General features: G+C 41.3%; 20 protein-coding genes and 2 non-coding genes across 25 annotated transcripts; 13 read left to right on the top strand and 9 right to left on the bottom strand.

The window, feature by feature from the left end:
- Positions 1 to 9157: 9157 nt before the first annotated feature.
- On the top strand, positions 9158 to 15276 carry LOC115371549 (15-hydroxyprostaglandin dehydrogenase [NAD(+)]-like). Of its 2 annotated transcripts, none has more exons than XM_030068989.1 (7): positions 9158 to 9321; positions 9720 to 9843; positions 11273 to 11379; positions 12581 to 12677; positions 12863 to 12939; positions 13760 to 13923; positions 15078 to 15276. In XM_030068989.1, the coding sequence occupies exons 1-7, from the start codon at positions 9229 to 9231 to the stop codon at positions 15190 to 15192; spliced, it is 777 nt and encodes a 258-aa protein (XP_029924849.1). In that variant the 5' UTR covers positions 9158 to 9228; the 3' UTR covers positions 15193 to 15276. The 2 variants fall into 2 exon arrangements, with proteins under 2 accessions (XP_029924849.1, XP_029924850.1); XM_030068990.1 differs by having other exon boundaries at positions 13854 to 13923; positions 15078 to 15183.
- A 5711-nt stretch (positions 15277 to 20987) lies between these two features.
- LOC115371065 (15-hydroxyprostaglandin dehydrogenase [NAD(+)]-like) lies at positions 20988 to 28612 on the top strand. Of its 2 annotated transcripts, XM_030068181.1 has the most exons (8): positions 20988 to 21036; positions 22291 to 22416; positions 22688 to 22811; positions 23054 to 23160; positions 24822 to 24918; positions 25252 to 25328; positions 27021 to 27184; positions 27883 to 28612. In XM_030068181.1, exons 2-8 carry the CDS (start codon positions 22324 to 22326, stop codon positions 27995 to 27997), a joined length of 777 nt encoding a protein of 258 aa, XP_029924041.1. In that variant the 5' UTR covers positions 20988 to 21036; positions 22291 to 22323; the 3' UTR covers positions 27998 to 28612. The 2 variants fall into 2 exon arrangements, with proteins under 2 accessions (XP_029924041.1, XP_029924040.1); XM_030068180.1 differs by lacking the exon at positions 20988 to 21036 and having other exon boundaries at positions 22228 to 22416.
- A 4389-nt stretch (positions 28613 to 33001) lies between these two features.
- Positions 33002 to 33539, top strand: LOC115371080 (histone H2A). Its single transcript, XM_030068197.1, has one exon. It carries the CDS (start codon positions 33029 to 33031, stop codon positions 33413 to 33415), a length of 387 nt encoding a protein of 128 aa, XP_029924057.1. The 5' UTR covers positions 33002 to 33028; the 3' UTR covers positions 33416 to 33539.
- A 1103-nt stretch (positions 33540 to 34642) lies between these two features.
- Positions 34643 to 35051, top strand: LOC115371075 (histone H2B 1/2-like). Its single transcript, XM_030068190.1, has one exon. The coding sequence runs from the start codon at positions 34655 to 34657 to the stop codon at positions 35027 to 35029; it is 375 nt and encodes a 124-aa protein (XP_029924050.1). The 5' UTR covers positions 34643 to 34654; the 3' UTR covers positions 35030 to 35051.
- Positions 35052 to 35790: 739 nt separating this feature from the next.
- Positions 35791 to 41210, bottom strand: LOC115371081 (histone H3-like). The gene is made up of 2 exons (XM_030068198.1): positions 40834 to 41210; positions 35791 to 36416 (listed from the first exon to the last, which is right to left on the bottom strand). Exons 1-2 carry the CDS (start codon positions 41182 to 41184, stop codon positions 36096 to 36098), a joined length of 672 nt encoding a protein of 223 aa, XP_029924058.1. The 5' UTR covers positions 41185 to 41210; the 3' UTR covers positions 35791 to 36095.
- LOC115371067 (histone H1-like) lies at positions 37513 to 38209 on the bottom strand. Its single transcript, XM_030068183.1, has one exon. It carries the CDS (start codon positions 38165 to 38167, stop codon positions 37535 to 37537), a length of 633 nt encoding a protein of 210 aa, XP_029924043.1. The 5' UTR covers positions 38168 to 38209; the 3' UTR covers positions 37513 to 37534.
- Positions 41211 to 42006: 796 nt separating the features above from the next.
- Positions 42007 to 42779, bottom strand: LOC115371073 (histone H2B 1/2-like). Its single transcript, XM_030068188.1, has one exon. It carries the CDS (start codon positions 42426 to 42428, stop codon positions 42054 to 42056), a length of 375 nt encoding a protein of 124 aa, XP_029924048.1. The 5' UTR covers positions 42429 to 42779; the 3' UTR covers positions 42007 to 42053.
- A 19196-nt stretch (positions 42780 to 61975) lies between these two features.
- On the top strand, positions 61976 to 62495 carry LOC115371070 (histone H2A). Its single transcript, XM_030068186.1, has one exon. It carries the CDS (start codon positions 61996 to 61998, stop codon positions 62380 to 62382), a length of 387 nt encoding a protein of 128 aa, XP_029924046.1. The 5' UTR covers positions 61976 to 61995; the 3' UTR covers positions 62383 to 62495.
- Positions 62496 to 63514: 1019 nt separating this feature from the next.
- Positions 63515 to 63945, top strand: LOC115371074 (histone H2B 1/2-like). The gene has a single exon (XM_030068189.1). The coding sequence runs from the start codon at positions 63524 to 63526 to the stop codon at positions 63896 to 63898; it is 375 nt and encodes a 124-aa protein (XP_029924049.1). The 5' UTR covers positions 63515 to 63523; the 3' UTR covers positions 63899 to 63945.
- A 786-nt stretch (positions 63946 to 64731) lies between these two features.
- Positions 64732 to 87894, top strand: LOC115371077 (histone H3-like). 2 transcript variants are annotated; one of them, XM_030068193.1, is made up of 2 exons: positions 64732 to 65122; positions 69280 to 70138. In XM_030068193.1, exons 1-2 carry the CDS (start codon positions 64772 to 64774, stop codon positions 69595 to 69597), a joined length of 669 nt encoding a protein of 222 aa, XP_029924053.1. In that variant the 5' UTR covers positions 64732 to 64771; the 3' UTR covers positions 69598 to 70138. The 2 variants fall into 2 exon arrangements, 1 of the variants encoding a protein (XP_029924053.1); XR_003929318.1 differs by lacking the exon at positions 64732 to 65122 and adding an exon at positions 87850 to 87894 and having other exon boundaries at positions 69261 to 69808.
- LOC115371066 (histone H1-like) lies at positions 67511 to 68231 on the top strand. The gene has a single exon (XM_030068182.1). It carries the CDS (start codon positions 67547 to 67549, stop codon positions 68177 to 68179), a length of 633 nt encoding a protein of 210 aa, XP_029924042.1. The 5' UTR covers positions 67511 to 67546; the 3' UTR covers positions 68180 to 68231.
- On the bottom strand, positions 78500 to 78948 carry LOC115371076 (histone H2B 1/2-like). The gene has a single exon (XM_030068192.1). The coding sequence runs from the start codon at positions 78935 to 78937 to the stop codon at positions 78563 to 78565; it is 375 nt and encodes a 124-aa protein (XP_029924052.1). The 5' UTR covers positions 78938 to 78948; the 3' UTR covers positions 78500 to 78562.
- On the bottom strand, positions 79290 to 91605 carry LOC115371071 (histone H2B 1/2-like). Its single transcript, XM_030068187.1, has 3 exons — positions 91222 to 91605; positions 90169 to 90174; positions 79290 to 79300 (listed from the first exon to the last, which is right to left on the bottom strand). The coding sequence occupies exons 1-2, from the start codon at positions 91590 to 91592 to the stop codon at positions 90171 to 90173; spliced, it is 375 nt and encodes a 124-aa protein (XP_029924047.1). The 5' UTR covers positions 91593 to 91605; the 3' UTR covers positions 79290 to 79300; positions 90169 to 90170.
- LOC115371079 (histone H2A) lies at positions 80015 to 80450 on the bottom strand. Its single transcript, XM_030068196.1, has one exon. It carries the CDS (start codon positions 80420 to 80422, stop codon positions 80036 to 80038), a length of 387 nt encoding a protein of 128 aa, XP_029924056.1. The 5' UTR covers positions 80423 to 80450; the 3' UTR covers positions 80015 to 80035.
- LOC115371069 (histone H3) lies at positions 83309 to 83738 on the top strand. Its single transcript, XM_030068185.1, has one exon. It carries the CDS (start codon positions 83316 to 83318, stop codon positions 83724 to 83726), a length of 411 nt encoding a protein of 136 aa, XP_029924045.1. The 5' UTR covers positions 83309 to 83315; the 3' UTR covers positions 83727 to 83738.
- LOC115371068 (histone H1-like) lies at positions 85861 to 86532 on the top strand. The gene has a single exon (XM_030068184.1). The coding sequence runs from the start codon at positions 85900 to 85902 to the stop codon at positions 86512 to 86514; it is 615 nt and encodes a 204-aa protein (XP_029924044.1). The 5' UTR covers positions 85861 to 85899; the 3' UTR covers positions 86515 to 86532.
- Positions 87303 to 87822, top strand: LOC115371078 (histone H4). The gene has a single exon (XM_030068194.1). The coding sequence runs from the start codon at positions 87320 to 87322 to the stop codon at positions 87629 to 87631; it is 312 nt and encodes a 103-aa protein (XP_029924054.1). The 5' UTR covers positions 87303 to 87319; the 3' UTR covers positions 87632 to 87822.
- Positions 91606 to 92556: 951 nt separating the features above from the next.
- Positions 92557 to 93126, bottom strand: LOC115371932 (histone H2A). Its single transcript, XM_030069557.1, has one exon. It carries the CDS (start codon positions 93098 to 93100, stop codon positions 92714 to 92716), a length of 387 nt encoding a protein of 128 aa, XP_029925417.1. The 5' UTR covers positions 93101 to 93126; the 3' UTR covers positions 92557 to 92713.
- Positions 93127 to 95517: 2391 nt separating this feature from the next.
- Positions 95518 to 95589, top strand: trnaq-uug (transfer RNA glutamine (anticodon UUG)). The gene has a single exon. It is a non-coding gene; the product is annotated as a tRNA-Gln (tRNA).
- Positions 95590 to 97791: 2202 nt separating this feature from the next.
- Positions 97792 to 97863, top strand: trnaq-cug (transfer RNA glutamine (anticodon CUG)). Its single transcript has one exon. It is a non-coding gene; the product is annotated as a tRNA-Gln (tRNA).
- Positions 97864 to 99862: 1999 nt separating this feature from the next.
- Positions 99863 to 100311, bottom strand: LOC115371429 (histone H2B 1/2-like). The gene has a single exon (XM_030068815.1). The coding sequence runs from the start codon at positions 100295 to 100297 to the stop codon at positions 99923 to 99925; it is 375 nt and encodes a 124-aa protein (XP_029924675.1). The 5' UTR covers positions 100298 to 100311; the 3' UTR covers positions 99863 to 99922.
- A 22041-nt stretch (positions 100312 to 122352) lies between these two features.
- Positions 122353 to 125794, bottom strand: gpr119 (G protein-coupled receptor 119). Its single transcript, XM_030069359.1, has 2 exons — positions 125233 to 125794; positions 122353 to 123059 (listed from the first exon to the last, which is right to left on the bottom strand). The coding sequence occupies exons 1-2, from the start codon at positions 125741 to 125743 to the stop codon at positions 122353 to 122355; spliced, it is 1218 nt and encodes a 405-aa protein (XP_029925219.1). The 5' UTR covers positions 125744 to 125794.
- Between the last annotated feature and the right edge of the window lie 204 nt (positions 125795 to 125998).

Here is a 125998-nt window from a genome sequence, read left to right as displayed (position 1 = left end):
ACACACACACACACACACACACACAGAACAAACGTCTCCCTTCCCTTGAGGCAATGTCACTAGATCAATTTACCCATTTAGGAATTAGGCTCAAGGGACTTTGGATTAGAGGGTGTTGGTCTTTGCTTAGTCACAGGGATGTGGTGAAGAGTAAACACACCCCAGGACATGTAAAGTCAAGGCAAAATTATTTCACTCACCTGTTGTAATTTAAATGCCATATATCAATTTTCCAAGGAAAACGAAAATGCTAATACCTGACCCATACATCTACGATGCCAAGGGTCTATTTATTCTAAACATAAATGACTCTACCCTCAAAATGTAGACATTTTGAAGAGGTTTTCACAAGAATTTGTTCAATTTCTTCAAAGTAATAAAGAAACACATATAATTGGCCAGTTTATACAAGCGTTTACATTTGTTGTGCTCAATGCCTGGTGCCGCGTAGGCCTTTACTGATAAAAATCCTCTGTTGCACAGGAAGCGGTGTGTTTTAGTTTTCAAATAGCAGCAGCAACAGCAGTTTGCCTGGAAAAAAAAAAAACACAGAGGGGTGGGAGCAATTTTTTAAAAATTATTTATTATTTATTTATTTATTTATTTTACCAAATTTACAGCTCATAACATAAAGAAAACATTCACGTCTCAATTAATTCAAACATAAGTAAATCAAAATTGAGAATAAATAAATAAATAAACAAATAAATGAAAAGAAGAACAAGAAACAAGAGAGAATCTGGCGGTTTTTATTTATATACAAAATCCTTTTTGTGAGAGATGATGTTTTATAAGGTGACATCTAATTTTAGAACGAAGCTAATTGTAATTGCATTAGGGGTGCATTTCACTTCTATTTGTGCTGCTTTTAGGTAGGCATGGATGCCAGTGCGTGTCTGTGGCAAAAACACTTAAAATAATAGAAGAGTGGCTTTGGTTTGATGACAGACTCCTGCATGGACCTATTGTGTGACTTGTAATGACACTGGGTATTCAGTGCCAACCTGCAAGACTGAATTAATCTCTCTCTCTCTCTCTCTCTCTCTCTCTCCAGGGACACCCAAACATGTCTGAATGTAAAGGCAGAATTGCACCACCAACACAATTGTTTGTCTGTCTACAGCAACTCCTCTCTCACCAGTGTGTGTTAAATCTGTAGCACTCGTCACACACCCTCAAACACTATATCTCTACACTTACACCCACTAAGGCCTTTGCATTCACAATTATAGCCTCATCTGGGTGTTATAGGCATGTAGACACACACACACACACACACACACACACACACACACACACAAAACACACAGACACACAGACACACACACCCTTACCCTCCCTACCCCATTGTGGCCCCTTGTTGTAAACACTCTGATTCTCCGATCAATGGCAGGATCCTATTCTTTGCAGGCGATGACACTGGTGACATGTAAAGCTCTCTGGCATTGTGCGGCCCTCTGGAACTCTTTAGCAGCGTAATCACCAGTGAAATGGCAATGGGCCACAGAGATAAAAACTCAAGTCAGCAACTGGTCAGCAAATCACAATTGAAAGCCGTTAAACGGTAGAATTGCTCCGTAAGCAAGGCGAGCACCAGCCTTTGTGGGAGCGCTCTGTGTTTGAAGAAGAGGCCGGCAGGGCGTAACGTTTAGTTTTTCATAAACGTAGCGAGTATAAAACAGGCTGCTGCAGTGTGCCATCATCATGTGGGATATCCAGTCAAGGGAATGGCATTGGGCTTGACAAACTGATCAAAACCTTAATTAAATCTCATGCCAAACCTTCCTCGGGGGTTTGTCAAAGGTGCATCCAGAATCTCAGCCAATCCAATTTCTTAGCAGCCCAAGTATTTTTTCAAAGAAAAATTTAAAAGTGACTGGAGACAAGCTGGCTACTTGCCAAGTTGAATTTCAAGACATGCCACCTGCAGCCTGGAGTTCCTAATTGGCAAATCTATTTATTATTTGGCTGCCTATTGCTAATTTCAACCCCTGACATAAGGAGGCTCTCGCCCGTGGGGAACAGATTTCAGAGTCAAGCTTTTCAAACACTGAGCTGAATTATTCCATAGTTTTTTTTTTATTTATTATTATAACAATTTAATGATAATGTTTATGTATCTTGCCCTTTTCAACACAAATTTACAAAGAACTGATGTAAGAAAAAAAAGCAGCAATAGCAACATCTTTAAAACCCCAGTATAAAAGCAAGGTAACACTCCTAAAAGGGAGGTCAAAAACAATAAATGGAACATATCTTGTATTAATTGTACGCATTTTTAATTGCCCAAAAAGAGAAAATATGGTGTTATATGGATTGTACCCAACTTATTTTCTTACACCAAACATACAATGTGATTCAACAAAACAAAAGAATAAACAAATAAGTAAGAATTCCTAAAATCCCTATAATCACCTATACAAAACACAATCTTAAAAAGATTGTGTTTTGTATAGGTGGTGTTTACATCTCACCCAGAAAATCACCGGGTACAACACAGAGGCAGCAACAGTGTGACCATGACAGACTGAGCAAGAATTTCTTTCCACAAGAAAATGCCCACCCTTTGCAAGTGATACCTAGTTTTCCAAAAATTATTAATAACGCAGCACTAGAATGCAAAGAATAAAAATGGATTCATGGTATTTTAGAGAGGTACTCTTTATTCTTTATGTGTAGACTTTTTTAAACTATGCTTACTGTATCTCAGAAACTCAGCTCTGACTGTGCCAGAGGAGTTTCCTCCACCTACCACAACCAGAAAACAGGCAAAACAGGCAATAAATCACCATGTGGCAACCAAAAGCACCATCTAGTGGCAGATCATAAAGTATATCTTTTCTTTCATATCCATGAAAATAAATGTCTTTTTTCACAGCATTTCATGCTTTCAGTCATTTAGTCGAGGCTCTTATCCAGAGTGTCTTACAGCAAAGGCAGCAACAGAATATGCTTCATCTCCTAGATTACCAGTGTTACTGTGCAGCAAATAGTTGTCGAGTCGAGTGTAACTCTATCATCCAGAGCAGGAAATTAATTTGGTCAATCCATCCAATCAGTGCTGCAAATCAGAAAGTTAGTGAAAGTTATTTTGCTTGCTTTTCTGCGTTTTACTACTGCCTTTCTTTCACACACCCACACGCACAAATGAAAATGTACCAAAATATACATAAAATGAACCAAAATATATATAAAGTACTGTTGAAAACATAAAAGTGATATAAAGAAAAACTGTGCAAACATAAAAGCTAAACAAAAACAAAAACAAACAAACAAACAAAAAAAAAAACAAGCTCAGCACTGACTTCTGAAACTAGTAATGGCAGCAGGAGCACAGGACTATTTAAACTGTGGTGTTCTGGTTGTAAACTGCAGTAATCTGCCTCTCTGATGCATGTTTATGGATATTCTCATTCATCCAGGTCATCGTTCTCTTTGGGCAAATTGAATCGTAGGCAACTGGACTTGTATTTGTCTTAGGAAGACATTTCGCCTCTTATCCAAGGGGCTTCATCAGTTCATGCGCATCGGTCTTTCTAGTCCGCACTAGTCTGACACTCTCTGACGCAGTTAAAATCTTAGCTGTGAGGATGTGAGCGGTCATTGAGGAGTCCTGAAACCTCACTGTGCAGCTGGACTAGTGATTTCTGCTTAATTCCTACAAGCTCACATGCGTATCCCAACCCATTCCAGGGAAACTGTACAACGTGACCTTTGACCCTCCTGTTCAATGAGCCAAACGAAACCAGAATTTAGACTGATGACATCCTCTCTGTGCGCTTTTAACACTATGCATATTATGAAAATATTTATATCTTCCACTGAATTTTAACCAACATCATTGCTGAATTAAAGTGTTGTTACTGTCACAGCCATTGTAGGACATTTCTTGTGGTTGCGAGAGAACTCTGTGACCTCAGTCCCACACGCTGCTTTCTCTCTGTCAGTGAGCAGTAAGGTTTAGGGTTAGTATGCACAGTCTTGCCAAGCATGCACATCAAAACCTTTTAAGTAACAGACATATTACTGCTCCACAATGTCATGAGTACAAGGCCCTGTATTCATGGACAGAAAGAGTGAGAGCAGCCGTCAGGCAACCGCCAGTCCAGGGGAGAGGCATGCTAAAGCAACAATCACAACCATAGAAAATAGTTTACCCTAACTTCATCTTCACTATACATATCAAACATACACTTAACAAATAAAAATGCAATATCGGATTACTGATAAAAATCCACAAAATTTTAATGTTTTTACCAGTTTAAAATTTTGTAATTTCTTTTTGTTCTCTGGTCGACATATTGAAGTTCTATTTAGTTTAAACTTTTCCCTTAGAGCTGTTGCTATTGGGTTCATCCTCTCGCAAAAGCACAGTCGTGAAAATTTTCTTTCCCCTCATTGTAAATGCATAGTGGCCCCACTGAGGTCTGCATCTATTGTATGTAATATCTGTGTGACCTACACTCCACTAGCTTATTTTTCTTCCGCGTGGTTTGATCTGTTTCTGCAGATGAAGAGGAGATATACCAGAGATCCAGTCCACCTCTGTTTGTCGTCCCCCAAGCGACCTCTGCCTGTCCTGAAGCCCCGGCCAGTTGCACTTTGTTTGCTGTTGGGACACCTGCATACTGTGCCCCCCTATGGTCCTGTTGCCCAACTTGCTCCATCAATCCCTCCCCTTCCACCTGCCAGTGGTCACCCTGCCTCTAGGCCAAGGTTTAACATGAGGAAGGTGGTGTCCAACACTTGCAGGAAATGTGGACAATTCAGGACAGCATTTACTGCTCCAATACAGAGACAATACAAGGAGCTATGGTTGGAGCAGATGAAAAAAAAATCTAGAATGCATCCTGCTGTCTGACTGTATTATCAGGACAGTGTCCCAGGTGAGGCTTGTACGCCCCCTTATCCCTGTTCACCATCTTCTGGGCCTTTTTCTCTGTTTCTGTCACCTCCTTGAACCAAAAATAGAATTTGTTGCTTTCAGGTGTGATAATCACTCCCGGTTCATGATGTGGTTTTCCCTTTTGCATTGGTCAAAGACTGCTGATTTCAGACATTCCTGACGAGCTGTCAGCTATCAGATATTTCTTTTCCACAAGAAAAGTGATGTGAAATCCCATGTTTTTTATGTCACAAATCCTACACAGGAAAAACAGAATGATCATTTGACACACTAAAAAATAACATCACAAATAATACGAATAGAAAGAAAGAAAGCAAGAAAGACAGAAAGAAAGAAAGAAAGAAAGAAAGAAAGAAAGAAAGAAAGAAAGAAAGAAAGAAAGAAATGTGACGTTCACATTTTTGACCAATAGATGGGGCTATAGTGCTTTGTGTGACTAAGGGCTGCATTTATTTGATTACAGTTTTTGTCAATTGCTTTACCTCCTCTGTCAACTCAGAAACAATGGTATCAAAACAGTAAATACATAGGCCTAATGAGAGGCGCTCTTCCCAAAATAACACATTTTGTTTGCAAAAGACTCTTACCATGACAAAACATTTCAAACATGCAGCGAAAGCACATTTTGTCACCGCCCAATACAACTTGCAGTCAGGTGAGTTAATCCTGCCACTCATAGTTTTTCGACAATTTACATCGTTACATATTGTAAAGCAAGTAGCAAAAGCCAATATTTCCCTCAAACAACTCAACTTCTGCCCAAATGAGTAGATTCCTTCAATCAGCTCTACTGTAGCTACTGTAACACAGTTGACAACAGAACACAAAATACAGCTATCAGTTTGAACAAGGTTCTCCTGTGTGCTACACATTCAAATGTGAACATATAGTAAAGAATTGCATCCAAACTCAGAAAGACTTTGAAGTGAAATTTTACTGTATTGATGGCAAAAACTGAAATACTGTAATTCATATAAAGTATTACACAGAAAAACTCAAAGGAGTTGAAAAAAAAAAATACAGAATACAATTTATAGGCCCCTGATTCTGATTGATTGATGGAAAGGGTAGTGATGCAGGTGCACAGGTGATTTCACAGTGATACAAATAATTTCTATCAACTGTGAGCAGATGTTTTGCTTTTGAATACCACAGTGAAGTCAATGGAGTCAGGGCCGTGTAAATGACACATGTGAGAAGTGTTGTGCAAAAGAGTGTGAAAAATGTGTGAATCCAATGAAAAGGTATGAACACATTTGCAAAAGAAAACTTCTGCTGTGGTTTGGAGGTGAAGATAATGACAAAGTGGATCCCAGTTTCATTACACTGGAAAAAGCAGTTGAAAAAAACTGTAATGACCCATGCTCAAGTTCAAAGGTTGCTAGGAAACAAATAACCAAAAATTGAAACTAAAAACTAACTAAATAAAAAGACCAAAGCATCAACACTTGCGTGTGCCAAATGATCGGTCTGTTTTTCCTGTTTAGGCTTTGTAACATGAAAGACATAGGGTGCTCTTTTTATGTTTGTGTTTATTTTATTTAAAAAGGGACAACGCATAGTAATGAATATGAGCACCTGAGTGCACTTCAGCTTTTCTTTTGGTCAAACAGTGTTCAAACCACGGACAGTTTGCCAGCTGGGGGTTGTTCAGATGCCCTTTTGCTCAAACTGAGACTAAATTAACCTATTCTAATTGCTAATATATATATATATATATATATATATATATATGCACCCACCCCACCCACACAATCTCTGGACTCTGACCCCTCTCCAAACTATATATGTGCACTTACAATTTATCCAGTCTATAAACTTTCTCAACTCAGATTCATACTTGCACTACTATTACTCCAATTGCGCTACTGTTATTCATATTATGGATTTTTTTGGATATGGATTTTTTGAATTTGTGTTGCTGCTACTGTGCCTCTCTACTTTTTAATTTATAACTTAATGAAAATTTATAAGTTAATGATCTTCAGTGTGGTACATGCAAAGTCCATGATCGCTGTTCATCAAGCCAAACATTTTGCTATTCTAACAACAGTGTGTTCATCAAGCGTGGTGGTCAAAAAACTATATCTGTTCCTCAGTCCAGCAAAACCCATCACCTGAGTTAAGTTCCTGTCTGTTACCTGGAAATTACCCAAAGCAAAAAGGTGACACCTACTGGACCAGTTTGTGCCGACACACATTGTATATAACATGTAGAAATGGCTCCTACAGGTGGAATGGATCTAAGTTTTGACAACTAACCTAAAATAAAACACCAGGGGCTGTATAGATTACATTACAGATTACATCAAAGTGCTAGTAAGATATTAGCCTAACTTATTGGCCCTTTGCTATACGGATACACCAAAGTATTTGGTGCCAGCACTAGCCTGCTGTCACAGCCTCACTTTGGAAAGCCAGCCCTACACAACACCTTGACTGGGAGATTAGAGCACTGCATCTCTGTTTTTCCCACTGGTATTTTTTTCTCTCCATTGCAAGGGCACCTCATGGTGTTTTCTCACTTGGGGGGATATCTCAGAGGGCACCTCCTGAGTTTTCTTCATCAGAAAGGCACCTGGGGAACCTCTCCCATTGTAGTTCATCCCAAAGGTGTTGGATGGGGTTGAAGTCAGGGCTCTGTGCGGGCCAGTCAAGTTCTCCCACACCAAACTCAGCCAGCCATGCCTTTATGGAGCTGCTTTGTGCACTGGGACTCAGTCATGCTGGGACAGAAAAGGGCCTTCCCCAAACTTCCCACAAAGCTGGAAGCAGAGAATTGTCCAAAATGTCTTGGTGAGCTGAAGCATTAAGATTTCCCTTCACTGCAACTAAGGGGCCGAGGCCGAGCCCAGAAAAACAAGCACATAACGTTATCCCTCCTCCACCAAACTTTATAGTCGGCACAATGCAGTCAGGCAGGGAACGTTCTCCTGGCATTCACCAAACCCAGACCTGTCCATCAGACCGCCAGATAGAAAAGTGTGATTAGTCACTCCACAGAACATGTTTCCACTGCTCTAGAGTCCAGTGGCAGTGTGCTTACACTGCTCCATCTGATGCTTGGCATTGTGCTTGGTGATGTGAGGCTTGCATGTGGCTGTTTGGCAATGGAAACTCATGCCATGAAGCTCCCGGCTCACAGTTTTTGTGCTGATGTTGATGCCAGAGGAGGTTTGGAGCTCTGCAGTTACTGAGTCAGCAGAGTGTCGGTACCTTTTACGCACTATGAGCTTCAGCACTCAGCGACCCCACTCTGTAACTTTACATGGTGCTGCCACCTGGTGGCTGAGTTGCTGTGGTTCCTAAACATTTCCACTTCAACTGCAATAATCCCACTTACAGCTGATGGTGGAATATCTCGGAGGGAAGAAACTTCACCAGCTGACTTGTTGCAGCGGTGGCATCCTGTTACATTACTATTACAGCACCACGCTGGAATTCAGTGAGCTCTTTAGAACGAGCCATTCTTTCACTAATGTTTTTAAAGGCAGACTGCATGGCTAGCTGCTGGATTTTATACACCTGTGGCAATGGGACTGAATGAAACACCTGACTTCAATGATTAAGAGATTTGTCTTGATACTTGTCCATGTATAATTTGTCAAGCACTAAGATTTTGATAATCAAACTTGCTGCTACTCGCTGCTTGCTGCTGCTTCCACTGTGCATTCTCATAAATAATTGTTTAGATACTCATTTCTGTAGGGGTCAGACTGACAAGCCATGTTTAAGTAACACTCATATTAGTAAGGACCTACATACTGGATGTAAGATGAAAAACATCTTCAACCACTGTAGTAGGAAAATTTTTATTGACTCTTGGGAAGTTGACATGCCTCAGTAAAGAATCGAGCTACACCTGATTTTCAACTTTGATGGTTGATCCGTTCTATTATCACATAAGAGCCTGAAGGGTATTCCATGAAGCAGGATATAGCAATTTAGCCAGACACCTTTAACCCTCCTATTATGTTTGGGGTCAATTTGACCCCATTCAATATAAAACATTATATCCTCTGAAATTTTGTCTTTTTAATAGCAACTAAGTGCATCTAACCAAAATTCTACTCAGGGATAAATGAGGTATTTCTGTTTCTGATTCTGACTTTCTCTGGTTCATGTCCAAGCTCTTGTTGCCCTAACTTGCTTGGTATGCATTTTGCTCTTGTGTCTGCACATTATTGGCACACAAGGGTGTGTCCTCTGAGGGGATTTAAGAACAGCGATGACTCTTCTTGATCACACAGTTTTTTGTGTGCTTGAAACTGACTTTTTTCCCCTTACAGTGATATAGTCATTCATCCTTCCGTCTTGCTGAAATGGCATTAACTAGTAAAGTCGCAATTGTGACTGGAGCAGCGCAGGGGTTAGGAAGAGGATTCTCAGAGATCCTTCTGCAAAACGGTGCGAAGGTAAAGTATTTCCTCAGTTATGCCCCTAAGTAACATTTATGTAGGTGCAAAACAAAGGTTTTCTGCTGTTAGGCTTTTGGATATGAATGTATGTGACAAGTAGTGAGTGTATGGAAGTATCAAGATTACATTACTGCAAATGTTAAGAATAGAGCTGCAAATGTGATGGAAAATCCGATTATACATTTGCATTTCCAAACATTTGCAGATCTAATTTCTACATGAACTTTTCATAGTTTCATAGTTTCATAGTTCATTTAGTTTTAGTCTTTTAGTTATGGCAGTGAAATATGCTAGTTTCTGTTCCTTTTTTTGTTTGTTTGTTCTCTGAGAACTTTGAAACTCTCTTGAAAGCTCTCTTGTTCACGCGAACATTTTACTGACTGACTTCATATCAGGTAGCCCTCCTGGATGTGAATGAAACTGTGGGCAAGAGTTTAAAGGAAACCTTTGATAATCAGTATGGACCGGACAAAAGCCTCTTCCTGAGCTGTAATGTTGAGTCAGAGGAGCAACTCAAAGGTTAAAACTCACGCTATTATTGTTATTATTATTGTTATTGTTATTATTATTATTATTATGATTATTATTGTTGTTGTTGTTATTATTATTATTATTATTATTATTATTATTTCTCTCTCTCTCTTTGTCTTTCTCTCTCTCTCTCTCTCTGTGTGTGTGTGTATGTGTGTGTGTGTGTGAGCAGAGGGCTGTACTACGAAGGAGGCTCAATATAGCCAGGCTTTGTGTTCACTATCAGGCTCAACAAAACCTAAAGCTCCAGTCAAAGTTAAGTGGTATCACGACGGCGGTTATCATCAAGGTTTGTTAAGCCCGGCTGTCAGCTTTGTGCTCTGTGCGCATTCACAGAAAAGGGGGCGTTTTGGCGTCATATGATTCTACTTCCGTGAAAAATGGACCGTTTACGGGCTGCATATTTCACGCAAGAGGAGCAGCTTGTCCTCATGGAAAGCTATGAAAATTTCAAAAATAAAATTAATGCTAAGAGCAACACTGTGGCCGCGCATAAGGCGAGAGAGGAGAGCTGGCGATTAATTTCAAAGGAAGCACAAAGGGGGATTCTGTCACTGTTATAGCCATTTTAAATAATTGCTGCAATATTCATTCAGTATTATGAATTTTAGTTTAGAAATAGGTAACTTCAGTAGCCTTATGGGAGTGTTGCCTAGGAATTGGAGGTAAAGCCTGAGGTTAAGTCAGGTGACTGAAGGTGTGTGTGGGTGAGTCTAGCAGTGTCGGACGGAGCAGGCGGTGGTTACCATGGTTACATGACAATTTTGACCACTATTTACGCTGCTTAGAGCCACTTGTCAGTAGTTTCAGATAATTGTTCGTTACATTTGAAGTTTAACTTGAATTATGGAGCCATTTCGGTTGATGTTTGTTTGCTCCTTTTTTGTTAAATCTTTTTTTCTAAATCGAAATAAGTGGCGTTTGGAGTGCGTTTGAATCACCACTGGCTGCTCCCGTCCAATCATCATGCCGTGACAGTCACCGTTATAAGGGGTTTCCTAAAAAAGTAGCCTACTATAACACAGTCTGTGATACAACGGAATATTTCTAACAAACGTGAAGTCTGTGCACCACTAATAGTATACCTGCATTGTGCATATGTGTTACCAAACACCGGACAAAAATTACTTTTCGTGATTTCACCTGGGTGAGATAGCGCCGCTTTTATATCCGGGTGGGGTTAAACTTAACTCATAACCTGGTCGGGAACAGGTTATGAGTTAAGCATAAGTTACCATGGTGATCTAGCCGGGTTAAAAGAGAGCCACCTTCGTGATACAGGAAAGCCTGGCTTTAGACTCAACATACCTCGCTAACCCACTGAACCTGCTTCGTAGTACACCCCTCTGGACAAGTGTTTGGTTTATTCTTCTTTTTGCAAAAATGTCAAAAGTCTCTCTCTCCGTTAAATCAACAGCTGCCTTTCAGAAAACCATACAGACCTTTGGACGACCACACATCATGTGCAACAACGCTGGCATTGTAAATGAGAGCAACTGGGAGAAAGCTGTCTCCATAAACCTCGTAAGTCACAGGAAAAAAAGAGATGGAAATACACTCAACTGGCTGTGGCTGTGATTATGAAATGTTTTCTAAACAGCAGATGTAACCTTAATGACTTGCTGTTGTGCTCTTGCAACACTCCCTCTTGAAAATAGTTGATTTTTCCCCTCTTTTTTTTTCTTTTCTTTTTTTCTCTCTGAAGAAGAGAGTGTTTTGGCAACTGGCCGTTCTTGCACCACAGGCACTGTTCTGTGAACAGTGACGATATTTTGAATTAAACAGCTGTAAATATCAGCAATATGCACCAGAGATGTCCACATGTACAAGATATTGCTCATTTTTATGTGTTGCACTCCAAATCTATTTTGGTTTGGTTACACATACCCCTTATGGCACTGAACATTTTTATGTGGATTAGATGTTAAAATAAAGATGCCCATTAGAAGAAGCACATGACCACTGTTTAGATTACATTTAATGCAAACAGCTGTAAGTAATTTAAACTTCTTTCAACACCCTGTAGTAAATTAAATACAAGAAATGAAGACAATATTATGAGCAAACTGATCCTTGCTACCTGTTCAACCTGATCCACTGAAAATATGTTGATTACATCGCTGTCGGTTATTTTAATGTGTAATTGTAGATATTGAAATGACATGGAAACAAATGAAACATTTTCTTTTTAACCTTAAGCAGACTAAATTAAGCCTAAACAGGTATAAGTCATTTCAACATCTTTTAAATGTGTCATCAACATTAAACTGTTGAAACGGTATCCAGACAATTTTTTTAATTTTTTTTATTTTGCTTGTGACACATAAACAACAATACAAGACAAGAACAGTGATGGTGAATACAAATACAATACAAATACAAACAAGACCAAAACATAAAACAGTAGTAGCATAAAGGGTGTGTGTGTGTGTGTGTGTGTGTGTGTGTGTGTGTGTGTGTGTGTGTGTGTGTGTGTGTGTGTGTGTGTGTGTGTGTGCGTGTGAGAGAGAGAGTGTGTGAGTGTGTGTGTGTGTGTGTGTGTGTGTGTGTACGGTATCCAGACAATTAATAACACTGTGTTTGGTATTGCAGAATGCCTCTTCAGTTCCGTTTTACAATATTTTATAACACAGCTGCTGTAGTAGTTGTCTGGTGGAGAATGGAGTGACTTCTGCTAGAGTTACTACTGTACTCTAAACTAAATCTTTGCCATGCTGTGATGTAGATGGGTGTTGTGCGAGGGACCTACCTGGCTCTGGAACACATGAACAAACTGACCGGGGGTCAAGGAGGGGTTGTTGTCAACGTAGGATCAATGGCAGGTACAGCCATCAGTGCAGTATCATTGAGCTGTATAATATGGACAGGTGTAAGACAGAGAAATACTTAATTAAATAAACAAAAGCCAGTTTTTTTTTTTTTTTTTTTAAAGTTGGAGTTATTGGGGGCTCTTCAGTGTTTCAGATCATAATGTTCACTGATATGAGCCTCTTGCACTGTCTCATAGCTCTTGGCCCTCTACCGTGCACTCCTGTTTACACAGCCACCAAGCATGGAGTGGTTGGTTTCACTCGAGCCATGGCGGTAAGCATGATCTTTTGGAGAAAAACATATGTTCTTTTTACATACAAATGCATTTTTTATGTGTTTGTATAGGAACATTTTATTCATGTACTTTTTTTATATAAGCATCTATATTTTTTCTATGGCTTTCAGTTTGGCCATGATGGTTGTGCTTTCTACTGAGCAGGAGCAAGTGACTTATGCACAGTTTCCCCCATGTGCTTGTTTCGACGTGTTTTGGCTCTACATGGAGTATCAGTTTATATTTATATTTGTAGCCATGATGCTCATTTCTGTGAGCTGTGCAGTTTTCGCTGAGCATCTTACACTTTCACTTCCATATTTGCACTTGAACTTGAGGAGACAGTCCAGTGATGCATGGCTAACTTTGAAATCAAGTTTTGTGGATACATATGACCAGTGACTTTTCTTCATCACTTTCTTCTAGCTTATTCCATGCAGCACTCGCTTAGCATTTCTCTACCATGAAGAATGAACCATTATAATCCAAGATGGAGACATCCTCCAGATGGATATGACCAACTTTTTGGGATAGTTTTACAATTAGTCTAGAGTTAGGCTGCATAAATTGAGTGAAATAAAGTTTGTGCATGTAAACTGATAAAAGGTGCTGCATGTAGTGTTGAGAAACATGTTAGTGATATTGTTCCCAAGGTTAGAAACAACAGATGCTGATTATGTGTTTTAGTGCTTTTACTGGCAAACAGAAGCAGTGGAAACCCACATTACTCTGCAGATGTGTGTGTGATGTGTAAGTGATCTTGCACTTCAATATAACTGGGACTTGATTTGTGTTTGTGTGTGTATGCAATTTTACTAGGCTGCCTCCACCATTTCAGGCTATGGCATACGATTCAACATCATTTGTCCTGCTTTTGTCCAAACTGACATCCTCAATGCCATGTTTCAACCAGAGAAAGCTGGACAGTTCTTCAACCTGACAGAATATGCCCAAAAAATGATAAAGATGTTTGGGATGTTAAAGTGAGTATTTGCAGCTTTTGACACAACAAGCCATACAATTTTAACATAAAATGTATATACTTCTTCTGCTAATCTTTTCCCAAAGCAAGCATTTTCAAATTCAGATATCATTTTTCCTCCCTTTAATCCAGCCATTGGTCTCTATTCCACTATGATATGAAAATGAGCTTTCAGAGACTTACTGGTTTTCCTAAAAGTGTACTTATTCTTATTCAAAAATTTTGATTATATATTGTGAAATCTTTAGTAGCCTACTGCTACATGATTTGATGTGATTTAATGTGTGTAAGTTGTAGTAAATGGGCCAAACACTCAAAATCACTGGTATGGTCCTAAAAATGCCCTCTGGTATTGACCTCACTGGTAATGAAAATGTAATATAAATAATCGAGAATTTCATTTAGTCTTCTGCTGCAATAAAATCCTCTTTTGCAATTTGGTTGTTGGTAAAGCAGGGTTTGAATAAAACACATAGTTTTAAGTACAGTGGATAAATATCTGTAAACAACACTGTCTGCCAATAGGGTGTGTCATGTTGGCATGAGTGATCCCTTGGTGCCAGTGTAAGGTGAATGTGGTCAGCTTTATTTGTATTGCTTACAGTTATGATCCACATTGAGAAACAACAAATGAAAATGTCCCTTTTTTTTTTTTTTTTTTTTTTTTTTTTTTTTTAACTTTGTAGCTTTGTAGTTATGTAGTTTTGACTTTATACATTCATGCTTTGATTGTTTCAGCAGCTGTGGTGCAATGTTTAGTTCCCATTTCTAAGCACTGATCTGAAATACAATAAAATTTAAAAGTATATTTGAATATATTACACAACTTTAGTTGCCATCTTCACTGTAGTAATGGTAGATGAGGCTCATGGGCACTTTAGTATTTAGTGTCATTTGAAAAACTGTAATTTTTCAGAAAGAAAGTGTAAAGATTTAGAATCAGCCGTAACAACCCTGTAGTATTGTGTATTTATTATCCAGGAAACCCCTGCAACTCACTGCTGGGAATGCTGGGTATGCTGGGTATTTAGTTGTAGTTTAAAGTAAGTAAAGTAATTTCAAATGGCGAGAAACAATGGTGAAGGTCCTTCCACCACTTTGCAACTCTATACCATTTTAGTCATTAAGTGAAATGTTTGTGTTGTTTCTTTTCAGGGTGCCTGATGTCTCCAAGAACTTCCTCCAGCTTGTGACAGATGAGACTAAGAACGGAGAGGCCCTCGTGGTGCTCAAAAAAGGATGCAGTTATGTCACATTTCCAGCATTGTAACTGCAATTCTTTGCACATTCATATAGGAAAGCACTTGACCTTGTCACATTGAGTGTAGCCACTGGGTCTGGAAAACAATTATTGTGTAAATTAACATTTTGGAAGATTGTAACGATTTACTCAATTCACAAGATTGAGCTGAAATCAATGCAAAACAATGTGCTTTCTTTGTGTCTTCATAACATTTTACACTCATGTATCTTCAGTGGTGTCTGCTCCATTAATGGTGCTGCCACTCTTGCAGTTCCAAATATGAAATACGTATTTTAATAAAAATTTGTTTTTGTTATTGTTGTGTTGTGTTTCTGTATATATTTGAGTTGTTATCTGGGATCTGGGATGAAAAAATTACACTTAAGCAATGTTGCCAGATTGGATAATTTTCTGTGCAGTGGATCATTAACACTTGGACAACTGTAGGGACTACAGGAGACTTTTCCAGTATTTATTGTTTCCTGAGTTCAGGACATTAGGGTTTCCATTTCCAAAATGGTGATATTGATGTTGACATTCATTTTATTGATTATTGTTTATTTTTGCCCCATTCACCTTAAGTTAACAACAACACAAATGAAAATTTCCAAAATTCCCAAGCTTAAATTTCCATGGAAACTTTTTAAAAACCTCATTCAAATTGATGACAAGAAAAAAAAAAAAAAAAAAACGAAAATTCCCAAAATTCCCGAGCCGAATTTTCCCGGGAATTTTCGGAAAAATTTTAAAAAAAGTGACAGCAAAAATCTTCTGAAAATTTCCAATATTCCAGAGCGAAAATTCCCATGGGAATCTTCGGAAACTTTCCGGGAAATTTACCGGAAACTTTCCACCCCTTTGCAACACTAATACATACATACCACTGATTCTTGGGAATTTGGATAAAACAGGTTTTAATTTTGAGAAAAAAAAGTGAGTTAAATTACAAAATCTGAAGGTATATCATTATAGGCCAAGGTCTTGGCTGTTCAGCAATGTACCGGTGCAACCTCCTCATTTTGCATTTTTTTCATAAAATAGGCGTTTTTCCAGTTATTCGGCTACTTTGTTTTTGTCAACACTGTCACCATAATGTTTTTTTTTTATTTGAAACACATATTTTTGTATTAAAGAGACTATTACTTTAATAACTCAACAGCACCAAAGAAACATATTGTAAGCATATTCATTTAAAACAAATATAACTGCCTCTGACGGTGGTGACACTAATCTGACGGTGGTGACAGTGGCCTCATTACAACATACTATAATATTTCCAAAATTTATACCACTCAAGTCAATGGCTTCTTGCTTAACAACTTTATTTAACTATTTGGTACAAAAAATAAGAATCCTGAGCACTGTTATAAGCATTTTTCAGACTTCACTCATCACCGTCAGCGTGTTCACATTAGTCATCTTGTTTCCCCCCTGTCGCTACCTACATCAGACCTCTTCTTAAAAAGTATACATTTATTCCATAATCTAATGTAATATTTTTTATACAAAAGTGACGGTGTTGACATGTTATGGTTGTGACAGGAGCAGTGTCCCAAAATAGATTTAAGAGAAAATAGCAAACTTCCAGGAGCCTGAGCGGTCTTGAAGCATGCAGTAGAGCTGAAGGTTTGAAAAGGACTCCTCAGGAATGTAATTGACCTTGTAGTTTTTTTTTTTTTTTCTTTAAATAAATATCTGACGGTGGTGACGAATATGTGGGACACATTTTGAGCAACCACAAAATAATAGTAAATATTGTTCAAAACTCATCGTTTGTAGTTTTTAATACATATTATGATGTACTCTTTCATGTGGTAAATATATTATTCAATAAAATTATTACTTTTTGTTGTTTTAATCAAGTTGAAATCATTATCTCCTATCCGAGGACAACTGGTTTAGTAGGCCATGGGCCAACATATAATCATTAAATTAATACAAATTAAAAATGAACCTATAAAAGAACCTTACAAATGTGCAAAGGACCCTCTGATTATGCCCTTGATTCTTTTTATTCATTAAAATGTTCTAAATTTCCAACAGAAATAGCATTTTTCTTAGTGGGACATGATTTATCCAAATTCCCAAGAATCAGTGATAGATAGATACAGCGCCAGTAACTATAGCCCCATCTTTTGGTCAGTAATGCAAATATTACTTTTCAGGCTTGTAAGGTGATTTCTTTCTTTCTTTCTTTCTTTCTTTCTTTCTTTCTTTCTTTCTTTCTTTCTTTCTTTCTTTCACAGCCAGTGAATGATTTGTTATTATTTCCATCAACATGGACAAAGAAGCACTCAATCATCATGTTTTTTAAGAATTTATTAGGCAAGTCAAATAAAGACAGTAATTCAATTTTGTCAACAGCAGCCAACACTCAGTGCACCTGTATAAGACTGTCAAGCTGATTATGAATTATGATTATGATTATGAAGATAGAAATTAGTTTAGTTATATATAATCTGCTAAACACCAGAAATTTGATCATCATTTGCATTATTGTTAAGAAATGTTAATGAGCACTTAATGTTAATGAGGGTAGGGGGGGTGGGGGCTCTGGCAGACTGCCAAGTCTTATGCCCCCGAGGGAGGAAATAGCACAAGGAAAACACAACCACGATGCTGTTCTCACACAAATTCTGAGTGAGACAGGCAAATGTGTGAGAAGATATTTGTTTTTTTTCCTTCTTTTTTGTCTCTAATATTTATGTGATATATATTTTCTGAGAGACTTTATTTTAATTTATTTTTTTTATAGAGAGTGATTTGATACTGTAAGGAAGGCGCAGGACAGAAAAGCTTTTTGCTTCCTTCTGCCCGTTCTTGATTGCACAATGTGTATTTTCTAAATGTCAACTTTTTAATGTATTTTTTAATGAGAGATCAATCAACCAACCAATCATCAATCAATCAATCAAGGGGGGCAGGGGGCGCTCCTGAAGACCATCGTAGTATGGACTCGTTTGCTGAGGCAGCGGCATCTCAGCTACAGACAGGAAGAGGCTGGACAAACTGAAGAGGAGGGCCAGCTCTGCCCTGGGTTGTTCACTGGACTCAGTGGAGGTGGTGGGGAGAATGATGGCATCCCTGATGGACAATAACACCCACCCCATGCAAAACAGTGTGAAACTGTGAAACCTCTGCACAGCCCCTTTAGTGACAGACTGGCCCATCCACGCTGTGGGAAAGAGCGATATCGTAGCTCCTTCCTTCCAGCGGCTGTCAGACTTTACAATCATAGCTGCTCCCAGTAGAGCATTTGCACATGCACATACATAGACATTAACTTCTGGAGTAGAATAAATCAACATAAAGCAGTCTGGTGTCCACAGTGCAATGTCCTGCTCTTGCCTAAGCTTTTCTGCGTGCACAGTGACACATGATCAGTGAGCTGAGATTAGACAGGCTGATGAATTTACCAAGAATAAATTTCAGAAATTCTTTTTTAATCATATGCATGTAATATGTCCATTGCTTAAAACTGGTGTGCGTGTCATAAGCATAATGCTGGAAAAATAAACACACGGCGTAGTTGGTCAGCCTTTATACTGTATTAGGGGTCAATTTCATCTGAGGCTATGGAAGGGGCGACATCTGCTGGTGAAATTTAAAACTTGTGTTGGTTGAGCCAAAATATGGTATCCTTTTGGCCATTTACAAAATGCTACCATTGGTAATGTACACAGCATATAATTATTTGAGACATTTGTTTATGTCCCACTAAATAAATATAATAGTTTAATATAGTTGTCATATCATTTGACTCTGGAATATCTCATCTTTCATCTCTGACCTGGATCCTTTAAAATCAAAACTGAAAAATTATTTATTTAGGGTGGCTTTCTATACCCACTAGTATGGTGGCATGCTTATTCTATTTTATTTTATTTTAATGTATTTTTTTTATTATTTTAATGTATTTTTTTTTTTTGTTGTTGTTTTGTTTATTGCTGCTGTTTACCACTGTTAAGCACTTTGGTTCACCTGTGGGTGGTTGTAAAGGGCCATATAAATAAAGGTTATCATAAAGTTTATTATTGTGAGATACACATGCTTCTAGATAGCTCTGACACAATGAAGTGTTTTACAGATAAACCGCAGACTTAAGCTGATGCATATGATGATGTTTTTGAGTCACCACTGCACAGTAGTGCAACAAGTATGTCCAGGGAGCACCAGATCCTCAAGATTCAGAGCAGCCATCAACTAGCCAGTGGATGGCAGGTGAAACAAATGTCAGTGCTTCCACTTCTGTAACTGGGAGCCCTCCAGCAGATGTTGTGCCATCTCCAGCAGATGTTGTGCCATCTCCAGCAGACGCTGTGCCATCTCCAGCAGACGCTGTGCCGTCTCCAACAGATGTGCCATCTCCAGTAGACCCTGCCCTTTGGCCCGAACATATTACTGATACAGACATATATATACTACGTAGGTATGTCTATTTAAAAATAAATAGCATCTGTTTGAGTGTAATTTGGACCACATTGTGCGTGTTTGTACCGGGTCGGGCGGGGGGGGGGGGGGGGGGGGGGGGGGGGGGGGGGGGGGTCTATTATCAAATAGCCTGAGGAGTGTTCCACGAAGCAGGACATAGCAATTAAGCTATGTTTAACGTCGCTAAATAAATGATTGACACACATATATGTGTATATATATATATATATATATATATATATATATATATACAGTACAGGCCAAAAGTTTGGACACACCTTCTCGTTCAATGCGTTTTCTTTATTTTCATGACTATTTACATTGTAGATTCTCACTGAAGGAATCAAATAGCCTGAGGAGTGTTCCACGAAGCAGGACATAGCAATTAAGCTATGTTTAACGTCGCTAAATAAATGATTGACACACATATATGTGTATATATATATATATATATATATATATATATATATACAGTACAGGCCAAAAGTTTGGACACACCTTCTCGTTCAATGCGTTTTCTTTATTTTCATGACTATTTACATTGTAGATTCTCACTGAAGGAATCAAAACTATGAATGAACTCATGTAGAGTTATGTACTTAACAAAAAAAGGTGAAATAACTGAAAACATGTTTTATATTCTAGTTTCTTCAAAATAGCCACCCTTTGCTCTGATTACTGCTTTGCACACTCTTGGCATTCTCTCGATGAGCTTCAAGAGGTAGTCACCTGAAATGGTTTTCACTTCACAGGTGTGCCTTATCAGGGTTAATTAGTGGAATTTCTTGCTTTATCAATGGGGTTGGGACCATCAGTTGTGTTGTGCAGAAGTCAGGTTACTACACAGCCGACAGCCCTATTGGACAACTGTTAAAATTCATATTATGGCAAGAACCAATCAGCTAACTAAAGAAAAACGAGTGGCCATCATTACTTTAAGAAATGAAGGTCAGTCAGTCCGGAAAATTGCAAAAACTTTAAATGTGTCCCCAAGTGGAGTCGCAAAAACCATCAAGCGCTACAACGAAACTGGCACACATGAGGATGATGATGGTGATGGTGTGGGGGTGTTTTGTTGGTGACACTGTTGGGGATTTATTCAAAATTGAAGGCACACTGAACCAGCATGGCTACCACAGCATCTTGCAGCAACATCCTGCAGCGACATGCCATCCCATCCGGTTTGCGTTTAGTTGGACGATCATTTATTTTTCAACAGGACAATGACCCCAAACACACCTCCAGGCTGTGTAAGGGCTATTTGTACCAAGAAGGAGAGTGATGGAGTGCTGCGGCAGATGACCTGGCCTCCACAGTCACCGGACCTGAACCCAATCGAGATGGTTTGGGGTGAGCTGGATCGCAGAGTGAAGGCAAAGGGGCCAACAAGTGCTAAACACCTCTGGGAACTCCTTCAAGACTGTTGGAAAACCATTTCAGGTGACTACCTCTTGAAGCTCATGGAGAGAATGCCAAGAGTGTGCAAAGCAGTAATCAGAGCAAAGGGTGGCTATTTTGAAGAAACTAGAATATAAAACATGTTTTCAGTCATTTCACCTTTTTGTGTTAAGTACATAACTCCACATGTGTTCATTCATCGTTTTGATTCCTTCAGTTAGAATCTATAATGTAAATAGTCATGAAAATAAAGAAAACGCATTGAATGAGAAGATGTGTCCAAACTTTTGGCCATATTTAATTGAATGGGTACTAACGGATAAACATGAAATTCACATCATGATATGTTTTCAATGTCCTGTAGGCCTACGCACTTTGTACACAGGGCAATTGCTAGGAATTCTGGGCCCCTTGAAAGAATATCGGTGTGGGCCCCTCTACCCCATTCATTGCCACTTTTTTAACTGTGTGTGGGCCCTAGTGGGCCGTGGGTCCTTAGAATTGTCATCACCTTTCCCCCCTATAGAACGCCACTGTTTGTACGCATCGGTTATAAACAACAAAATGTTTTATTTAAAGGGCTATTTAGGTAGTCAACAAAGAAACATAAAGTACCTGACACATAAACTTTGGTAATAATTTTAATTATAATAATTTTGTGGAGGTTTAAACTGCTGGGGTCAAATTGACCCCAAATATAAAAGATGTTAGTAAATTTGAACAAAACAGGAGGGTTAAAAAGTGTTGCATAATATCCTCTGAAACTTTGTCTTTTTAATAGCAATTGTCATCAGGGTTCATGTCTGGCTAACTGCTTAATCCCAGGGTTTGGGGAATATGCTCCTGTTGGTCACTGAAATAAACCAGGAAGAGCAGAATAATCACCGCTTTCTTTTTCTTGTACACAAATTCCCGCCCCCTCAAACAGGAAAAAATGCTCCTTTTGCCTGTAACTTGATTCACAGGATCTTGGTTTTATTATTTGATAGCACATTCAAAATGTATCTCCACCATCTAAAGCCACTTATAAATTAATTCTTCTGCGACTGCAACTAACCCAACTTCTACTCAGGGATAAATGAAGTATTTCTGTTTCTGATTCTGACTTTCTCTGGTTCAAGTCCAAGCTCTTGTTGCCCTAACTTGCTTGGCATGCATTCTGCTCGCGTGTCTGCATGTTATTGGCACACAGAGGCGTGTCCTCTGAGGGGATTTAAGAGTGGCACAGTGATAACTGTTCTTGATCACACAGTTCAGTCTTTTTGTGCTTGAGGCTGACTTTTTTTTTTCTTACAGTGATATAGTCATTCATCCTTCCGTCTTGCTGAAATGGCATTGAACGGTAAAGTCGCAATTGTGACTGGAGCAGCGCAGGGGTTAGGAAGAGGATTCTCAGAGATCCTTCTGCAAAACGGTGCGAAGGTAAAGTTACATTTACGCACATTGCGATCTTGACTAAAACGAAACACCTTTTCTGTTGCCGTTTTGGATGTCAGTGTATGTGTATTTCTACGTGAACTTTTCATAAATTCAGCTGCACTAATGCAAATCCAGTCTTTTAGTTATGGCAGTAAAATATACTAGTTTCTGTTCCTTTTTTTGTTTGTTTGTTCTCTGAGAATTTTGAAACCTTCAGAAATATGGAAATGCTCTCTTGTTCACGCGAACATTTTATTGACTGACTTCATATCAGGTAGCCCTCCTGGATGTGAATGAAACTGTGGGCAAGAGTTTAAAGGAAACCTTTGATAATCAGTATGGACCGGACAAAAGCCTCTTCCTGAGCTGTAATGTTGAGTCAGAGGAGCAACTCAAAGGTTAAAACTCACGCTATTATTATTATTATTATTATTATTATTATTGCTATTATTCTCTCTCTCTCTCTCTCTCTCTCTCTCTCTCTCTCTGTGAGTGTGTCTGTGTGTGAACTGGACAAGCGTTTGGTTTCTTCTTTTTGCTACATGTCAAAAGTCTCTCTCTCTCTCTCTCTCTCTCTCTCTCTCTCTCTCTCTCTCTCTCTCTCTCTCTCTCTCTCTCTCTCTCTCTGTTAAATCAACAGCTGCCTTCCAGAAAACCATACAGACCTTTGGACGACCACACATCATGTGCAACAACGCTGGCATCATAAATGAGAGCAACTGGGAGAAAGCTGTCTCCATAAACCTTGTAAGTCACAGGAAAAAAAAAGAGATGGAAAAACACTCAACTGGCTGTGGCTGTGATTATGAAATGTTTTCTAAATAGCAGATGTAACCTTAATGACTTGCTGTTGTGCTCTTGCAACACTCCCTCTTGAAAACAGTTGATTTCCTTTTTTGGTCTCTGAAGCAATTGCAATTACAATTCACATTTGGTAAATGCACTTATCCAAAGCGAAGTGCATATGAGATTTTTATACACCAACAAGCAAAGATCAATACAGGAGAGAAAAATGACATGCCATGAAGTTGTGGTTCTTGTCCAAAGGACAGAGGAGCTGCAAGGCAGTGCAAAGATGGAATATATACAGTGCAAAAAGTGCATGGAGGAATGAGCAAACAATAGAGGCAGATTTTTTTTTTACACAGTCCATTAGGTGAGCAGGTGTTCCCTGAAGAGTTGGGTTTTTAGCCTTCTCTTAAAGACTGGGAGGTTCTCTTAAAGACCTCCCAGTCTTTAAGAGAAGGCTAAAAACCCAACCACGCTCGTCCCACCACTGAGGAACCACAGAGGAGAAGAATCTAGCTAGTGATTTAGGGCCTTGTTGTGCTGGAGCAGTTTTGGTTGCTGCTCTGTAGGCCAGTGTTGAGATAGATAGATAGATAGATAGATAGATAGATAGATACTTTATTCATCCCGCAGGAAATTCGCATTTCGCATGAGGACTTGAATTTGATGCGAGCAGCAGCTGGGAGCCGATGGAGGTATATGAGCAGTGGAGTGATGTGTGCTGTTTTGGGCTTGTTGATGACCAGATGTGTTGCCATGTTCTGGACCTGCCAGTAAATTGCAGTAGTCGAGTTGTGAAGCAGAGAGTGATTTGGCAACTGGCCACTCTTGCACCACTGGCAGCAGGAAATGTCCCACTAAAAACTAGAAGTGATTTAAGTAGTGCATCTATGCTATAGTTCTCACGTATTATACTGTATGTCTAGCCCAGTTTTGCACCAAACAGCAAAAGCATTATTACATATTGTTGCTGTCCAACCAAAACCTTGTATCTCCATAATGTCAACTTTTTAGAAATGAAGGAGACAGTCATGTCTCTAGGTTGACATCTCACATACTTTCTGAACCCATAGAGGAGCATACAAATACTTAAGTTAAATCAAAACATGAAAGTCACCAAAATTTGGAGATACAAGGTTTTCTCTGGACAGTAACAGTGCAAGTGTTACACACTGAATGAGAGATTCATGACATCCAGGTTCCAGATGATTTTATTCTTCTGCAGTCACATCAAAAACACAGTTTTAGTAATGGCTTTCGTAGCTGTTGTCTTCACAGCCGTTTTTGCTATGACTAGTCTACTTTCGACTTCTACCAAGACTCAGTTTAATTCAATAAACCCATTATGACAACGCTATTTCATGCTTTTACCATAGAGATGGCTCAGATCCATTTAATTAACAACGTTAACAACTGAAAATAAATTCGTCTGGCAATTAAGCCTAAACAGGTATAAGTCATTTCAGCATCTTTTAAATGTGTCATCAACATTAAACTGTTAAGTGAAACGGTATCCAGACAATTAATAACACTGTGTTTTGTATTGCAGAATGCCTTTTCAGCAGTCACTACTGTAAAATGATTAACCTAAACTAAATCTTTGCCATGCTGTGATGTAGATGGGTGTTGTGCGAGGGACCTACCTGGCTCTGGAACACATGAACAAACTGACCGGGGGTCAAGGAGGGGTTGTTGTCAACGTAGGATCATTAGCAGGTACAGCCATCAGTGCAGTATTTGTTCATTTAAACAAGATTTCAACAAGATGGGGAAGATGCCTAAATTTTGTGTATTGTCAGTCGTGGAAAGAATACTGCAGACCGCTACTCAAGTAGAAATACTATTACTTTGCTTACATTTTACTTAAGTAGAAGTAGGAGTACTGCTCTAAAAATCTACTGAAGTACTGTAATCCCAAGTAAACTCCTAGCCAGCATTTCAGTCAACTAGAATTAGACCTTATGGTGTTCAACGGACAACAGGATACTGGCTCTTAAATGTTTCAAATCATAATGTTCACTGATATGAGCCTCTTGCACTGTCTCATAGGTCTTGGCCCTCTACCGTGCACTCCTGTTTACACAGCCACCAAGCACGGAGTGGTTGGCTTCACTCGAGCCATGGCGGTAAGCATGATCTTTTGGAGATAGAGTCTGGGGAGCTCAAGAAAACATTTGTTCTTTTTAGATACAAATGCACTTTTTATGTGTTTGTATAGAAACATTTTATTCATGTACTTTTTTATATATATAAGCATCTGTATTTTTTCTATGGCTTTCAGTTGTGCCATGATGGTTGTGTTTTCTACTGAGCAGGAGCAAGTGAAATGTGCACAGTTTCCCCCATGTGCTTGTTTGGACGTGTTCTAGCTCTACATGGAGTATCAGTTTATATTTAGATTTGTAGCCATGATGCTCATTTCTTTGAGTGGTGCAGCTTTCGCTGAGCATCTTACATTTTCACAGTCCAGTGATGCATGGCCAACTTTGAAATCAAGTTTTGTGGATACATGACCAGTGACTTTTCTTCATCACTTTCAGGCAGGATCAGTAGTTCAAGTCATTATTAATGTAATAACCTTGTGTAGAAGCCATGTATTTGATTTGTGTCTAAGTGTAATGGTCCTTTGAACACTGGGTGGTGCATGGTAAAGGGTGAGTGTGGCAACGGGCAGGGACGGTTTTTGCTATGGGCAATGTGGGCAACCACCCAGGGCGCAATCTACTTGGGGGCGCACGAGCGCCTTCCAAAAAAAACAAAACAAAACAAAAAAAAATCACAGGAAAGCTGGGATGACATAAAGCATAAATGCAGAAGGACGTCAAGTTAGTCAAGTTAGTGCAGTGGGTGCTGAGGCGCCCCTACTATCACGTCAACTTGCTGCGGAGAGTCACGTAAAGCGTACAGGTCGTGTGTGTCATAAGAAAAGGCGGGGGGTCAACTTGCGACTGCAGAGGCTGTGAGCACTAAGTCAGTAGAGGTTTTTGACATGGGCCAAGTGGGCACGTGGGGGGCAGCACGAGCACGAAGTGGTTTTCTATTATCTATTATCAGGCGCTCCAGCTTGCTGAAAAGGTGGGCGGAGGGGCGCCGGTACCTGCTGTTACCGTTATCGTCTGAGAAATTGTCGCTGTTGGGAGGGAGGGTGGGGTGTTGGAGTAGGCCTACTAACATGGTAGGGCACTGGACAGTAATTTCGCCTAGGGCGGCAACAGAGGCAGAACCGCCACTGGCCACGGGGCATTCAAGTTCATGCCGGTAATCACAAGTGCTGCTAACTGGATGAAGCAAAATGTTTTTGACTGTGCTTGAACAACATCGTATGGCTGTATTGTGCTGTGTTTTAATCTTGTGTTAAAAACTGATTGGAAGTGACAGGCACTACAGAACAATGTTATATGGACAATGGTAAGAGATTACACATCTAAAAAAATTCAGTCTAATTAGAAGCCACTAATGGATAAAGTATAGGACTTTGTCACTACACCTTGATTATTCAGCCTCCATAATGTGACGTTACAAATTCTGAAAGCAAGACAAAAGTAAGAGAATGAGGCATAACACAAAGTGTCTCTGTGAAAGCACACAGTTATGACTCATTACTAAAGCTGGTATCCAAAGTACTTTGTCCCCCAGCATGCCTCTTGTGTATAAATAATGCTATGCATAAATAATTGCTCAGCAGGTGTGTGTGTGTGTGTGTGTGTGTGTGTGTGTGCGCGCGCGTGTGTGTGCGTGTATGTGTGCGCGTAAGTGATCTTGCACTTCAATATAACTGAGACTTGATTTGTGTTTGTGTGTGTTTGCAATTTTACTAGGCTGCCTCCGACATTTCAGGCTACGGCATACGATTCAACGTCATTTGTCCTGCTTTTGTCCAAACTGATATCCTCAACGCCTTGTATCAACCAGAGAAAACGGGACAATTCTCCAGCCTGATAGAAAACACCAAAAAACTGATTGAGATGTATGGGATAATAGAGTGAGTATTTGCTCCTTTTGACACAACAAGCCAAACATAAATACCTTTAAAGAACTGTACCAGTGATTTTGCATATTTAGCGTAGTATCTATGAAATGCATTTACTTCATGTTTATGCTATTTTTTCCCAAAGCAAGTATTTTAGAATTCAGATATCATTTTTCCTCCCTTTTATCCAGCCATTGGTTTCCATTTCACTATGATATGAAAATGAACTATCAGAGGCTTCAAACTTTCTTCACACCATTATTCCATCACTGTAATAAAGTCATCCATACTGGTTTTCCTGACAGCAGCAGCATTGCTCTGTTTTGATGACTTGAAATTGGGGAGGGTCCCTCCGCCAGGGAAAATAATCCCTGGGGAAATGTTTGCTTTACACAGATAATTATTAATTCTGTGCTTAATTGATGGTAATGACGGTAATGATGGTAATTTATTAGACGCAAAAGAAGAACATTATGAGGTTGGTGGTTTCCCCAAATGGGGAAAAACAATGGTGAATGTCCTTCCACCCACTTTGCAACTCTATACCATTTTAGTCACTAAGTTAATTGTCACATTTATTACTAAATTTTCACAACTAAAACAGTCACACAGTGCACAGTGACACATCACACAGAGACAACAAGGCCTGAAAAGCAAAGCAATGTATGCTGTCATGTCTGCTATGAAATGTTTGTGTCGTTTCTTTCCAGGGTGCCTGATGTCTCCAAGAACTTCCTCCAGCTTGTGACAGATGAGACTAAGAACGGAGAGGCCCTCGCGGTGCTCCAAAAAGGATGCAGTTATGTCACATTTCCAGCATTGTAATTGCAACTCTTTGCACTTTCATATAGCAATGTAAATTAACATTTTGGAAGGGTGTAATGATTTACTCGATTCACAATTCAATTTGATTCATGATACATGGTTCATGATTTGATATTCTCATGCTATTCTGAACAGAATTTGAATTAAGAAATACTATTGAAAAAAAAATATTATTTTATTTTTGAGCTGAAAACAATGCAAAACAATTTCATTTGTGTCTTCATAACATTTTACACTCATGTATCTTCAGGGGCGTCTCCTCCATTAATGGTGCTGCCACTCCTGCAGTTCCAAATATGAAATACATATTTTAATGAAAATTATTGTTATTGTTGTGTTTGTGTATATATTTGAGTTGTTATCTGGGATCTGGGGTGAAAAATTTACACCTAAGCAATGTTGCCAGATTGGGTAATTTTCTGGCCAGCTTGTCTACAGAGAGTCAATCATTGAACCAGTGTGCAGAGCAAAAAGGACACGAGAGTGTGAGAGGCACAGTCTTATGGTGCTTTTCCACTACTACTTACTCGGCTTGACTCTACTCGCCGCGACACGGTTTCGGTGGTTTTCCATTACAACTGAGTACCACCTCGCCATGGGTGGAGTCGTCATAGCAAGGTGGCGCACCGTCCAGCTCCCTCTGGATTCTTTGGGCTGCCACCAAGCACAGAAAAGTCTCCACCTCTTCATTTGACCGCGGTACCGGTTTGCTTGCCATTTTCCGACTTTGCCAACTTCAGTGATGATCAATGCGCATGGTCGCTGTTGCCTTTTTTTTTTTTTTTTTTTTAACGCCGGGTTTAGTTTTCGTGCAGGAGTTGCTCTCATGTTGTTGGACATGTCGTCACTCCATGTCCAATCAGTGGCCTTCACGGCGTTTACGTCACATTTTCGGCTCGACTCAGCTCGCTTGGAACCCCGGCTGAGTAGGTCCTAAAATGGGACCTGCTATCAGGTACTACCACGTAATGGAAAAGCTCTCAAACCGAGTAGAGTCGAGCCGAGTAGGTACTAGTGGAAAAGTGTCATTATAGTGGAAAAGCAGAATGTTTTTTTTTTTTCCAGAAGAAAAGTTAACAGTGTGAACTTTGTGTTCTCAAGTAACTACATAGCCTTGAACATTGCCTCAACTCTACTGCTGTCTCAACAGTCTTTTTAATAATGAACAAAGACATATTAGTTAATATTGAGGTTAATATAAGAATTTCTCTATCAGTACACATCTTGATTATCTTGTTGGTAGGAGAAACAATACAGGCCAAGAACAGAAGTTTGGATATAATGAAGGACCTTTTCACAGTGTTAACCCTTGTTTTAAATTAGTAGGCAATTTCTGCTTCCCCATCTTTTCACTTTGTCCTTTACATCAACAAGTTTCCATTCAGTTACTTTCATTACCTTCATTCCTGCAGATATATGATCCAAAGAATCAAACAGTTTTTTTTTTCCTGTGGGAGAAGATTATTTAAAAATGGGACATAACCTTTATTAATATTTAGTAGCCTACTTAAAAACAAGCCAGAACTTTACTGCCACCATCTTTAATTTCTGCTTTAGTATGGTTGTCTCGATACACAAATATAAAGGGCTTCCAAAGCACAGACAGCAAAGTAAAATCACTTTCCCAGCAGCAGACAACAACTCAGTACAAGATACATACAGAATGCAGCCTGGGACTATACTGGATGAGCAAGGCAGTTTATTTAGCACTGCTATGGCAGAGGGGACAAAATCTCTGCCAAAGTGAGCTCTTCTCCATTTCAAAGTCCTGTATCTGTGGCCTGATGGCACGAGTATGAAATCTGGGTTGAAAATGAAACCTGCTCAGTCCTCATCTGAACAAACAGGGTCTTTATGCTGAACATTTATCAGTAATCTACCAGGTAACATAAAGGGCTTGTTGCAAAAATGACATAAATAGACATAACAAAAACAGCCTACTTAAAAACAGTGACTGATCCAGAACTTCATTGCCACCACCTGCAATTTCTGCTTTAGCAAACTTTTCCCACTAGGTGTCAGTGGTTAACATAGAATCCAAGTAAGTATCAGGGCTCCCAGCAGGGGTGGACTGGGACAAAAAATCGGCCAGGGCATTTTGGACCAGACCGGCCCACCACATCCAATAATGCACACCTTTCCGGTCTTTTTGCTCTCTTAAATGTGTATACCAACTGTGCAACTCTTTAAAGCCATAATGCCATGCAATTAGTTAGCTGTCATCAGCAGTGTTGGGCACATTACTTTGAAAAAGTAATTAATTATAGTTACTAGTTACTTCTACTAAAAAGTAATTAATTACCAGGAAAAGTAACTATTACGTTACTTTTTTAAAAAAAATTGTTCAAATATGTCAAATTACTTGGCTGCCCCAGTCATACTGGCCTATAGTACTATAGTGGAACAATAAAATACAATAGATGAATTGGAATTTAACTTTTTTATTTTATTGAACAGGCCACAACTGGCCAACGCCTTTTGGACATCTATTTCAGATCAGTAAGTGCAGGTGCCTATTAACATGAATGGAGAATGAGCCCAAACTGCACATAGGAAGGTCATGGCGACAAACAAAGTATATCACACAAATCCTTGTGTAGCCGGTTTGGCCCGAAACTGGCTCCGCTACACCTCCTGCGTTGTGTCTGTGTGCGGTGATCGAGTCAAGTACGACTACGAGTCTGCTCATCTGGTGGATTTATTTTCTGTGTAAACAGATATTTCAATATAACATCTTTCTGCGGTCATCCAGAAACACACCTCCTCTCCACAGCTAGCGCCAAGTGAATAAAATTGGAAGTGACATCACCGCAATGTCAAAGGTCATACACTTAAGAAAGTAAATTTAACAAAATAATGCTCCCTAAAATAATACAAAAACAGTTTTCATGAAAACAATAACAGCAAAAACAGATTTTCGGTGAAATATGACAACTTAATTTACACATCTGTTACACTTGTTTAAATCTGAATCTGATTCGATTGGTCTATCTATCTATCTATCTATCTATCTATCTATCTATCTATCTATCTATCTATCTATCTATCTATCTATATATATATATTTATATATATAAACAAAAACAAAAACAAAAACAAAAAAACAACAACAAAAAACCCAAAACAAAACAAGGCAAAATAATAATAACAACAATAATAATGATAATAATAATTTAGCACCTGGGTTACAAATTCACAAAAAGAGTACAGAAATGAAAATTACAGAAACCCTAAATGCCACTGTGTGTGTCATCTAGCCAATAACAGGCAGAATAATAAGAATCACTTCACTCTCATGGTTAACAACAAAATGAGGTAATAAAGTAAAAAATTGGCTTTTGTCCGGGTGGGGAATTGAACCCCCGGTCTCCTGTGTGGCAGACGGGGGCACTATCCGCTCTACCATCGGTAATTGTACTTTTCTGGTACTATTTAGGCTTTTTCTTCATTCATATGTGGATGTAGTATTGAGGGTCTACATATGTATAGATGTGTATATAGAACTCTAAAATGTAATAAAGAGATGTTTTCTACACGGCACAGTGGAGGGGGCGCCATCATGATCTGGGGGGCTTTTTCCTTCAATGGAACAATGGAGCTTCAGGTTGTGCAGAGGCGCCAAACAGCAGCTGGCTATGTGGAGATGTTGCAGGGGGCATCCCTCATGACTGAATGCCATCGTCTGTGTGGTAATGACTGGGTTTTTCAACAGGACAACGCTGCAGTTCGCAATGCCCGCTTGACAAAGGACTTCTTCCAGAGAAATAACATCACTCTTTTGAACCATCCTGCGTGTTCCCCTGATCTAAATCCACTTGAGAACATTTGGGGTTGGATGGCAAGGGAAGTTTACAGAAATGGACACCAATTCCAGACAGTGGATGCCCTCCGTGAAGCCATCTTCACAACTTGGAGCAACATTCCCACTAGCCTCCTGGAAACAGTAGCATCAAGCATGCCAAAACGAATTTTTGAGGTGATTACCAAGAAAGCTTTTTTGCCTTTGCCATCAGGAGGTCATGACAGTGTGGATACCTGACAGAAAATGACACTGAATCCACATTTTTATGAATATTTGGGCTTTTAAAGGCTGTGGTCTTAAACTTTTGATCAGCTGATGAACAGCCTATTTCAGTTTAATGGTTGTTTGCAATAAATTGCTTACTCTTTTTTTTTTTTTTTTTTTTTTTTTTTTTTTTGTCTCACTCCCATTTCTTCTTTTTGCATTTTGAAGCTCTTCTTAGAACCTTCTTGAGATCCAACAGTGCAAAATGTAAATTCTTGCAATTTTTCAACTGGTCTTAAAATTTTGATCAGGAGTGTATGTTCGAATTATAATGTGGGAGCATATGTTCTTCTCAAATGGATAGAAAACATTTCCACATGTGACAATACTAGTATTGTCACATGTGAATAGGCAAAATGGGATGTAGTGATCAAACCAAAAAATTCTGTTAACTGAAAAAAAGAAAAGAAAAGAAAAGAATTAAATAGTTAAGTGTCTAAAGCAGATATGAGCAGGAAATAGTAAAGCAAGGATAGAGGGAAATCAGGCTTAAGTTGGATATCAAAGAAATAAGTTAATCAAATGAAACATGTAAAATTTTCCTTGATTTTCTCTGTCAAACTGGGTTGATGCATGCAATTACATTTCTGGCTCAAGCTTTGAAATGGAAGGTGGTGGTAAAGCAAAAGTTGGTTGCCATGCCAAACAACAGTAATTAAGAAGTAGAAAAGAATGGATTATAGTCTGCATACAGTCTGCTGCTTTGGGGATTTCGTCGGAGATTTTTTGTTTTAATCTGAGCATAAACGAAATTTATATGAATGCAACAGGAATCTCAAAATATTATTCGGAAGATTTTACTTTGAAAAACCCCGACTCTGCACAGCGGAAGTCTTCTCTGATTGGGCGATAACACTGAAGGTAACCCGACCAATGGAAGAACGGCACGGCAGAGATAAAAACGAAGTTCTCAGGCTGTCGTTCAATTTCTTTTTCACCTGTTGAGTAAAAATACGTCGTCCAATATGTCTGGAAGAGGCAAAACTGGCGGCAAGGCTCGAGCTAAGGCCAAGACTCGCTCTTCTCGTGCGGGACTCCAGTTTCCGGTGGGTCGTGTCCACAGGCTGCTGCGCAAAGGTAACTATGCAGAGCGTGTGGGTGCCGGTGCCCCGGTGTACCTGGCGGCAGTGCTGGAGTACCTGACGGCTGAGATTTTGGAGTTGGCCGGGAACGCCGCTCGCGACAACAAGAAGACCCGCATCATCCCGCGTCATTTGCAGCTAGCCGTCCGTAACGACGAGGAGCTTAACAAACTGCTGGGCGGAGTCACCATCGCTCAGGGCGGCGTGCTGCCCAACATCCAGGCCGTGCTGCTGCCCAAGAAGACCGACAAGCCGGCCAAGGCCAAGTAGACCCAAAGCTCTGCGCACAACACAAAGGCTCTTTTCAGAGCCACACACACCACTCAAACAGTGAAGCCTGAGTTTGCAAAATATGTGCTGAATTAACTGCGAAATTTTCGAGCTATGTGCTTGAAATAAAAACACAACACTCATACTAGCAAATAGTGTTTCTAGGAACAAAAGCCAGGTTTCACAATGCGCTCTTAAGTAAACGATGAAGGACCTGATCATGTTGAATTTAGATTGTGCTCAGTATGGATTGACGCATTTTGTAAATAAAACACACTGGAAAGCCTTGAAGGGAGCGGCTGTAACTTGGAAATGTTGGAGCCCCAACTTTCACAGCAGCCAGAGAAGAAAAAAATGTCTAACGCCCGACCCCCTGACTGTGCCGCTGCCTTTCCCCCGCCAAGTTGTCATTATTTAAATATCCCGCCCTTTTCTCTGAACTGTGTATCAACAATCTGCAGGGTCTTTGCTTAAAAAATATACATTTCGGAGATTGTGGCAGTTCTTAAAATTCCTGCCCCAACGTGATTAAACACAGTCTATACTCTATAGCTACTAGAGGAAAAATGCGGGAATATTTTAGGCGGCCGCGGCCGTGCATATGTGTGTATTGCAGTTACAGCAGGAATAGCACGGAAATATTCCAGGTCGATGTTTCCACCTAAGCGAGAACCCTCTTAGACCTGCTGGAGTAATTCAAAAATAGGAGCGAGCAGATGGGAAAAAGTTCTTCAGTGACTGGCAGCTGCATTCAAATGAGGCTGGAGTGAGAGAGGATGGCTCCTTTTGTTAAATGCCTGCTGCCTGTGACATGCCGTTTTATTTATTTATTTATTTATTTATTTAGCGTGGGAAGAGGACAATAAAAGTCCTCCCGCTCGACATTCACGTGTCGAGCGGGAAATGTGAATAGAACTGGGCAGGCGACATGCTTTTGCAGAGAACAGTGTGTGGCGCATGCCGGTATGCCGATATGTCTTTGTAAATGCATGTTGAAGCCAGGTGTGTACAGATGGCCAGCTGTCCACTAGTGTTGAAATGTGTCACAACGGTTGCTGTAAGCGAGTGGGAACAGTGTGTGAGCGTGACTGGCTTGTGTGGCGCATGCCCAGTGTGGCTGCAAAGCTCGGCCAATCATATGAGGGAAACAGCACAGCTTTAATTGCATGGGGTGAGCACAAATAAGAGGCACACGTTTGTTGGTCTCACACAGTTGTTTGACCGCAGCAAGATCGAATTATGCCCGAGCCAGCCAAGTCAGCGCCCAAGAAGGGCTCGAAGAAAGCCGTGAGCAAGACCGCCGGCAAGGGCGGCAAGAAGCGCAGAAAGACCAGGAAGGAGAGCTACGCCATTTACGTGTATAAGGTGCTGAAGCAGGTCCACCCCGACACCGGTATCTCTTCCAAGGCCATGGGTATTATGAACTCTTTCGTCAACGACATCTTTGAGCGTATCGCCGGCGAGGCGTCCCGCCTGGCTCATTACAACAAGCGCTCCACCATCACATCCAGGGAGATCCAGACCGCCGTCCGCCTGCTGCTGCCCGGGGAGCTGGCCAAGCACGCCGTGTCCGAGGGCACCAAGGCCGTCACCAAGTACACCAGCTCCAAGTGAGCAGTTCAACTATCTACAGACACAAAGGTCCTTTTCAGGGCCACCCACCTTCTCAACAGAGCTCCAATTTATTATGTTTTCTGCAACTGATGGAAGATGGATAGTGAGTATGTTAATGTATATTAGTTGAGCGTCATGTGAATAGTGTTTAGCTGTTTTACCACTTTTGTTTCCTCTTCACCTCCTGCTGAAGGTATCTTTCATGTTCTACTGAAATTATTTATCTTTAATGGAAACGTACATGCAGATGGATTTAGGACCAAGTCGCTCACAGACTGTTTGGATGGGGTCTTGTCACTCTTCAGTCCTGACTGCTGAGTTCTGTTCTCTACACTCCACACACCTACGATTGCACACAAACCAAATCATGATGTTTGCAAAAGAGAACCGATGCCCGGCCCCCTGACTGTGCTGCTGTCTTTCCCCTACCAAGTTGATGTCATTCAAATATCCCACCTTTTTGCAAACAAACGGAATTTAATTAACAAGTTTCTGTGCTAACCGAGAACTGTATGTATGGGCTCCGTCTATTTCTTGAAAATGTCTTAAGCTGTTGAGTCCAAGCATATAGCTGACGCATGCTTCAGTCCATGTTCTTTGCTCCAACGGTTTACTGCAAGTTTCTTATTTAAGTACAAAGAGCATGATAAACATGTAAAACATGATCAAAGACTAGTATGCGCTCCAGGCGCCATAGCTTCAGTACCTCACAAGCACATGCGATACATTTTAACCATGACGCCAGACGCCTATTAGGCTTAGTAACTCACATAGCAAATCCAGACTATACAAATGGTAAATGGTTTTCAGTGAAATTTGAAAATATGCATTACACACAATAGCATCTGTGGCGTTCACACATGTTGAGTTTAAAAGACTCGTAGTTCGTGCTAGAATCACATAACAGCCGCCGTGCCCAAGTATATACTAATAAACTTATTCTTGATGGTTCAAGCAGGTAGTGCGATATCGCATGTGATATGTAGAACAAAGGAGAACCGCTCTGAAAACTAGAGTGGGCGGCTCTTAGAAGAGCCTTTGTGTTGTTGAGTAGTGTCGGTCCAGTTCAGCCTCCGAAGCCGTAGAGAGTGCGGCCCTGCCTCTTGAGAGCATAAACCACGTCCATGGCGGTAACGGTCTTCCTCTTGGCGTGCTCAGTGTAGGTGACGGCGTCGCGGATGACGTTCTCCAGGAAAACCTTGAGCACCCCGCGGGTCTCCTCGTAGATGAGACCAGAGATACGCTTGACTCCACCGCGGCGAGCCAGGCGGCGGATGGCGGGCTTGGTGATGCCCTGGATGTTATCACGGAGAACTTTGCGGTGACGCTTGGCGCCTCCTTTCCCGAGCCCCTTACCTCCTTTTCCTCGGCCAGACATTTTATTTAACTTCCTGTTTCCTTTGGAGATGAAAAGAAACTGATGAATTTCGAGCGGAGCTTGGGGCTATAAAGCTTATCTGCGGACGTAAGTGAAGAAGGAGAGCGCGCGCTGAACTGGGCGGTGCTGAGCTCAGCCCCCCCCCCCCCCCTCCTCGTCCTTTTTTTTTTTTTTTTTTTTTTTTTTTAAAAGGAACCGTACTTGTAGCAAGTTAGCAGAAGCTACCAGTAATCGCGCTTCGGTTTCCATGTGGAGAAAAAAAGTGTCTATATATCTATAGATATAGATATACTACATGAGCATGAATTAATTTGAATTGCTGTTTATACAGTATGAGCATAATTGAGATGGAAAGAAAGTGTTTGTTGTGATTGTCTGTTGTGAATTTGAACTGAACTTTTCCACATTTTCCACAAATATGAAGGGCTTTTTTAAAATCCTGGTTTCTATTTCCGGATGCCCTGTTTTTTTTATGTTAGTTGGTTGCAGTCTCGATTGCTGAGTTGTTTGGATGCCATGTTAAGTGTGAAGATGTGAGGTCAATGTGTGAGTGTGTGTTTTGTAGTCGAAATGAGGAAGTAAAGAGGGTCGTGATGTAGTTCAAGTGTTGAAGCCGTGGTGAGGTGAATTAAAAGGTTACTATATATAGTAACCTTTAATTTACTGTTTAAATGTCTCTTCTGGCATTTATTCCTTATATTCCAATTAACGCATATCAAATCAGATAATGTGTGATATGCATGTATAAACAGAATAATTCAAAGAACTTGTAATTGACTTTTTTTTTCTTGTCTTTGTGTGTGTAATCAACTTGTGAATTTCTATAGTGATATCTGAAAGTAAAATTTTGAACCCCTTTTGAACCCTTTTCTCCTGTGTTAAAAACAGCGTTTTTTTTGGTAATATGTGGTCATAAATACATTTCCACCAATGGGATTTTTTTCCCCTCACTCAGGACAAACTGAGGATCCAAAATCAGTTGAGTTTGCTTCTCTTGCAATTTGTCCTAGGTTTTTTCATAAAATGACTGGACTAATTAGGGGTGGTATAGGATTTGGTCTTTTGGGTGAGCAGTGTGTGGCTCTTAGAAGAGCCTTTATGGTTGTAGCGTGGAAGTGTGTTGGGCTTTACTTCTTCTTGGGAGCCGCCTTCTTGGCTTTGGGCTTGGCGACCTTCTTGGCGGCAGGCTTCTTAAGTTTGGCGGCGGCCTTCTTGGGCTTGGCGGCTGGCTTCTTGGGCTTGGCGGCTGGCTTCTTGGGCGCCTTCTTGGGGCTCTTGGCGGCTTTCTTGGGAGCCGCTGGCTTCTTGGCCTTCTTGGGCGTCTTCTTGGCGGCGGCGGGCTTCTTTGCCGCGGGCTTCTTGGGCTTTTTAGCCGCGGCGGGTTTCTTGGCGGCAGGCTTCTTGGGCTTCTTGGCCGCGGCGGGCTTCTTCTTGGGCTTGTCGGCCTTGATCTTCTTGTTGAGCTTGAAGGATCCGGAGGCTCCGGTGCCCTTAGTCTGGAGCAGCGTGCCTTTGGTGACGAGCTTTTTGACGGCGATCTTGACGCGGGCCTTGTTCTTGTCCACGTCGTAGCCGCCGGCGGCCAGAGCCTTCTTGAGAGCGGCCAGAGAGACGCCGCCGCGCTCCTTGGAGGCGGACACGGCTTTCACGATGAGCTCCCCGACGCTGGGGCCGGTCTTCTTGGGCTTGGTGCTCTTCTTTTTCGGGGCTTTCGCCGGCGCGGCGGCGGGGGCGGCCGGAGCTGGAGCTACTTCTGCCATTTTCTGGTCTCCTGTCGTCTGGTCAATTCACAGCAAGCGGAGTGTGACTGGACTAATACTGAGCTCGAGCCAGGAGGCGGGACTTATACACGGCATGAGAACCGTGTAGACTCACCCAGTCCGCCGCTCTCCTCTGCAGCCGGATTATCGAGTCATTTGTGTTTTCTTCTCGCACAAAAGGGCCTCAAATACACGTCTGGAAGAAACCCTGAAAGCAACGAGCGGCTGGAGCCGACAGCAGACTCGCGTCTCGTCATATCGAAGTCACGCAGAGCCCCGAAGGTTTCAGCGTTTTCTTCTGGGAGGCTCCAAACCTCACATATTCACCGCGGAGGGAGGCTCAGCTCGGCCACATTTCTCTCGAAAATGTTTTAAAGTGCACCAGAGGCACAGCAAAAGCGCTTTCCGTGACGGCCAACACGTTTCTAAACAGAATAAACGTCAAAACACAAAGTGCTGCCGATCGTTTTGTATCAAACTGAAGCTGTTTCGCTGTCAGCAAACACACTCATGATGGCGGTGGCCCGTGGCGACTGATCAGCACACCTTCAAGGAGAGATGGTCGCTGCGGCTCACACACACATATTTGTTACTTCACCATGAGTCCTCAAAGAAGAAACTAATATATCTAAACCATCTGCAGACATTCATATCATATATGTCACTGCGTCTCTATCATAGGAGGGTTATACTGTAAACTTCACGTATGTAGTCAGGGTGTGTTTCTACAGTATTCATAATTCCGAATTTGTTTTCGGACAAAAATAAATACAGTCTGTGTTGCAAATACTTTAACAGTAACATGCACCTTAACAAACTGCACTTCCTTTTTAACCATCAGTATAATTATCATTGGTAGTAGAAGTAGTAGTTCAATTAAGACATTCACATACTACTACTATGAAGAGTATGACTGCCACTACTACGACTACTACCACAAATAATTATTGGAAAAATTACATGTTTTTTTGTTTGTGAAAAAACAAACAAACAAAAACAAAACATGTATTCTGCCATGTCTTCGTGTATTTATTTATTTATCATTCATTCATGGCAGTGAAACACCCTGGACAGGTCGCCAGTCCATCACAGGGCAGACAGACAAACACTGACATTCACACACACACTCACACCTAGGGGCAGTTTAGCTTCTCCAATTCAACTAACCTGCATGTCTTTGGACAGTGGGAGGAAACCGGAGTGCCCGGAGGAAACCCACGCAGACACGGGGAGAGAATGCAAACTCCACACAGAAAGGACCTTGGGTGGGAATCGAACCCAGGACCTTCTCTTATTTATTTATTTATTTATTTATTTATTTATTTATTTATTTATTTATTTATTTATTTATTTTTGGGACCTTTATTTTTTTTTTACCACTTGTTCCTGTCAGCACCCCAAATAGTTTTGGTGGCTCAGAACCTCACACATTGACCGTGGAGGAAGGCTCACCTTGGCCACATTTCTCCCTAAAATGTTGCATCAGAGGCAGGAGAGATAAGTGTGGCTCACACACACACACACACACACACACACACACACACACACACACACACACACACACACACACACACACACACACACACACAGAAATTCTGTGTGTCTGCTTGAGACAACCTAGAGGCTATATATATAAAAAAAAAAGTTTATTTATAGAGCACTTAAAAAAAGACAAAAAAAGTTGAATGGCAGCGTACACACACACACACACACACACACACACACTTGTTGCTTCCCATATGAATTATTACATAAGAAACTCATCTATGTTAGTAAATAATATTTATTGTGCTTCCATGAAGAGAGGGTCATGTGTTTACTGGACATTTTCTAATGTACATTGTGAAGCTACCTAGTTATTTTAAAGGTTTATTTAGTTAGTTGGTGAGTACGTTATTCATCCATCCATTCATTTGGCCAATGGGAGCGAAAAGTAAATCATATATAGTGTAATATATTTATAGGGTTAAGGTTGTAGTGGTTAGGGTTAGTGTAACATAACAGGTCTTACCATCTTTGGGTGAAAATGCAGCAGAGAAATGGCAATGGTCTGAGATCAGACATACTGACCTAAAATGAAAGAAATGTTATAAAATCTTTAAATAAAATCTATTAAGAAATTGTATTAATTGTACTACAAGTGTCTTTCCAGTCAGTGAAATTGAAACGGTCCTGGACCAGTCTGTCAGTGTAAGGTGAAAATGCTATGCTGTGCAGTCAGCACAGTTAGTGTTTTCTGTCAAGTATCAACTTCCATGTGGTTTGATATCAGAAAGTTATCAAAGACCTGCCACAGCCTATTGTGTAAGGGCAAAGTGCACAGGGAATGGTGTCAATAAGGCTTTGTCACCTGAATTGATCTTGTATTGTAACTCCCCTATGTCATGTAAATGTCACATTGTGGTCAGTGAGATGTGGTCAACATGTAATTGAAGCGTCAGTCCCTGCTTGTTTGCTTTTAGCGGCAATCCCCACCCATGCTGCTGTTTTATAGGGATAGAGTGATATTACTGTAGAGGAGAGGGCTGAATAAAGGCTTGAATCTCTTGAAGAGAGTGTGTGGCTCTTAAAAGAGCCGTTGTGTGTCGTCGCGGTGGCGGCTGAGTCTAAGCTCTCTCTCCGCGGATGCGGCGGGCCAGCTGGATGTCTTTGGGCATGATGGTGACCCTCTTGGCGTGGATGGCGCACAGGTTGGTGTCCTCGAAGAGGCCGACCAGGTAAGCCTCGCTGGCCTCCTGCAGAGCCATGACGGCCGAGCTCTGGAAGCGCAGATCGGTCTTGAAGTCCTGGGCGATCTCTCTTACCAGGCGCTGGAAGGGCAGCTTGCGGATGAGCAGCTCGGTGGACTTCTGGTAGCGGCGGATCTCCCTCAGAGCCACGGTGCCGGGCCGGTAGCGGTGAGGCTTCTTGACGCCACCGGTGGCCGGGGCGCTCTTCCTGGCGGCCTTGGTGGCCAGCTGCTTCCTGGGAGCTTTGCCTCCGGTGGATTTACGAGCGGTCTGCTTAGTTCTAGCCATGGCGAGAAAGCTTCCTCTTCCACAAAAACTACAGAAGAAATGCTTCTTGAAAGACAAAACTCCAGCTTATATTAGCAGCGCCGACATACACCTGTGAGCTGATTGGTCAGCTGCTGACATCACTGTTGATGATTGGAGGAGAGAGCCCGCCACTAGTTCCAACTCAACCCTCCTCCTCCTCCTCCGCCGGGAGGTGTCAAGCCTCAGAAAAAATCAGTCGTCTGTTCCTGTTGAAGCCTTTACTTCAAAATAAAGGATAAAAAAAGACTAAAACGATTAAAATATACGCAACCATTACCTGTCATATTAATAATAGTTATAATACAAAAATAAAATGGTTGCACGGGATGTTGCACAATCCAGTGAATGTTTTCTATTGCACTCTGCCTGTGAAGGGTATTATTTAAGAGTTCATTTCTTTGATGGCTCAGGGGTAAAAGCTGGTTTGGTTTGTGCTGTAGGTGCATACGGAGAACAGGACTCAGCACACAACTCTGTGGGATTCCAGTGCTAACAGTCATGACGAAGGAGTGACAACCTGCCATCCCAACAGTCTGTGGGCGATCTGGTAAAGAAGTCCTTAATCCATCTGCATGTACATTTCAATTAGACAAAATACGGAATTTCAGTAAGGTATCGTTCAAAGAGCAAATGCCCTCAGCAAGGATGTGATGCAGAGGGAGAATTTAAGTCACAAAAGCGGTCAAATAGCCATTAAGAAATATTTATATATTGCACTCAAAGGTTTACTTATGTTCATACTGATTATTTTCCATTACTTTCAGAAGACATTTAACACAAAGGAGCTCTGTTGAGAAGGTGGGTGGCCCTAAAAAGGACCTTTGTTTTTGTAGAGAAAGCTGAGCTGCTCACTTGGAGCTGGTGTACTTGGTGACGGCCTTGGTGCCCTCGGACACGGCGTGCTTGGCCAGCTCCCCGGGCAGCAGCAGGCGGACGGCGGTCTGGATCTCCCTGGAAGTGATGGTGGAGCGCTTGTTGTAATGAGCCAGGCGGGACGCCTCGCCGGCGATACGCTCAAAAATGTCGTTGACGAAAGAGTTCATGATACCCATGGCCTTGGACGAGATGCCGGTGTCGGGGTGGACCTGCTTCAGCACCTTGTACACGTAGATGGCGTAGCTCTCCTTCCTGGTCTTTCTACGCTTCTTGCCGCCCTTGCCGGCGGTCTTGCTCACGGCTTTCTTGGAGCCCTTCTTAGGCGCTGACTTGGCTGGCTCAGGCATGATGATGTCTCGCAGCGGTCAAACAATCATGTGAAACCGCACAACGCGTGCCTCTTTTTTGTGCTCACCCCATGCAAATGAAGCTGTGCTGTTTCCCTCATATGATTGGCCGAGCTTTGCAGCCACACTGGGCATGCGCCACACAAGCCAGTCACGCTCACACACTGATCCCACTCGCTTACAGCAACCGTTGTGACACATTTCAACACTAGTGGACAGCTGGCCATCTGTACACACCTGGCTTCAACATGCATTTACAAAGACATATCGCCTGCCCTTTTCTGTTCACATCTCACTTTCCCGCTCCACATGTAAATAAACATGTAGCAGTTCTTCTTCTTCTTCTTCTTCTTTTTCTTCTTCTTCTTCTGTGTTTATTGGCGGTTGGCAAACCAGCTTAAGGTGCATTACCGCCACCAACTGGACTGGAGTGTGGACAAGAGATTATGCAGTAAAGGGGGAAAAAAAAAAAATAGATTCTGTTGTCTAATTTTGTGTCTTTAATGAATTTAACAATGTAGTAGTGTATTTTCCTTGATGAGTTTCCCAAAAGCCCTGCTATCGTAAAAGTGTGAAGTTTTCTTTAATTTCTGTTTAAGAGTCCTCCTCTGTATGTCATATTTCTTGCAGTGAATTATTACATGTTCAACTGTTTCTGGTTTGTTACAGTGTGTGCAGTTTCTGGTAGAGTGTTTTCCTATTTTGTGTAATGTATGATTGAGACCTGTATGACCTATTCTCAGACATGTGATGATGTTTTCTTCCCTGCATTTATAGCCCACTTTCCTCCCATCACCCACATGTCTTTGTATGCTATATAAGTGTCTTCCGGTTTCAATGTTGTCCAAATATTCCTGCCATGTAGATTGTGTATGTTTCCTAATAACTGATTTAACTTCAGCTTTACTTAATGGAATTTGAATGTCTATCTGTGTAATTCGAAGTGTTTGCTTGGCCAGAATGTCTACCTTCTCATCTCCTTACACACACTTGAGCAGGGATCCAGGTGAATTGTGTGAATATGCCCTTAACATGCATTCTGTACATTACTACGAATATTTCACTGATTATATCCAACCTGAATGCTGATCTGCCTGATCTAATACTTGACAATGCTGAAAAACTGTCTGATGCGATAACTGCTGTTTGTATTTCCTTCTCCTCTATCCACTGTAATGCCAATAGTATAGCCCCCAGCTCTGTGGTGTATACTGAAAGATGATCTGATACCCTTTTCTTAAGGTATGTGTCACTCACCGGGATATATACTGCTGCACCTGCACATCTAGTATCTGGATCTTTGGATCCATCTGTAAAAATAAACACGGAATCTGGGAAATGCTGATCAAAATAATTCTGGACTATACGCCATACCTGAGGTTTTCCTGACTTTTCCTCCAATTCTTGATTTATACTGAGGTCTACAGTTGGCGAAGGGAATAACCAAGGAGGAAGGAAGAGATTGAGACTGTGGGGCTGTACTGTAAATTACTTAATCCTACATTTCGTGCCTTCAAGTCACCAATCCAACCAAAACTCATTGTGTTCCCAGCGATCTGCTAAAATCTTCTTGGCTGGATGTTCATGACAATGCCCCTGGAGATTGACCCAGTATGCCAACATTAGCTTAATTCTCCGAATTTGCAGAGGCAACTCTCCCATTTCCACCTGCATTGCTGTCAGTGGAGATGTTTTAAATGCCCCGCTGCAAAACATCCAGCTTCTTAAGATTTGATTCTGCTACTGACATATAAGCTATACACCCATAATCAAATACTGATCTCATGAGTGCCCAATATATTTTGTAGAGATGATCTACTTGCTCCCCACTCCTGTCCTGCCAAACATCGTATTACATTCAAGACCTTTTTACTCTTACTTATAACTTTACCTATGTGAGTGCTCCATGTAAGTTTCTCATCAAATCAGACCCCAAGAAATTTGATGACTTTAACCTGTTCAATATGCTGTCCATAAAGTTTTAATGAGATTGGTGTAACTTTATGTCGCCTTGAAAAGCAAATCACTTGTGTTTTTGCCACCGACAATCTAAACCCCCACTTATTTGCCCACTCCTCCACCTCAAGTATTGCATCTTGCATTTTCTTACCCACATGAACTACATTGCGGCCTTCTGCCCACAGAGCCCCGTCATCCGCATACAAAGATTTCTCTACATTTCGTTCTACCTTATTAAATATGTCATTAATCATTATATTGAATAGCAATGGACTACACACACTTCCTTGTGGAGTACCATTCTCTGCCTCATATATACTGGAGTATTCTGTCCCAACTCTTACTTGTATTTTTCTATTGATTAAAAAAATCCAACACCCAGTTATACGCCCTTCCACCAATCCCCAGTGATTTTAATTTAATGAGTAAACCTTCTTTCCAGAGCGTCATATGCTATTTCGACATCAAAAAAGACAGCTATCACCACTTCCTTGTTGGTCTGTGCTTTCTTAATGTCTGACTCTACATACAATATAGAGTCCACTGTGTTCCGCCCCCTACGGAAACCACTTTGATATGGAGACAAAAGAGCTTTATTTTCTAGGAAATATACTAACCTTTCTGTGACCATCCTCTCCATGATTTTACACAGATGTGACGTTAATGCATTAGGTCTACAGCTAGATGGATTTGGGGGGTCCTTTCCTGGTTTTTGCACTGGTATTATTATTGCTTGTTTCCACACTGAGGGAAGTTGGCCACACTCCCAAACCCTATTAAACAGCCTCAACACTATAGTTAGTGCCTCCTCTGTTAGATGTTCCAACATTTTATAGCATACACCATCTTTCCCAGGGGTAGTTTGCCGAGCATTAATTATTGTTCTCCTCAGCTCAAACATACTAAAAGGCAGGTCTAACTGATCTCCAGCCATCTCCATTTTCTCCAATATCTTGGGGTTCCTTACTAAGGTTCTATTTCTATTCTGCCTGGCGGCCTCTGTGAGATCAGATATCTGATAGCTGTACCTCACTACCAATACTGCTGCAATATTGCTTCCAAAATGTGCATTTTTGAGTTCTTATTGTTCTCCTTACTATTGCCTGGGCCCTTTTATACTGCATCAGAGCATCCTGAGAATGAAATTTTTTGAGTTGACTAAATGCTTTATTTTTTACTTTAATTGCTTTGTCACAATCACTATTCCACCAGGGTACGTTCTTGGTGCGTCCAACTCCTGTACTTTTTGGGATTGCTTCCTCAGCAGATTGAATTATTTCATTAACTGGGTCCTCATTAAATATGTTAACATCCACCTGGTTTTCCTCTTTTAATTTTTTAAACCTGTTTGCACTGATTTCTTGGAAAGCATCCCAATTAGCCTTTCCCAATTTCCGTCTAGGAATTTGCTTTTCCTTTTCAAAGCTTTTCTTTATGCCTACTATAGTCCTCACAGGATAGTGATCGCTAACCCTAACCCTAACCAAGACCTCCACCAGGTGACTTCACTGATCACCTCACCTTGTATCAGAAAGGAGGAGCTAATCAGTGAAATCACCTGGTGGAGGTCTTGGTTGGAATGAAAACCTGCAGCCTCTCGGCCCTCCATGGCACATGATTGGTGACCCCTGGTATATACAGATGCATCAAAGAATTCAGTCAAGACAGGAGTAGCGTTTATTGTTCCAGAGTTTCACGTCACAGTAGGGAAAAGGATCAGTGGGGAAGTGTCTGTGTACACAGGGGAAATGTTGGCAATATTATTAGCAATGCAGTGGGTGGAAGAAATAAGGCCACTGCTGAGAGCAGTGATTTGTTCAGATTCAAGTTCAGCACTAACCAGTTTACAAAACAGTCAGTCACACAGTAGGTCAGACATTTTGATCGAGATACAACAAACACTATACAGAATACAAATGATGGGGATTACAGTGGTGTTTTTATGGGTACCGGCGCACATTGGGGTGAAAGGGAATGAGGAGGCAGATAAGGCTGCGAAAGAAGCAACAAAAAGCAGAAATACTGAATTGGAAATTAATATTAATAAATCAGAAATCAAGAATATAATTAAACAAAGATTGAGGAGTAGATGGCAAAAGCAATGGGAGGAAGACAGGACAGGGCGTTGGTTTTACAACGCCCTGGATGAGAAGGTCAGGGAGACTGTGGGCTCTAGTTTTGCAGACCAGGCGAGGCGCGGGCGCAGCTGCACTGCGCCAACTGGGTGTGGCCAAGTGGATTTTGCAAGTTTGGCACGCCGTGCGCCTTGGCGCAACTACTGCGCCGTTCCTCCTACCGGCGGAAGGGAGGAGAGAAGGCGTGGTGTGGGTTTGACACAGCCGATTCACTTTAAACCAATCAAATGAGCCCCTGTCCTCGCCTTTAAAATGCGCTGCGCGAAGGCGTAGTGGTAGTCTACACATTTGACATGGACGAAGAGAGCAGCCACATCACACACTCAGTTAGGCCAGTCTTGGCTGCTGCAATGTTGCTGGAGCTACCTGCCATCCATCTGTCCACCCATCCATCTAACCACCCATCCATCCATCCATGCATCTATCCTTAAATTTGTCTTCCTGAGTCCCCTGTCTTTCCATTACCTGCCTGCCTCGCATCTCTTTTTTTCCAGCTCTGTCACCGTCTGTTAAAGTTATTGATTTTTACGAGCAAATATAAATTTAACTGTGAAGCCCCCATTTTTAATGAATGTTTTTACCTCAAAGGATAATCCTCGCCATATTCATATAAATAGCCTACATGTTTGTTTTGCAACTTTCGACTCCATCACTTACTGATGCAACGACACACTAGAGATTAAAACAAAACCCGGTTCATGAAAGTTTTTACATTTGCTGTTCTAAACGCCCAGTGTCTGGCAAGGAACCGATGCATTTTACATTTTCGATATGTGTGGAATCAGGGTTTCCGTTAGAAAAAATTGGCACCGGACAACGTGACTGGCAGGTTTTCAATTTACCGGACAAATGTTTGAAATTCCGGACAAATATTATCTGAATTTACTGAGCTTAAAATTATATGCAGGCTATATAAGAATGATATCAAGGCATGTCAATTTATAGCGTAATCTTTTTATTGAAAAGCAGGCTGTATCAAATAAAATTAGTGCCGTCAATTGACTCACATGCGTAACGTCTAAAATAAATAAATAAATATTGCACAAGCCTGTGCTCTTTTAACATGAACATTGCATACAATTGCAACTACAATTTGCAAACAAAAAAACGGGCTCATATCATGTTAATAACACGGCGTGCTGCCAACTTGAAATCAAATAGATGCAATAAAAACTTAATTCAGCAGCTGAATTAAGTCTCTCAAAAGTTTTAAGTGTCTCTCCGCAACTTGCAATGCGCATCAGTCTTGTGACCTTGTTCTCCCCCAGGCATCTGGTTCTGCAGAAAAAAACCCTCTCTCTCCCTCTAGTACACCGGAGACAGCGATCACGCAGGCTATTTTTTTTTTTTTAATTATAAATAAAATTATGTGGAAATTGACTGTTTTAATAAAATTCAAATTGTGAATATTTTCACCGGACATTTCAAAATTACCGGACATTGGCAGATTTTACCAGTCATAGTCCGGTGATTACCGGATAATGAAAACCCAGAGTGGAATATTTATATATATGGAAGAAGAACTGTGTAGTTAACAGGGGCAGCGCCAGACACCATGACTGGAAAAAAGACATCACTGTATGGGACACATTGTTTGACTGACAGGTGATCAGGTTGGGTTTCCATTACGCTGCCAAACGGTGCCAATCTCCTTTGATCTGACATCAGTTGTGACGGGACAGTCGATATGGAGATACATTTATGTGCTGATTGAGATAGTAGCATTGAATAGTGTTTTTTGTGGTTATTTATTGCATTGTTACTGTGCCTGACAATCTGTGAGGTTGTGGTGACGTGTGCGCACTGCCCGCCTGTGAGCCAAACTTCCACTGCGCCAGCCCCGCTGCACCTTGCGCCGAAAGTAGACGTGGTTTCAGGAGGCGAGCTTTTGGCGCACCTCAGCGAAGCCTTTTGGCACGAAACTGTCACTGCGCCAAGCTGAATCTGTCGACACCTCCCCCTGCTGCGCCGCCACTCCCATCTCGGCGCACCTAGGTCTGGGAAACTTGGAAACCCTTCGCCTCGCGCGTTGCGCTGGTTGAAACTAGCTCTGCGCGGGGTGCGCCTCACTGCGCCACCCTGCGCTGCGCCGGGAAACTAGAGCCCTGTGTGTGCGTGTGCGCATGCGTGCCCCCAGGTGAGAGTGGGAGCTAGAGATCTAATCTGTGCAATTTGTTTTATTCGTGTTGGCATGGTTCGGCCTACAGTAACTGGAGTTTAGCAATAAAGGACATTGCTGGTAAACTGTCGTCTTCCTTCCATCGTCCGGTGGGACGCTACAATACATAACTAAAATTATATTAAATATTTGGAGGAAAATTATTTGCAGTCTATGCCTGCCTGAAGTCTGGAGCCTGTGGACAACATCGCCAAATTCTGAGTTTCCTCCCTTGAGATACTACCGAATTTAAGCATGGGCCGCTACAGCAGTCCGCTACGGTAACCGGAAACGGATCGGCGCTCGACATATAAACCTGCCTGCCGTAGCAGTTCATTCTACTACGGCACAAAGCACACTTCGACGTAGCCACACAACGCCGCGAACAGGTGAGACGCGCATAGACACCATGGGAACCAAGAGTTCAGTGAAAGGGGTGGGTACCCGTTGCCGATGGCTGTTTGCTTAACGATTTTGACTGCTACGGTGATTGCGTCATAGCAGCCGCACTTCCGCCTAACGGAGCCGTCCTGAAAACCGTCCTGCTTAAATTCCCTACTCTGAAACCTTTACTGCAGCTGCCTTCAGTTGCTGCTGGTTTTTGGGCCATTTGGCCTTCAGTTTGGTCTTCAGCAGGTGAAAAGCAGCTCAGTTGGGTTGAGGTCTGGGGACTGACTTGACCACTGAAGAATATTCTTCTTCTTTGCTTTCAGTATCTCTTGGGTTGCTTTCTCAGTGTGTTTTGGGTCATAGTCCATCTGCACTGTGAAGCTCCATCCTATTAGTTTTGTGGCTGAATCTGAGCAGACAGTATATTCCTATAAACATCAGAATTCATCCTGCTACTTCCATCAGCAGTCACATCATCAATAAACACTAATGACCGAGCTCCATTGGCAGCCATACATGCTCATGCCATGACACTGCCTCCGCCATGCTGGACAGATGATGTGCTCTGCTTTGGGTTATGAGCTGTTCCTTTCATTCTCCACACTTTTCTCTTCCTATCATTCTAGTACAAATTCATCTTCATTTCATCTGTCCAAAGAACCTTGTTCCAGAATCAGGCAGGCTTTTTTAGATGTTTTTTGCAAAGTGTAATCTGGCCTTCCTGTTCTTGAGTGACACCAGTGGTTTGAACCTTGCTGTTTACCCTCTGTATTTATTTTCTCACAAATGTCTCTTGACTGTACATTTGGACAATGATACGTCTACCTCCTCCAGAGTGTTTTTGACTCCTCTAGACGCTGTGAATGGGTTTTTCTTCACCAGTGAAATAATTCTCTGGTCATCCACTTTAGATATCTTCTGTGGTCTTCAAAGCCTTTTGGTGTTGCTGAGCTCACCAGTGCATTCCTTCTTTTTCAGGATATACCAAACCATTGATTAGGCTACTCCTAAAGTTGTTGCTATCCGTCTGATAGATTTGTTATTATTATTATTATTATTATTATTATTATTATAGCCTAATGATGGCCTCCTTCACCTGCATAGACACCTCTTTGGATCACATGTTGAGGGTTCTGATAAACAGCAACCAAATGCAAATGCAAACACTTGGAATGAACTCCAGACCATTTATTTATTTATTTATTTATTAATTCATTTATTTATTTATTATTTTCTTAATTAGTCATGGAATAACAAAAGAAAAGGCCACACTTGGCCATGAAACTGCTTTTTAGTCAAGTGTCCAATGACTTTTGAGCCTCTGAAAACTGGGTGACAATGTATAAAACTGGCTGTAGGCTAATTCCTAAAAGATTCATGCCATATTTTTGTCCAACCCCTTAAATTAAAGCTGAGACTCTGCACTTCATTTACATATTGATTACTCCATTTCAAATCCACTGTTGGTGGTGTACAAGGATAAAATTATGAATAGTGTGTCACTGTCCAAAGACTTATGGACCTGACTGTAAATATATATCAGTATCATCATAAATCAGTGTGGATTGATGGCGACACATTTTTATATGATTCTTTTTATGTTGGCAATGGTGTAGCTAAATTTTGTTTTACATTCAATGCAATTGTTAATTTGTTTTTGTTTATTTTCATTTTTAATTATTATTATTATTATTATTATTATTATTATTATTATTTACTTTTTAGTGACAAAAAGAAAACAAAAATATTTGTATGGTGTCATACTTACAATAAATGTAAATGAGGAAAGAAATGAAAGATCAAGATATAACATCTGTTATTTAAAGGTTATTGAAATATCAAGTGTTGAAGGATAAGTATGGAAGTATCAACCTCAAACCCTTTTATGGTATAGATAATTACAGAATGTGGATGTGATGTTGCATTACCTGAAGATAGATAAAATAACTCATGATGTGCTCTTTCAGATGAGTTACATCCTGACAAATCACGAGTGTGGTCTGTGTAAAGAGAAATAAATAGAAGTTAACATCAACATCAAATAGAGCAAATGTCTTATAATATTTCTTAAAATTAAAAGCACCCTTAAACATCAAAAATCTATAGTCTGTATAATATATAGTCGTTTGAATTGTCCACAAGATGGCACTCTTTCAGCAGCAATGCTCTTCCGCGCTGACACCATCACAGTCATACCAATCTGAGGGCCGACTCACATTAGGCCCAGTTGCTCCGTATCGTGCTGAAGCAAAAATGCCCCCTCTCCCCAGTCCCCTACTGGCCTGCACTCACATTACCCAAAGCCCAAACACTAGTCAAATAATCCGGATTTTGGGGTCAAACGTGCTTGGGCATAGCACGAATGGGATAATGTGAGTAGCCCCGTAATACTACAGTCAATGAAACCCACTGTTGATATTTCACATCTCTAGTGCTCATTATTAGGATAGTCAGATATAAGATGTACTCTGACAATATAAAAGATGTTCTGCTTCACAGATGATCAATTTGCAGCCATGTGCCAACTAAAAACTCCACATTACCATATTCATTTAATTATGTCTGTCAATCCTGAACTCTTTTGTAATGGGCCAATCAGAGGGCAGATTGGAATGTAAAAGTTAACTTATATAAAAGGGGACAGGCATTATTAGCATAAATAGCATTTACAGCAGTCAAAGTTTCACTCTGAACATTTGAGATGGTGTAATGTTTCAGTTTTCTCAGGCTCACATGCTGGAGCAAGCTGAAATCAACTTGTTTTCATTAAGTCATTATGAAAGATGATACTTGTCCTGTGGCGAGGAATGTACTTTCCTTTTTGTTTTAGTTCTCTGTCCAATCAGACACCTCTTCACTGTATCGTTTCTCCCCCTTCCACTGCACACACACACGCACATCAGTTTCAGAAGACACACACACACAGAAATTCTGTGTGTCTGCTTGCGACAACCTAGAGGCTATATAATCAAAAAAAAAAAAAAAGTTTATAGAGCACTTAAAAAAAGACAAAAAAAGTTGAATGTCAGCATAAAACATTAGTAGCTAGTATTTGAGACAACATGACAGCGTAAAGTCATCTATATGAGTATTAGGCTACTTCTGCTTTGATTTAGCTTGATTTGTACATGAGCATGAAGCCTGGGGCCCGTTGCACAAAAGTAGGATTACTACTTTTGTTTGGTTTGGATGGATTTGTTTTGGATTTGTTGAACTCGGCTCACTCACTTATCCTGGGTGTTGGCAGAGTTCAATGCACAGCGTTCTGTGTGTGTAGCAGTAGTCGTCATTTCACATAAAATAAAGAGCGACGGAGGAATAAAAAGTTGGGAGAAATAAGGAGACGTTCAAACTAGTTCTCTCACAACTCAATTATCACCACCTGCAGCAGTAGCACAGCAGCACAGGTGTCATTTATTGAAACGCCAATTAAATGGACAAATCAGTAACAAGCATTTCCGGATTAAAAACAATTTCAAAATAAGAGTATGTGTCACAAGGTTGTACTAGTTTGGCAAAAATCCCCGGGCCACACCACACAGACGCAAAAGGCAGAGATGAACTTGGTTTACAATCATTTATTAACAAATAAATTTGGCAATTAAAAAAGTTGAATAAAAATAACACAGCTGCTGGCTTAAAATAACAATAAAACATTGACTTAAATGTCCAAGTTAAGTCTCTCCTCTAAACAGTGTGTGAGCAATACTCAGTCTATTGTGGCGATGTCCCACGTCAGTCCTCCGGTCGGCTGACGCAGTCTAACCGTGAACGTGGCGTGGCTCCGTCCGGGAAACCTGGCAGTCCCGCAGCCGCGAGCGTGGCGTGGCTCAGTCCGGGCAGTCGGCAGTCTAGCAGTTCCGAAATCACATGCGTGGCGTGGCTCCGTCGGGTGTCGGCAGTCCCGCAGTCCGCAATCACATGACGCCCCGCACCTGTCTTTAAATGAAGCAGACTGGCTGTGGGCCAATAGGGCGCAAACAATTAGGGCAGAGGGGAGGCGCAGTGGGGGAAAGGTGACGTGTGCAGTTGTCCATACAAGTCTCTACAACTCAATACTGAAATAAATAGAAACAATCCACAGCAACCCAAATCCATACACAAATAAACACGACATGCAATAACCATAATAATTCACAACATCCGAAATCTACACACAAAGAACACAGCACACCATAACCCATAATAATTCACGGCAACCCAAATCACACCAGGGGTGGCAAACTGGTGCCATGGAGGGCCGAGAGGCTGCAGGTTTTCATTCCAACCAACAACTCCACCAGGTGATTTCACTGATTAGTCCCTTCTGTCTGCTTGGAGGTAGGGTGATCAGTGAAATCACCTGGTGGAGTTTTACATGAACAATGCTAACGGTGATAAATAGTGTAAATTGTTAACTGTCGGACCCGAAGTGCTTTTTATTGTCTGTCCTGTCACGCAGGAACAGAATGATTTGTATTCGATTATCCTACCACATGATGGTTAGTTAACTTTCGCACTTTCGCATATGCATCGGTAATGATAACATCAGCTGTTGTAATGTAATGTTGTAATATACAAACCCAAATGCGTGAATATTTTTACATAGCTATGTATACTACTTGCAGAGGTTTTTTGGTTGCCACTGACATCAGCGATAGAGCTATTTTTAATCCTTGAAAACTGCGAACGACAGCGACATTGATTTTTAGCTGTCGGCTGTTATCTGCTATGTAAGCCTAGCCAAATTAGCATACCACCTGGTGATTAGCTTACTATTCAACTTTCGCAAATGCATCGGCATCGATATCATTACCTATTGTTGTAGCCTAGCCAATTAGCATAACATGTGGTTAGCTAGCTTTGCTGTTTCACTTTGGTAAATGCATTGACATGATAATACCAGCTGTTGTTGCAGCCTTGCCAATTAGCGTAACACGTGGTTGTTAGCTAGCTTTAACAAATGTAGTTAATGTGATCAGACTGAGCTAAAATTCCATGGCTTTGTCCACAAAGAGGATTTCAACACACAAAATAAATTTTATTTATTTGCATATGAACTTTTGTACATTCTTGTTCCAGTCAAAAATGACCGGCCATTAGAAATGACTACAATTAGTGTAAAAAAAAAACGAGTTCTGGAAGAAACCAAGACATTTTCACCACTGCGCAATACTGCTATGTCCTTGTTTAGCCCTGCTAACTGTCTTGTCCTGTCTAACTTGTATGTGCCTTGGCCTACTCATGTTTTATCTTTTAAATGTATTTTCATTTTCAGGAAGCCATGTATTACATGTTGGCATAGGGACTACAGATAAAAACTAGCCTTCTGGCTAACTCTGGCATATTTACAGTTGTTTTTGTTTTATTAATATGCACTGTCCCTTGATTAAATAAACTAAACTAAACAAGGAACAAACACCTGGGTTCGGGAACCTTTTCCCTGTAGAGACTCTCTCTCCTACAGGTGCATGACCTGTTGGCAGTTCTCACACACAAACACACACACACACGCACACACAAGGACTAGGTTCGGGAACCTTTGCCCTGTAGAGATTCTCTCCTACAGGTGTAGGACCTGTTGGCACTTCTCACAGACACAGTTCATAATTGTGAAATGTGCAGTGCAGTTTTGGGATAATTTCATTAATTGGTGTGTTGGTGGAATTGGTGGTGTCTAGCTCCCCTCCACAGCCAGACACAGAAATTTAACCAAATTCAGGCCGTGAATGTGGACAGCTTTCTTTTAGCTGCTGTGGAGCTTTTGCTCACCCTCCTGTTGCTCTTGCGGATTTCTGCCCCGAGCCTGCACATAATAATTTTTTTTATTGTCGTTTCCCCCAACAGGCTGGCGTGCTCCGGGTGTGACCTGAGCATGTCATCAAACACCCCCAGCCTCTTCAGAGTTGTCTCCAAATTTTTTGTGATATTTTTGTGAGGCCAGAAGGTGTTGATGCTCCTCTCAAACTCCCTCTCCAAATGCTGGATGGCAGAGAAAAATTCTCTTGAGGGCTTCATCAAGTTTGCCACTGCAGTGTACTTCTTTGCCTCCAGGAAGGGGTGAGCCAATGTTGCGGCATAGCTGTGGTCATGATGTGGGGTACCCAACAGCAGCACCTCACAATGTGAACAAGCCTGGACAACATCCTCCTGCTGAAGGACACGAACAAGCCAGCCAGCAACATAGAACAGGCCTTCCTCCTGGATACAATCACCCACGGTCTACAAAGTTAGAGAAATATAGCATTACACTAGAGATGAGCATGATCATTATGTTGATTATTTGTTTCATATGAATAATGACTGTAGATATATGTCAATGTAGTGTTTTGTGTTGTCTAGATTACCACATCTTCCAGTCTTCCTGTTTGTCTGACACAATCAGTTCTTCCTCCTCAACTTTGTTTTTCAGGGAGGTATGGAGCGCCAGTGAGGTCGGTGGAGCTGGTGTGGTGGAGGTGGACGGGACGGCGTCATCGTGGACTGTGGCCAGAAGTGTTGTCCCATCATCCATCTCACAGTTTGAAGCGGCCGTTGCAGACAGGGCAGGCAAGATATTTGACACACTCAGTGCCCTGAGAGCAGCAGTGAACTCTCGTGCACTGGGGTTGTATTTGTGTCCCCCTTTGCCCCGGATCAAGGAGAATAGGTTCTACCCAAAAAAAAAAAAGGCAGGTGATCAAGATCATACTTTCAGGTGGTTACGTTTTGTATGATTACATGAATAATTGTGTATTGTATTACCTCAATGCAGTCCTGGTTCAATTTTGAGGTGCACAGATACTTCATTCCAGCATCTGTGCACCTCTTGTGGATGAGCAAAATGCTCCTAATGGAGAGGCACATGCCATTCTGGCATGGTGGTGGTTTACGCTGAGATCTAGAGGGAGGGGGGCACATCAAGAAATGTAATCAAGTGTAATTAGTGTGCGCCTGTGCCTATATGTTGATTTGGTGTAGTTTTCTTGTTTTTCTTTTCTTATTGACAGACCTGAACTGCCAGCCTGCCACCCAGTTGATACAGTCAGTCAGGGAGTTCTCCTTCTCATGGCCTCCTGCACCGAGAGGCCGTCGCCAGGGGTTTGAATCCCTGACAGATCTGCAGGTAAGACAGTTGTAGGTAGATGGGTAAGTCATAGTTAATAGGGTGTAATTAATGAGTCTCATGTTTGTGAAGTTCAGGTGTTTATTTACATGACTACCTCGAATTCAGCACATCAGAGAGGCGGTTTATTTTTTCAATAAACTCTGCTGTGACTTTTGCCTCTGCTGGTAGTCTCTGCAGTGTTACCATTGCAGAAATGCCTGGGTCACAACAAATGGTACAATTTGATAGATGGTCAGTATCACATAAGAATCCACATTTAGTTATTGATTTGTTATTGAAAAGATGAATAATGCATGTAAAACTTTACCAGCAGAGACAGTGTGGCCGAAGACCTGGGTGGCCAAACTGACACGCATCCTTGAGAAGGTGGGCATATGTATGTGCTTCTCAGTAAATTTTGGGGCCATTTTGATTGTGTGAAGCTTGTCCAGCTCATAAAATCCGGAGATATGGCTCCAACGGACGTTTTTCCCTTGTGTCTAAGGACATGGATAAATACAAGCTGGTGTGTGAATCATTGTGATATCTTGTATGTTCATTATGAGTCATTACAATTGTGATGGGTTTGTCTACTGTGCTTACCTGCAGGCCATATTTGAACAAGTTGTTCCTGATGGATTTCATCAGGTGAGGGACATCAAAAATTACTGGAACCCTCTAAACCCCCACCAGAACGCATGGCCCTCACATTGGGGCTTCCCTGGTCACATACTACTGCCTGCACCTTTTAGATAGGTTAATATATTTTGTCAATACAAGGTTGGAGTGGAAGTTCACACAATCCAGCAATGCATTGTTTATGCTGCTACATCTTAATGCTATTTTAAAATCTCTGTGCACTACATACTGTCAGCCCTATGTGATGTAGGTGGCAAATAGCATCCTTAATGATGACAGCAATGTCCTCTGCTGGCATGGAGGTTGAGGAGAAGAAATATCCTATGGCCTGTTGAGAGACATGGTTTAGGTAAATGTGTTTTTAATATGTAGCAATACCAAAAAAAAAAAAAATGTTTTCAGTGGTATGGCTTGCCCAAAATGCCCCTAGCCATGACAACCAAAGCCTGTTTGGCTGCATCTCCAGAGGAAGAAATGCCATAAATGGCATCATTTCTTTTATCATAATCAAATTGCCTCTTGATTGCCATCTCGTCAAGGATGTTTGTGCACATCCTTTCCACAGGGGACATTGTGGTCGTGATGACTGCCATTTGGGAAAGAATTCCCTGCAGGAAGCCAGGCTGTTGGAACAAGTAAGTTGAATAATCAAATTTTGTTAAATCTTGAAATTTTTTAAATTGGGTGAAGCTTAGTGTTCTAATTTCATAAATTGGTATTTACAGAGAAATATCCCACTCGTCCAGTGACCTAACGTCTGAGCGTGGTTGTGGAGGGAAGAGCAAATGTTGCCTTTAGCTGACGGTATGCCTTTGGGCTGCTGTACAATATTTGCAGTCCCAGATCCTTCATTTGATGGTCAAATCGTCTTCCTCGGACCTTCTTCCCTGCCACTGACAACTGCGCCTCAATGAAATTACGGCAGCCCTCAGAACACCATTGGAGCAGCTCATCCAGAATTTCATGAGAACTATGGTAAAAACAAGTGCATGTTACTATTAAAGATAGTGATTCATTCCCTACTTTTTTTTTTTTTTTTTTTTTTTTTTATCAAGGATTTGTAATTCCAAAGGCAGTTTTTTTTCCCACTTGTTTGCTGACATTACTTGGATTTTCTAGGCTTGGTAACTGGCTTCCTCTTCCTCCGTTTGAGCCTTTCTAACCGAGCAATTCTTGCCTCTAGTTGTTTAATTCTCTGTAATAAGAAAAAAAGGCATCCTTTATATGTGTCTGATAATGCTACAGTCGCAATCTTGAAATTGAATAAGCTCAGAACATCACCTTGTCCTTTTGTTCAAGACTGCTCAGTAGAATGGTAACCTGAGGCTGAGCCTGTTCATCTGTGCCTCCATTTGTGTCATCTTTCCCTTTTGTGCCCTCCTCTGTCCTTTCCTCTAGCTCAAAGGGTGTCTCCTCTCTCCCTTTTTCTGTCTCTCCCTGTCTGTTCTTATCCCTCTCTTCTTCCTGCTCCTCAGACTGCCTCTGTTCAGCTTTTGAGGATCCAATCAATTAACATCAAAGGATCAAATAATGTTAGTTCATTTAATTTAAATGTAATTTCATGGTCTTGTGTCTTTAATTATTTGTATGTTGGTCTTGGCCTGTTTTCATTGTTACCTTTACTTTCTTTATGTCTTTTTAGAGGTGGAGAGGCAAGTGGTGGCGGATTCTCGCAATCCACCAATGTAGGGATGACATCGCTGGTAAGTGCCACCTTTCCATTGCGCTGTTTGAAGCACACACAACACAATGCATCATTAATTGTATTTGTATTATATTTAACTTAAATTGTCATTTCCTTCCAAATGCACAACTCACTTTTTTAAGGAAGCAGTCCTCAAAATGCTGTTCACTAACAACATATCCCCCCTGCATCAACGCCTCATGTGATATTGTAAGTTTGAGGTCGCTTCTTCTCAAATTAATGAGCCATTTCCTTCTCCTGAAATTGAAACATGGATTAGAATAATAATTTTCCAGCTGCTTGTTGTTTTTGATTGTTGAACCACCTTTGTGTTATGAACTACATAAACTACAGTTACATCCATCAGTTTCCGATAGCATGGAGTTGTTGTATTTCCCCCAATCCATCTTCCTTTCTTGATCTCTACAGTTGGACCTTGTTCTGTGAAGAGCGTTCATCTCCAGCCGCCACACACACACAGTTTGGCCTAGTTAATAACAACTAGCCTAGTTATTGTTTATTGTTCTGTCCTCCACTTGTTTTTTTTTTAGTTCAGAATAAAGAAGTTTTTTTCCTTAATGATTTGATGCCTTTTTTCCCCCACTCTGAACTATGAATAAACTTGCCTCATTGCAAGGTTTTTATTACTGTTTCAATGTGAGTGTTAGTTTAAGGGATGAAATTTAATAAATGAATGTATTTAATTGAATACAAATTTTATTTAATTTAAAATTATTTGAAATTAACAAATTAAATACAATGGCTTCAACCAACCTATCTCTAAAGATCATTAAATGAATAGAAACCAATGAGAAGCAGTGTAGACTTTTCCGTGCAAGGCTCATGGCATAGGCAAACCTATACAGTCTACAGTAGATATTGAAGTTGGTAAATCATTAACAAAACTCTGTATGGAGCAATATATTAAGGCAAATTAAATGCTAAAGTCCCAACACTTGCTAGTGCGAAACATGGATAGGTCGTGCTCAAGTTTTCACAATCTTTCCCTCCCGTGTGCAGCCCTTTAAATCTGGTTCATTCATTCATTCATTCATTCATTCATTCATTCAGAACGGTACCTTATTTCGTCCTTTGGAAATGAAAAGAAACTCCATCCTTTCCCACTATTAGAACAATTAATCACAGCACACCTGTAGGGGAGAGAATACTGAGCTGGGTGCTGGTTCACGGTGTATTACTGTGTTCACACAGGAGTGTCGGCCAGAACACCACTTAAGGCCTTATCGGAGTAGGAGGAATAAGGGACGGAGAGGATGAGCTGCAGTTCACTCTTTACTTTTCCTTTTGTCAGCAAATACACAACTTCTGTGTCTGGTCTGTGACTGTATCTGTGTCTGTGGTTTCTCTACAAAGAAAGAATAATAAACACAACTCAATAAAGGAAACCTTGTGTTCATAAGTAATAATCCAGCAAATAAGAAATAATATAAACAATATTATAAGGTCACTGACACTTAAACAAAGGAGGTAATCAAAAGGATTACAGGCATACACTTCATCACTGTCAAGTTAGCGCTAATGCTGACAAACTCAAATACTACTTCCTGTACTGACCGGAAACTCTTACTTTGAAAAGACCGCTTCCCGCGGCTAATTAGCGCTAGCTTAATTTCGGCAAAGAAACGGCATCAAATATGTAAATATACGTGCCAATACAATTCCAAAACACTTCTAACAGGACAACAAACAGGTAATACGTTTAGAAACTGACTGAGCTCACCCTTCATTCACGCACAGATCTCAAAAAGGGAATTTTCAACTTGTTTCTGTAGCTAGCTGCTTAACTACAGCGCAACTCTCCTGTCTAGCTTAGTGACGTCACTTGACAAACTTTTTCCCATCACATGGGTTGGCTCACCAAAATAAGAGCACTCAATAAAGGAACAACAACTGAACATAAACACATAAATATTACAGCAACACTCTTAAAATAATAATAACTTTGGGGCCTTTTCTACAACACCTTCGCGGCATTTTGTTCTTTATTCAGAATAAAAGATATATTTTTAATGTTATTGAGCGGGACATTTATTGTATTATTTAAGGTGTATATGACAACGTATATTAAAATATTGAACACAAGAATAAAAGCAAGTAAAATTCCATTTATACACATGTACTTTGACAATACAATAACTATACAATAAATATGACTATATGGGGGAGAAAAGTGCCCACAGGGGAAAAAAACAAAAAACAAAAACGTTACTTTACAGAAATATTAACTTTGATAGAAAAGTCCCCCTTAAGAGTGGTGTTTCCAGATTCTCTTGGTCTTCAGGTGCCATCAAGTGAGATCCCTGGTCGTAAACAGCTGCAAGTCCGTCACTGACCAATCAGCATTCATTAGCAAATGCTAGCGTGTTATGCCCAACAACAGCCCAACCTGTAAGAAATTGAAAGGATATAAGTTCTCGCTAATTTCACTTTTAACCCATAATCCATATTGAACTTTCAGAAACTACAACAGGATTTGCGATTTTTCAACCATAAACAGGTGTAAGAGACAAATTTAGCCTTCTAGCTCCATAGAGCCCCATTCATTCTGCACTCGCCCGCGATCACCCCCAGTGGAATTACGGTGGAACTGCAACCATGTTCGATACAATGGGGGTTAATGGAGAGTGGTAAGGCTCGTCGTAGACGGGCTCTGGTATGCCGCATTTTCAGACTGCGCATGAGCTGTGTGTCCACAAGAGCTGACTCGTTGCCTGTATTTTCCTTTGTCAAACTCGGGTGTGGAATGAATCTGCTGTTACCAACACTCTGAGAGCTTCATTTATGCAGAAGACATCACACTAGGTTACACATATCAGGACCTTAAGATGATGCTGCTGATTGGTGGCCTTATTATCCTATAGAGATTTGTAATATGAATAGATTAACCCTTTGGCGCATAGCGGTCACTACAGTGGACAGCTATTTAAAAGATATTTTCTCCTAAATGCAATGGTTTCTATGGTGGAATTGCGTATCAGCTGTTAGAGTGCTCTCTGCTGCTCCCCTCCATCGAGGTTTATGCAGATTGTCAGTTATTGTTGCTGAACACATATTAATACTAGCATAATGACATGGTAATACCAGTCCTGCGTCCTTGAAGAAGTATGGAGACTCACAAAAATGTTCATGCCCTAAGAAGAGTAAGAACACACAAGAAAGAAAATCTTGACTCAGGCTTTCATAATTCATGCATCAAAGGGCTAAGGAAAACACTACAGACTAGCGCATTAAATAAAAAAATATAAGTATATCAACTGAAAAACACTGTCATAAAAAAGTAATCATTTTACGGACCATGTATGACTTTTTTGTTTGGTTATAACCAATAAATTGGTAGGGATACGTTTTACTTTGAAAATCCCCAACAAGACACAGCGGAAGTGTAATGTGATTGGACGATGCCAGTGACGATCACGCGACCAATAGGAAAACAGCTGGACAGACATATAGCTGAGGTTGTGAGGCGTTTGGTGTGATTTGTTTGTGAATTAGCGGCTGAGTAAAAAGCACACAGAATGTCTGGAAGAGGCAAAACTGGCGGCAAGGCTCGCGCCAAGGCCAAGACTCGCTCTTCTCGTGCGGGACTCCAATTTCCGGTGGGTCGTGTCCACAGGCTGCTGCGCAAAGGTAACTATGCAGAGCGTGTGGGTGCCGGTGCCCCGGTGTACCTGGCGGCAGTGCTGGAGTACCTGACGGCTGAGATTTTGGAGTTGGCCGGGAACGCCGCTCGCGACAACAAGAAGACCCGCATCATCCCGCGCCACCTACAACTGGCCGTCCGCAACGATGAGGAGCTTAACAAGCTGCTGGGCGGAGTCACCATCGCTCAGGGCGGCGTGTTGCCCAACATCCAGGCCGTACTGCTGCCCAAGAAGACCGACAAGCCGGCCAAGGCCAAGTAGACCCAAAGCTCTGCGCACAACACAAAGGCTCTTTTCAGAGCCACACACCACTCAAACAGCGAAGCCTCAGTCTGCAAAATATTATGTGCTGAATGAATTACCTGCGAAATTTTAGAACTGTGTGCCTGCAGTTTAAAAAAACAAACAAAAAAAACACTGCTACTAGCAAATAGCGTTTCTAGGAATAAAAGCCAGGTTTCACAACGCGCTCATAAGTAAACGATGAAGGACCTGATCTGTAACTTAAACATGTTGAATTTTGATTGTGCTCGGTATGGATTGACGCATATTGTAGATAAAAAGGCCTGACACACTGGGAAGCCTTAAACGGGGCGCCTGTAACTTTGATATGTTGGAGCGCCAACTTTCAAGGCAGCCAGAGGAGAAAGAAAGCCTAACGCCCGACCCCCTGACTGTGCCGCTGCCTTTCCCCGGCCAAGTCATTATTCAAATATCCCGCCCTTTTCTCTAAACTATGTATCAACAATCTGCAGGGTCTTTCCTTACATAGACATTTCGGAGCTTGTGGCAGTTCTTAAAATTCCTGCCCCAACGTGATTAAACACAGTCTATACTCTATAGCTACTAGAGGAACAATGCGGGAATATTTTAGGCGGCCGTGCATATGTGTGTATTGCAGTTAAAACAGGAATAGCACGGAAATATTCCAGGCCGATTTTTCCACCTGAGCGAGAACCCTCTTAGACCTGCTGGAGTAATTCAAAAATAGGAGCTAACAGATGGGAAAAAGTTCTTCAGTGACTGGCAGCTGCATTCAAATGAGGCTGGAGTGAGAGAGGATGGCTCCTTTTGTTAAAAGCCTGCTGCCTGTTACATGCCGTTTTATTCATTTATTTATTTTTTGGCGTGGGAAGAGGACAGTGAAAGTAAGAATTTCACGGCCTGTCTGTCTGTGTTAAATGCTACATGTTTATTCACATGTGAGCGGGAAATGTGAAGAGAACTGGGCAGGCGACATGCTTTTGCAGAGAACAGTATGTGGCACATGCCGGTGTGGCTGCAAAGCTCGGCCAATCATATGAGGGAAACAGCACAGCTTCATTTGCATGGGGTGAGCACAAAACAGAGGCACGCGTTTTAGCGGTTTCACATGATTGTTTGACCGCTGCCAGATCTCATCATGCCTGAGCCAGCCAAGTCAGCGCCCAAGAAGGGCTCGAAGAAAGCCGTGAGCAAGACCGCCGGCAAGGGCGGCAAGAAGCGCAGAAAGACCAGGAAGGAGAGCTATGCTATCTACGTGTACAAGGTGCTGAAGCAGGTCCACCCTGACACCGGCATCTCGTCCAAGGCCATGGGTATCATGAACTCTTTCGTCAACGACATCTTTGAGCGTATCGCCGGCGAGGCGTCCCGCCTGGCTCATTACAACAAGCGCTCCACCATCACTTCCAGGGAGATCCAGACCGCCGTCCGCCTGCTGCTGCCCGGGGAGCTGGCCAAGCACGCCGTGTCCGAGGGCACCAAGGCCGTCACCAAGTACACCAGCTCCAAGTGAGCAGCTCAGCTTTCTCTACAAAAACAAAGGTCCTTTTTAGGGCCACCCACCTTCTCAACAGAGCTCCTTTCTGTTGTGTTTTCTGAAAGTAATGGAAGATAATCAGTATGAACATAAGTAAACCTTTGAGTACAATATATAAATATTTCTTAGTGGCTATTTGACCACTTTTGTGACTTAAATTCTCCCTCCGCATCACATCCTTGCTGAGGGCATTTGCTCTTTGAACGATACCTTACTGAAATTCCGTATTTTGTCTAATTGAAATGTACATGCAGATGGATTAAGGACTTCTTTACCAGATCGCCCACAGATGGCGGATGGCGGGTTGTCACTCCTTCGTCATGACTGTCAGCACTGGAATCCCACAGAGTTGTGTGCTGAGTCCTGTTCTCCATATGCACCTACAGCACAAACCAAACCAGCCTTTACCCCTGAGCCATCAAAGAAATGAACTCTTAAATAATACCCTTCACAGGCAGAGTGCAATAGAAAACATTCACTGGGTTGTGCAATATACCGTGCAACCATTTTATTTTTGTATTATAACTATTATTAATATGACAGGTAATGGTTGCGTACATTTTAATCGTTTTAGTCTTTTTTTTTTTTTTTTTAATCCTTTATTTTGAAGTAAAGGCTTCAACAGGAACAGGCGACTGATTTTTTCTGAGGCTTGACACCTCCCGGCGGCGGAGGAGGAGGGTTGAGTTGGAACTAGTGGCGGGCTCTCTCCTCCAATCATCAACAGTGATGTCAGCAGCTGACCAATCAGCTCACAGGTGTATGTCGGCGCTGCTAATATAAGCTGGAGTTTTGTCTTTCAAGAAGCATTTCTTCTGTAGTTTTTGTGGAAGAGGAAGCTTTCTCATCATGGCTAGAACGAAGCAGACCGCTCGTAAATCCACCGGAGGCAAAGCTCCCAGGAAGCAGCTGGCCACCAAGGCCGCCAGGAAGAGCGCCCCGGCCACCGGTGGCGTCAAGAAGCCTCACCGCTACCGGCCCGGCACCGTGGCTCTGAGGGAGATCCGCCGCTACCAGAAGTCCACCGAGCTGCTCATCCGCAAGCTGCCCTTCCAGCGCCTGGTAAGAGAGATCGCCCAGGACTTCAAGACCGATCTGCGCTTCCAGAGCTCGGCCGTCATGGCTCTGCAGGAGGCCAGCGAGGCTTACCTGGTCGGCCTCTTCGAGGACACCAACCTGTGCGCCATCCACGCCAAGAGGGTCACCATCATGCCCAAAGACATCCAGCTGGCCCGCCGCATCCGCGGAGAAAGAGCTTAGACTCAGCCGCCGCCGCGACGACACACAACGGCTCTTTTAAGAGCCACACACTCTCTTCAAGAGATTCAAGCCTTTATTCAGCCCTCTCCTCTACAGTAATGTCACTCTATCCCTATAAAACAGCAGCATGGGTGGGGATTGCCGCTAAAAGCAAACAAGCAGGGACTGACGCTTCAATTACATGTTGACCACATCTCACTGACCACAATGTGACATTTACATGACATAGGGGAGTTACAATACAAAGTCAATTCATGTGACAAAGCCTTATTGACACCATTCCCTGTGCACTTTGCCCTTACACAATAGGCTGTGGCAGGTCTTTGATAATTTTCTGATATCAAACCACATGGAAGTTGATACTTGACAGAAAACACTAACTGTGCTGACTGCACAGCATAGCATTTTCACCTTACACTGACAGACTGGTCCAGGACCGTTTCAATTTCACTGACTGGAAAGACACTTGTAGTACAATTAATACAATTTCTTAATAGATTTTATTTAAAGATTTTACAACATTTCTTTCATTTTAGGTCAGTATGTCTGATCTCAGACCATTGCCATTTCTCTGCTGCATTTTCACCCAAAGATGGTAAGACCTGTTATGTTACACTAACCCTAACTACTATAACCTTAACCCTATAAATATATTACACTATATATGATTTACTTTTCGCTCCCATTGGCCAAATGAATGGATGGATGAATAACGTACTCACCAACTAACTAAATAAACCTTTAAAATAACTAGGTAGCTTTTTTTTTTTTTTATTATATAGCCTCTAGGTTGTCTCAAGCAGACACACAGAATTTCTGTGTGTGTGTGTGTGTGTGTGTGTGTGTGTGTGTGTGTGTGTGTGAGCCACACTTATCTCTCCTGCCTCTGATGCAACATTTTAGGGAGAAATGTGGCCAAGGTGAGCCTTCCTCCACGGTCAATGTGTGAGGTTCTGAGCCACCAAAACTATTTGGGGTGCTGACAGGAACAAGTGGTAAAAAAAAAATAAAGGTCCCAAAAATAAATAAATAAATAAATAAATAAATAAATAAATAAATAAATAAATAAATAAATAAGAGAAGGTCCTGGGTTCGATTCCCACCCAAGGTCCTTTCTGTGTGGAGTTTGCATTCTCTCCCCGTGTCTGCGTGGGTTTCCTCCGGGCACTCCGGTTTCCTCCCACTGTCCAAAGACATGCAGGTTAGTTGAATTGGAGAAGCTAAACTGCCCCTAGGTGTGAGTGTGTGTGTGAATGTCAGTGTTTGTCTGTCTGCCCTGTGATGGACTGGCGACCTGTCCAGGGTGTTTCACTGCCATGAATGAATGATAAATAAATAAATACACGAAGACATGGCAGAATACATGTTTTGTTTTTGTTTGTTTGTTTTTTCACAAACAAAAAAACATGTAATTTTTCCAATAATTATTTGTGGTAGTAGTCGTAGTAGTGGCAGTCATACTCTTCATAGTAGTAGAATGTGAATGTCTTAATTGAACTACTACTTCTACTACCAATGATAATTATACTGATGGTTAAAAAGAAAGTGCAGTTTGTTAAGGTGCATGTTACTGTTAAAGTATTTGCAACACAGACTGTATTTATTTTTGTCCGAAAACAAATTCGGAATTATGAATACTGTAGAAACACACCCTGACTACATACGTGAAGTTTACAGCATAACCCTCCTATGATAGAGACGCAGTGACATATATGAATGTCTGCAGATGGTTTAGATATATTAGTTTCTTCTCTGAGGACTCATGGTGAAGTAACAAATATGTGTGTGTGAGCCGCAGCGACCATCTCTCCTTGAAGGTGTGCTGATCAGTCGCCACGGGCCACCGCCATCATGAGTGTGTTTGCTGACAGCGAAACAGCTTCAGTTTAATACAAAACGATCGGCAGCACATTTGTGTTTTGACGTTTATTCTGTTTAGAAACGTGTTGGCCGTCACGGAAAGCGCTTTTGCTGTGCCTCTGGTGCACTTTAAAACATTTTCGAGAGAAATGTGGCCGAGCTGAGCCTCCCTCCGCGGTGAATATGTGAGGTTTGGAGCCTCCCAGAAGAAAACGCTGAAACCTTCAGGGCTCTGCATGACTTCGATATGACGAGACGCGAGTCTGCTGTCGGCTCCAGCCGCTCGTTGCTTTCAGGGTTTCTTCCAGACGTGTATTTGAGGCCCTTTTGTGCGAGAAGAAAACACAAATGACTCGATAATCCGGCTGCAGAGGAGAGCGGCGGACTGGGTGAGTCTACACGGTTCTCATGCCGTGTATAAGTCCCGCCTCCTGGCTCGAGCTCGGTATTAGTCCAGTCACACTCCGCTTGCTGTGAATTGACCAGACGACAGGAGACAAGAAAATGGCAGAAGTAGCTCCAGCTCCGGCCGCGCCCGCCGCCGCGCCGGCGAAGGCCCCGAAGAAGAAGAGCACCAAGCCCAAGAAGACCGGCCCCAGCGTCGGGGAGCTCATCGTGAAAGCCGTGTCCGCATCTAAGGAGCGCGGCGGCGTCTCTCTGGCCGCCCTCAAGAAGGCTCTGGCCGCCGGCGGCTACGACGTGGACAAGAATAAGGCCCGCGTCAAGATCGCCGTCAAGAAGCTCGTCATCAAAGGCACGCTGCTCCAGACTAAGGGCACCGGAGCCTCCGGATCCTTCAAGCTCAACAAGAAGATCAAGGCCGACAAGCCCAAGAAGAAGCCCGCCGCGGCCAAGAAGCCCAAGAAGCCTGCCGCCAAGAAACCCGCCGCGGCTAAAAAGCCCAAGAAGCCCGCGGCAAAGAAGCCCGCCGCCGCCAAGAAGACGCCCAAGAAGGCCAAGAAGCCAGCGGCTCCCAAGAAAGCCGCCAAGAGCCCCAAGAAGGCGCCCAAGAAGCCAGCCGCCAAGCCCAAGAAGCCAGCCGCCAAGCCCAAGAAGGCCGCCGCCAAACCCAAGAAGCCTGCCGCCAAGAAGGTCGCCAAGCCCAAAGCCAAGAAGGCGGCTCCCAAGAAGAAGTAAAGCCCAACACACTTCCACGCTACAACCATAAAGGCTCTTCTAAGAGCCACACACTGCTCACCCAAAAGACCAAACCCTTACCTCACCCCCTAATCTAAGTCTCATTAATCAATAAAAAAAAGGACATATTCATTTCCATTCAATACAAATGACCAAGCTGCTCTCCTCCACCCACGGCCTCAACACTACATCATGACCATACAGGGACAGATACAGGAAATCATTCCTGACACAAGCCATCGCACTGTACAACAAATCACATCTGTCAGACAGACTCACAACTGTCTGCTGTATAGTTCTGTTTTTAACGCTCCATTACCCAGCACACTTATAGTCTTTATTGTATATATTTAGCCTTTATTCTTTTTTATTTAACTTTATTATGTTTCTACTGTTGCTGCTGGAACACCAGAATTTCCCTGGTTGGGATCAATAAAGTATATCTATCTGTCTATCTATCTATCAATACTTACTTCTTCATTTCGACTACAAAACACACACACACACACACACACACACACACACACAGACCCCACATATTCACACTTCGCGTGACATCCAAACAGCTCAGCCATCCAGACAGCAACCAACTCACATTAAAAAAACAAAAAACAAAAAACAAACAAACAAAAAAACACAGGGCATCCGGAAATAGAAACCAGGATTTTAAAAATGCCCTTCATAAGAGTGGGAAAGTTCACTTCAACTTCACAACAATCACAACAAACCCTTGTGTTATGCTCAAACTGTAAAAACAGCACCTCAAATCAATTCATGCTCTTTTTAATGTAACAGATTTTTTTTTAATGTCCGCATTGTAAAAGGACACATTTGCATCGTCTTCTGGCCTCATTTTATCTTGACACTTTTTGGAAACGAAAGCGCGATTACACTCTGGTAGCTTCTGCTAACTTGCTACAAGTACAGCTCCTTTAAAAAAAAAAAAAAAAGAGATGAGGAGGAGGAGGGGGCTGCTGAGCTCAGCACCGCCCAGCGCAGCTCGCCCTCCTTCTTCTCTTACGTCCGCACACAGAGCTTAAAAGCAGAAGCGTTCGCTCTGGCTTCACACATTCTCTTGTGATTCGCTACTTATCAAGCAGAGGAAAATGTCTGGCCGAGGAAAAGGAGGTAAGGGGCTCGGGAAAGGAGGCGCCAAGCGTCACCGCAAAGTTCTTCGTGATAACATTCAGGGCATCACCAAGCCCGCTATCCGCCGCCTGGCTCGCCGCGGTGGAGTCAAGCGTATATCCGGTCTCATCTACGAGGAGACTCGCGGGGTGCTCAAGGTTTTCCTGGAGAACGTCATCCGCGACGCCGTCACCTACACTGAGCACGCCAAGAGGAAGACCGTCACTGCTATGGACGTGGTGTACGCGCTCAAGAGGCAGGGCCGCACTCTCTACGGCTTCGGAGGCTGAACTGGACCGACACCGCTCAACAACATAAAGGCTCTTTTAAGAGCCGCCCACTCCCGTTTTCAGAGCTGCTCTCCTTTGTTTTTGTCACACACAACTTCAGTCATTTTACAGAAATTATGCACAACTTAAACCATAAAAGTAAATAGGCTGTATGCAGTATTTTGTTCTGCGTGCTACTTCACATGTTAATGTTGATTTGTCTTTAAAATAGGTTTTATTTCACTGATAATTTAAGCATACAAGACACAGTATTTAATTGTTGCAGATCAGTTGTTTTTCTCTGAAATTGGTGTGAAATTAAACAAAGTTTATGACTATAATGCAAATTGTGCTATTGTCATTTCTTTGTAGTTGCACTGTACTTTGTATCATGTTCTTTGTACTTAAATAAGAAGCTCGGTAAACCGCTGAAACGAACATGGATTACAGAGTTGTACCGAAGCATGCGTCAGCTATATGCTTGGACTCTACAGCTCAAATGGGCATTTTCAAGAAATAGACGGAGCCGCTACATAATTCAAGTAAAAGAGAAATAATTATTTATTTATTTATTTATTTATTTATTTTAAAAAGGGGCATACCATTTGTTTAACATAACATAAAATGTGACTTGTGCTATTCTTTTATTTCTCTGTGTAGTTGCAGACACAGCTCTGCTGCCGCTAGCTGAAGCCACACAGCGATTCAACCTCGTCTCAGTTCTCGGTTAGCACAGAAACCTGTTCTCGTCCTTGAGCCATGGCCAGAGCTAAGCAGGCCGTCTCGACATCCACCGGAGGAAAAGCTCCCGGGAGGCGGCCGGACACCAAGGCTGCCAGCAAAAGCGCCAGCCGCAACGGCAGCAGCTTGAAAAACAACCTGAGCAGCACTGACTCACAGTGTCCATGGGAGTCGAGCTGAAAATAATGCTGCTCACCTAGAAATCACTCAGTGGACAAGGACCAAACAGCCTCTAGGCGTATTACTGCCCTCCACTGGTGTCTTGTTTAACTAGATCTTCCCATAGACTCCAGTATCATGCAGGAACTGCAGTACTGCCTTGGAAATCATCTGGTGGTTCTCATTACGGCCAAATAAAGAAAGAACAGCAAAAGCCTCCACTCCTAGCTCTGACATCCTTATAAATAGACGGTGTCTCTCTGTGATGTAATTACTGCACTCTAGGAACACATGCTTTTGGCTTCCCACACTGACATAGCTCTGTGTCATGTTTTCCTATTATAAATAGGTTCTGATTTAACCCACAGTGCCCCAACCTCAGCTTGCACAGCTTAACTGCACCTCTACCTCTACGAGATGAAATGTTACAAGAGCATTTCCTAGAGATTTTAGGTTGGACAGAGAAATAGTGCCTCCCTTTATCCTCCCTCTCCCAGCCTGCTTGCCACTCCTTTATTAAATCCTCTTTAATTAATCCCCTCAGTTCTACCCTCCCCAGGGGCATGTGAATATCTATTTCTCTGTCCAAACTTTCCTTTGCTAGTAGATCCACGAGAACAAGTTTTCTGTTGGGTTCCAGGGCACCCTGGAATCCAACAGAATGTTACATCACATCCTAATGTAACCGGTTGAGATGCTACTCTGCGTTGTAGGAAGAGAAGTCTCAGATGAGGACACCTTCGGAGGCAGTCTCCATTTATTTCACACCTGACAAAAGGCATAAAAAAACATTTCCCTCCGGTCAGCTCCGCCAAAACACTGCACCCCTCTCCCATGGATGTCAACAACAAAAGGGGAGGTAAGGGCGCGAAAACACAATATATAGGGGCGGTGTCACACAATATAAGAACTTCGGGGTACAGACTCAAATGTATGTTCCTGTTCCTATGCACTGACTTGGAGGCCCAATCTGTCAGGTATTAAAGAAAATAAATAAAAATAAAATAAATTTAAAAGGCATACAGATTTTGTGTAATTATAACAATAACAATAATAATAACAATAACTACCGTACATAATATTGTATGCATGCACATATTTATGCTGCACAGCTGACCCTGTTACACTAACCCTATTCTACACATAATACTTAGTATTTCTATTACTAAGTCAGGGCAAGCTTTGCTTTTACCTCCTCTTAAGGCTGCTGCAGAGTCAGAGAATATGACAAGCTCTTTTGGCTTCTCCTCCTCCACCCACTTTAGAGCCCAAATGATTGCCATTAATTCTATAGTAAAAACTGAGCTATCATCAGATATTCAGATGCTAAACTTCAGCTCAGGCTGCTCTACATAGACCCCAAACCCTGCTCTCCTACTAACTGGATCTCTGGATCCATCAGTGAATACTAGTGCAATGTTGGGCAAACTTCTTGGAAAATGTAGTGAGCTAAGCTACCAGTTACTCCACATTACAGTTTTTCTCAATTGCTAAAACACTAAACCCTATTGTCTGAATCAAATGCTCCATTGCCTGAACCCACTGATTGAATCAGTCACTCTTTTGGCAAAACCATAAGCACTTTTCACCTGTTAGACACAACTTACCAACACATTTTCATTGTGATGCACCTGTGTTGCAGAATGGTGAGCACTGGTGGCAAAAGTCAAACACAAGTAAAGCACTGGTGTTACTGGTTGAACACAACAACTCAAAATTGATCACACTTGTGGCTAATGATGTGAGGGAACATATATAAGCCAGTTCAGAGAGCACTGCTGTGTGAGGCACTACAATGGATAGAAGTCTGAGAGGAGGAGTTCGTGTGAGAGGTGGTCGAGGTGGTCGAGGTGGTCAGCGAAGACAAAGAGCAGTAATATCTGATGAAATCAGAGCTACTGTGATTGACTGCTCAGTAGTGTTTTTAATTTTGATTGACTTGGGGCACAATTTGACACATTGTTCAGTGAGGTGAAAGTTTGGTTTTGCAAGAGCAGTCTGAGGTTTTGTGAATGTAGCTTGAAAATTGGGTTTTGTGTTCACAGTTTAGAGAAAAGGAGAGCAACTTTCAAGAAATGTGTCTTAGCAATCAAGAAAAACTGTAAATGAAGCTTCACAAAGCTGAAGCTCCCCTCCAGAGAAATGTAGCAAGCTAAGCTACAACACAGTGACAACGTGTAGCTTAACTACATCAAAGCTACTTTTTTTTTTTTTTTTTTTAACATCGAACCAACTTCATTCCAAGTCATTGCTATCTTAGTGATCGATAAAACTGTCAGGCAAAACAAAAATGTTCAGTTCAATAGTTTATGAAACTGTGCTCTCTCTGCTTTTACTGCTACAAAACATGTCAACAAAAACAAACAACATGCTTCACATAATATCAAAAAGCAGGTGTTGTGTATATGCTAATGTTGGGGAATGTGTATATATGTTTGTGTGTGTGTCTGCATGTATGTTTGTGTGCACACCTGTGTTTGCATGTATGCTAAAATTAGGGCACATTCGGAAGACAATAATGACAATGTTTAAAGTCAATAAGTTTGTTCAAATCACAGGAGCAAAAGAAGAAACCCTGCTCCGAACAATAACAGCTTGGCAAAAAAATGACGAGAGAGAGAGAGAGAGAGAGAGAGAGAGAGAGAGAGAGAGAGAGAGAGAGAGATATTCTTCCTCTGCATTCAAATGTTTTTTTTTTCCTTATTAATGGATGTGGAGGCCAGGCATCCTGATCTTTCTTACCACAGGTGCTTGTTCACGCAACACAACAGAAGTTTCTCAACATCGGCATCTCCCTCCTTCACTGTCATCTTTGTCACCTGCGTGCTCGTGTCCCGCTGCAGCAGTTTCACTACTTAACCCTTATAAGGTATTCGGGTCTGTGGGACCCGTTTTCAGTTTTTAGCTTAAGAAAAATGATACTAAAAATTATTTTTTGCGCGTGTGTGTGTGCGTGTGTGTGTGTGTGTGTGTGTGTATTGTGTGGGAGAGAGAGAGAGAGAGTGTGGGAACACGTGCACACTGTGGGTGCACCTGTTCCCGCACAAGGTTGCAACATTGTTAGAAAATTGGAGTACCCAACACTAACTGCACCCACATTCCCACACATTTCACCCTCTGTCTTGTGGGAACCAATCTCGGGGACTTGACGCTATAGATAGCTCTGTCAGTGTGGTGCCATACCACAACTGATCAAGATGGCAAAGCGATTTTCTGTTCAGACTGCCTTACAATTGATATTGGAAGAGAGAGAAGGTGATGATGATGATGCAGAGGAAGAGGTTTCAGAATGTGAGGATCACATTCCTGAAAATTCTGAGTCTGACACTGAGTTTGAAGAGGAGGATGAGTATCAGCCAACTCAGAAGCGTAAAAGAGCCTCTGGACCAGCCCTTCAGCAAACCAGGACGATGTGAGCAGCCAGGACCAACCCATGAGCAACCAGGCCCAGGACCAGCCCATGAGAGGCCAGGATCAGTCCGTCAGCCGCCTCCCAAACACAAGCGCACCTCAGGACCAGCAGGCCAGCAGCCAGCCCCAGGGCCAGCTGGTGAGCAGCTTGCAAATGACAACATATGGATGTCAAGAAATGGCAGAATTGAATGGTCTTCGTTTTCAAGAAATGAACCGCCCCGCATAGCTGCCAATGTGACGAGTGTTAGTAAAGATCTTTATCTTCTCATTATTCTAGATTGTGGCCAGCAACACAAAGAAGCGCTGTGAGGTGTGTGGACCCAAGATGGACAGAAAAATACAACATACATGCACCCAGTGCAAGAAGTACATCTGCAATGCACACACAGTGAAACTCTGCACCTATTGTATGGCATAGTCTGGTATGAAATGGCCGTGTTCAATTGGGCTAATGTTTTGTTCAGACAGATTTTATGTGTAAATGTTAGGTTACATATGTTTGCATCTGTACATGCATGGCCCTGAATACTTGTCATGGCACCTGTTAGATTAAAAATGACTTTGCAGAAGTGTAACTATCAGCCCATGAAAAATATTTTTTCAAGCAGATACTCTAGTTACAACATGATTGAGCTAGTAGGACTAGTTACCATCAGATCTTAAGTAAATCCACTGAAACGGAGAGAATACTGGCAAAAAACTTTATATTTTGAGAGCGAAATGCCCACAGTCTAAATACATTTTGATTATACATTTTATTTTGTTGGTAATAGTTGTATAGTTGCGTTATTAATAATGCTTAAATATATGTTTAAAAATAGCATCCATGCAAGGTTCCTTAAAAAATCATTATTTAGCCTAATAAATATTCATTAAAATATAAATGGAAGTTCATAATCGGAATTTTATATTCAGTATTCAATTTCATCATCCTGAAAAACCCAGAGACCCACCCCACACCCCCAGGCCCTCCCTCACAGGCTGAACTTGGGGGTACTTGGCTGAAAAAATATTTCATAGGGGGTACATCACTGAAAAAAGTTTGAGAACCACTGGCCTAACCTGCCCTATGGACCCCACGGCCCTGGACAAAGGTTTGTGACAGGTGGATTTTTGCGGAAATCAAGAATCATGTCTTTTGTTTTAGACACATTAAGTTGTAGGTAAGAGTCATCACAACAACTAACAAAATAGTCAAGAACAGGTCCATGGCCCACCTCATGGTCTTGCAAGAGGCTGGCAATCACAGAGTCATCAGCAAATTTTATTATAAACCTTGATTCAAACATGCTCTTACAGTCATTAGTGTAAAGCATGAACAGAAGCAGGGACAAGACACACCCCTTGGGTGAGCCTAGTATGCAACATAACAGGGTCTAGGTGACTAGAGGTATTCCTAGCAATATCATACCTGGTTGGCCTCCCATCATTTATCACTACCAACCCATGCTTGTCTAAAAAGTCTTCTACTACAACCCCATTACTGTCCCTTTGCACACTGCTCCATAAGGGGTTATGTACATTAAAGTCCTCAGCCCATATTACCGGGCACCTTACCTTCTTCATTATCATCATCAAAATCTGACAGTATCATACAATTGCAGGGGTTATAGAAGTTAATCACAGTAACACTCTTTTTATTATTACTGCCTTCCTTGCTGTTTCCATTCTCACCTTCAGTGTTGTTATTTCCATCCCCATTATCATTATCACTACTATTAACTCCACCTCTGTGATTTTGACTATCCCAAATCTCCACAGCAATACACTCAAGGTTTCCATTTATTCCCACTCTTCTATACTGCAGCCCATTCTATCAGCCTCCACTGACTCCCTTAGTATTATTTCTGCCCTATCCAGTCTCAAGCTCTCATATCCTGGGATTACAAAATCTAGGCATGGCCACAGCCATATCTCTTGAACACAAATCACTTCTGGCTCATTCTCAAGCCTATCAATAAACTTCTTTAATTCCTTGTATTTTTCACTAAACTCCTGGCATTTCATTGGAGAACACAGAACATAACAGTACTAATAACCCCCCCAATCATCAGCTATATCTTCTTCCCCCTCTCTTTCCTCCCTCTTCCTCTGCACTTTCTTCCGTACCTCTGACATGTGCTGGAATAATTTCTCTGGTACATGTTTTGCCCCAAGGAATCTATCAGCTGCCCCCACCACTTCCCAGATGACATCTGAGCTGTTGGGAATTTTGATGCAAAAATTTGCTTAGCTGCTGCTAATACCTCAACCATAAATGACAGAAACGACTCCTTACTCATTACCAACATATCTGGTGGAAACCTGTTTGGCTCAGCTCTTTTGCTCCCCAGTGTTACACTCCTCCTTCTCTCCTTTCTGTGCTCTCTTGTCACTGTCTGAACTGCCTCGGCATAAGACACCTTATCTCGCTCCCTCACAGCCTGCACCTGCCTGGCCTTGGTGTGCTCATATCCCCCATATGCCGCCCCATGGTCCCCCCCACAATTAGGGCACTTAGGAGCATCTGCTTTACACTCCTTTATTCCATGATCCCCACCACACTTTGCACACCTTTTCTTGCCACGACAGGAGTCTGCGATGTGCCCATACCTTTGACAGTTATAGCATCGCAGCTGTGGTCTTACATACTCCCTCACCTGATATGCCGTAGAGCCAAGACAGACCCTCCCTGGAAGCTGGGTGGAAAACATATTATCATGTGAATTTCTTGTTTACCCGGTAGTGCGGTAGTGCCCATTAAATTAGGAAAACTCATTAAATATGAAGCAAAAAATAAATGAATAAAATTAAATAATAATAATAATAATAATAATAATGATAATCATTTATTTAGAGACATTAAACATTGCCCCCCCCACCCCACCCCCCTTTTTTTTTTTTTTTTTTTTTAAATTTTATTTTATTATCCAAAATGTCCTGTTCTGACAAACCAGCAAACATCCCGTAAACCACCCCTTTACTTCCCTGGCTTTCTCTAGGGGTTATTTTTATCCTCTCTACTTTGGTAGAGCCCCCCCGGCTCCGTTGTGGAAGAGATACATGCCTCCCGACTCCGTTCCCCTTGCACTGTCCTACTCCTGCACTATTCTAATAAAGTACAGAACTGAAACAAAATGCAAAAGGAAAGAATTGCACAGAAATATTTATGATTGGTTATGGTTAAGATTCAAGCACATTTTGACTCCATTTCAGGACAAAAACTACAAAAATCTAGGCGAAAAACGTCAGATCACATCTATATTTCTCTGTTTACTAAATATTTTGGGTGGATTTTTCTTGCCAATTATTTTTTTTCTCAATTCTTGAAGGGTGCACTTTAAGATTCTGCCAGGAACTAGGCTGAAGTAATGTCCCATGGGGTTCATTTGAACCCTTTCTTACACATATCCTAACCAAACCCCAAATAGGAAAAAAAAAGAAAATAGTATAACTTTTGAAGTGCTCATCATAAAGAGACGAATGAACACAATTTTCCATACAAGTTTGGCCAAAAGGAATGCATTAAAATGGTTAATAGAAAGATTCAAGCACATCTTGACTCCAAATTGCACAAAAACAACAAGCGGACTGATAGTCCAGCAGCTACGCGCAATATTTTGATGGAATCGTGCACTTTACAATACAAGAATTAAATTTGGCACACTGTTAGAGCATGCCCTAAGGGTCATTTTTGGCTATAGGGCCATTGCAGATTTGTCACGTGGCAACCGTGGCAACCATTTTTTCAAAATGGCTACTCATTTGGCATCAATTTCCTTAAACAAATATCAATACTAACAAATAAGAATTGGGGGTGCATGCATAACTTTCAGCTGTTTTAGATTACTTCACTTACTATGTGCTGAGACACCCCGGTGCCTGGCGGTGTATTGAGCTGGCCCGTGTCACGTGATGGCCCGACAGCACAGCCAGCAAGAGAGGCTTGAATGCGGGAGCCGGAGGAACACACAGAAAATAATGGCTGATCGGTCTTTTTTTTTCTTTTTTTGACAAGAAAAGTGCAAGAAAACAACAATAACAGTGAAAATGTGCAAATATTTGTTCATATTTAATTTATTCCATTCATATTTATGTTATTTATTTTAATTTTAGTTTTATTATGCATTGACCATAATAAATATGGTATAAGTGGTCTGTATTTGTCATGTAATTTGTCTTAAATGCAATAATATTTTGAATGAAAAAAATTGCAAATAAGAAATTCACTATCGGTATCGATGAAAATGCAAGAAAAAAGTATTGGTATCGTATCGAATCCTAAAAGTGTAGTATCGCCGATCCCTACAAGGGATGTAACACAAGCTGCCAGGAGGGAGAACGGCTCAGCTTTGTTCTCATAAATATGTAGATACTCCGGCCAATTTCCAGAAATGGCACTGGATGGCTCAACACGTTGACGAAATCCCTTCCCTCTCTTGCTGCATGTTTCAGCCTTCAGCGTTTCTGTATTATTGCTGTATTATTAAACTGCATCGGAATATGGTGTGCATGTAACCATAGTCAGGTTTTGTGTGCATGAAGTGTAGAGACACATACAAAACCTACACAAACAGAATACTGAAATTACATTTCTCACGAGAAAAAAAAAAAAAAATCTTAAAAAAGGAGCTCTACTGAGAAGGTGGGTGGCCCTGAAAAGGACCTTTGTGTTTGTAGAAAGCTGGGCTGCTCACTTGGAGCTGGTGTACTTGGTGACGGCCTTGGTGCCCTCGGACACGGCGTGCTTGGCAAGCTCCCCGGGCAGCAGCAGGCGGACGGCGGTCTGGATCTCCCTGGAAGTGATGGTGGAGCGCTTGTTGTAATGAGCCAGGCGGGACGCCTCGCCGGCGATACGCTCAAAAATGTCGTTGACGAAAGAGTTCATGATGCCCATGGCCTTGGAAGAAATGCCGGTGTCGGGGTGGACCTGCTTCAGCACCTTGTACACGTAGATGGCGTAGCTCTCCTTCCTGGTCTTTCTACGCTTCTTGCCGCCCTTGCCGGCGGTCTTGTTCACGGCTTTCTTCGAGCCCTTTTTGGGCGCTGACTTGGCTGGCTCAGGCATGATGCAGTCTCGCTGCGGTCAAACAGCTGTATGAAGCCGTAAATTGCGTGCCTCTTTTTTTCTGCTCACCCCATGCAAATAACGCTGTGCTGTTTCCCTCATATGATTGGCCGAGATTTGCAGCCACACTAGGCATGCGCCACACACTGTTCTCTGCAAAAACATGTCGCCTGCCCATTTCTCTTCACATCTCACCTTCCCGCTCCACATGTGAATAAACATGTAGCATTTAACACAGACAGACCGTGAAATTCTTACTTTTACTGTCCTCTTACCACGCCAAAATAAATAAAGTAATTAATGAAACGCCATGTAACAGGCAGCGGGTGTTTAACAAAAGGAGCCATCCTCTCTCACTCCAGCCTCATTTGAATGCAGCTGCCAGTCACTGAAGAGCTTTTTCCCATCTGCTAGCTCCCATTTTTGAATTATTCCAGCAGGTCTAAGAGGGTTCTCGCTCAGGTGGAAAAATCGATCTGGAATATTTCCGTGCTATTCTTGCTGTAACTGCAATACACACATATGCACGGCCGCCTAAAATATTCCCGCATTGTTCCTGTACTAACTATCGCGTCAATGTGTGTTTCTCATGACAAAACATTGCACCCGTCATGTTTGGGGAAAAAAAAAGGCGGGATATTTTAATAATGACAACTTGGCGGGGGAATGGCAGCGGCAGTCAGGGGTCGGGCGTTAGGCTTTCTCCTCTGGGTGCTGTGAAAGTTGGCGCTCCAACATTTCAAAGTTAAGGGCGCTCCCTTTAGGCTTCCCAGTGTGTCGGGCCTTTTTTAAATCAACATCATGCGTCAATCCTGAGCACAATGCAAATTCAACATGTTGAAGTTACGTCCTTCACTATTTACTTGATCTTTAAACTGTGCGGCCTTTTCTGGAAATACTCCTTGCTTCAAGATCTTAGTGCATATTTTTTTTAACTTTTAAAAATACTTATTCACACGTTGTATAAGTAATACTATCCGTAAGTTTAACACTGTTAGTAACATTAAGGATCAAATATTTTGCAGACTGAGGCTTCACTGTTTGAGTGATTTGGATGGCTCTGAAAAGAGCCTTTGTGTTGTGCGCAGAGCTTTGGGTTTACTTGGCCTTGGCCGGCTTGTCGGTCTTCTTGGGCAGCAGCACGGCCTGGATGTTGGGCAACACGCCGCCCTGAGCGATGGTGACTCCGCCCAGCAGTTTGTTAAGCTCCTCGTCGTTGCGGACGGCCAGTTGTAGGTGGCGCGGGATGATGCGGGTCTTCTTGTTGTCGCGAGCAGCGTTCCCGGCCAACTCCAAAATCTCAGCCGTCAGGTACTCCAGAACTGCCGCCAGGTAGACCGGGGCACCAGCACCCACACGCTCTGCATAGTTACCTTTGCGCAGCAGCCTGTGGACACGACCCACCGGAAACTGGAGTCCCGCACGAGAAGAACGAGTCTTGGCCTTGGCGCGAGCCTTACCACCAGTTTTGCCTCTTCCAGACATTCTGCTTGCCCTTTACTCAGCAGCTGAATCACAAACAAATCACACCAAATGACTCACAATCTCAGCTTTATGTCTGTCCAGCTGGTTTCCTATTGGTGGCATGATCGTCACCGTCATCGTCCAATCACATTAGACTTTCGCTGTGCATTGTTGGGGATTTTCAAAGTAAATCCCCAACAATTCAAAGTCTCCCTACCAATTTATTGGTTACAACCAAACAGGGGCGCCGCCAGGAATTTTGGGCCCCATGAAAAAAAAAATATAGATGTATTTACTCGATGATGATTTAATAATTTTATATTAGTTTTTACCTATTTTTTGGGGCCCCTGTCAGGCAAGGGCCCTCGGAATTGTCCTAACTTTTCCCCCATATATGGCGCCCCTGCAACCAAATAAAAAAAAAAAATCATACATGCTCCATCCGTAAAATGATTACTTTTTTATGACGGTGTTTTTCAATTGCTATATTTATATTTTTTTTATTTCATGCTCTAGTTTATAGTGCTTTCCTTAATCTATTCATATTACAAATCTTTTTAGGATTATTAGACCGTCAATCAACACTATCACCTTTAGGTTCTGATATACATAAACACTGCTTTCTTTATTGTTAATGTACATTTAGCCGTTCTTTTGTCTTTTTTTATTCTTTGTCAGTCTCTCCTGTGCGAGCTGGTGGCTGGTTGATTGCAGCCACCTGACCAGGGCATGACGTGTTGGACTGACAACCACAGACTGTATACAAGTGTCAGTAGGTGACACCACCTACTGAGTCAGTAAGTGAAACTAGCCCTGCGTTCCAATATCCACACTACCATACTATTTAGTAGGGGAAAAAAAGATTTAGTATGTCCCAATACATAGTATGTCAGATGCAGTATGCCAAGAGTACCAGGATGTTCTACTACATCTGGTCAGATTTCGCAGTATGGATTTCAGCATGCTGCTCTGGTCATTCTGACCCACAATCCTATGCGCAGCAGACGTTACGTGGCACTGACTGAGCTGCATGTACAAGCCACGGCCACATACGGACGACAACAAAGCACACATATCGCACAAAACTCGTTCAGTGACAGCAGAAGCGACAGGAAGACAGAAGATCAGAAATATGACAGACGACAGCGCAGTATGAAACAGCACCGCCATTTTGACAGCAACATTCAAATGTGGAGCTACGGACGGCGGCGGAAGTGAGCAAGAGGGGCGGAGGTCAAGGATGATGTATGTAGTGTGTCCCAATAGTATGCATTCGCATGCATATTTCATACTAAACTACATACTTTGTAAGGGCAGCTGCAGTACATAATGAAAGTAAAAAGTATAAGTATGCGATTTGGAACGCAGGGCAAGTTTTAAGAACAGGGGGGAGATGCACAGGATGTGAGCGAACGCAAGCACAAAATTTCACAAACAGAAAACAAAGACTGAGAAATTAATTTTCAACATTTTTGGACAGATTTAACAAAGACACAGTACAGTGTAAAAGTCTTAGGCCACCAATAGATTTGTTGTTTTATTTCAGTCTGTTTTTTTTTTTTTTTTTAATTTGGCTAATTTGGCTCACACACACACACACACACACACACACACACACACACACACATCTATCTATCTACTATCTATCTATCTATCTATATATATATATATAGATAGATAGATATAGATAGATATAGATATATATATCTATATCTATCTATATCTATCTATCTATCTATATCTATCTATCTATATCTATCTATATCTATCTATATATCTATATATCTATATATCTATATCTATATATATGTATATATATATATAGATATATAGATATAGATATATATATATACAGTACAGGCCAAAAGTTTGGACACACCTTCTCATTCAATGCGTTTTCTTTATTTTCATGACTATTTACATTGTAGATTCTCACTGAAGGAATCAAAACTATGAATGAACACATGTGGAGTTATGTACTTAACAAAAAAAGGTGAAATAACTGAAAACATGTTTGATATTCTAGTTTCTTCAAAATAGCCACCCTTTGCTCTGATTACTGTTTTGCACACACTTGGCATTCTCTCGATGAGCTTCAAGAGGTAGTCTTACATATATGTAGTATATATATATATATATATATATAGAGAGAGAGAGAGAGAGAGAGAGAGAGAGAGAGAGAGATCATTACTAGTAAATAACAATAATAGTAAATAGAAATAACACATCGATAATATACTCATTTATATTCTCTTCATTATTGTTGTTGTTGTTCCCTTTATGAGCCCCATGGTGTTTTTGTCAGTGTAGTGGCTATCTTTAGTTTGCTTTGCTCGTATTTTCTTTCCTGTAACTTTCTTCTGCAATAACCACATTGCAGGGACGACATGATACTGCTTTACACGTTGAGTAGGCCGATGCTCGGTGGCAACACCAGCGGTAAAACAGCTGTAGCTGCAGCTGCAGCCCACTCGTTGGTTCACTCAAGAGCACCTTTCACAATAAAACTGCACTTCCTATTCCTTTGTTACACATCTACGGAAACCGTACAGAATGACAATGACGCTCAAAATAGCCCAAAATGCACAGCAATTAACTTGAATGACCAGTCAACAATATGCCCTGAGCTTATGCTGAAATATGTCCTCACATTAAACGAACAAAGATCATTAAAAATAGCTTGCGATAAACTGTGCTTACAGTCATCTTCCACTAACTTCCACTTCCACTGTTATTTCTTTTTACGTTTTATTTTGTTGGAACTAGTGGCGGGCTCTCCTCCAATCATAAACAGTGATGTCAGCAGCTGACCAATCAGCTCACAGATGTATGTCGGCGCTGCTCATAAAAGCCGGAGTTTTGTTTTCCAACTCAATAGTTCTTCTGTATTTTTTGTGGAAGAAATTATCTCGCCATGGCTAGAACTAAGCAGACCGCTCGTAAATCCACCGGAGGCAAAGCTCCCAGGAAGCAGCTGGCCACCAAGGCCGCCAGAAAGAGCGCCCCGGCCACCGGTGGCGTCAAGAAGCCTCACCGCTACCGGCCCGGCACTGTGGCTCTGAGGGAGATCCGCCGCTACCAGAAGTCCACCGAGCTGCTCATCCGCAAGCTGCCCTTCCAGCGCCTGGTAAGAGAGATCGCCCAGGACTTCAAGACCGATCTGCGCTTCCAGAGCTCGGCCGTCATGGCTCTGCAGGAGGCCAGCGAGGCTTACCTGGTCGGCCTCTTCGAGGACACCAACCTGTGCGCCATCCACGCCAAGAGGGTCACCATCATGCCCAAAGACATCCAGCTGGCTCGCCGCATCCGCGGAGAGAGGGCTTAGATTCTGTCGGGATCTCCACATACAAAAGGCTCTTTTTAGAGCCACACACTCTTTCGCTAGAGACGCCAATCCTGTCATTTTTCTGTATAATGTCGCTTTCTTCCATTCTATCGACGTTAAAGATGGAGAAACCTAGCAAACAAACACGCACATAGCGGAATGTCACTGAAATACATGCCACGTATGACCAAGTCTTGGCTTACCAGAATATTACACTAGACTGGCATTCTGTTACGGTACAACATAAATTCATGTAACAAATGCACCAATTGGCATCACTAGTTTAATTTTCTTAATGCGAAGTTTATCTTTAAACATTTCAAACACTTTTTTCTCAACTATCAAATCAACACGTGGGGGTTTTTGTTTCACTTCCAGAACACAGCTCCGCCATGCTTTAACTGCATGGCATTTTTAACCTGGGGATGACAGACTGCTGCAGAACAGGGCTCATTTTACTGTCTGGAAAGGATCCAAAGGGCAAAGAAAAGAGACAGTTGCCATGTCAGTTATAGTTTCATTGGAAGGCCTAAGATTACATAAAAAAAATTAAAAAAAAAAAAATCACAAGTATAAGAAAGTCTAATGTAAAATAAGCTGGTGGCTCTTGGGTTGTATGCTTGTTGTTCCAATAGGTGGCAGCGCTGCTCACTGCAAACTAATACAGTAGATGTTGCTGATATCTCCAACTGAGAACTGTACTTTACATTTTATTTACATTTGTATATACACTAAACAAAATATACACTAAACAAAATACAGTAATATCATACAGCAGACTTTTCATCCCCCAACTCTTCACTCAAGCTAATGTGTCAAATAAATCCAGATTTCCCTCACAGTGGACAACACAGTATTGATTTGGAACATATAATTCAACTCTTTTTTTTTCTTTTTTTTTTTTTTGGAATGAATGAATGGATGGATGAACAACACACTAGCTAAATATACAATAAATAAATATGATATAAATAAATAAAATACAAAAAAAAAAAAACAAACAAACAAAAAAAAAAAAACAACAACAACTAGTAAATCGCTGGTGTGAATAGCTGCACATTGTAAATTGCCATAGGAACCAGTGCAGTTTTACACTGATCTTGCTTATTAGACCAGTTGATCCCAGATATGTTAACTTTGATTTGACATGTATGGATTTATTGTCAACCCTTGCTTCTTCTTCTCCTAAAGCGTAAATGTAAGCTGTGCAACAATGAATATAATCATAAAAAGAAAAAAAAAAAGAAAAAAAAAAAAAAACAACAACAATGGTCAGTCTGTTAACGACCATGCTGCCGTGTAGGCCTTCTACTTGCAGTGCCGACAGTAACGATTTTTTTTTTTTTTTTTTTTTTGTCCAAAACAAGCCAGATAACATCAGGATAAAATACTAGGTAGAAAAACAGAATGACTAGAGTATGTGAGCAGTTTACAAAATGTCCAGTAAACACACGACCCTCCCTCTAATGAAGCATGATATAAATGATTAACAACCGTAGAGTACTATCATTATTTTGTTTATTTGTTTTAATGAATGACTCATAAATGAAGTAACGAATGTCTGTGTGTCTGTGAGTGTGTATGAGAGATGGTCACTGCGATTGTCACAGTGACCATCTCTCCTTGAAGGTCTGCTGAACAGTCACCACAGGCCACCGCCATCATGAGTGTGTTTGCTGACACCGAAACAACTTCAGTTTAATACAAAACGAGCGGTAGCACATTTCTTTTTGGGGCTTTTTTCTCTGCATAAACATGTTGGCCGTCAGGGAAAGTGCTTTTGTTGTGTATCTAATGCACTTTAAAGCATTTTAAAGAGAAATGTGGTCGAGCTGAGCCTCCCTCCACGGTGAATATGTGAGGTTTGGAGCCTCCCAGCAGAAAACGCTGAAACCTTCGGGGCTCTGCGTGACTTCGATATGGCGAGGCACGAGTCTGCTGTCGGCTCCAGCCGCTATCTGCTTTCAGGATGTCTTTCAGGTGTGTATTTTAGGCGTTTTAGTGTGACGAGAAAACACAAATGGCTCGACAATCCGGCTGCACGGGAGAGCGGCGGGTTGGATGAGTCTACACGGTTCTCATGTCGTGTATAAGTCCCGCCCCCTGGCCGGAGCTCAGCATCAGTCCAGTGAGACTCAGTTTGCTGTAGGTCGACCAGACGACAGACGAGAAAATGGCAGAAGTAGCTCCAGCTCCGGCCGCCGCCGCCCCGGCGAAAGCCCCCAAGAAGAAGAGCACCAAGCCCAAGAAGACCGGCCCCAGCGTCGGGGAGCTCATCGTGAAAGCCGTGTCCGCATCTAAGGAGCGCGGCGGCGTCTCTTTGGCCGCCCTCAAGAAGGCTCTGGCTGCCGGCGGCTACGACGTGGACAAGAACAAGGCCCGCGTCAAGATCGCCGTTAAGAAGCTCGTCACCAAAGGTACGCTTCTCCAGACAAAGGGCACCGGAGCCTCTGGGTCCTTCAAGCTTAACAAGAAGGTTAAGGCTGACAAGCCCAAGAAGAAGCCCGCGGCCAAGAAACCCGCAGCCAAACCCAAGAAAGCCGCGGCCAAGAAACCCAAAGCGGCCGCCAAGCCAAAGAAGGCCGCAGCCAAGAAACCCGCAGCCGCCAAGAAGTCTCCCAAAAAGGTCAAGAAGGCGGCAGCGCCCAAGAAAGCCGCCAAGAGCCCCAAGAAAGCAGCCAAGAAACCCGCTGCAAAAGCCAAGAAGCCCGCCGCTAAAGCCAAGAAGCCCGCGGTGAAGAAAGCCGCCAAGCCCAAAGCCAAGAAGGCAGCTCCCAAGAAGAAATAAACCTTCATGCAGGACCTCATCAACAAAAGGCTCTTTTAAGAGCCACACACATTCTGAAAAAAAGACAAACTCCTTGCTCTTCTTCGTTTTTTCAATACATTGTGACAAAACTGCACAGCCAAGGGGTGCTGAACGCAAGCTAAACTAAAGCGTAGGAGAACAATGCAACTCACTTATTAGGAATGAAATGCAATACAGTTACATTTCTCTTGTTTTCTACATAATGTCAAATGAACAGACAACTATGAAAATCTAAGTCTGATGAATTAGTCTCTCTCCTTCCATATGACTGACAGAGTGACTGCATGCCAAAAAGGGAGAAGTGTATTGCACACACTGATCCGACCCGATACAACGGGTTTAAGATTAAATCACAATAATGCCATGCCCATGATTAGTTGTTCACTTCAATGAAAAAGCAGGAGGGGGAAAAATCCATTGCTTTCACATATTCCGTTTTTTCACACTCTCCGTCATCGATACAACTTAACCAGTCAGGTATGAACGAACAAAGATGAAAAGGAGAGAGGGAGGAGGGGTCACGAAATGTAAATGATAATAAAAAGCGCAGTGATATGTGTAGGTAACGTGGAAAGTGGGTTTACAAAAACAAATCAGCCAAAAGCTTGGTCCAGCTCCGTACAGCTCCGAAAAAAAAAGGAGGCGGACTGCATAGTTTGGCGCCGCCCAGCGCAGCGCGCGCCCTCCTTCTTCTCTTACGTCCGCACACAGAGCTTAAAAGCAGAAGCGTTCGCTCTGGTTTCACACATTCTCTTTCGTTTCGCTATCTATCAAGCAGAGGAAAATGTCTGGTCGTGGCAAGGGAGGTAAGGGGCTCGGGAAAGGTGGCGCCAAACGTCACCGCAAAGTTCTCCGTGATAACATCCAGGGCATCACCAAGCCCGCAATCCGCCGTCTGGCTCGCCGTGGCGGCGTCAAGCGTATATCCGGTCTCATCTACGAGGAGACTCGCGGGGTGCTCAAGGTTTTCCTGGAGAACGTCATCCGCGACGCCGTCACCTACACTGAGCACGCCAAGAGGAAGACCGTTACCGCCATGGACGTGGTGTATGCTCTCAAGAGGCAGGGCCGCACTCTCTACGGCTTCGGAGGCTAAACAGGACCGACACCGCTCAACAACACAAAGGCTCTTTTAAGAGCCACTCACTTTAATTTACAGAGCTGCTGTCCTTATTTCTATCACATACAACTTGAATCATTTCATTATCTTATTAAAATTATGCACATATTAAACCATATAAGTAAATAAATTGTAAGCAGTATTATGTTCTACATGCTACTTCAGATGTTAATCTTGATTCGTCTTTAAAATAGGTTTTACTTCTCACATTTCACTGATAATTCAAGTGTTTAATGGTTACTGATCAATTGTGTAACTTCAAAATTATATAAAGTATGAAATGAAACAAATAAGGTTCATGAATATAATGTGAATTGTGCTATTATTTCTGTGTAGTTGTGTTACGCCCCTGAAAGGAGGGTGGGGTGAAGCATATACACATTTAATAAACTATCTTTTGAACTGAAACACATTCACACCGTTATTTTCTCCATATAGTCGCAAAATCAATATATGCAACATCCGCTTTCTTATCGAACAATGCTGGGCACGTATATATGACTATGCAAGCATACTACATCAGGACGAATGTGAAGTATAGTACAATCATCAACTGTCTTCTTCCCCTTCTCTTTCCTCCCCCTGCCTCTGCACTTTCTTCCGTACCTCTGACATGTGCTGGAATAATTTCTCTGGTACATGTTTTGCCCCAAGGAATCTATCAGCTGCCCCCACCACTTCCCAGATGACATCTGAGCTGTTGGGAGTTTTTGATGCAAAAATTTGCTTAGCTGCTGCTAATACCTCAACCATAAATGACAGAAACGACTCCTTACTCATTACCAACATATCTGGTGGAAACCTGTTTGGCTCAGCTCTTTTGCTCCCCAGTGTTACACCCCCCTTCTCTCCTTTCTGTGCTCTCTTGTCACTGAACACATTTTTTCATACAGTTTGGACCCAGGGAATCCATTAATGGTTATTATCAAGATTCAAGCACATTTTGACTCAATTTCAGGACAAAAACTACAAAAAACTAGGCGAAAATCATTAGATCACATCTATATTTCTCTGTTTACTAAATATTTTGGGTGGATTTTTCTTGCCATTTTTTATTTCTCAATCCTTGAAAGGTGCACTTTAAGATTCTGCCAGGAACCAGGGTGAAGTAATGTCCCATGGGGTTCATTTGAACCCTTTCTTATACATATCGTAACCAAACCCAAATTGAAAAAACAAACAAACAAACAAACAAACAAACAAAAAAAAACAGAGAATAGCATAACTTTTGGAGTACTCATCATAAAGTGACAAATGAACACAGTTTTCCATACAAGTTTGGCCAAAGGAATGCATTAAAATGGTTATTAGAAAGATTCAAGCACATCCTGACTCCAAATTACAAAAAAACAATAAACGGACTGATAGTCCAGTGGCTACATTCAATATTTTGATGGAATCGTGCACTTCACGACAGGGGCGCCGAATATGGGGGAAAAGTTAGGACAATTCCAAGGGCCCTTGCCTGACAGGGGCCCCAAAAAATAGGTAAGAACTAATATAAAATTATTAAACCATCATCGAGTAAATATATATATATATATTTTTTTTTTTTTCATGGGGCCCAAAATTCCTGGCGGCACTCCTGCTTCACGATACAAGAATGAAATTTGGCACACTGTTAGAGCATGCCCTAAGGATCATTTTTGGCTATAGAGCCATTGCAGATTTGTCACGTGGTAACCATGGCAACCATTTTTCAAAATGGCTGCCACCTGCTGTGATTTTTTTACCTGTGACTCAGGTTCTAGACCACCTAGGATCTTGATCCTGGTGGCTAATCCTACATTTTCAAGGATAAGGAATACAGTGGTACTATTTACAACATTCTAGCAATTACCTAACTACATATTTCTGGCATTCAGTTAATTAAGTAATAGTAAAAACCATCAAAATATGTATTTTGGTAATGTATACCAGTGGTCCCCAAACTACGGCCCGCGGGCCGGATACGGCCCGCCTCCACATTTGGCCCGGTCCCCTGAACAATACCAGAGACGCATTATGATTTTTTTTTTTTCAGTCTGGCCATGCGATCGAGACTAATACACGCATAGAACGTGACAAGCCTACTGGAACCTACAAAAGGATTATAAGGAAGGAACACAAGAACTTTGAGAGACTGCTCATATGAGTCATTTAAGCAGTGTCGGTTCTGCCTACGTTGCCACTCTAGGTGAAATTACTGGCTTGCGCCCTTTCACGTTGCCCCCGCCCCCGCGGCACCAGTCGGGCGCGGCAGCGGGGCAGCATCAGTCGGCATCAGGCGAGCCGGCACTGGCCGGCATTAAGCCGCTCACCTGTCAGATCCGGCAGACCAGACCGGCCCGCCTGATGCCGACTGATGGTACTCCTGTGCCACGGCATGTGCGGGTCAATATGGTAGTCTAGAAAACTGGCGATTTTTTTTTCTCGTGCGCCCCCAAGTAGATTGCGCCCTGGCCCACACTGCCCATAGCAAAAACCGTCCCTGCATTTAAGTAAGAGATTCTGCTCTGACAACTAAGCTGAACTTTTACCTGTTAAGATTGTGCACGGCACAACAGAAAGTTAATGTTCCATGCACTTTTTTTTTTCTGTGAAGAACCCAGAGAGGATTATTTGATTATTATTTATTTCATAAATAGTGTTATTACATATTTCCTGACTTTTTTTTCTGTGAAGAACCCAGAGAGTTATTTGATTTTTATTGATTTCACCAATAGTGTGATTTATTTCATTAATAGTGTTATTATTTATTTCCTGACTTTTTTTCTGTGAAGATCCCGGAAAGGGTTATTAATATTTGGTTATGTGTGGCTTTCTGGAAAACAAATGTTTACGTTTAGGCACCCCTGCGATCGTCACACTTTTTCTGTTACAAACTGACCCCGACCCCCATCAGAGAAGGGAAGAGTTATGTGGCCCTCACAGGAAAAAGTTTGGGGACCCCTGGTGTATACTGTACGTGTTTTCTAAGATGTTGACAGATATGCCATGAAATGTGTGTTATGGCAATGGCCAAAGTGGAATTATACAGCAGTACAGAGACCGGATTCCATGTAGCCTAAAGGCATATTTAATAAAGTCAAAGAGGACACACAGTAGCGAAGGGCAGTGCACTTGGCACATTTGCATCTTCCACAAGACCCCTTTTTGCAACCACAGCGGAGGAGGTCGTGACATACCAGGCTTGCTTCTGGTAGTGTGGTCCAGTGAACTTTCCATCCACCTGTCAGAATCAGAATCAACTTTGTAGTCACATGACATATTGCCTGTGAAGGGTATTATTTTAGAGTTAATTTCTTTGATGGCTCAGGGTTAAAACTGGTTTGTTTTGTGCTGTAGGTGAATGCGGTGCAGAAAATAGGACATAGCACACAACCCTGTGGGACTCCAATGCTGATATTGAGGACTCAAAAGCAATAAAACCCCATCCCAAATATTTTCATTACACTTAAATAACCATATACGCATCAACTGTTTTTCTTTCAGTTTCAGAAGATATAAAATAAAAAGGAGTTCTGTTGATGAGGTGGGTGGCCCTGAAAAGGACCTTTGTGTTTGTAGAAAGCTGAGTTGCTCACTTGGAGCTGGTGTACTTGGTGACGGCCTTGGTGCCCTCGGACACGGCGTGCTTGGCAAGCTCCCCGGGCAGCAGCAGGCGGACGGCGGTCTGGATCTCCCTGGAAGTGATGGTGGAGCGCTTATTGTAGTGGGCCAGGCGGGACGCCTCGCCGGCGATACGCTCAAAAATGTCGTTGACGAAAGAGTTCATGATGCCCATGGCCTTGGAAGAGATGCCGGTGTCGGGGTGGACCTGCTTCAGCACCTTGTACACGTAAATGGCGTAACTCTCCTTCCTGGTCTTTCTACGCTTCTTGCCGCCCTTGCCGGCGGTCTTGCTCACGGCTTTCTTCGAGCCCTTCTTGGGCGCTGACTTGGCTGGCTCAGGCATGACGCAGTCTCGCTTGCGGTCAAACAACCAAATGAAGCCACATGGCGCGTCTCTTGTTTTCAGCTCACCTCATGCAAATAACGCTGTGCTGTTTCCCTCATATGATTGGCCGAGCTTTGTAGCCACACTAGGCATGCGCCACACACTGTTCTCTGCAAAAGCATGTCGCCTACCCATTTCTCTTCACATCTCACTTTCCCGCTCCATATGTGAATATACATCTAGCATTTCACACAGACAGACTGTGAAATTCTTACTTTTACTGTCCTCCTCCCACGCCAAAAAATAAACAAATGAATAAAACCGCATGTAACAGGCAGCAGGCTTTTAACAAAAGGAGCCATCCTCTCTCACTCCAGCCTCATTTGAATGCAGCTGCCAGTCACTGAAGAGCTTTTTCCCATCTGTTAGCTCCCATTTTTGAATTATTCCAGCAGGTCTAAGGGGGTTCTAGCTCAGGTGGAAAAATCGATCTGGAATATTCCCGTGCTATTCCTGTTGTAACTGCAATACACACATATGCACGGCCGCCTAAAATATTCCCGCATTGTTCCTCTAGTAGCTATCGAGTATAGACTGTGTTTAATCACGCTGGGGCAGGAATTTTAAGAACTGCCACAGCCTCCGAGATGTTTATTTAAGGAAAGACCCTGCAGATTGTCAATACATATTTTAGAGAAAAAGGCGGGATATTTGAATAATGACTTGGCCGGGGAAAGGCAGGGGCACAGTCAGGGGGTCGGGCGTTAGGCTTTCTTTCTCCTCTAGCTCCTGTGAAAGTTGGCGCTTCAACATTTCAACGTTACTGCCTCTCCCTTTAAGCTTCCCAGTGTGTTAGGCCTTTACAACATATGCGTCAATACATACTGAGCACAACCTAAATTAAACATGTTAAATTTAGAGCAAAACATTACGCCCTTCATCGGTTACGTATGTGCGCGTTGTGAAAACTGGTTTGTTTCTCCTTGAGCATTGTAGTTTTATTTGAAGAACATTCTTGTTTCAAAAGTTTTTCGTCAATTCATCAAGTAATGTCAAATAATTGTAAACTGAGCCTTCGCTGTTTGAGTGATTTGGATGGCTCTGAAAAGAGCCTTTGTGTTGTGCGCAGAGCTTTGGGTCTACTTGGCCTTGGCCGGCTTGTCGGTCTTCTTGGGCAGCAGCACGGCCTGGATGTTGGGCAGCACGCCGCCCTGAGCGATGGTGACTCCGCCCAGCAGTTTGTTAAGCTCCTCGTCGTTGCGGACGGCCAGTTGTAGGTGGCGCGGGATGATGCGGGTCTTCTTGTTGTCGCGAGCAGCGTTCCCGGCCAGCTCCAGGATCTCAGCCGTCAGGTACTCCAGCACTGCCGCCAGGTAGACCGGGGCACCGGCACCCACACGCTCTGCATAGTTACCTTTGCGCAGCAGTCTGTGGACACGACCCACCGGAAACTGGAGTCCCGCACGAGAAGAACGAGTCTTGGCCTTGGCGCGAGCCTTGCCGCCAGTTTTGCCTCTTCCAGACATTCTGGATGCTCTTTATTCAGCAGCTGATTCACAAATAAATCACACAAAGAGTTTCACAACCTCAGATTTATGTCTGTCCAGCTGTTTTCCTATTGGTCGCGTGATCGTCACTGGCATCGTCCAATCACATTACACTTCCGCTGTGCATTGTTGGGGATTTTCAAAGTAAAACGTATCCCTACCAATTTATTGGTTGTAACCAAAAAAAAAAAAAAAAAAAAAAAAAAAAAATCATACATGGTCCGTAAAATCATAACTTTTTTATGACAATGTTTTTCAATTGCTATATTATTATTATTATTATTATTATTATTATTATTATTATTATTATTATTATTTTATTTCATGCGCTAGTATGTAGTGTTTTCCTTAATCTATTCATCATATTACAAGTCTCTGTAGGATTATAAGGCCATCAATCAGCAGCATCATCTTAAGGTCCTGATATGCAAAACACTGGTTTCTTTATTGTGAATGTACATTTAGCCATTCTTCTGTCTTTTTTTTTTTCATTTATTCTTTATCACTCTCCCCTGTGCGAGCTGGTGGCTGGTTGGTTGCAGCCTAGGGCATGACACGTGTGGACTGACGACTATAGACTGTATACAAGTGCCACCTACTGACCAAACGGTGTGAATAGGAAAACGGTCAGGTACAGCACAAAGTAAACTAAGAAAAGGAATGGTGAAATCACCCAATCAAAATCATTGCCTAAATGCTAGACTACACCCCCTAAAAAGAAGAAAGGGGGGAAAAAACAAAACAAAAACAAAAACAAAAAAAAAAACAAAAACAAAAACAAACAAACAAAACTCAGTTTTGGCAAGAGGAAGATCTCAGACTATCCATGGCTGTTCTCCATCTCGGAGCTCAGTGGTGAGATCACTACAGGATCATTATTCAGAGTCAGAGCCCTGTCTGTGTTGTGCTCAAGCCCAGTCCAGCAGGAGACACCTCAACCCAGCTGTGAGATCATCAAGAGTGACCGGTCTGTGGATGTGCCTAAATGTAAAAAAGAACATCCTTTTGAACATGATTACGTCATTATCCTCTCAAAATATTATCATGATGAATTGGCAGTCAGAAATCCCTGGGCTCACCCTCTCTGATACTGAAATCAAATACTTACTCTTTGCAGATGATCTAATTTTGCTGGCTCCATCTAAGGAGGCTCTACAAAAGCAACTGGATCATCTGCAGAATTTCTGTCAGACTTGGGCCCTGACAGTTAACCTGAAAAAGACAAGAACCATGATCTTCCAGAAATGGAAGGAAAGTGTCAGGAAAACCCCTACAGGTTCTTACTGGACTCTGCTAACATAGAACACACACACAGCTACACATATCTAGGACTAAACATTACATCTACAGGAAATTTCAGTCTGGCCATTAATGATCTCCGAGACAAGGGAAGAAGAGCTTTCTGTGCTATGAAAAAAAAAAAAAAACTCAAATATAGATATACCTGTTAAAATCTGGCTCAAAATATTTAAATTTGTAATTGAACCAATTCTACTGTATGGTAGCGAAGTGTGGGGTCCTCTTGTAAACTCTTGTAAAAATGGGACATACACCCAATCAAAATCCTATCAATAAAGATCAATAAAGTATACCTATCTATCTATCTATCTATTTATCTATCTATCTATCTATCTATCTATCAAATTATAGTTAAAGAGAAAGAAAACTACATCAACTACTGGACATCTATCACAAAAGCTCAAATCAAACTTCAGTGCTATTTGACTGTAAACAGACAGTACTCAACATTAATGCACAGACTCAGAGCGGCCGACACAGACAGACGCGGCTGCCCAGAGTGTCTGTGTCTGCTCTGTCCACAGAGAGAGGTGGAGACAGAGCAATACTTCTTGCTAAAATGCAGTGCATATGAAGACATTAGAACAAAGTTCTTCACAAATATTAAACGTAAACTCCAAAACTTCGACACGCTCTCCGATCAAGTGAAAATGCAACATTTACTTGGAGAAAAAAAGTGTCAGCGCTGTAGAAACAGCAAAATATGTCGGTGCCTGTCACATCCTGAGAGTAAACTTGCACAACACGATGACAGTCTCCTCAAAACTCACGTTCTGCCTTTTCATTCACTCTCCTTCCTTGGGTTTTTCTTTTCTTTTTTACATGTGATGACAGTGTGAATGTTGTCAGAGTTCATGTTTTCCTCTGCTTTGCTCTGTTTTATTTTCAATGTTTCAGTGTTTCAATGTTCTTTTGTTATTTGTTCATCCAAACATGCTTTGGCAATATTCATGCCAATAAAGCTTTATTGAATTGAACTGAATTGAATTGAGAGAGAGAGAGAGAGAGAGAGAGAGAGAGAGAGAGAGAGAGAGAGAGAGAGAGAGAGAGAGAGGTTGAATGAGCAGTTGAGTATGTTGGCTGGATACTTGTGTTGTGGTTCCATGGTGTAATGGTTAGCACTCTGGACTTTGAATCCAGTGATCTGAGTTCAAATCTTGGTGCAACCTGCACTGAAAGAGAAGTTTGCCAAGAGGTGAACAGCTCAACACAAAAAGTATTTTGAGAGCCGCCCACCAATTCTGAAACTGAGCTCCTCCAACACAAGTTAGTGCCAGTCTCCAAGAACAATCTCCACAAACACAACAGGATGATGACGCCTGGCTTCATCCTCATGTGCAAGTGGAGCTAAATCAAAGCAAAAGTAGCCTAATATGCACATGACTTTACGCTGTCAGGTTGTCTCAAATAGGCTGCTTTTATATTTTATGCTGCCATTCAACTTTTTGTATGAGTTTTTGAGGTTCTGAGTTTTTCCGCCCGACGGCGGGGTCCGCTCGCCCTCCCGCCCGGCCCGGCGCTCCGTCGGCCCTTGGAGACGCGGACAATCGGGAACAAAACACACCGGCATCTTGACTTGAATCTGGATGGAGGGAAACGGCGATGACGTGACGTCACATACGCGACACAGCATGTAGTCTTTCTAATTGTGTTTTCTCAACAGCATTTAACTGAGCAATGGCGCAATAAACGGTCAAACTCTTGACATGAAAATTTGTTATTTACGCCTATAAACAACATTTGTGTAATCCATGGCATAACGACGGGGGGACTAGAAAATAATTATTTTCTGTCCATTGAACACCATTCATTTTTTTCGCTCCGAAAGGTCCCATGGGGGCCCACCGGAAGGGGCGGGACTCCACCACTCTATATGGCTGCCTGGTTGTTTGCCTGCTGAGAGTGTTTCCCTAAAGCATCCCTGTTTGGAGGGAGACTTCTGTCTGTGCACTTTCCGCCCTTGAACATTTGACCTCTTGTATAGTTGACATCTCTACAGCCTTTGAGGTCACAGAGGGCACATGTAAAAGCTTCAGTTGCTTCATACAGTTCTGTTGTGGGTTGAAAAGATGTTCCCAACATCCTTAATGTGACACAGTTGTTCTTCGTTGTCACCACAAGACAAGAACTTAGACCATTGTTTGGGTATTTTCTGTTCAGCTGAATATATTGTATATTTAAGTAAAACTATGCAAGCATCACCTGCAGAATGTACTTAGAGTCCCCGATACCTACAAAACACTGTATAAAGATTGCAGAACAAGACCGACGAGGAAGAAAAGGATGTCAGTTGACTACAATATATTCAGCTGAACAGAAAATACCCAAACAATGGTCTAAGACAAGAAGTCTTGTGGTGACAACAAAGAACAGCTGCAACAGTTTCTTGCGTTGTTTTTACATTTTTTGTGTTTTTAATTTGTTTTAATGCTTCTTGCACGCTTATGTAAAGCACTTTGATTTGCATTGTGTATGACATGTGCTATACAAATAAATTTCCCTTGCCTTGCCTTACCTATTATTACGTCATGCTTCTGAACAGATCAAGTTACACACCAAAAGCTTATAAACTCGTTTATGGTCTATTATGAACAAATTATGAAAATTAATCTTGAATATTAGAACAATATGAGAAGATTACATATAAAATTCACAGCACTGGCGATTTTAAGCACCTGCAAAAGAATTTACAGTCTGGTTATACAATTATATTACATAAACGTATTGATGATGATGATGATGATGATTCTATACCATATAAACGTAGTCGTTCGTTTTGACCACAGACTTTAGTATTTTGACACAAGAAGTAAATAAGACGAGCTGTCAGTCTGCTTCCTCCTGATTAGTGTGTTTACATTGGGGTCCTACTAGCCCATTGGTTCATATTCTCAAAGCTACAATAAGATTGGTTCGTCAGCTTCAGTTTTGTCAAAACATATGATAAAACCAGAGCGGTTTTGCTCATTGAGTGAATGGCTTTATTCTTCTAATATTTCAACTTTATTCTCGTAAATTTATGACTTTATTCTCGTAAATGTACAACTTTATTCTTGTTAATTAACGACTTTAATCTCGTAAATTTACGACTTTATTCTCGTAAATTAATGACTTTGTTCTCGTAAATTTACGACTTTAATCTCGAAATCTCGGATTTTTTTTTTTTTTTCTCAGTGTGGCCCTAATCCTGCTTTGTACTATATAAATGAACTTGATTTTTTTTTTTTTTTTTTTTGATAATATAACCTCTGGATTGTCTTAAGCAGACAGAATATCTGTGTGCGTGCGTGTGTGTGAGTGTGTGTGTGTGTGTGTGTGTGTGTGTGTGTGAGAGAGAGTGAGACAGAGAGAGTGCTTGTGTCTATGTGTGTGGTTCCATGGTGTAATGGTTAGCACTCTGGACTCTGAATCCAGTGATCCGAGTTCAAATCTCGGTGGGACCTGTTTTTTTTTTTTTTTCACGACCAGTTCAGTACTAACTGAACTGATGTGCATGTGTGTGTGCAGCGGAAGGGGGAGAAACGATACAGAGGTGTCTGATTGGACAGAGAACTAAAACAGAAAGGAAAGTACATTCCTCACCACAGGACAAGTATCATCATTAATAATGAGTACGTTTACATGCACACCTTATTCCTGTATTAACCGGAATATTCGCAATATTCCGGTTGCGCACGTGTCATATAAACACGCACCGAATCCGATTAAGGTCATATTCCGGTTGGAGAGAATTTCGAATAAGACCCCTGGCATATGCCTGTTCCAACCAGAGTATTGGGGCATGTCAACACCTTAGTCGGAAAATGCCCCGAACCGGAATATTCAGTCACGACTGCGCATGCTCGACCTGCAAGGAATTCTGTGGTGTCTTTGTTGCTATGGTTACCTGCAAGCGGGGAAAACGGCATGGCGAACAGCAGCAAGAGCCAGGAGACTGCAGTCCACCTTCTGCCAATGAAAGACTTAAATATCATAGAGGATATCGATGGGAGAAAATCATAGATATAGAAACGTTTCTATATCTATGGAGAAAACATAATCTGTGTCCGAAATCACGCCCTAATCACTGTGTAGTGCACTATATAGTGTAATCACTATATAGTGCACTATATAGTGATTACACCATTTTGTAGGGGTGTCCGAATGTTTAGTGATTATTAATGTTCACTATATAGTCCACTGCACAATCCACCGCAAAATGTAGTGGACGTCAGATGGTCACCAGAGAATGTCTAATATAGGGAGAAGTGGCACTCTCGTCTAACTTCCCGGGGGGGGCTAACAACAGCCCAACCTGAAGGAAATCGAAAGGATATAAGTTCTCGCTAATTTCACTTTTAACCTATAATCCATATTGAACTTTCAGACACTACAACAGTATTTGCGATTTTTCAACCATAAATACAGTAGATGTAAGAGACAGATTTAGCCGTTTAGCTCCACAGAGCCCCATTCATTCTGCACTCGCCTGCGATCACCCCCAGTGGAATTACGGTGGAAATGCAATCAAGTTCGATACAACGGGGGTTAATGGAGAGTGGCAGGGCTCGTCTTAGACGGGCTCTGGTATGCATTTCAGCATGCTGCTCTGGCCATTCTGACCCACAATCCTTTGCGCAGTGGACCTTACATTTCACTGACTGAGTTGTGTGTACAAGCCACGCCCACATACGGAAGACAACAAGACACATATTGCACAAACCTCACTCAGTGACAGCAGAAGCCACAGGAAGACAGAAGATAAGAAATATGACAGACAACAGCGCAGTATGAAACAGCACCGCCATTTTGACAACAACATACAAATGTGGAGCTACAGACGGGGCGGAAGTGAGCAAGAGGGTCGTGCTTCAGGGCTGAAGCATGTAGTGTGTCCCAGTAGTATGCATAATCATGCATACTGCATACTACACTACATACTTTGTAAGGGCAGCTGCAGTAGGCCTACATACTAAAAGTAACAAGTAGAAGTATGCGATTTGGAACACAGGGTTAGAGCACAACAATTTGAGTGCAGTGTACAATAGGCTAATAGTAGTGACAGCTGTGGAACAGTTTTGTATACATGGAGCTGATACAGCGAACAATAATGATTTAAAAAAAAATAGCATATTGTTGCTTAAGTTATACTTTCTTTTTATATAATACATAAATTAATTCATTCAAAATATGACACAACAACATACACATTCATGCGTGAAATGTCACATTACATGTTTTAAAAAAAAAAAAAAAAAAAAAAAAAAAAAAATGCATTGCACACAACAGTGGCAAATTGAAAAAAGGCTTATAAACACCCACACTTGTCAAGAGCACGTTGGGAACAAAGCTGGTCAAATAACCATAAAAAAAAAAAAAAAACACACAACATTGAACTCAATAAAAATTTCTCTACATATAATGAATCTCATGCATTTCAGAAAATATTCAATAGAAAGGAGCTCTACTGAGAAAGTGGGTGGCCCTGAGAAGGACCTTTGTGTTTGTAGAAAGCTGAGCTGCTCACTTAGAGCTGGTGTACTTGGTGACGGCCTTGGTGCCCTCGGACACAGCGTGCTTGGCCAGCTCCCCGGGCAGCAGCAGGCGGACGGCGGTCTGGATCTCCCTGGACGTGATGGTGGAGCGCTTGTTGTAGTGAGCCAAGCGGGACGCCTCGCCGGCGATACGCTCAAAAATGTCGTTGACGAAAGAGTTCATGATGCCCATGGCCTTGGAAGAGATGCCGGTGTCGGGGTGGACCTGCTTCAGCACCTTGTACACGTAAATGGCGTAACTCTCCTTCCTGGTCTTTCTGCGCTTCTTGCCGCCCTTGCCGGCGGTCTTGCTCACGGCTTTCTTCGAGCCCTTCTTGGGCGCTGACTTAGCTGGCTCAGGCATCTTCCAGCTTCACTGCGTCTAAACACACACCACTCTGTCCCGCCACTGGTATTATATAGGCCAAGCTGACGTAATCTGCAGTGCGCAGCTCCCTCTGTATGATTGGTTTAGCTGGGCTCCAGCTGGCTGGTTAGTGTGCACTGGGTGACCCATGGTCCAACTCTCCCCTCCCCCACCAGAGCTGACAGACAACCATTGTTCTCCTTACCAACAACTATTCGGTCCTCAGAAATAAAATGAGAGCATTTTAAAAATAAATTAATTGAAATCTGTTGCACCATCTTAAAATATCAGATTGAATTATTCATATTGTCAGTATTTCAGTACTCTGCACTCCACATTATTGCTTTACTCAGTGCTGTTTAATGGCTCAGACTTTAGTCTTTTGTAGAAGTAGCAGCCTACCATGCCTGGTCTGTTCATTTGATTGCTGTATTACATACACATAAACCTGCTATGAAATCTCAATTTAGTGTTAGACTGAAGTACATTTTGTCGCATTTAGAATACAGCTTCATTCATGTATTCAGTGTTGGGCTTCGTTAGATGCATCATTTATTTGTTCGAAACACTGCTTACTGATACATTACAACTTAACTTCTTGATTATTACCTCAGATATATAATTAGCTTTGGTGAAAGTAATTAGCTCTTCAGTAAACTGTGGATAGCTCTTGGAAGAGCCTTTGTGTTGTTGAGCCGTCCAGTTTATCCTCCAAAGCTGTACAGGGTGTGGCCCTGCCTCTTGAGAGTGTACACCACAGCCATGGCGGGGACGGTCTTCCTCGTGGTGTGCTTGGTGTTGATGAGAAAGTGAAGAGAGAGAGAGAGAGAGAGAGAGAGAGAGAGAGAGAGAGAGAGAGCTGCACTGGGCTGCTCAAAACTCTGCAGCCTCCCTTTTTTTTTTTTTTTTTTTTTTTTTTTAAATGAACTTTATTTTTAGCAAATTAAGAGAAGCTACCAGTGGTAGCATTTCTGTTTTCATGTGAGATCAAAAGTGAAAAGATAAATACTATGCAAATGTGTCATTTGAAAATGTAAAGAATAGAAAAATGTATTATACTAATAATAATTATACTAATAATTATTGCATTTTTTATTTAAAAAATTACTGTTGGAATTATATATACAGCTACAGATATATACAATAAGTGAGAAAATAACTACCATGAAGAAAACATAGAAAAATTTAGTTTTGCAATTAGACTTGCACCTTTTATAAAATGAATGGATTTAAAGATATTTGTTCTATATATATGTACAGTTAGAACATCTATGTATGTAGATGAGCACAGGAATAGACAGGCGACTGACGGTCTTTATGGTGTTTGTATTCCAACTGGATTCTGTTATCACTCTATTTAGAGTTTCTTAGATAGTAACAGACACACACACACACACAGATGCAAATGTGCCATTTGAATATTAAAAAAATATATATAACAATACATTAAATTAAAAATAACGCATTTTTGAAGGGGTGTTTTTAGAATAGTGTCTGCATAACTTAAATTTTGGTTCTGCTAGTGTTTCGTGGTAAAGCAAATTAAAGAAGTTTACAATAACTTGAATCATTTTGACTAAGTTGTTCCTGTAAACCTGAAATCCTCATTTCCACACCTAGCTACATACATCAAGGGCTTCTTCTTATCATTTAGATTTCATGATGCCCAGCTTTTCCACCTTTGTTCCCTCAAACCTGAACCTCAGAATGGTTCAGCTGTTTCCATGACACCTGTGACCTCTGAATATGTGAAAGCTATGGATTTGTGTGCTTTTTCATTAGATGTAATGTCACACTCCAAAAAGTAACATGAGTAGGAACTAATGTCACACCAAGCTCATAATTAACTACATGGGTTGCAGCTGATGTCACTAAAGTATTTTCGCTGTCATTTTCACCTATGAAACAATTACAAAAAAAAAAAAAAAAAGGTCTTGATTAATGAAAAATAAGATTTGCACAACAAATTTGCACAACCCTGTAGCTGCACTAAATCCCAGCAGGTGGCATCCAAGACACAGCTATGTTGTTGCAATTCATACAGAGCTAAAAGTATTATTATTAAGTATCATTATTATTATTATTATTATTATTATTATTATTATTATTGTTGTTGTTGTTGTTGTTGTTGTTGTTGTTATAATAATAATAATAATAATAATAATAATAATAATAATAATTATTATTATTAAATAAATAAATTATGAAGAAGAAGAATTATCATTATTTATTTTGTATTTATTTGTTTTTTAACAGTTGTCTTAATTCAACACCATGCAAATATATATCTATCTATCTATCTATCTATCTATCTATCTATCTATCTATCTATCTATATATATATATATATATATATATATATATATATAGATAGATAGATAGATAGATAGATATGTGTGTGTGTGTGTGTGTGTGTGTGTGTGTGTGTGTATTATTATTATTATTATTATTATTTTAAAATGATCCCTTAATTAACCTTTCCATGCCTGTCCATGCTGTTGTACTTACAACCTTACAACAGGGATCTGTATTGTTGCATTCCATGATGTCTAATGGAGGGACTAAGACCAAACTTTTTGTTGTTGTATTTGTTGTTGCTGCTTTTTTGTTTAATTTAAGTTACACTTAAAAAAAAAGAAAAAAAAAGAATGATATTTGAATAATTGTCAAACTGGCAATAAAAAGGCAGCAGGAGAGTGAAGGAAATGGTGGGGGTTACACACACTCAGTGTGGTCCAAGAGCTGTTGCCCATAGAACCCTGATAACCTCAAGGAATGTGTTTTTCTGTGTATCATATTTTTATGTGATCATTCAACATCACCAAAAGACATGAAGTATGACATGAAGACAAGAAATATGAAGACTTGTCTTTTCCTCTCCATCATTCCCATCACTGTCAGCCCACAAATTATAAATTACCACTATATTTCAATCTGCTTTAGTACTATTTCTTTGACATTTATCAGATGGTACTAGGAGGCAGGAGCAGTAAACCCCTCTCCAGATTATCTGCAGCAGAGTTTGGATTCAGCTGGATTCAGAGTCAAGAGCGTGAACCATTACATCATGGGACCACACACACACACACACACACACACACACGTTAGTTTTTTGTTCAAGTTCAAGAGTTTATTGTGATGTGCACAGTAGAACAGTAGTTATACTACACAAGGAAATTCTTACTCTGTTCGTTCTCCCTGAAGACTTGCATCAAACATAAGATCTACTAGAAATAGATAAAAACAAGAAAAAAAAAATAAAAACAACAGCAATAACAATAATAGTAATAATAATTGTTCACATTATAGATACATATGTGTTATTCACATTGCGTGGAGGATGTACAGTGCAATATTGGAGTTAGCAGCATTTCTCTAGTGCAGGAGTCTTAAGGTGCATGTGTGCATGAATAGCAGTACTTAAAGTGACAGTAACACAGGTGATGATTGGGGGGGAGTAGGGGGGATCAGTGTGTGATGGATTTACTGAGAAGCCTGATGGCCTGTGGGAAGAAGCTGTTTGCCAGCCTCGTGTTCCTAGACTTCAGACTCCTGTACCGTCTGCCTGATGGTAGGAGTGTGAAGAGTGTGTGTTGTGGATGTGTACTGTCCCTGATGAGGTTGTGTGTCCTTCGTAGAACTCTGGTTTGGTAAATGTCTTGCAGTGAGGGGAAGGCTGCCCCAGAGATGTACTGTGAAGTCTTGATTACACGCTGGAGAGCCTTTCTATCTTGTGCTGTGCAGTTACCATACCAGACTGTGATGGAAGTGGTGAGGACACTCTCAATCGTACACCTGTAGAAGTTGCTGAGAATTTTGGCTGACATACCAAATTTCCTCAGTCTTCTCAGAAAATACAGTCTCTGTTGGGACTTCTTGATGATCTGTCATGTGTTGTGAGACCAGGTGAGATCCTCGCTGATGTAAGTGCCTAGGAATTTGAAGGTTTTCACCCTCTCCACCGCAGTCTCATCTATGTATAGTGGTTTGTTCAGCTCCCTTGTCCTCTTTGTGTCAATAACCATCTCTTTGGTCTTGTCTGCATTGAGGTGAAGATTATTGTTACGACACCAGGCCACCAGATCTGCCACCTCTCTTCTGTATGCTGTCTCGACCCCACCAGTGATCAGACCAATGACTGTCGTGTCATCAGCGAATTTAATGATGCTGGTGAGGCCACACCGTCATACGTGAAGAGTGTGTAGAGCAGGGGTCTCAGCACACAGCCCTGTGGTGTCCCCGTGCATACAGTTCTTATGCTGGATGTGCAGTTGTAGACTCTGACTGACTGGGGTCTGCCTGTTAGAAAATTTAACACCCAGTTACAGAGGGAGGGTATCAGTCCAAGTGTGAGGAGCTTATCTGTGAGTTTGTGGGGAATAACTGTGTTAAAAGCTGAGCTGTAGTCGATGAATAGCATTCTAACATATGTGTCCTTGCCCTCTAAGTGCATAAGGGCTGTGTGGATGGCATTGTTGACTGCGTCATCAGTGGGCCGGTTCTGACGATATGCAAACTGTAGGGGGTCCATGGTGACTGGGATGTTCTTTTTGATGTGGGTCATGACTATCCTTTCAAAGCACTTCATTGTGATTGGAGTGAGTGCTATGGGGCGATAGTCATTTAAGCAGGTCACATTGCTCCTCTTGGGTATGGGCACTATGGTGGTGGACTTTTTTTCGATTGCTTGAACTCATTTTGCAAATGCTTTGCTCACTGTGCCAAAACTCTAAACACAATGCAAATAAGACACAACACCTGGAAATAAACCATTCACATTCATGGCAAACTGAAACACTGTCATCAAAACTTCACAATCCTTTGTCAAAATGTAACTCTGATGACAAAAGGATACACATTTCCATCATATGAACACACTTTCACATCAGCAGCAACACAATAACATGCTTAACACAAAACACTGCATTTTTTACTGCTTTTCATTTACAGTTTTTTTTTTTAAATTGCTAAAACGCAAAACCCAATTCTCTAAACCAAATGACCATGTGGGGACTTAACTTCTATAAAAACAACCGGAAATTCGTTTTCTTCGTTCAAAACTTTACTGAACAAACTTGCGGCATTACAGAATAATATATGCACGGCATTGCCTTATTGAAAACATCTTCACCATTTTTTCTCTCTCAAGCCAGAGCAACACTACTTTGTGACCTTTTTGTCAGTGAGCACGTTTACATGCACACCTTATTCCTGTATTAACCGGAATATTCGCAATATTCCAGTTGCCGCGGCGCAGTTACCTTAGCCGGAATATTGAGCCGAAGCGGAATATGGATGCATGTAAACGTACTCAATGCGTAGAAAGCTACTGCCACCTTGTGGTCTATATCAGTCAATGTTTACAGTAATTTAACTTAAACAAACTGAATAAAACAAATGACTCCTTGTAAATAGCTTACCTTTTTAACCACATGAATTACTCAATAACTACTGCACTAATGAACTATTAAATGAAACACTGTATCAATAAAATAAAGATACAACAGACCAGTTCTCTAAACACATTTTATAAAACTAGCCTCCATTTGCCGAAATCATAAACACATTTCACATGAAGACAATCCTCTTTTTCTCATAAATCTAAACACATTTTGTCTTGCTAAAACACAAGTTGCAAAAAACTCTGCTCACATTCTCAAATTAAAGCTCATGTGATGCAAAATGCTTGCCACAGTCAGCAAAATTTGAACACAATGAACACCCCTGGCTTCATTCATTAAACATAACGACTCAAAATTGAAGACAGTTGTTGCAAATGATGTGACCACACCTATAAAAGCCAGTTCCTAAACACTAGGATTATGGGTAATGTAGTGCTTCTCCGTGATATGACATCGCAAATAAAACGTGTTTTCTTAAAATAAAGTTGATATTATACGGGAGTTGTGGACTCGGTAGAAGCACATGTCATCGTTACACATCCTCATAGCTCGTGGCAAGTCTGCCTTGGATGATTACAACGTTATGGCTAATAATCAGATCTTTTTTTCCCGGAATATCGATTACATTTGCACTTCCGGGATCTGTGAAGCACCACCCATAGCGTGACGTCTTTGAAGCCGAGAATCCGTGTCCACCAGGACAGGTATCCTAACTGATTTTCAGTGGGCACTGTTTGCCTGGTGACCACAAGTAATTATAACAGGTTATGTCCGAGGAGCACGCAATGCGTTATTAAGAGGTCGTGCTCATTCCACAGCAACCCATTTCACCCCACGCCTCCCTCCCCAGATTTCCACGGTGACAGTGAGGAAGGGACTTCCGAGCGGAAGCTCCATCAGCGACAGTGGTAGCAGCGTCCATAGCAACAGCCATAGCAACGATAGAAACCTGAAAGAATCCTCATAATAACTAACAAAGTAAACATCATATACATTAACTGAACGAAGTTTATGAAAATAAAATACTAATTTCCCGCTAGAAATGTTATCAAAACGCATTTGAATGCATAAGCTATCTTAAAATATTGCATTTTCCACTGAGAATAAAAGGAATGTCCGCCATTTATTTTGCTTTCACAGAAAGACCAGACTGCAGCGCATAGGTCACGTGATCGCAACTTTCTGGCTCCCGATTACATGGGTTTATATAAGAATTATAGAGCAATAGGAAGTTGTACGAACATTGAATGAGAACAGAGAACCCAGAGTTCGCAGTGGTTTGTCCCTTACAGGACACCGTAGTTTGCGTTTTGTTGTAGTTTGTCCCTTACAGGACACCGTAATTGAAGTTTTCTTTTCCGTGCGGGCGCTATATTGTTTTATGTTTATTTCACTGCTTTGAAAGGGCCAGCAAGACATGTGGAGCTGTCAGAGTTTTGTGCAAATAAAAACCACGGGTCCCAGCCACAAATCGAACTTCTCCTGTGTGTGCGCCGTGCTTCTCCTCCCCGCACGACACCCCCCACATCACATTAACACAACGCAGAGTCCCAGGGTGTTTAGGGGGGCGCCCGCGGAAGCGACACGGCCGACATTTGTCGCTAGAAAAGTTATCAAAACAAAGCTAAAGCCACAAGCTTTCTTAAAATAATAGCAAAAGCAGGTTTTAAGAGCAACTCGGTCCGTGACCGACATCAACTTCCTTCCGGTTCGTTGTTAATAGCGTCCTTAGCTACCACCGTAGCAACAACAAAAATGTATTTTTACTACAATTTCGTAGGGAGATCTGAAAGAATGTACGTCGAAACGACAAAACTACGGATCGTATACACAAACCGAATGAATACTATGAAAATAAAGTGTACATTTGTCGCTAGAAATGTTATCAAAACAAAGCTAAAGCCACAAGCTATCTTAAAATATAGCAATTTCCACCAAAAGTAGAAGGGATGTCCGCCATGTTTTTTGTTCACGCCGGGGAGAAACTGGGCAGTCACGTGACCGAAACCTAAAGTATGCCCGCAGAAAAGACTTGGCAGATAAGACGTACCCATGTCACAATTTCAGAGCCGTTTTAGTGGAATGACTACGTTTTGCCTTGTGGACCAACGTAGCTATTACACAATTTGGAGTGAGACTGGGTTTCACACAGTTCACAGTACAGTGGGTGCACATACTGTGTTGCTCAGTGGCCTACAGTACTACTGTACAATACTGTGCTAGTGTATTGACTGTTGTTCTGAACACCTGAAAACACTTTCACATTTTCACAGAGGATATTCCGGTTGGACTCGATGGCTGCACAAATACCTTTTTTGGAAAAATATTATTTATATGGACAAAAACTTGTTTGCATAAAAAAGCCACCGGCTGCCATCATCAGGGCTAATGCCGACCGGTGCCGTGCTCACCCGGTCAGGTCTGCCGGATCTGACAGGTGAGCGGTGCGCAACTACTGCCATATAAGTCAATATCAATATAGGGTACCATTTGGTGTCCCGGGCAGAAATCACTCACTTTTCATGAAAAATTTGCAAAATAACAAAACTCTGAGGGTTTATTATAAATGGCCAAACATTTAAACACACATTGGTACAGAGATACATCTTTAAAAGGGTGTTTTTCATATTTAAAAAAAATTTTCTATGATTAGATGCATGTGATTTTGCCATGTCCCAAACTCCTCTCTACTAACTTCACTGAGTGTAATAAGTAGATAAATGATATACAATGTACAAACCTTTTACATGCTCTTGTAGCTCTCATCAAGTACTTGAATAAAATGAGTCAATTGGATCATTTATGGTCTAATGTCATAATAATAATAAACGTTTTGCATGTGTCCCTGGATTTGCTGTCCACCTCGTCATAAGGTGGTTACTGCCACTATAAGAAACCCCCTGCTGTAATCAGTGACATCACTACCACTGCTTTGTCTTTTACAAATGGAGTGAAGAATAGCTCCTGCAGAGAGAGTACATATCAACATTTATATTTTGACATTTTCAGCATTTTATGATTGAACTTGAACGTGTTCAATCTTAATGTGTCCACCCTGTCATTGCAAAATATGAATCTATATAAATGCTTTTCAGAAATTCAAAATATGTTTGTTAAAGTATACACTGTCACCTTCCTAACTGATACATGTTGCTAGCTAATGGCCCAACATGTGCTCATTAAATGCAAACTTCAGCCAGAAACGTCCTCCCTGTCATTGTCCACCCCGTCATCAAGTCTAGTTTTATAACAGTTTTATAAGTTTTTCAGTGTTTCAGAATTCAAGTGGAGGACAAAACATATGCAGAGAAAGAAACCATTTGAAAGGATACCTATGTTTATACCTTTTGTGGTAGGCCTACATTTAGGGACCAACATGTTTTTGTTTTGTTTATATCAATCTTGTTTTTTCATCTAGTTGAAGGTTTTATTTATTTATTTTTGCTGTTGTTGAGTGTCATTTCCAGATGTAGCCTACCTGTGCACAATTCATAATACAGTAGGTGAAAAAAGTCATGTTTTGACAAAAAACATTTGTTGACAAAACCATAACATTGTTTCCTTTAAATATATATGAGGCACTTCACTATTGTCCACCCTGTCATGCCAAGGTCCACCCCGTCATGTCATTGTCCACCCCGTCATGTTCATGTTTTATGTGAATAAATAATTATTTTCACAAGTTATCAAAACCTTTTGTGTGATTTTGCTCTGAAGAGATTAGGGCCAAACAGTATTATTTCAAAGTTTGACCAGATACCTTTATTTATAGAGTTTATTCAGAAAAGAAAGTACACCTTTCACAGATTTTACATATACAAACATATTTTTCCATAATTTCTGTATTTTTGAGAGATGTTTTCCAGAAACTAAAATATATTCCTGAACGAGGGACCAAATACCTTTCTGAAAATGTACATTTTGTAATCAATATATGATTAGAACATATTTACTCTATTTAGAAATTGTCCCATGACAGGGTGGACACATTTTGCAGTTTGCTTGTACTTTCTATGCTTGCAGTCAATTTATAAAAGGTGCAGGAGCTTGACCAACATGCATTTCTAACAGCTTAAGGTCTACTTTATACAATGGATATGGAGTTCAGTGGAAAATCTCATCTTTTTTTGTGTGACATTGGGAAGTCTCAATGGCACTCTATACTGATATTGACTCATATATACCTTTCATTATAAATCAACTTTTGTTCATACGCGGCTGCAGCAGCACAACGGACAATGACACAGACAACATGGTTGATTATTGACGGCGCAATGTCACCATTCGCCGGTAATTGCGGCATCAGGCGAGCCTACCTACTGGTTTACATAATTATGCAAGTAGGCTACAATACATGAGTATTTGGTTAGACCCCCAATATTAGACAAGGGCGTTTTTTCAGGGCATTTTCAATGGAAAAAAATATTGTCCTATATTCAGATGAATACGGTAATAGAAAACTGCTTTGCAGCGCTGATGTTTTTTTTTTTTTTTTTTTTTTTTTTTTGGCGCTCGTGTCGCCCCCATGCCTAAAACTGCTACTGGTGATGCCGCACAATGATTGTGGTGTGTGTGTGTGTGTGTGTGTGTGGTATAGTTCCATAAATAATAATAATAAAAAAAAAAAAAAAAAAAAAAAAAAAAAAAACATCACACCCTGAACATTGTGTTTTTAATAAGTATTGTTCTGTGTAATGGATCCTCTGTAGTGTTTGCATTGAGTTGTGATACAGTACAGTAGTGTACATACTGTATTTTCTGTAGATTTACATACTGTTCATATGAAACACACAAATCTGTGAATGCCCAATACTCTACAGTGATATATTTTGAGAACAGATACTGTAAGGTTTCTAAAAATGTGCTTTGGCAGTTGTGAAAAAACGTAAAAAGAACATTCTCACACACTGAACATTGTGTTTTCAGTTGTTTTGATGTAGTGTGTAATGATGCGTATAGTGTTTAAATTTTTGCAGGCTTTGAGCAGCTGTTTTGGTGTGAAAGTTTGAGTTTTGAAAAGAGAAGGTGTGGTTTTGTGTATGTAGCTTTAGAAAAGTGTGTTGTGTTTAGAGTTTTGGGAAAATGGAGGAAGGTTTTGTGAAATGTGTTTTAGCAATTTAAAAAAACTGTAAATGGCGACAATGCCAAAGTGAGGCTGGATTCACGGCTGTCTTTTGTTTTGGAGAGCGAAACATGGACCCGCTCAGTAGCGGCTTTGAAAGTCACCAAAAAGAAGCCGCAACAGTTCCAAACGTATACAGTGTACATGTACACAGTTCACAGTACAGTGGGTGCACATATTGTGTTGCTCAGTGGCCTACAGTACTACTGTACAATACTGTGCTAGTGTATTGACTGTTGTTCTGAACACCTGAAAACACTTTCACATTTTCACAGAGGATATTCCGGTTGGACTCGATGGCTGCACAAACACCTTTTTTGGAAAAATACTATTTATATGGACAAAATCTTGTTTGCATAAAAAAGCCACTGGTCGCCATCAGGCGAGCTGGCCGCGGCACCGGTTGGAATCAGTTGAGCCGGCCGGCATCAGGCGGGCCGGGCGCGGCAATGGTCGGGCGCGGCACCGGTCGGCATCAGGCGGGCCGGGTGCGGCACCGGTCGGCATCAGGCGGGACGGGCACGGCACCGGCCTAATGCCGACCGGTGCCACGCTCACCCGGTCAGGTCTGCCGGATCTGATGGGTGAGCGGCGCACACCTACTGCCATATATGCCTTTCATTATAAATCAACTTTTGTTCATACGTGGCTGCAGCAGCACAATGGACAATGACAGAGACAACATGGTTGATTAGTGACTGCGCAATGTCGCCATTCGCCGGTAGTCGCGGCATCAGGCGAGCCTACCTACTGGTTTACATAATTATGCAAGTAGGCTACAATACATGTGTATTTGCTTAGACCCCCAATGTTAGACAAGGGCGTTTTTTCAGGGCATTTTCAATGGAAAAAATATCGTCCTATATTCAGATGAATACGGTAATAGCAAACTGCTTTGCAGCGCTGATGATGCCGCACAATGATTGTGGTGTGTGTGTGTGGTATAGTTCCATAAATAATAATAATTTAACTATAACTATATATGGAACTATACCACACACACACCACAATCATTGTGCGGCATCACATCGTCGAGCTGGGTCAGGCCACTGGACCTCATCTGCATCGCAGGCAATATTGTCCCTTGCCAGGCAACATGGGAAGAACGCCCTGGCATGGCGAATCCAGCCTTGGAAGGCCTCCACAGGCACGTCGTCACAGGTCAGGTCCATAGCCCTGAGAAGGTTCTCTCTTATGTAAGGTTGGTGGTCATACACATTCCACCTCCATGTGGCATTCTTTCAACTCTAGAGAAACAAACATGCATTACAGTACTGACTTGTATGTACTCTGCTGTAAAAAAAAAAAAAAAAAAAAAAACATGCATTCAATAGAAGCATCAATGGACATGTTTTGCAATATAGCAAGGATACTGAGATGAAACCAATTGTACTCCACTATACTGTAAAAATCTCCTGTAGTGACCAACACAGCAATACAATACAGTACAGTACAGCACCTGTTGTGTTTTCTGAATGCCTGGATAATGGTGGCCAGTTTGGATGGACTACAATTTACAAACTACGGAATACAATTTTTAGGCCCTTTTTTGTAGGTGCATCCTGACTGATTGGTGAATGGTGATTCATGGAAAGGGCAGTGATGCAGGTGCACAGGTGATTTCACAGTGATGCAGGTGCAAAAGAGTGTGAAAAATGTGTGAATCCAATGAAAAGGTATGAACACAATTGCAAAAGAAAACTTCTGCTGTGGTTTGGAGGTGAAGATGATGACAAAGTGGATCCCAGTGCCATTATACTGGAAAAAGTGATTGAAAAAAACTGTACTGTACTGTAAGGTACAGTATACTCTATACTCTATTTTTATTTTTTGGTTATTTTGGAAACAGTTGTTACTGTGAAAAAGGTGCTTGATTTCTATTTTGAGCTTTGCGGAATTCTTTTTGAAGAACTAAATGAAAAGCAGTTAAAAAATGCAGTATTTTGTGTTACAGTTTTTCTCAATTGCTAAAACACTAAACCCCAGGCCCGGACTGTACATCGGGAGAACCGGGAGATTTCCCGAAGCGCCGGCCTGTCACTGGCCTGGTGGCCTGCCCGTGTTTTTTTTTTTTTAAGTCAGAGAGAGAGGCCAGGCCAATCAGAGGCCACCAACCTGTGAAGAGATCAAGACGTGATTGGATTGTTTTGATTAACACCCGCCCCAACACTCCCAGTCCGTTGTAAACAGGCAGCATGTTGAGGAGGGGGTGTCGTGACTCGCGTGTGTGTCTGAATGTGGAGGAGAGGAGAGGAGAGGAGAGGAGAGGAGAGGAGAGGAGAGGAGGCGGAAGCAGTGGCGGTTCTGCCTATGTTGCCATCCAAGGCGAAATTACTGGCTTGTATGGCAAGCCGTTTGAGCATATATTCAGATATCCCACTAGTTAACTTTTTTTGCACTCACTAGTGACACTAGTGAGTGCTACTAGTGACACTAGTGAGGCCAAAAATATTTACTAGTGTCACTAGTGAATGCCAAAAATGCTCACTAGTGTCACTAGTGATGCCTAAAATATTTACTAGTGTCACTAGTGAATGCCTGGTGGCAAAGGTCAAACACAAGTAAAGCACTGGTGTCACTGGTTGAACACAACAACTCAAAACTGATCACACTTGTGGCTAATGATGTGGGGGAACATATATAAGCCAGTTCAGAGAGCACTGCTTTGTGAGGCCCTACAATGGATAGAAATCTGAGAGGACGAGTTCGTGTGAGAGGTGGTCGAGATGGTTGAGGAGGTCGACCCAGTACAGAGAAATGATGCTGTGGCTGAGTAATGCACTTCTCATTTGTATATTTTTGTACTTTATTTTTACGTAGGCTTACTGTATACAAGTGCTAAATGCACAAGATTTCTGTTTTTTGTACTTTTTTTACTATGTACAAGTGCTAAATGCACAGGTTTTTTGTTTTGCAACATGCATTTAGCCTACAGTGAACAATAAACATTTATTTCTACAGCTTCATGTCCTGAGCATTGTGTTTTCTATTTTTCTATGTAGTGTTTAGTGACTGCTCAGTAGTGTTTTTAATTTTGATTGACTTGGGGCACAATTTGACAACATAGTTCAGTTTTGAGCACAGATTGGACTGTTTTGAGGTGAAAGTTTGGTTTTGCAAGAGGAGTCTGGGGTTTTGTGAATGTAGCTTGAAAATTGGGTTTTGTGTTCACAGGTTAGAGAAAAGGAGAGCAACTTTCGAGAAATGTGTCTTAGCAATCGAGAAAAACTGTAAGTATGCTATTGTGTTGCTGCTGATGTGAAAGTGTGTTCATATGATGGAAATGTTTATCCTTTTGTCATCAGAGTTACATTTTGACAAAGGATTTTTAAGTTTTGATGACTGAGTTTCAGTTTGCCATAAATGTGAATGGTTTATTTCCAGGTGTTGTGTCTTATTTGCGTTGTGTTTAGAGTTTTGGCACAGTGAGCAAAGCATTTGCAAAATGAGTTCAAGCAATCAAAAAAAACTGTAAGTGAGTTTCACTTTTGCTCCCTGTGCTCACAATTATGCAACACAAGTGCATAACAGTGAGAAAATGTGTATAAACTTGTCAAAGAAGTGCAAAATGTGTTTTAGTGGCTGAGAATATGTCTGCAAGTTGTGTCTAACTCTGCGAAAAGTGCTTAAGGTTCAAGACAAGAGTCTAGAGCAGTGGTCCCCAACCCAGTCCTCAAGATTCCCTTTGTTTTTTGTTTTTTTTTTGTTTGTTTTTTTGTTTGTTTTTTGTTTGTTTCAGCTCTACTCTTGTACACATGACCCAATTAAGGCTTATGCACCTTCATGCACACCCTGTTCAGGTAGATCTGTTTCAACCAATCAGCATCAAGCCCTTAAATCGATCAGCTGGGAAATAGTAGAGCTGAATCAAAAACCTGCAGGACAGGGGGATCTTAAGGACTGGGTTGGGGAACACTGCTCAAGAGGCTATATTATCAAATCAAATCAAGTGTATTTATAGAGCACAAAAAAAAAAAAAAAAAAAAAAAAAAAAAAAAAAAAAAACAGACAAAAAAGTTTAATAGCAGCATAAATTATCAAGTATTTGAGACAACATGACAGCATAAAGTCATGTGCATATGAGTATTAGGCTACTTTTGCTTTGATTTAGCTCAACTTGCACATGAGGATGAAGCCAGGCGTCATCATCCTGTTGTGTTTGTGGAGATTGTTCTTGGAGACTGGCACTAACTTGTGTTGGAGGAGCTCAGTTTCAGAGTTGGTGGGCGGCTCTCAAAATACTCTTTGTGCTGAGCTGTTCACTTCTTCTCCTTTTGGGTGGCCAAACAAACTTCTCTTGAAGTGCAGGTTCCACCGAGATTTGAACTCGGATCACTGGATTCCAGACAATTGGACTTGAGTCATAGTGACTCGACTCAAGTCAACTCGAGTCACAAATTTGACGACTTGCGACTTGACTCGGACTTGAGGGTAAAAAGACTTGACTTGACTCTGACTTGCAGACAATGACTCCTGACTCGACTCGACTTGAGACAGGCTGGCTCGGACAACTTGTAGCATAAGTTTGTCTTTTTTTTCCAAGTGAATATCATATTAGTATAGAGCAGTGCAGGTTCAGACCATTGACTGATTGATTGGAGACAGCCTACTCCCTTTAGTTTTTTCCGCATGTAGCAGAGAGGCACTGCATGCATGAACGCACAGCGCACGCACTCTGATGATCAGTGGGGGAGCCAGAGACACAGCCGCGCTGCTGTTATTTGGAATCATGGAAACTGCAGGCAGTTCTTTAGTTTCTAAAGTAATCCAGTTTGCTTATAAAAACTTCCAATCTGATGGAAAACGGAAACGCAGAAACGCTCAGTGTGCATGTGTGTGCGTGTGCATGTGTGTGGGGATTCTTTATGGATGCGTAGCACAAGCTGTGTCACTCACCACTGTCGCGATCGCTGATGTAGCCACTGTGACTGTATAAATTATATCCACCATGGTAACAGCAAGCCCTCATCTTCCATCACTTTCAAACATCGCAACTTTTCATAAGACATAATCAGGCGTCAGCAAGGTTAAAAAAATTAAGTCGTTTCACCTGCACCTGCACCACCAGGAAAAAACATTACAACACCTGCACCGGCACCGTACGAGTCCAAAAGGCAAAGAAAATTTCCAGCTAAAGCAGCGCACTGACATAGATTGTCTATTCAAAGAAGAGGTATCACTTTGGATAGTTTTTTTTTTTTTTTCTTATCTATGTTATCACATGCATACTACGGCTCATTCATTGGTAGTTGAATTGTTAGGTCTGTTTGATAGGTAGTTTACATTTTTAAAAGAAATAATAATTTAACATATTGTTAAATTATTTGACTCACGCTTACTGGTAAACATCTACTCCTGCAAGATAATTTATTATGTTCTACAACTTATAAACATACTCTAACACTACATACTGAGTGTTTGAGCATCATATCTCCTCTGGGCTACAAAAGGTGGTCCTAGCCATTTTTACCAGTCTTACAGCCATTTTAATTATCAATACCTATATTAATTTGTTGTCAAATGACACAATATAATACAAGTACTAATGTGTTGCATAACTAGACAGGCATGTAATTCAGTAACAGCTCAAAATGCTTTTTAATAAAACTAACCAAATCAATAAGATCTAATCTAAATCTAAATGATCTAAATGATCAGACCTGTAATGTTGTAATGGACAAATGAAATCAAATAACCTGTGACTCGACTTGACCTGACAGCCTGTGGCTGACTCGACTTGACATAACTTATGACTTGACTTGACTTGACAAACTTGTTACTCGACTTGACATAACCTTGTGACTCGACTCGACTTGACTCGACATAACCTTGTGACTCGACTCGACTTGCTTGCCCACAACAGGAATGACTTGAGACTCGCTTGGGACTCAGATCGGGGTGACTCGTGCAATTGTCTGCTGGATTCAAAGTCCAGAGTGCTAACCATTACACCATGGAACCACAACACAAACATCCAGCCAACATACTCAATTGCTCATCTAGCCTCTCTCTCTCTCTCTCTCTCACTCTCTCTCTCTCTCTCCCATTTCAGTATTGGTACAATTTAACACAGCTAATCAATATCTAGTTAATTAATATAAGCCAGTTAATGATGATCATGCAGTGTGTGTGGCAGGCAGAGACATGTTTAGCTGTTAGAGGAGCTGAGGAGAACTAACAGCCTGTCTCGGTTTGGGGAAAGTTTGGCCTTTCACTGCTTATTTCTTTGAAATGCAGCTCTCTAAGTGAGGAGAACTTCTCACATTGGAAGAGAAAGTGCATCTCTGTTTGCTCTTCCCCCGATGAACAGTGAGCAAAGAGCTGCTGTGCCCTCCTGTCTCTGTGGCCAGTTTGTGCTTGCTGATCCTGGATTTGCTCAGGATCACTCTCTGTTCCCTGTCTTCGACAGAGTGCACATATTCACTCTATTCACAATTTAGTCAACTTGGGCTTTTTTGTTTCATTTGTCCAGTGTTTTAAATACAGCTCTTTTTATTGGGTCATAATTTGTTTAATTCTGTTTTTTTTTTTTTTTTTTTTTTTTTTGATCAGTGACAATGGGAATCTGTGTGCTTAGCTTCAGTATGGAGGGCCTTTACTGGCTGTTGATCCCTTGAGTCCAATTCTAATCCACTGAGTGGACCCCAGATTTCACTTCCATGTAGATCTATTGGTAAAAATAAACAGTAAAAAAAAAAATTGTCCAGATACTGATCAAAATATTAATGTTCAATAATTTGTTATTGCCAAATTGAAATTTCCTGATGCAGACATAGTTAGACCAAGGTAAGCACAGGACCTTGTGAGTTTAATTGTAGTGTTATTTTTAGTAAACTGGCACCTGTTGTCAAGACATCTTGTATTTTTATTGTTTGTTTGTTTTGGTTTTTTATTGTTTGTTTGTTTGTTTTCTTTTGTTTTCTTTTTTTGAAAGATCCTGATCTGGATTTTCTTTAAATTAAGCTCTAATGCCCTGTTATGGCAGAATTGTTTCAGTATGTTCAGGTTCTGTTGCAGACCATCAAAATACAACTATTTGAATAATGATAAGAGTAAAGAAAGAATAACAACTGTTATGTTATGTTAAAATGCCACGACAAATGTTGTAATACTGTTGATACAGAGATAGGACAGTGAGTCTGCAGGCTAAACAATGTGATCCACCATGATTAGATCAAAGTCGCTTCAACAAAATTCTCTTTAGTTCTTAGATTTTTAATTTTTGGTGGATTTTTTTTTTTTTTTTTTTTTTTTTTGTGATTTGGAAATTTTGTGGTAATTAATTTCATTTTATATTGACAGTGTTGGAGGACAATTTTATGGCGTTTTTCCTTTGTAATATAATTTAAACCAAGTGCAGAGATGACCCAGGCTTCCTCAGTTCAGGGTCCCCACAACCTGTCAGATGCTTTTTCTTTTGTCTGATTGAAAAAATTGAACAAAATTCATTCCAGTTCTTTATGTTGCTGATTTTGGAAAGGATTTTTTGTGATATAGTATTTTATGTAAAATAAATAAATAAAACATTATTTATTTATTTATAGGTGCGTATATAATTTTATGGCATTTTTCCTCTATAAGTTTAACATTATCTCAAACAAAACCTTTGTGACTTTTGCAGGGACTGCTGTTGTGATAAATTGTTAGTGTGCATCAAGATAGCAATTTGATAATCAACCTCTTCTATCACACATGTCAGCACCAGTAATTGCTTTGTAGATGTGGTCTGAGGTAAAGTGGACGGTATTTGTTGAGGTATAAACCACCAAGGAAGTTCCCATGGGTGAATAGATATCCAAGTATAAAATATTACCTGTGCAATATCAACCACTCAGATAATAAAACAGGCGGGTCTGCTATCTGAGTCCCACAGTATTGAAGCCACTAAATCACATTGAAGTAATAAAACAGTACGTTACCTAGATTTTCGAAAAGTCCCATGACAGGCTGCTTTCCAGCTCATTGAGCAGAGGCACATACAATTTATGTATCAAGAGTCATGGGTTCCATTCTGTCTTGCGGCCTTTGCTACATGTAATCTCTCATTTCATGTGTTATTATGCAGTTGGACAAAGATAAAATAGCATTTAAAATGTAAAGTTACAAACCGCCACAAACAAGACGTTCTTACTTTGAGTGAAACGCTGAGCAGGGAACAATGGTAACGAAAGTTAAGATAAGGAATCAAATACAGCATACATGGAAGAATCTGTTTATTTATTATGATCATGCCTAGTCGACATGTTCTCAGGGTCAGAGGATGATCAGGAAGTGTCAGATATAAATTATGTATAAAAGAGAAAGACAGGTATCTGTTACCTGTCAGCAGTAAAGTTCAGATACTTGAGTTTGGGCTGGATTATTAAAAACCACAATTTTCTTTTCAAAGGTACAGTAAATTTGAAACTTGTTGACTATAACAACTTGTTGAATCAATTACTGATAGTATTTTACCTCAGATTTCACAATAACACAAACTATGGACCAGTGGTTCTCAACCTCTTTTGGGCTAGCGCCCCCCTATGAGCTGTCCGGGTCCCTTACTCTTACTCTTCTCTTCCCTGAACATGAATGTTAGTCTTTTATATATCATTAAAAAGCATTTCACTCAATGCCAAATAACAGAAATTAAGTTTGTGAGTGTTATGCAACGGCTAGAAATTTGGCATTCAAAATTCATTTAGGTCTCTTATTGATCACAAACAGCAACCAATCGGGGTGCCAATTTAAAAAGAAAAAAAAATATATCCATCTTATTTTTTTCCAATGGAAAATGGGAACAGCTGAGGAAAAAATCTGAAGCTAGACTGTGGAAGAAAAAAGAAAGAAAGATGTATCGACTATATTGCAGGGCTATAACTTTTGTAAATAAGCTAAATTGTTTTTAAAGCTGGTGTGCATTTTATTTTTTGCACACTGTTTTGACAGTGGTAGTCCTGTCTATGCTTGTTTCCCAGAGCTTGATGACAAATTTCTGCTTCCTGCATACATCAAACTCAGTTGAAAGCGAGTGATGTGATTGGTTTGTTTCCCATGAGGAACACGACATGCGGCAATCATTTTAGAAAAGAAAAGAAAAAAAAAACAGCTGACTTTAAAGCTGTGCTTAAAAGTAATGAGTAATGACAACCTTCATAGAAATGTAGTGGAGTCAAAAGTCACAAGTTTCCAAAAAAAAAAAAAAAAAAAAAAAAAAAAAGAAAAGAAAAGAAAAGAAAAGAAAAGTTTGTGTGCAGTCATAAAAATATTGTTACCATCAAGTTAAACAGTTAGGGAAAAGGCTGAAAGGTAACTGCAAGGGCTAACTTGCTGTGTATTTGGATGTCCTACCAACGTCAGGTGAACAGGTAAATGAATTATTCCTTTCATAACATGCGTCTTCTGTTTGTCTCACAGTAACTCTCATAGAGTTATTTCAAACATCTTTGCCTTCAAAATGCCTTTCATGAAATTAACAACAATAAAAGATTAAACAGATAATTTCTTGCAAACAATGAAGCTTGAATGTTCAGTCATGAAGGTTGAAGAGAGTCAAACTCCACACAGGCTGAGGTCACCTGAGCTGTGATATGTGGCCAGATAAATGAGACGAGTGTTTCTAACTAGTCTAAGAATGAAGTAACATAGCGGCGCCAGTCCTCCTCTGTTTTCTGGGTCAGTGAGTTTGATGTTGCATAACACTCTGAGTCTGCAGACACTCAGGGAGCATAAAATCAAACAAAGCATTTCAGTAAAGCTGTGGTCTCCATTTACCAGCCATATGGCACCAAAACCCTGCGTGACTGTCTTTTCTCAAGCATGATGCTGCAGATACTCGCCCAAAGTATTGGGAAGGATAGTTTGACAGGTAATCAGTTACGGATCACCAGTAGCGTTTTTTCTTTTGATTTGATAGGTGGACAAGAAGCGCCACAAATTTAAACAAGAGATCCAATCAGAAACAACACTCAAAATTTGAGTGTATCCTTCCAGATGAATGGAGCCTGTCTAGACACAGAGATGCTACTGCCCTTGTTGTTTTTCCATTCAAATTTATCCCAATGGTTTTGCTGACCTGTGTTGTCTGGAAATCTGCCAAAACAAGATGTTCCTACATGGAGAAACGATGCAAAGCAATACCATTAAATAATTTAATTTAACTACATGTAACTGGTTGCATTTTTGCATGTACTATAAAACACTTTATTTTATTTAAAATATCACACACTTCCAACACACACTTCTAGTGCCTCAGAGGTGATGATGGAGAGGGATTATTTTTGTATGAGTCTATACATTGTTTTGTAGGAAAACCCTACTCACTCTGCTTTTAAGTGCCTCATAAACCTGCAGGATACTGACAGAAGATAAAGCTAAGCTGTGGCAGAAACTTTAATAATGCTGTCTTGCTACCTACAATGACAGCCACGATGATGATGATGATGATGATGATGATGATGATGATAATAATAATAATAATAATAATAATAATAATAATAATAATAATAATAATAATCATAGTAATCATAGTAATCATAATAATCATAACAACAATAATAATAATAATAATAATAACAACAATGTCAACAACAACAACAACAACAAAAATAATAATAATAATAATAATAATAATAACTTCTCTTTCAAGATACATATGCAAAACACTTTACAAAGGAGAAAAAAAAGCAAAAAAAAAAAAAAAAGGAGGAAATATAGCCAACAAACAAGCCAACAAAGACCATTAGAAGTTAAAAGCATCAACAGCTTCATTAAAATAACTTTTAGGGTATGTTTACGGATGTGGACATATCCTGCCAGTACCAACAGCAGTAACTGTACCAACAGCATCTGATTTGTGTTATTCCATTTTTTGCATTTATAGCACCCCCTAGTGGTCTAGTTCAATGAAACCTTCAGAGTATGTTTTAGGTATTTGTGTGGACATGCTCTGCAAGTCTTGTGATAATTGGGCCGACGTTTGTTGACTTTTGTCCATTCATGTGTTGAGCCATGGCCCTTTTGAAGTTAATTGGTCAATATCTTGAAAACGAAATAAGATATCAACAAGTCTTATACAACTTTTGGTCCAATGATGATCCACAGTGAATTTCAAAGGAATGAGACCTATGACATAGGAGGAGATGTCAAAAATGTGTTTTTCAAAAAATTTTAAATGGCAGAAAATACAATATGACAGACGTTATGACAAATTTGGAGTGATTCATTTCTGTACCAAATTTAGTGTAAATCAGACTTATGACATATGAGTTATGAATTTTTCAATTTCAAAATTTGGACTTTTAATTATAGCACCCCATCAGCCCTACCGGCTTGAGCCCCTGAAAAAAAGACTGAATCAAGAGGAAATACTAAATATCAGTTTAGAATGAACATCTATGAATCATGGCACCATTTGCCTGCAAGTTTGCTTTCTGTCTTACTTAAGTCAGTGTTTAATTTGAAATTAAGATTTCAAAGTGATAGTTATGGGGTCTGATAACATTAATTAGCATGCTGTGATTTGAAAACTGTGATGAGCAAAATTTCACTCACAAGCCAGTTGAGACAGACAGTGGCAGGGTGTGAGCCTCATCGTGAAGGGTAATTCGGGGCAACAGTGTCGGGTCAGGGGCATCGACGCCAGCAACACCAGAATGAACCTCCGCAGGCTGCTGTTGGCAACGACCTTCTGTGATGCCTAATGTTTCAGGGGCCAGCGACCTACTCTTAAAGCAGGAAAACATGTCTCCTAACTGCAGACGCACCTCCCTCTGCCAGAAGGCATAAACTAACGGGTTTATCAGTGAATTGGAAAGCCCCAGGAGCCACAGCTGATTCTCCAGCACCTTGGTCAGCATGCAGTGTTCACACAGAATCTGCACCATGCACACCACAAAGAAGGGGCACCAGAGGACCAAGAAGCAGCCCACCAGCACTGCCACAGTCCTAAGGGCTTTGACATGGGCCCAGTATCGGCTGCTCTGTTGCTGCTGCTGGTGATCATGATGATGATGATGATGATGATGATGTTGATGATGATGGTGGCGATGCGTCCTGGAGCCTGCTTGTCTAACTTGGCAGATCTGCTTCTGGTGGCTGCAGGCGATCTTCAGGATGTCCAGGTAGATGTAAACGAACACGGAGAGCACAGGGAAGAAACACACACAGAATAAGACGATGATGCCCTCCTGGTGATTGACGGAGAAGAAGGCACAGAAGCCACTGTAGCTGTCCGTCTGGAGCTGGCGCACCATGACTGAGGAGCGGAGGACACAGGTTATTAACCTTTACACCAGAATATCAAGAAAACTAAAATCTGTCATCCATATCCATTGTTCTTCCATGAATATAAAATAGGTGAACCGCAGTTGCCTCATGTCCTCTTATGCCAGTATGAAACCACTGGCTGCAGTTTAGCTTTTACTGGAAATCACCCAGCAGCTAATGTCCTATCTGTGCATTACCACTTAACTGAAAGTGGCCATCACACTGTAGCATGGTCATCTGTTTGCTACCAGTGCTTTAAAGTCATAGTTCAGATTCTTACCAGCATTTGCTGCTCCATTGCATGTAAAACATCCACCAAGTTTGGTCGATTAAGTTCTTCCCTGTTGTAAGAATGAGAGCTTCACTGGGAGTGTTATGCTCCAAAGTAAATGAAGTAGATACAGACTGGAAAAAAACATCATTTTGCCTGCTGAAAAAATGTCTTCAAGGATGCACAAAAGCCCGCACTTGTAGTAGTTCTACTCTCAACACTGTTTTAAGCTCTATGTTCTCCAAAATGTGAAATGTGAATAGTGGCCTGAAAGTGAAACCATAATAAATGTGTTTTTGCGAGCAATTTTGTAGCTTTGTGTTGCCACTCAAAATATTTTTTTTTGTGTTGCCACTCAAAATATTTTTTTTTTTCTGGTCTCATTCATTTTGGAGAAATACAATCAAGTGCACTCGGTGAGTGGTGTTAGAAAGATGAAAAATAGAAAGAGCAAAGGTTTCGCGGAGAAGGCAAGAATTAAAAAGAGGAAAGTTCTGGAAACAGACCCAGCCAAATGTGCTAAAATTGGCAACTTTTTCACTAAAACGAGCTCGCGGTTTGAAACGACAAATGAGGACGATGAAACGGGTAAGGCAAGATGTTGAACTTTGCCTGCAAACCACCGTTCGAGTTAACTAATTATCAAGCCAATGAATTGTGTGGCCTTGTGGCATATAACATGACGTTATATAATTTAAATAATAGGCTAGTATGATGCGACGCTGCATAACTGGGAAACTTTGTCTTGTAGCCCCTCAGAGTCAGAAGCAAGATCCAGCACCAGGCATGAGCCCACAAGTCCAGAGTGGGCAGGCAGGATTGCTCATTGAGTGAATATTATTAGAATTAATATAATGAAGAGTATGGTGTAGACCTGCTCTATATGACAAGTGTCCTGAGATGCTAGATGATTCAGCACTACATTAATGAAACTGACCTGAATTGATCAGAAGGCTTTGTAAAAAGGGGAGATTTGTGCTTTCTATGAGCAAACGATACTAGTGACCCGTTATATTTTTTGATAATAATAATAATAAAATTATCAAAATAATAATATTTTAATAATAATAGGTCGCGTTAAGCGGGCCGGTCTGAGGCATGAAACTCCAGGGTTGAAAATGAGTCCCACTCTGGCCCTGAATCAATACAATCTTGGTGAAGCTCTCATTTTTGCGACAGGGGAGGAGTTAATGGACCAGACTTGGTGGATGTATTACACTCACATGGAGCAGCAAAAACCAACATAAAGGTAAGAATCCAAACTATCATTTTTAGTACAGGGGTGGCAATAGAGTAATAAATAAAAATGACTCGCATCAAAACAACATTTTTATGAACCAGTGACAACACAGGTTTTTCAATGCATTTTAAAGTGTTACAGAAAATTCCCTCTACTCTTAAATCAGTGGTTTGCAACCCTCTTGGACTGAGCAACTTATCCAAGCCATCCTCTGTCCAGAGCATGCTGTTATAGGATAAATGCATTTATTTTGTTGTTGTTGTTGCACAGAGCATATACAATGATATTTTCAAGCAGTTTCAGGAGATCAGGCTGCTTCTACCCCTGCTTTACAGGTAGCTGCCTGTTTATATGAGACATCATGGTTAGGTGAACCTCAGCAGGTCCTATCCTCAGCATCATATATTTTTTCTTCTTAATGCAGCTGCTGTAACTTTTGATTTGGATTTTCTTGGGTAATTATCCCTGCAGCTCTGCTCATCACTCAAAAATGTCAGACAACAGTCTTGGTGTATATTTTAGATCTTTTAGGTCCAGAACGGCCCAGCCATGACTAAGCATACCTATTCTTGCTCTTCCAACAGTGCAGTATAGTCTTATAGACCAGAAATATACATTTGGAAGAAAAATATATATAATTTATGATCCTACCTGGCAGGAATCCCATAATGAGGGACGAGATCCACAGAGCCACCAGCGACCCAGCCACGGCCCCCTTCCCAGACAGCTGGGAGTAGCGCAGGGGCATCTTGATGGCAACATAGCGATCAAGCGAGATAAGGAACATGGACATGATGGATGCTGTGCATGGCGATGTGACAAAGGCCATGCGCATTAGACACCTGGTCTTGCCCTCAACAGAAAGTGGGGTGGCAGCGCTGGGATGCTCATTGACAATGTGGCCACTGCTATCAGTGTTGTTGCTGCTGCTCTTGAAGTCTTCGCTGGCGAGGCCGGTGATGGCGAGGCCCACTAGGGTGTCGGCCAGCGCCAAGTTGAGGACAAAGCACCAGCTTTGGCTGCCCTTCCTGCGGAGCAGCTTGAGTAGGGCAGCTGCCACCAGCAGGTTTGTGGAAATGATGAGGCAGGATGCAATGCTGAGGATCACACCCATCACCCGGGGCTTCAGGATGCCTTTGGTCGCTGGTTCAATGGAATCCATGCTGGCAGGAGTCACGGCAACAGAGAATTCACCGTTCACATGTCCAGTCAAATACGACTTGTTAATAACAAAAAATAAAACTTTAATTTCACAAAAGCTTTTGTGTATCAAAGCAGTTTGTGGTCTTGTGTCCCATTGGGGCAAGTCGATCATGCTGGGACCAGAAACAGTGTTATATCCATGACAGCAGGAAAGGTGACACTCACAGTTTGAGGATAATCACATTTAGCAAAAACAAAGGTTGCAGCTTTGCAA

This window comes from Myripristis murdjan, chromosome 14 (genome assembly GCF_902150065.1).
Source record: "Myripristis murdjan chromosome 14, fMyrMur1.1, whole genome shotgun sequence".
NCBI classification, from domain to species: Eukaryota; Metazoa; Chordata; class Actinopteri; order Holocentriformes; family Holocentridae; genus Myripristis; species Myripristis murdjan.
The sequence above is the reverse complement of the archived record's forward strand: the minus strand, read 5'-3'. Positions and strand labels throughout refer to the sequence as shown.

Excerpts from the sequence above, each read along its gene's own strand:
- LOC115371549 (XM_030068989.1), top strand. The coding sequence starts at position 9,229 with ATGGCATTAACTAGTAAAGTCGCAATTGTGACTGGAGCAGCGCAGGGG. Across the intron at positions 11,380-12,580 it reads AAGCTGTCTCCATAAACCTC|ATGGGTGTTGTGCGAGGGAC; the intron begins GTAAGTCACAGG and ends GCTGTGATGTAG. Across the intron at positions 13,924-15,077 it reads AAGATGTTTGGGATGTTAAA|GGTGCCTGATGTCTCCAAGA; the intron begins GTGAGTATTTGC and ends GTTTCTTTTCAG.
- LOC115371065 (XM_030068181.1), top strand. The coding sequence starts at position 22,324 with ATGGCATTGAACGGTAAAGTCGCAATTGTGACTGGAGCAGCGCAGGGG. Across the intron at positions 22,417-22,687 it reads TTCTGCAAAACGGTGCGAAG|GTAGCCCTCCTGGATGTGAA; the intron begins GTAAAGTTACAT and ends ACTTCATATCAG. Across the intron at positions 22,812-23,053 it reads GTCAGAGGAGCAACTCAAAG|CTGCCTTCCAGAAAACCATA; the intron begins GTTAAAACTCAC and ends TTAAATCAACAG.
- LOC115371080 (XM_030068197.1), top strand. The coding sequence starts at position 33,029 with ATGTCTGGAAGAGGCAAAACTGGCGGCAAGGCTCGAGCTAAGGCCAAG.
- LOC115371075 (XM_030068190.1), top strand. The coding sequence starts at position 34,655 with ATGCCCGAGCCAGCCAAGTCAGCGCCCAAGAAGGGCTCGAAGAAAGCC.
- LOC115371067 (XM_030068183.1), bottom strand. The coding sequence starts at position 38,167 with ATGGCAGAAGTAGCTCCAGCTCCGGCCGCCCCCGCCGCCGCGCCGGCG.
- LOC115371081 (XM_030068198.1), bottom strand. The coding sequence starts at position 41,184 with ATGGCTAGAACTAAGCAGACCGCTCGTAAATCCACCGGAGGCAAAGCT. Across the intron at positions 36,417-40,833 it reads GCGCCATCCACGCCAAGAGG|TTAAATAAAATGTCTGGCCG; the intron begins GTCACCATCATG and ends GGAAACAGGAAG.
- LOC115371073 (XM_030068188.1), bottom strand. The coding sequence starts at position 42,428 with ATGCCTGAGCCAGCCAAGTCAGCGCCTAAGAAGGGCTCCAAGAAAGCC.
- LOC115371070 (XM_030068186.1), top strand. The coding sequence starts at position 61,996 with ATGTCTGGAAGAGGCAAAACTGGCGGCAAGGCTCGCGCCAAGGCCAAG.
- LOC115371074 (XM_030068189.1), top strand. The coding sequence starts at position 63,524 with ATGCCTGAGCCAGCCAAGTCAGCGCCCAAGAAGGGCTCGAAGAAAGCC.
- LOC115371077 (XM_030068193.1), top strand. The coding sequence starts at position 64,772 with ATGGCTAGAACGAAGCAGACCGCTCGTAAATCCACCGGAGGCAAAGCT. Across the intron at positions 65,123-69,279 it reads GCGCCATCCACGCCAAGAGG|AGGAAAATGTCTGGCCGAGG; the intron begins GTCACCATCATG and ends CTTATCAAGCAG.
- LOC115371066 (XM_030068182.1), top strand. The coding sequence starts at position 67,547 with ATGGCAGAAGTAGCTCCAGCTCCGGCCGCGCCCGCCGCCGCGCCGGCG.
- LOC115371076 (XM_030068192.1), bottom strand. The coding sequence starts at position 78,937 with ATGCCTGAGCCAGCCAAGTCAGCGCCCAAAAAGGGCTCGAAGAAAGCC.
- LOC115371079 (XM_030068196.1), bottom strand. The coding sequence starts at position 80,422 with ATGTCTGGAAGAGGCAAAACTGGTGGTAAGGCTCGCGCCAAGGCCAAG.
- LOC115371069 (XM_030068185.1), top strand. The coding sequence starts at position 83,316 with ATGGCTAGAACTAAGCAGACCGCTCGTAAATCCACCGGAGGCAAAGCT.
- LOC115371068 (XM_030068184.1), top strand. The coding sequence starts at position 85,900 with ATGGCAGAAGTAGCTCCAGCTCCGGCCGCCGCCGCCCCGGCGAAAGCC.
- LOC115371078 (XM_030068194.1), top strand. The coding sequence starts at position 87,320 with ATGTCTGGTCGTGGCAAGGGAGGTAAGGGGCTCGGGAAAGGTGGCGCC.
- LOC115371071 (XM_030068187.1), bottom strand. The coding sequence starts at position 91,592 with ATGCCTGAGCCAGCCAAGTCAGCGCCCAAGAAGGGCTCGAAGAAAGCC.
- LOC115371932 (XM_030069557.1), bottom strand. The coding sequence starts at position 93,100 with ATGTCTGGAAGAGGCAAAACTGGCGGCAAGGCTCGCGCCAAGGCCAAG.
- LOC115371429 (XM_030068815.1), bottom strand. The coding sequence starts at position 100,297 with ATGCCTGAGCCAGCTAAGTCAGCGCCCAAGAAGGGCTCGAAGAAAGCC.
- gpr119 (XM_030069359.1), bottom strand. The coding sequence starts at position 125,743 with ATGGATTCCATTGAACCAGCGACCAAAGGCATCCTGAAGCCCCGGGTG. Across the intron at positions 123,060-125,232 it reads CATTATGGGATTCCTGCCAG|TCATGGTGCGCCAGCTCCAG; the intron begins GTAGGATCATAA and ends TCCGCTCCTCAG.